The sequence below is a fragment of the Thalassophryne amazonica genome, chromosome 4, assembly GCF_902500255.1.
Source record: "Thalassophryne amazonica chromosome 4, fThaAma1.1, whole genome shotgun sequence".
Taxonomy (NCBI): domain Eukaryota; kingdom Metazoa; phylum Chordata; class Actinopteri; order Batrachoidiformes; family Batrachoididae; genus Thalassophryne; species Thalassophryne amazonica.
Window position 1 is genome coordinate 90906251 of NC_047106.1, and position 144179 is coordinate 91050429.

The 144179-nt window shown below is 42.3% G+C and overlaps 2 protein-coding genes and 1 long non-coding RNA gene across 3 annotated transcripts; 1 reads left to right on the forward strand and 2 right to left on the reverse strand.

Annotated features, from left to right (window-relative positions):
• Nucleotides 1-8400: 8400 nt before the first annotated feature.
• LOC117508964 (extracellular calcium-sensing receptor-like) lies at nt 8401-81999 on the reverse strand. The gene is given in 9 exon segments (XM_034168796.1): nt 8401-9311; nt 12854-12928; nt 33285-33411; nt 50497-50772; nt 50937-51143; nt 52843-53112; nt 66499-66611; nt 80521-80623; nt 81880-81999. Coding segments are annotated over 9 exon segments (2202 nt in total).
• A 1554-nt stretch (nt 82000-83553) lies between these two features.
• Nucleotides 83554-106337, forward strand: LOC117508486. The gene is made up of 4 exons (XR_004560105.1): nt 83554-83566; nt 87630-87634; nt 105156-105163; nt 106249-106337. It is a non-coding gene; the product is annotated as an uncharacterized LOC117508486 (long non-coding RNA).
• Nucleotides 89210-94425, reverse strand: LOC117508480 (extracellular calcium-sensing receptor-like). Its single transcript, XM_034168252.1, has 9 exons — nt 94211-94425; nt 93635-93929; nt 93386-93472; nt 92923-93192; nt 92437-92643; nt 92070-92345; nt 90420-90647; nt 90209-90332; nt 89210-90120 (listed from the first exon to the last, which is right to left on the reverse strand). Exons 1-9 carry the CDS (start codon nt 94405-94407, stop codon nt 89210-89212), a joined length of 2595 nt encoding a protein of 864 aa, XP_034024143.1. The 5' UTR covers nt 94408-94425.
• Nucleotides 106338-144179: the final 37842 nt, after the last annotated feature.

Sequence of the window (144179 nt, forward strand, 5' to 3'; positions counted from 1 at the left end):
CATGTTTATTTTAAAGCTAAGCACCGTCCCGATAGTGCGTGTGCGCTCATACTAGTGGGACAGTGCTGATGGTGGTGGTAGCATGCTCTTCTTTTCTTCTGTTTCTTTTCGCCACAGCAGAAGAGTGCAATGGTACCAAACATATGGAACCAAATTGCACTCTAAATGGAACCAAATTGCACTCTAATTGCAACAATGGGACGAATAATCTGTGTCATGTGACATACAACCCACCAATCAAATGACAAGGATCCGCTCAGAAGTTATATGGAATCTACATACACTCAACAAAAATATAAATGCAACACTTCTGGTTTTGCTCCCATTTTGTATGAGATGAACTCAAAGATCTAAAACTTTTTCCACATACACAATATCACCATTTCCCTCAAATATTGTTCACAAACCAGTCTAAATCTGTGATAGTGAGCACTTCTCCTTTGCTGAGATAATCCATCCCACCTCAAAGGTGTGCCATACCAAGATGCTGATTAGACACCATGATTAGTGCACAGGTGTGCCTTAGACTGTCCACAATAAAAGGCCACTCTGAAAGGTGCAGTTTTGTTTTATTGGGGGGGATACCAGTCAGTATCTGGTGTGACCACCATTTGCCTCATGCAGTGCAACACATCTCCTTCGCATAGAGTTGATCAGGTTGTCAATTGTGGCCTGTGGAATGTTGGTCCACTCCTCTTCAATGGCTGTGCGAAGTTGCTGGATATTGGCAGGAACTGGTACACGCTGTCGTATACGCTGGTCCAGAGCATCCCAAACATGCTCAATGGGTGACATGTCCGGTGAGTATGCCGGGCATGCAAGAACTGGGACATTTTCAGCTTCCAAGAATTGTGTACAGATCCTTGCAACATGGGGCCGTGCATTATCCTGCTGCAACATGAGGTGATGTTCTTGGATGGCACAACAATGGGCCTCAGGATCTCGTCACGGTATCTCTGTGCATTCAAAATGCCATCAATAAAATGCACCTGTGTTCTTCGTCCATAACAGATGCCTGCCCATACCATAACCCCACCGCCACCATGGGCCACTCGATCCACAACACTGACATCAGAAAACCGCTCACCCACACGACGCCACACACGCTGTCTGCCATCTGCCCTGAACAGTGTGAACCGGGGTTCATCTGTGAAGAGAACACCTCTCCAACGTGCCAAACGCCAGCAAATGTGAGCATTTGCCCACTCAAGTCGGTTACGACGACGAACTGGAGTCAGGTCGAGACCCCGATGAGGACGACGAGCATGCAGATGAACTTCCCTTAGACGGTTTCTGACAGTTTGTGCAGAAATTCTTTGGTTATGCAAACCGATTGTTTCAGCAGCTGTCCGAGTGGCTGGTCTCAGACGATCTTGGAGGTGAACATGCTGGACGTGGAGGTCCTGGGCTGGTGTGGTTACACGTGGTCTGCGGTTGTGAGGCTGGTTGGATGTATTGCAAAATTCTCTGAAACGCCTTTGGAGACGGCTTATGGTAGAGAAATGAATATTCAATACACGAGCAACAGCTCTGGTTGACATTCCTGCTGTCAGCATGCCAATTGCACACTCCCTCAAATCTTGCGACATCTGTGGCATTGTGCTGTGTGATAAAACTGCACCTTTCAGAGTGGCCTTTTATTGTGGGCAGTCTAAGGCACACCTGTGCACTAATCATGGTGTCTAATCGGCATCTTGATATGGCACACCTGTGAGGTGGGATGGATTATCTCAGCAAAGGAGAAGTGCTCACTATCACAGATTTAGACTGGTTTGTGAACGATATTTGAGGGAAATGGTGATATTGTGTATGTGGAAAAAGTTTTAGATCTTTGAGTTCATCTCATACAAAATGGGAGCAAAACCAAGTGTTGCATTTATATTTTTGTTGAGTGTATTGTCGCCGATATACATGAGAACAAAACAAAACACAGCATGAGAACAAAACAGCAGTGCTAACCACAGTGCTGTGAGGCACTGTTTCCTTGCAGCAAGAAGATCATGGGATCTAGTCCCACCTGTGACTTCTCTGTGTGGAGTTTGCATGTTCTCTCCATGTTTGCATGGGTTTCCTCCAGGTACTCTGGTTTCCTCCCACATTTAAAGACATGCAGATTATGTGAATTGGATACTTTGTAATTGTCTAGGTCTTCCATGCAAGAGATCTTGATCTCAATGGGACTAACCTGGTTATATAAAGGTTAAATTAATATTAAAAGTAGCAGAAATCACCAGCCCATCACCTGGCCTGCATGTTTTACATGTGTTCCAGCTGCAACCACAGTCGAATAGTCCAGCCCAGTGTATCTGACCTGCTGATTGGCTGATTTGTTCATGAGCAAGGGATGGAGCAGGGACAGTTGGAAAACATGCAGGGCAGGAGGTCAAGAGGAAAAGGCTCACACACTCATTTAAAACTTATGATTGTTTATTGCTCAATACATAAATGTTAAAACAATAATCATTTAAATAACATGCTGTAACAATTAAATTCACTGCTCAACATTTTCCATTTTAATATTAACAGTAATAAAAAGTAGTTTGTAACTGTAGTCACTGTTGGATTGCAGCTGTAATTGCAGTATTATACAGTAACGGTACATACAGGTGAACCCCGTGAAATTGCACATGCGTAAGTCGCATTTTGGCTTTAATCACGGTCGATTTGTGGGCCCCAAAGATTTAGACTACTGTATAAAGACTGCTGTGTGTTTTTGGTTAACCTCATTAACTCACAGTTTCAGATAACTCATGGTTTGATTTTGTGGACCCCAACTTGCGTGAGTTAACGAGATTCACCTGTAGTATTACAAACTGTATTTGTTGACTCTTCTGAGACAAAATGTGAATTGACAAGAAGAATGATAGTATGGTTTCATTAAATATGAGTGGCACTGTCTACATCAAAACTGCAGGAACATAAAGGCCATTTTAGGGGATCTGACACTTTTACTCCTCTTCACCGCAGGGACTGTCCTTGAAAAGTGACAAAAGAAACAAGAACAAAAGGGTTACTACTTTCTTGTTTGACCACAGACTTTGTTGTGGAAAGCAGGACTACAAATATCTGAAAGAACACAGGCTCATACAGAAAAAAAAAAAAACTAAATAATGGGCTACAGAATTTCATATACCAGAGAGAAACAAGTTGCAAAAATGCTGAAATACAGACACTTGAAGAGTATGAATTATATTGCATTGTTAGCAGTCTACAGGGAAACCAAATACAGAGGTAACCCCTGCTTTTGCCCACTCATGTGCTAATGTTGGTTGCCAGTGATAGCTTGCAAGCAAAGATTTATGTTTCCTTGCATATGACTTTAAAGTTTAGTTGCTAGTGATCATGGGCATTAGATGCTTGCTGTTACTATGAGCCCAGTGGGTCTTCACTGCAGTGGAGCCACAATAGGTGTCTCCACCTTTCTCTAAATATTTGTGACAATTTCAATTTCAATCAATTTATTAATTTATATAGCACCAAATCACGCCCCAAGGCGCTTCACATAATTAACAACACAAATTAATAAAATAATAAAAATTAAAAGCAAGAAAAGCACAGTTAAAAGATAAAACACAGTAGAATAAAAATAAATTACAAAGCAAACACAAACAGATTAAAAAATTAATAATAAGACAGTCTAAAAAAGTGGGTCTTCAGTCTTGATTTAAAAATCTCCACCATGTCAGACTGCCGAATAACAGCAGGAAGATCATTCCAAAGAGCCGGACCACGGTAGGAGAAAGCTCTATTCCCCACAGACTTTTTGTTCATCCTCAGAACACACAGAAGCCCTGCGCCCTGCGAACGCAAAGGCCTCGCAGGTACGTAGGGCTTAACCAAGTCCGCCAAGTAGGAAGGCGCCAGTCCATGAACAATCTTATAAACCAACACTAAAACTTTAAAATCCAATCTGACAGAAACCGGTAGCCAATGAAGGGATGCCAGAATGGGAGTAATGTGGTCAAACCTTCTACTTTGTGTCAAAATTCTGGCAGCAGCATTCTGCACCAACTGAAGTCCTCGAATGCTAGACTGCGGCAGGCCAGAGAATAAAGCATTACAACAATCCAATCTAGAAGAGACAAATGCGTGAATCAGAGTCTCAGCATCAGCCATAGACAGGATGGGGTGAATCTTTGCTATATTTCTCAGATGAAAGAAAGCAGTCCTCGTAATGACCCTAATGTGGAGGTCAAAGGACAACGTAGGATCAAAGATTACCCCAAGGTTCCTCACTTTGTCAGTATGATGTATAACACATGAACCTAGGCTAAGCGCCAGCTGATCAAATTGATGCCGATGTCTTGCTGGACCAAGAACCATCATTTCAGTCTTATCAGAGTTCAAAAGCAGAAAGTTGCTAGACATCCAACTTCTCACTGCTGCAAGACAGTCCTGTAAAGATTTTATGTGGACAGGATTTCCAGCAGCTATCAGCATATACAACTGAGTATCATCAGCATAACAATGAAAAGCAACCCCGAAATGCCGCAAAATGTTCCCAAGGGGTGCCATATACAGGGAAAAAAGCAGGGGACCCAGAACGGATCCCTGCGGAACCCCGAACTTCATGCCCTTAAACTCAGAGGTAGTGTCATTGCACAAAACACAATGGGAACGACCAGACAGATAAGACGTCAGCCACACAAGAGCAGTTCCAGTAATCCCGAAACAGTTTTCTAGCCTATCAAGTAGAATATGATGATCAACTGTGTCAAACGCAGCACTGAGATCCAACAACACCAATGCTGTAGTAGTATCCGAGTCCATTGCTCGCAGAAGATCGTTAACTACTTTAATAAGTGCTGTTTCTGTGGAGTGATGTCTTCTAAAAGCAGACTGCAGTGGCTCAAAAAGGTCATTCTCAGTAAGATAGTCCACAAGCTGCCATGAAACCACCTTTTCCAGAATTTTAGAGCAGAATGATAGATTTGATATCGGCCTATAATTTTTCAATTCACCAGGCTCAAGATTAGATTTCTTGAGTAGTGGTTTAACCACTGCAGATTTAAAACAATTTGGAACAGATCCAGAGTTTAAAGAAAGGTTAACAATTTCCAGCACAGTTGGCCCAAGAATGGGCCAAAGATCCTTAAACAATTTTGTTGGTATAGGATCAAATAAACAAGTTGTGCTTCTAGTAGACATCACGAGTTTCGTCAGCACACCTTGTGAGATACTGTTAAAGTAGTAGTGCCCAGCTCAGTATCTGAATACAATGATTGGGCCAAAGTATGCTGAGATGTGCTCAACCTAATATCTTCTATTTTCTTTTCGAAATAGTCCAGAAAGTCCTGTGCTGAAAAAGGAGAACGGCCAACAGGTGGCTGTCCATGAATAAGAAATGCCACTGTATCAAACAAGAACTTTGAGTTATGCTTATTTTTGTTGATCAATTCAGAGTAATAGGCCTGCTTCGTAGCCAATAAAGCATGCTTATAATCTAAAATAGCTTCACGCCATGCAAGGTGAAACACCTCTAGTTTGGAACTACGCCATTTCCGTTCCAACCCTCTAGCCTTCTTCCTAAGGTCACGCAAATAACTGTTGAACCAGGGTGTCTGTGCTTTGGGAAGGCGTGGCTTCAATAGAGGAGGCGCAATCTTATCAAGTGTGGTTTTTAGCACTAAATTCAGGCTATCTGCAAGACTGTGTGACATCTGGGGCATAGGTCAAGATCCTGCAGTGGAAACTGGGAAAAGTCCTTTGCTTTTCAAATAGTTTCATAATATTCAAATGCACAGGCTGCCACTGTATTGTTTGCTTCTTTGTTCCCTGTTAGACCCCTGTCACACGTAGGCCAATTGAGGCAGAATGGCATCAGAATGACACATCCGGCCACAGTGGTAGACCTCACACTACAGATATATTTCCATTCCTTCCCATGGGTGACATAAATAATAATACAATAACATGCTTTTGGAGGGCGGTATGCATTTCCAGAGGCCCGACGTTCACGCCCAGTCGCCCAAAATGACAGGTATTCGCCCGAGTTAGACGAGGGTGAATAGCTGTCATTTTGGGTGTCTGGCTGTGAACGGAGGGACGCAGAAAATGCATGCCCACGACAACAGCATGTTATTTGCATTATTGTCACTTTTTAATGAGATACACAACACGTAACGCGTACATAAAAAGTCGGCTCACTTAACTTTTGTCGTGTCAGCTGAGCTAGCTGGTGCGCGCTGCTCTCCAATTTAGCCAGTGCATCCTCATCAAGCTGGCTGCTTTAGCTGCGCTGTTCATTGTTGTACTATCCATGAGAAAATCATCCGGAATATCCATATTGGGACCAAAACACACTTCTCGGCTTTTCATCTTTTCCTCTATGGACAGTTCTTGGGATGCGTGCGCACGCTATGACGTCGTTTAGGTACAGCGGGCGGGTATAGCCAGATACCGTTAACGCAAAAATGCGATACCAGCCTAGCAACACCCCGGTAAAGTGATAATAATGTGAAATATTGTGCCTATCATATCTGTGACACCACGTGCAGGTGTGCCTGTCTCATGCACAGTAATGAGACAGTCTGGTCGATACGTTGGTTGTACTCCGATGTCCAGTACGGGCAGAGCCTGTGCGAAGGGAGGACACCGCGCTGGCTTCCACTCCAGTCCCGTGTTTGCAATCCACACATTTGGACATCCAGTTAGTTTGTGTCGTCTATCGCTTATCAAAATACACTTTGAATGCAATCATGCAGGTGTGGATGAGGTAGTCTGGATGGGATCCACCCACAGTCTACAGGCCTCTTTCCCTCCCGACTACGTCTGGATTATACCTATTTTTGCTGTGTCAGCCTGGTTCCTGTGCATTTTTAGTATGTGTGACGGGGGTCTTAGGCCGGGTTCACACGGCAGGATAATTAGGCCAATATAGGACCCGATATTCCCCTTCCGACAATCTTAAGGATGCCCCGACAATCGTGATGACGCTAAAGATAATCTTATCAGATATTCTTGCCATGTGTGGTGTGTTCAGAGCGCTCTGATCTGCTTGGAAGGGCGTCAGGAGCGCTCCGATCACAAATGGGGGATATTCAACGTGTTGGATTTTTTTTGGCCCGATATCACAGCGTGTGATGTGTCCTCCGACCACAAACAAGCACGCAGCCTGCTGAATGTGACGTGCAGCCAATCAGAAAGCGAGGTGACGAACATACGGAGCGGAAAATAAAATCAAAACAGCTGTTCTGACTTACCAGAAAGTCCGGTGGTTGCTCTGTCTCCACTCCTTTAAAGAACACCTTTTCTTTTTGTATCGTTTTTCCCTCTGTTGTAAATAGTCCACAGAGTACCTCCGTTTGTTTACTCTGAAGTCACGTTTAATCTCAAGAGATTTTGCGAGATTTCCTGTCTGAACTGTAAATGTTCGTGTGTGAAATCTGTTGGTGTGTGGTGGTGGTGTTCTTACCGTGTGGCTGCACACCACACACTGTACGACCAAACCTGTTAGATCCATGATTTCTTTATCTTCATGTGTGTGGTCTCTCAGGTTTTGGAAACCTACAGATAATTTTAAAATCCTGTCATGTGAACCAGGCTTTAGGGCCCTGTCACACCTACCAAGAATCAAGTGGATTCAGGCCAAAGGTAAAAAAAAAAAAAATCCATAATTTATGCTACATCTCAGAGGGAATATGAATTGCGGCATACAGCTGTCCGACTTCTCAGACTGCACTGTGACCTGGCCCCAATGATTCATACACACACTGTGCACATTAACCCCCAAAACGAGGTACAAATGCTGGGGGAACACATTAGGATTACCCAGACAGCTGTCAGAATGTAATGAGATATGACAAATGCACTTACATTGTCGTCCAACTGGAGGAATTATAATCCAGCATCGCTTGTGGTGTGTTCAGGCACACTCGAGACATTTGGCCAGCATCCAAAATGGCGGCTCATTTCAAACCGCCCCTTGAATACGATCAGAATGCTTCAAATGCCATTTTCATGCCGTTTGAATATTTAGATTGCAGTCAGATTGCAATCAGAGTGCACTCTGACCAGCGTTCAATATTTTTCCACCTTGACAGCACATTGACTGTTTTTCACATGTGCAATAGGAATCTGACCGATTGTTTAGACTGCTATCAGAATTCTGTGCTTCATCCACAAATGCACCTCAACACTTCGGGAATGTGGACCAATCTTTCATTTGGACAACATTTGGCCTCTAGAGTGACAGGGATATTACAAACTAGTCATCAAGATTGAAACAAAAGCAAGGGACAGATTGTGTTAGAGGAAAGAAAATGACTTACAATTTCATTTTAAAAATCCAGTACACTTTGATTGCAATGTGATAATTCTTACAATTATTTATTTATTTGTTTAATGGCATGTAGAACAAAGGAAAGTTCTTCTTCTGAAAAAAAAAAAAAATAATCTAGCTTAAGTGTCAATATCTCGGCTCATGATTGCCTTCTTTGTGTTTCTTTCAGGTCTTAAGAGGATAATGTAACATTTGGGTCCAAATAGTGCAATCAAAAGGCCAAAACAGGAGGCCAGGATGGCAAATACTTCCACTGCATCTGCATATTTACCTGGGGAGCTGATATACGTTGGGACAAATGCCACCCACACAGCACAGAATATCAGCATGCTGAAAGTGATGAGTTTAGCCTCATTAAAACTGTCCGGAAGATTTCGGGCCAGAAATGCGAGGAGGAAGCTGAGGACAGCCAGAAAGCCAATATAACCTAAAAACACTGCAAAACCAACTGTGGATCCAACAACACATTCATAAACTATTTTGTCATTGTGATATTGAGTGTTTTTCGGAGGAGCTGGAGAGGAAGAGACAAGCCAAACACTGCAGATTACTACCTGGACAGAAATCAAAGACAGAACTGTCCCTCTCTGTTGTCTGACACCAAACCATTGCAACCTGGTTCCACCTCCTGGTTTGGAGGACTTAAACACAGCCAGAACCACCATGGTTTTTACCAGGATACATGAGACACAAAGCACAAAGCTGATCCCAAATGCTGCATGCCTCAGCTGACATGTCCACAGCTGAGGCCGGCCAATAAACAGCAGCGAACACAGGAAGCACAGCTTTAGAAAAATTATGAGCAGGAAGCTCAGTTCTGAATTGTTGGCTCGTACTATGGGTGTACTGCGATAATATGTGAAGATTCCAAGAACAACAGCACAGATAAATGTCCCCAGCAATGAAGCAGCTGTCAAGCAGATTCCCAGAGGCTCCTGATAGGACAGGAACTCAATTCCTTTGGGAATGCATTTATCACGCTTGGAATTAGACCAAAAGTCCTCTGGACAACTGGTGCAATCCTTGGAATCTAACAAAAAGGGGAGAAAATACATTTTCATTACATTCAGCCACCCATATAAGAAGGATTTTATTCATATAAATTTAAGCAAAAGATTACAGTCCTTTTTTGCACATGAAAGGCATTTTTCCCTCAAGATCAGGACTGGGAGCATTGCTCTGTTCCTTTTCTGCTCTTTGTGTCTTGAAGCTTGTCCCTACTGGCTTCTCGCTGCTGACTCTATTGTCAAGTTTGGTTTGTTATCATGTTATGTGGAATAAATTCAGTTTTGTAAACTTATCTCACAAAATTTAGGCAGCACTGTGGTGTCCTGTGGCTTAGGCTTGTAAAAATTTGTGGAATTGGACACTAGTGTTGGCAGAGATTTGCACTCTATGAGTGTGGTGCTCCAGTTCCCAGCTGTTTTTGAGCATATGCTGATCAAGATCACTAACCTGAATGAATTCTGCTCAGTAGGCTGGATGAATGCATTTATCCACAAAGGGTTTTGAAATGAAATTATTCTCCTTACCTTCTCACCAGACAATGTGAATGCCCTCACCTCATTTTAAAAAAGTTAACCCTCTGGGGTCCGAGGGCATTTTTTGGACAGTTCACTCGCCTGGCATAAATATTTTATTATTGCTGTTAACAGCTCTCCCTGCATCCCACAATCAAGTTTTATGTCTCTTTTTTCAGGACAACCTGTACTTTCAGACTATATATGCTATAGTTGTGTTTTATATGTGTAATAAAGGTTTACAATCAGAAATAAGGAAGGAAAAAAGTAAAGCAGAAAATAATTTTCCACACACATTTATTCAAAACACACAGTAAACTATAATAAACAACTGTTTTGACACTTTATAAAGGTATTTTGGGCTCTTGTGTGAAAGTCTGTACAACAAAAAGGTTCAAACAATAAACACAAATGCATATTTTGGACAGTATACACAAAATGGTCTATGCATTTTGTTTGTCTTCATCTCAAAGGAATTTATGTCTGCTATTACACAAACACATCACAAACCTTTACTTCTACTGTGTTTTGGAGTGTTCTGTTCTGCTCTGAAAGCAGCTTTGACACTTTGGCTCCTTACACTCTGACGAGCGGCCCTTCCCCTCACTCCATTGATATGGTAAACAGTGCTTTACACCAGAATGAGAGAGCTTGCCACAGGCTTATTCAATAACATTCACAGGTAATGAGGAGTGGAGCATCTCTAAAAATTAACACACTCTGTGTTTGAGCATGTGAGATTGTCATCAAAAGCCCTCTGTCTGCTCCATCTGCTCACTTTCAATGATTGCTGTGCATAATGGCGCAGGGCGCATTGGAGCAACCAGCCAGATGGCTATTCAAACAGGCCAACTAGTACCTCATCACTCCTAAAAACGATCTTTGGTTTATCACGTTAGGTAAATCTGCCCTACAATTGGATTTTGGAAAACCATGTGACGGTAATCCAATTCCGATTGGACACTCACATTGTGCACGTCATCACACAGCATCTATGAGGAGTACAAAGATGGCCAATGGCTGGCTCGAAAGTCTGTGGAGTTAATTTTTCAGCAAAAAAAGTAAGTTTCTATCTCATATCATTAAAACGTTATTTATAATTTAGTAAAGCTTGGTCTCAGCAGTCGTATACGATGGTGTCAGCCCCAGAGAGTTAATATATAAATGATTTACAACCTCCTGCTGGAATGGCATGAGTGCAGGTTGCAATTAACACATTGTTCAGTTGTCCACAAGCTAATATCCAAAGTTTTTCTAAAAATATTAGTCCTATCTATGTTCCATGTTGGCAGTGTTCATCCTTGACCCAAAATACATAAGGATACCAAATGACAAATGTCAGCTCCACACAGTTTGTCTGTGATTGAAATTATACACAAACATGCACCCACACACACATAGCTTTTTGCCTTTTCAGCATTCTGCTGCAATTAGGTGGTTTTAATTTGACACACCCACAAACAGAGACATCAAGTGCAGTACATGTTTCTCTCATGGTAATGGCAACATGACACTTAACTAAACTGACAAAACCAATTGAACTACAGAAGCACAATCAATCAAGGACACTAACAACACTGTTAACCTAAATTGAACTACACTAACATTTAAAATTCCAAAAACCTAAACTCCCATGGTGCTTTGCAGCATAACATCTATTGTTCACTGGTGAGCTAATGTTGCTAATTTCTCCAAAAATTTTAGTCTTATAAACTTTCCATTTTTGCAGTGTTCATCCTTGACTCAAGATACATAAGCATGCCAAACGGCAAATGTCAGCTCTCCCCAGTTTCTCCATGATCAAAGCCATACCCTCGCACACACGCACGCACACACTCATACACGCACACAGTGGCCACTTGGGTATTATACTATAGATAACTAAGGACCATCACATTGGTATCAGAAACCAATCACAACCTTTGTAAAAGCACTCTTAAGATTGTTTACCTGGAAATCTTAATATCTGGGTATATAAACAGCTAGGTCAACATTGAAGGAATTAAAGTCTGTCATTCAAGAGATCTTTGCAGAATCACTGGTGGTGATGCTGTCCTTCTGCCACTGCAAACAATTGCTTCAATCTGGGAGAAAGGTTTCATTCCTGCATACTGTAGGAAAGGACATATTGCCCCAGTCTGAAACAGAAATTGTGATTGCATGGATTGCAACAACTATAGGGGTATTACACTGCTGTCTGTGCCGGTGAAAGTGCTTGCACAGAATATTCTTACATGTTCACTCTGGCCTCATGCTCAAGAAATCAACTTTTTGATACAATTCTAGCTTTGTGAGTAGTTATAGGACATCAGTATGAACTCTGGTTCTGTATTTTTGCAAACTATGTTGAGTCTTGGAAAGCATTCACTTCAGCTGACTGGGCTGCTCTGTGGGATATTGTGAGAATATCATGAGATCCCCAGTAAGTTCATCAACATCATAGTCAGCCAATAAATAAATACTGCGAGTGCTGTAAAAAGCAGGGGCAGATAATTTTTCCCAGTGAAGATTGGACGTCATCAGTGAAGTGTTCTTCACTGTTCAATGCTTGCATGGACTGGGTATTAGGTTGGGTTGTGGAAATCAGTGACTTTGGTACTTTTGATTGCAAGGAAAGATTTAGTGACCTTGAATTCACAGACAATGCTGTGACCGTTGCAGAATAAATGGATACCTGACTGCAGCACTTGAGAAGCTGAGAGAGGGATCAGAGCGACTGAGCTTACAATTGTCCTGGATCCAAGCTTTTAATGCCATCCTGGACACAGCAGAAATGTATCTGTATGTGGTGAAACTGCTGAACTTGTTGAGACATTCATTTATCTCTGCAGTGACATTCATGTCTCAGGGTCATCAACTTTTGAAATCAAGAGATGTCTGGGAAGAGCTTATGGAGTCATGACGTTGCTGGACAGAGGTGTTGTAGGAGAACAAATGTCCATGTCTTCAGGGTCACAGTGCTTTTTATCTTACTGTATGGTTGTGTGTCTTGGATGCAAACCATTGACAGGCATAGACATTAAGAATTTTTAACAATATTCTCCTATAGGACCAGTAGAATGAGAGACTCTCACTTCACCTATTGCTATCCTGACTTCTCCCATGTTGGTGGGTTTGACGACAGTGGCTTATAAAACATTATTCTTCTTTGTGTATGTAGTGCCTCGCCTTGATTCTCCCTAATTAAATAAATACATTAATGCTGTCTCAACAAAAACCTGAGTTTTGAACTACAGACAAAGACTGTGCTCACTCTCAGTTGAGAAATTCCTAAGTCATCTGGTGATCTTCAGATAAGCTTGGAGATTTCCCCCCATGGGCCAACACTGTGCTTCGCAGCAAAAGCAGAACTGTAACTCAAAGTTCTTCAAATGGAACCTTTGCCTTTCTCCCGGTGAATTTTCAGTCACTATGAATTACATGAAATTATAATGGCTTCACATCACAGTTTGAAATTTCCCAGGCCCGAAGAACCCACTTTTATGGCCTCATGCCAAGGCCAGACCTCTCAAGACTGCAAGACGATATCCCTTCCACGATAAGAGTGGCCATAAAACTTTGTGTCTTGATAACAGCTATTATCTTTAGGTCTAAGTGAAGAAAGACATTCTTTTAAAATAAAAGAATTGCATCAGTATGCTCTTATTCATAAATAAAAAAAAAACTTCTAATGTTGTCTGTATTGATTAATCAAGCAAATGCTTTGCATGTATTCCATTTAATTGATATGTGTTCTTTGCAGCTGATGTGTGTTTAACACTAGAAGTCCCCCAATTTGGCTGTTCTACCTATAAAACCCACAGGGCAGCCGTTCAGCTGTATGGCTTTTAGCTAACCTGCTAAATCACCTGTGAGCACTCATTTTGTTATGTAAACGAGGCGATCATTGGCGCACCACAGGAGGGGACATGCTGACAAGGGTGTGGTTGACCCATCTGATAGCCTATTGTACTGTATATGCAGTTTGCTCTCAAAGGAGAGATAATTCCTTTTGTGCTGAGGTGGTTAAATCCCTCACTGCACATAGCCTTCCACTTCAGTGCCCTCAGGAATTCTGTGGTGTACGAACCTCCTCTCCAAAGAACGAAGATGCAGAGAAGATTCAACACTCAACAGGCATTGGAAATGGTCCTGGATGGAGTAAACCCTTGTGACTAAGATGGAGAAGACATAAACCTTCAGACGGATTCAGACTCCGAGCTGTCTGAGCTGTCTTCAGGTTAGATTTCATTTCATATTATTTCCTATTTTATATTTCATTTCAGGCAGGAAGGTGGAAATGGTGGTGCACATAGCACCATGTGAATAGAGTTTTGGCCGTCTTGCATCAGACAGCCTCCATTTTGTTTCTGAGTGTGGGCCTCCACTTGTTTTGTTTGGTTCTACTTCTCCTGAGGTCCCTGCACCTTAGCACCTTAGCCAAACTATTTGAGATGTACTGGAATTATTATTATTAGATTATATGCATGCATTTGGGATATCATTTGACTTTCCCATTGCTCATAATTTGAATTTGTTCACACTGCAGATGGAGAGACTGCTCCTCAACCAGAAAAGAGAGCTAGGTTGGGGACTGGCCTGACAGAGACGGCGAAAGATGGCACAGTGTGATGAGGTGATGAGGAGAACAGGTGGGGACGGGTCTCCATTTCACTCATCCATCTGTGTACGACACAGATAGAGAGCCAACGGCTAAGGATACAAGGTCCATCTCGAGTCGCCTTCAGAGCTACTCTGGACATGCTTCATCACATTCAAGACTGGACTGTTCAACACGCACAGCAAACAGAGCATGAGGATTGGTTCATGGCCCTCCCTGAACTAATGGCATTTATTGCTATTGTCATCTTGCAGGGGCTGACCAAGGTTCCATCACTGCATGACTGCTGGTCAGCAAACCTGGGAAACCCACAGATCATTGGAACTATGTCCCGAAAACGCTTACAAGACATCATGCGTCACCTACGCTTTGATGACAGGGACACCCACAGTGAGTGAGCAAAGAATGATAAGTTTGCTGCAATTTCAGGTGTGTGGGATCGTTTGTCACCAACTGCATCACATCCTTCAACCCTGGTTGACACATCACCACTGACAAACAGCTTTTCCCGTCAAAGCCTCGCTTCTGTTTCTTTCAGTACATTGCAACAAAACCTGACAAGTTTGGGATCAAGTTTTGGGTGGCTCGTGAGTTGAAATCTAAGTACATCTGCAATGTCCTCCCATATCTTGGCAAGGACCCCAGTCGTCCCAGTGGGGAGAGACTGTCTGAGAATGTAGTTATGAGGCTGATGGAACCATTCCTGGACAAGGGCAGAAATGTTACCACAGACAATTCTTCACATCGCTGTCGCTTGCACAATGAATACTTAGCCGGAAAACCACCATCCACCATCCTCGGCACAGTCAACAAGATTCGCTGAGAAATTACACAATCAACTCGACAGAGGGACCGCAATGAATTCACCACTCAGGTGTTTTCAACCACTGGTGCCATACTGACGGTGTATGCGCCCAAACGGAAGAAGGCTGTCTACATTCTCAGCAGCATGCACAGCATAGTTCAGACTGAGAATACCACCAAAAGGAAGCCAAACACCGTCACCCTTTACAACACTACAAAGTGCGATGTGGATGTGATGGACTAGATGGGGCGGGGGTACACTGTCCGCACAGAAACACGGCACTGGCCAGTCGCCGTGTTCTATAACATGATTGATATGGCAGCACTGAATGCACATGTGTTGTATCAAGCATGCACTGGGAGGCAGGAGAGACGGGTGGACTTCCTGGTGGTGCTTGCAAGAGAGTTGGCTAACTCTCATGTGAGTGCGAAGAAGGCACAAAAGGAACAATTGCTTCGGCAACAACCTTCCACACCTAGCCCTGGGAAAAGAACCATGTGTCTGGTTAGAAATCAATGTAAGAACAATCATGCCACTGTGCAATGTGTTGACTACTACAGATACACATGTGGCAAATGCAGAAGGGAGATGCCATGGCAGTGCCGGGATTGTGAGTGATTGCTGAAATGTACTCACTCACATCACTGCCACTCTCAAACACTGTATCCTGATAATGCATAGTTTTTTATTATTTGTAAATATGTGAATTTTTTTTGTTGTTGTTCTATTTTGCACCATTTTTATCAGTAAATCTCAGCAACAAATCTCAGTGTGTCGGTGTCTTGTCTTTGGGATGAACCAGTTTCTTTGCCAGGTTTAGAAGAGTGAAGCCACCCCCTCCCCCATAAGCTTGTCCAGTGTCCAGTCCCTCCTGTGGTGCACCAGTGATCATCGCCTCATTTACATAACAAAATGAGTGCTCACAGGTGATTTAGCAGATTAGCTAAAAGCCATACAGCCGATCGGCTGCCTTGTGGGTTTTATAGGTAGAAAAGCCAAATGGCTGCTCTGTGGAACTTCCAGTGTGTGATCTTTCTGCATTATCAATATGTGATGATGAAGTATTCTGTTTAACCAAAGGATGTGTTTAAGTGATGATTAATAATGTGTATCCATTTGAGTGTCTTAGAACAATATTATACCAAAACAGTTAATGTGTTTAAATTGTTGAATCATTTGGGTCTGCCCTGTGAACACATGAAGTATTCTGTGAGATTACACGCCCTAAATGGGCAGAGTTTGGTGATGTCAGTCCCCCTTAAAGAGTTAGAACAGAGTGCTGCTCTCCTCTCTTCTGTCTCTCTTGACTTGCTCTCTTCCTTTCTAAAACACCTAATTATTTTGGGTCAACAAGGCCCCATGCTAAGCTAACCTAGCTGACGCTACCACATGGCATTCATTCTTTGTTTTATTCTTCTCTCAATTTTTGAAAATTTTAACCTGACGCTTTAAGGTGCATCAGGTCTATCGAAATTTTAAGAGAACTTCTGAGCTGAACTTTTCAAAAATAATAGCAAATTTACAGAAAAGCGACTCTCCTTTTCTGTCAGCTATTTTTTTCTATGCTCTTAAAGTTTTTACCTTTTTTCTAAATTCACAAAGACTTTTAATCCAGCTCCAACAAATTTTTAAAAGCTACCAGAAACCATTTTCAACAAATGCCTTCCACCTCTGGGGTCCACCAAGCTGACGACCTGACTGCAAGCAGCCATGCTGTAGGTAAAGCCAGCCGACACAAGCCTTTGGGATCACCCGGGGAGACCAGTGAGTTAACCAAAGACCCAAGTGAGCACGCTGCAGAACCTACATCATCGACAGACGGACGAATCATCCAAACCATCTTCTCAGTAGACCAGCTAAGTGAACCAGTTAAAGGTTCCAGAAAAAGTGTTTGTTGTCAATGGATACAAAGTGGCTTCTTTTAAAATATATTCATAGGTTTGTTTAATAATTTTCTTAAAATTAATTGGCTTTAAATTTCATCACCGTGCATCAAACCCTGGACGTTCTCTGCATCCACTGATGATGAGATGGCTCCCGAGACGACGATCTCACCCGTCTGGTCACAAGGTCGAGTCTCTGGCAAACACACACTGTAACTCCAGTCTTAAATGCCACCCATGTTCCAATCCATATAGATGCACCTCAGCTGTGAGTCCTGACGAGCCGCAGGTGATCAGGGTGAGGTCCTGATAACCTCAGCAACACAGCCACTCAGTCCCAAATGCAAGCCACCTGGAAAGGAAAAACAAAAGACAGAAACAAAAAGGCAGCCAGGCCCCCCAGCCATACACAGTACCCCACCCTCACGGGAAGCCTCCCGGCGACCACACAAACCTGGCCCAAGAGAAACACCCCCCTCCAGGGACCATGCTGGAAACCGCATCTGCATTCGTCTTCCAACAGAATGGTTGATGTCCTCTCCTCTGGCTGCATCCTTGCCTTGTTTCAGTCAGTCACTTAGCACAGGGTGTGGCCAGGAGTTCTTAAACCTGTGCGGTCAGCCTTTATCCAACCATGTGCGGTCATTAGTCATAAAACAAAAAAGACAAACACAAACAACCAAACCACCCCCCCCCTCCCCAGGGGACCTCCTATCAAACCCCGGGAAGAGGAGAAAAGAAAAACCCCAAACGCAAGCTTACACATAAAAGCGCTAAAAAACACCCCCCCCCCCCCCCAAACGACATGTAGGGACCAACACCCCCCAGAGGACTTCCCGCCAGCTCCAGCAGTAATAACCACAGCCGAGGTCCCTCTGGGATCAACGTCACCCACGGGGACTCCCAGCGCCTCCCAGAGGACCACTCCTCAACCCCAGGAGACGCCTCCCCGCACGACCAACGGACCCAGCCCCCGGCCGTCTATGCTAGATGGACCCACAGCCCTTTCCCTCCCAGAGGACACCACAGTCAAACCCTGAGGGCGGAAACTGGGGGGAAACCCCCCCCCCCAGGTGCAGAGGTTACCTGGGAAACGCCCAGCATAACACCACTACACCACTCCAGCAGACGCCGACACTACGGCTCACACGGCTGGAGCCAGAGGTGAAGAGAGGGAACAAAAAGAAAATACCCCAAACCCTCCCCTCCCCTCCCGGGTGCAGAGGGTACCTGGAAACGCCCAGCACAACGTAACTGCACCACTCCAGCAACGCCGACACTACGGCCACACGGCTGGAGTCAGAGGAGAAGAGAGGGCAATAACAAAAAACCAAACAAACAAAAAAAAGAAGAAAAAACAACAACCCAATTACCCCCCCCATGACCCCCCAGGGGACCGTCCCATCAAACCTGGAGGTGAAACTGAAAAAAAAAATAAAAAGAAAGACTAACAGACTGACATAGGTTGCTCGGGTCCTTTTTTTTTTTTTTTTGGCAGAACTGCAGGGTCACGACCCCAGACACTAAATAGTGAAAAACAAAAAAATAAAATCCCACACAAAAACCAACTCAAAAACACCCACACAAAATGAAACTAACCAAAACAAATAGTGATTTATACCGTCAAGCTCCAACAAATGGAACACACCTGTTCCAACTTAAGAGCTTGACGGTAATGTGACTCAGTCACCAAAGAGGAGCCAAAGTGCTAAAAATGAAAAAAAACCCCTTTGGTAAATGAGAAAACAAACTCATGCTGCCTTTCTGTGAGCAGCACACAACCAAAAAATGTGATTCAACTAATAACACCGGAGCTGACACAACAGACGCAGTAGCTATCAATTACCCGGGAAACGGTGGCTACGACTGTAACACAGGAAGCACCGCGACCCGTGGCCACAGAGCTCCGCCGTGCGCGTCACCATTACAGACTCACTCCTGCAGCTCCCCGTTCAACCTCTTATCCGGTCGAAGTGCGACGCGAAGCCGTCGCCAGTCACACTCCACCCACGACCCACGGATAAGGCACACACAGGAACACGGCTTGCAAGAGAGCACAAATCAGTAATTCAGTAATGGGTTCTCAAACACGCACCATCCGGGCGGAGAGCACCCGCAACTGATCCGGATAACTTCTGACGTCGCTGCCCGCCTTCCTGGTGCTGTTACCGTCTCTGCTACCGCTGGGTCCGTGATGTTTGGCCAGAGACTACTGTTATGTGGCGGACGCAGCTCGGAGAACCGACCAGCGTTTGAAGGACCCAGTATGAAATAAGCAGAGCACGGTACAAAGGCTAACTGAATTTAATACATAACAGTGATACAAAAAATAACAAAAGAAAGTGCGGTCTGGCGTGGTGCGCTCCCGCAGCGCTAACGGCTGGCTCCGGACAGAAGCTGTTCGGACCCAAGGACCCCGCCGACACCCCCAGGTGGCCGCAACAAACCGAGTCTGTGAAAGAAGGAACCATTATGTGAGTCCACACTCTACACACAGAGAGAACACTTAAAGGTGTACAAACAGCAAACACTTCCTGGCTTGATTACTAATCAGCTTCCCAACCTGCAGGCATGGAACATCCAGTTCACAAAACTCCACTGCAGTGGAAGCCGATACATGACTAACATACAGCTCAATATAAAAGGTGTGAGGGACACCACATTTACTGACTGTATAAATGTTAGTCACAAAATCTAACGTACCTCAGGAAGTGTGCTGACGAGCGTGAGACCTCACCCCCTCCTCTTTCACAGACCGTGCATCAAACCCTGGACGTTCTCTGCATCCACTGATGATGAGATGGCTCCCGAGACGACGATCTCACCCGTCTGGTCACAAGGTCGAGTCTCTGGCAAATACACACTGTATACTCCAGTCTTAAATGCCACCATGTTCCAATCCATATAGATGCACCTCAGCTGTGAGTCCTGACGAGCCGCAGGTGATCAGGGTGAGGTCCTGATAACCTCAGCACACAGCCACTCAGTCCCAAATGCAAGCCACCTGGAAGGAAAAACAAAAGACAGAAACAAAAAGGCAGCCAGGCCCCCCAGCCATACAACAACTGTCCCAGCTTTTTGAAATGTGTTGCAGGCATCCATTTCAAAATGAGCAAATATTTACACAAAAACAATAAAGTTTATCAGTTGAACATTAAATATCTTGTCTTTGTGGTGTATTCAATTTATATGGGTTAAAGGTTGAAGAGGATTTGCAAATCATTGTATTCTTTTTTATTTCCATTTCCAATCCATATTTCCAATGCAAATACATAATATAATTGCAAATATGTTAAAAATACATGGATGACACAAGAAATTGAAAACACTTATTTCCATTGTGTTCCATTTAAAAATCAAATGACAAAAAAGATGTAATAATAATAAAATAATACTAATAATAATCTATAATAAAAATAGCCAAGTGGCCTCTTTGCATGTGTCTGTGTGTGTGTGTGTGTGGGGGGGGGGGGGGGGGGGGAGAAGCTTCAATCATGGAGAAAGAGCTGGAGCTGACATTTGTCATTTGGTATGCTTATGTTCTTTGGTCAAGGATGAACACTGTGAAAATTAAAAGTTGATAGGACTAACATTTTTGAAGAAATTAGTGATATTATCTCACAAAGCTGGGGTCGCATTGCTTATTGCTCCCCAGCTCAGTCGATAAGTGTTGGAGTTCACTTCGGGTCGGGGACAGGTCTCTCACCATTGTCTCGGCCTACTGGCCGAGCAGCAGTGCAGAGTACCCGACCTTCCTGGAGTCCCTGGGAGTGGTACTAGTTAGCGCTCTGACTGGGGACTCCATTGTTCTCCTGGGGGATTTCAACGCCCACATGGGCGGCGACAATGAGACCTCGAGGGGGGTGATCGGGAAGCACGGCCTCCCCGATCTGAACCCGAGTGGTGTTCAGTTGTTGGACTTCTGTGCTAGTCACAGTTTCCATCACGAACACCATGTTCGAGCACAAGGGTGTCCATAAGTGCACGTGGCACCAGGACACCCTGAGCCAGAGGTCGATGATCGACTTTGTAGTCGTATCATCTGACCTTCGGCCACGTGTCTTGGACACTCGAGTGAAGAGAGGGGCAGAGCTGTCGACTGATCACCACCTGGTGGTGAGTTGGATCCGCTAGGAGGGTAGGAAGCCGGTAAGACCTGGCAGGCCCAAACGTATCATGAGGGTCTGATGGGAACGACTGGCGGAACCCTCTGTCAGCGAGGTCTTCAACTCCCACCTCCGGGAGAGCTTCTTCCAGATCCCGGGAAGGTTGGAGACATGGAGTCCGAGTGGACCATGTTCTCCACCTCCATTGTCGATGCGGCTGCTCGTAGCTGTGGTCGCAAGGTCTCTGGTGCCTGTCGCGGTGGCAATCCCCGAACCCAGTGGTGGACACCGGAAGTAAGGAATGCCATCAAGCTGAAGAAGGAGTCCTACTTATCTTTGTTGGTAGGTGGGACCCCAGAGGCAGCTGACAGGTACAGGCAGGCCAAGCGTGCCGCAGCCCGTGCGGTCACAGAGGCAAAACACGGGTCTGGGAGGAGTTTGGGGAGGCTATGGAGGAGGACTATCGGTCGGCCTCGAAGAGATTCTGGCAAACCGTCCGATGCCTCAGGAGGCGGGAGCAGCTCTCCACCAGCACTGTTTATGGTGCGGGTGGGGATGTGTCGGGCGGTGTAAGGAGTACTTCGAGGATCTCCTCAATCCCATCATCACGTCTTCCGAAGAGGAAGCAGAGACTGGGGACTCGGAGGCAGACTCATCCATTACCCAGGCCGAAGTCACCGAGGTGGTTAGAAAGCTCCTTGGTGGCAAGGCTCCTGGGGTGGATGACATCCGTCCTGAGTACCTTAAGTCTCTGGATGTTGTGGGGCTGTCTTGGCTGACACGCCTCTGCAACATCGCTTGGCGATCGGGGACAGTGCCTCTGGATTGGCAGACCGGGGTCGTGGTCCCTCTGTTTAAGAAGGGGGACCGGAGGGTGTGTTCCAACTATAGGGGGATCACACTCCTCAGCCTCCCCGGTAACGTCTATTCCAGAGTACTGGAGAGGAGAATTCGACCGATGGTCGAACCTCGGATTCAGGAGGAGCAGTGTGGTTTTGTCCTGGTCGCGGCACACTGGACCAGCTCTACACACTCTATTGGGTGCTCGAGGGTTCATGGAAGTTTGCCCAACCAGTCCACATGTGTTTTGTGGATCTGGAGAAGGCATTCGACCGTGTCCCTAGGGGCACCCTGTGGGGAGTGCTCCGGGGTACAGGGTCCGGGGTCCTTTGCTAAGGGCTATCCGGTCCCTGTACGACCGCAGCAGGAGCTTGGTTCGCATTGCCGGTAGTAAGTCAAACCTGTTTCCAGTGCACATTGGCCTCCAAGGCTGCCCTTTGTCACCGGTTCTGTTCATTATTTTTATGGACAGAATTTCTAGGCGCAGGGGGTCTGGTTTGGGAACCACAGAATCTCGTCTCTGCTGTTTGCGGACGATGTGATTCTGTTGGCTTCGTCAAATCAGGATCTTCAGCGTGCACTGGGGCAGTTTGCAGCCGAGTGTGAAGCGTCCAGGATGAAATCAGCACCTCCAAATCCGAGGCCATGGTTCTCGACTGGAGTAAGTCTTCATTTACTTAATAGTTTGCGTTTTGTTTTGTTCTCATATGGTAAACCTTGGTACCCTCAGACACAGTGTGCTTAGCCAGTTCACCGGGACACAGGAGGCGCATGGCCGTCTGAGTCTCCCTGAATCTGATGGTTTAGCACTTGTTGTAGTTGTAGTTGACCAGATGGGTCGCCTCAACAGCGATGCATTCGACGATGATGTTGACGAACGAGTTCATGATGCTTATGACTTTGAAGAAATGGCAGTGTTAGGATAGTATAATATACAAATAATGAATGTTTATGAGTTCAATAGTACGAATATTTATATATATATATAATATAATATATATATGGGATTTTAGCTTGGGACTCCGATGAGGGCGGTCGCATCTCCTCCACTCTCCCTTATCTCTGCTTCTGCTTTAACCTTCAAGTCCCTACTTCACCAGACTGTGAATTCCTCAAATGATATTGGATACTGGATCTATTGGACTGCTATTGGATTTACCATGGAATTGATCAGCTGGTCTCTGAACGCTATTGACACAATCTTTTCTACAAGAAGGTCAGGACCGGGGGATCCTACCTGACCAGATGGAACATATCCTGCGGGCTATGTTCTCCACTCCTGGGGGTCTTGGCGTGTTGCATGCTTGGCTCCGTTCTCTGTTGAGGATGTCGAGGATTTATTCATTTTTGGTCTTATGGTAGCAGGGCTGGTACTTTTGGCTTATGTGCTGCCCTGATCTACTGGAAAATTGGCAAGACGGCGGCATCAAGAACCACGGCCCCTCGCTTGTCCGTCATGATTAATGAGGTTGGCAAGGTAGTGCATTCTCAGACTGCGATGACTCTTGATGCAAATTGGATGACATCTTGGAACAGATGCGTGCCTTGCAGATGAAGTTGAAGGTTTCGGAGGCCGGGGAATATTCTTAATTTACAATTGGGAATATTCTTAATTCATAATTGGGATTTGGTTGTTCTAGTGAAGCTGTAAAAAGTGTTTTTCACTGCTCCAACTGCAACACGCTGGGCTTATCAAGTCTGAAGGACAAATTGCCTGACAGTTTTCCTCCAGAGGAATGTCTTCAGGCCTTGGTGAGATTATTCGGCTCCTTTCTTATCTTAATCCCAAAGACAATAAACTGACAGACTTACACATGGACAAAGACTGAAGCATGCTCCATTTTTCCCTTTACCTCCCTTCCTGCCCCCCCATCACACACCCATCCCGGCCACCGCTCACGCCACCCCTTTCCCCTCTGGGGGCTGCACGGTTTTTAGCTGCGGCAGGTCCCCATTACCCCCAAGCTAGTGGCAGCGCGACTCCAGTTGCCGCGGCCTTCACCCACTTTGCCTCAATTCGGATGACGGACTGCTTCAAGTTTAGTGCACATAAACAATATCAAATGTATATGTGTTGTCTTTAATTTTGATGTGTGCCATTATTACGGTAAACAAGTAATAATTGTGGATAATTGCTGTATCTTGTCTGAGGTAATTGGAGTGTAAACGTAGTTGCCCTTTTTTGGGATCAATAAAGTTGTCTGAAGTTCGGAGCATACCATTGAACAAGGTGAATCTGAGTTCAGTGGTATGTTCCAGCTTTCACTGAATTAAATATTCATTCTATTCTCGTTGAAAGAATGTATAAACATTCATTATTTGTTTTATATAATGTCTAAAATAGATCCTTGTCATTTAATATTTTATTAATTCATAACATTTTGGTGTTCCACTGCTGCTAAAGTCCAACACAAACTTTAAATAGGAGTCCACATTGTGACATGTAGTCTGGTGATGCTGTGCATTGACTTTGCAATTCCAAAAAAAAGTACTTGTGTAGTTCTTCAATCCAGCGAAAAATCACGTCAGCTTTTCATCCGTACAGCTCTTCATACATAAAGATGGCTTACAGTGTAGTGGATTTTGTGTGTGTGTGTGTGTGTGGTGTGTGTGTGTGGGGGGGGGGGGGGGGGGGTAGGAGAACTAGCACCATCAATTAGCTCTTTCAAATTGTTGTCCATCAGCAACACAAACGTTGCCATGTTTATTTTAAAGCTAAGCACCGTCCCGATAGTGCGTGTGCGCTCATACTAGTGGGACAGTGCTGATGGTGGTGGTAGCATGCTCTTCTTTTCTTCTGTTTCTTTTCGCCACAGCAGAAGAGTGCAATGGTACCAAACATATGGAACCAAATTGCACTCTAAATGGAACCAAATTGCACTCTAATTGCAACAATGGGACGAATAATCTGTGTCATGTGACATACAACCCACCAATCAAATGACAAGGATCCGCTCAGAAGTTATATGGAATCTACATACACTCAACAAAAATATAAATGCAACACTTCTGGTTTTGCTCCCATTTTGTATGAGATGAACTCAAAGATCTAAAACTTTTTCCACATACACAATATCACCATTTCCCTCAAATATTGTTCACAAACCAGTCTAAATCTGTGATAGTGAGCACTTCTCCTTTGCTGAGATAATCCATCCCACCTCAAAGGTGTGCCATACCAAGATGCTGATTAGACACCATGATTAGTGCACAGGTGTGCCTTAGACTGTCCACAATAAAAGGCCACTCTGAAAGGTGCAGTTTTGTTTTATTGGGGGGGATACCAGTCAGTATCTGGTGTGACCACCATTTGCCTCATGCAGTGCAACACATCTCCTTCGCATAGAGTTGATCAGGTTGTCAATTGTGGCCTGTGGAATGTTGGTCCACTCCTCTTCAATGGCTGTGCGAAGTTGCTGGATATTGGCAGGAACTGGTACACGCTGTCGTATACGCTGGTCCAGAGCATCCCAAACATGCTCAATGGGTGACATGTCCGGTGAGTATGCCGGGCATGCAAGAACTGGGACATTTTCAGCTTCCAAGAATTGTGTACAGATCCTTGCAACATGGGGCCGTGCATTATCCTGCTGCAACATGAGGTGATGTTCTTGGATGGCACAACAATGGGCCTCAGGATCTCGTCACGGTATCTCTGTGCATTCAAAATGCCATCAATAAAATGCACCTGTGTTCTTCGTCCCATAACAGATGCCTGCCCATACCATAACCCCACCGCCACCATGGGCCACTCGATCCACAACACTGACATCAGAAAACCGCTCACCCACACGACGCCACACACGCTGTCTGCCATCTGCCCTGAACAGTGTGAACCGGGGTTCATCTGTGAAGAGAACACCTCTCCAACGTGCCAAACGCCAGCAAATGTGAGCATTTGCCCACTCAAGTCGGTTACGACGACGAACTGGAGTCAGGTCGAGACCCCGATGAGGACGACGAGCATGCAGATGAACTTCCCTTAGACGGTTTCTGACAGTTTGTGCAGAAATTCTTTGGTTATGCAAACCGATTGTTTCAGCAGCTGTCCGAGTGGCTGGTCTCAGACGATCTTGGAGGTGAACATGCTGGACGTGGAGGTCCTGGGCTGGTGTGGTTACACGTGGTCTGCGGTTGTGAGGCTGGTTGGATGTATTGCAAAATTCTCTGAAACGCCTTTGGAGACGGCTTATGGTAGAGAAATGAATATTCAATACACGAGCAACAGCTCTGGTTGACATTCCTGCTGTCAGCATGCCAATTGCACACTCCCTCAAATCTTGCGACATCTGTGGCATTGTGCTGTGTGATAAAACTGCACCTTTCAGAGTGGCCTTTTATTGTGGGCAGTCTAAGGCACACCTGTGCACTAATCATGGTGTCTAATCGGCATCTTGATATGGCACACCTGTGAGGTGGGATGGATTATCTCAGCAAAGGAGAAGTGCTCACTATCACAGATTTAGACTGGTTTGTGAACGATATTTGAGGGAAATGGTGATATTGTGTATGTGGAAAAAGTTTTAGATCTTTGAGTTCATCTCATACAAAATGGGAGCAAAACCAAGTGTTGCATTTATATTTTTGTTGAGTGTATTGTCGCCGATATACATGAGAACAAAACAAAACACAGCATGAGAACAAAACAGCAGTGCTAACCACAGTGCTGTGAGGCACTGTTTCCTTGCAGCAAGAAGATCATGGGATCTAGTCCCACCTGTGACTTCTCTGTGTGGAGTTTGCATGTTCTCTCCATGTTTGCATGGGTTTCCTCCAGGTACTCTGGTTTCCTCCCACATTTAAAGACATGCAGATTATGTGAATTGGATACTTTGTAATTGTCTAGGTCTTCCATGCAAGAGATCTTGATCTCAATGGGACTAACCTGGTTATATAAAGGTTAAATTAATATTAAAAGTAGCAGAAATCACCAGCCCATCACCTGGCCTGCATGTTTTACATGTGTTCCAGCTGCAACCACAGTCGAATAGTCCAGCCCAGTGTATCTGACCTGCTGATTGGCTGATTTGTTCATGCAAGGGATGGAGCAGGGACAGTTGGAAAACATGCAGGGCAGGAGGTCAAGAGGAAAAGGCTCACACACTCATTTAAAACTTATGATTGTTTATTGCTCAATACATAAATGTTAAAACAATAATCATTTAAATAACATGCTGTAACAATTAAATTCACTGCTCAACATTTTCCATTTTAATATTAACAGTAATAAAAAGTAGTTTGTAACTGTAGTCACTGTTGGATTGCAGCTGTAATTGCAGTATTATACAGTAACGGTACATACAGGTGAACCCCGTGAAATTGCACATGCGTAAGTCGCATTTTGGCTTTAATCACGGTCGATTTGTGGGCCCCAAAGATTTAGACTACTGTATAAAGACTGCTGTGTGTTTTTGGTTAACCTCATTAACTCACAGTTTCAGATAACTCATGGTTTGATTTTGTGGACCCCAACTTGCGTGAGTTAACGAGATTCACCTGTAGTATTACAAACTGTATTTGTTGACTCTTCTGAGACAAAATGTGAATTGACAAGAAGAATGATAGTATGGTTTCATTAAATATGAGTGGCACTGTCTACATCAAAACTGCAGGAACATAAGGCCATTTTAGGGGATCTGACACTTTTACTCCTCTTCACCGCAGGGACTGTCCTTGAAAAGTGACAAAAGAACAAGAACAAAAGGGTTACTACTTTCTTGTTTGACCACAGACTTTGTTGTGGAAAGCAGGACTACAAATATCTGAAAGAACACAGGCTCATACAGAAAAAAAAAAAACTAAATAATGGGCTACAGAATTTCATATACCAGAGAGAAACAAGTTGCAAAAATGCTGAAATACAGACACTTGAAGAGTATGAATTATATTGCATTGTTAGCAGTCTACAGGGAAACCAAATACAGAGGTAACCCCTGCTTTTGCCCACTCATGTGCTAATGTTGGTTGCCAGTGATAGCTTGCAAGCAAAGATTTATGTTTCCTTGCATATGACTTTAAAGTTTAGTTGCTAGTGATCATGGGCATTAGATGCTTGCTGTTACTATGAGCCCAGTGGGTCTTCACTGCAGTGGAGCCACAATAGGTGTCTCCACCTTTCTCTAAATATTGTGACAATTTCAATTTCAATCAATTTATTAATTTATATAGCACCAAATCACGCCCCAAGGCGCTTCACATAATTAACAACACAAATTAATAAAATAATAAAAATTAAAAGCAAGAAAAGCACAGTTAAAAGATAAAACACAGTAGAATAAAATAAATTACAAAGCAAACACAAACAGATTAAAAAATTAATAATAAGACAGTCTAAAAAAGTGGGTCTTCAGTCTTGATTTAAAAATCTCCACCATGTCAGACTGCCGAATAACAGCAGGAAGATCATTCCAAAGAGCCGGACCACGGTAGGAGAAAGCTCTATTCCCCACAGACTTTTTGTTCATCCTCAGAACACACAGAAGCCCTGCGCCCTGCGAACGCAAAGGCCTCGCAGGTACGTAGGGCTTAACCAAGTCCGCCAAGTAGGAAGGCGCCAGTCCATGAACAATCTTATAAACCAACACTAAAACTTTAAAATCCAATCTGACAGAAACCGGTAGCCAATGAAGGGATGCCAGAATGGGAGTAATGTGGTCAAACCTTCTACTTTGTGTCAAAATTCTGGCAGCAGCATTCTGCAACCAACTGAAGTCCTCGAATGCTAGACTGCGGCAGGCCAGAGAATAAAGCATTACAACAATCCAATCTAGAAGAGACAAATGCGTGAATCAGAGTCTCAAAGCATCAGCCATAGACAGGATGGGGTGAATCTTTGCTATATTGTCTCAGATGAAAGAAAGCAGTCCCTCGTAATGACCCTAATGTGGAGGTCAAGGACAACGTAGGATCAAAGATTACCCCAAGGTTCCTCACTTTTGTCAGTATGATGTATACACATGAACCTAGGCTAAGCGCCAGCTGATCAAATTGATGCCGATGTCTTGCTGGACCAAGAACCATCATTCAGTCTTATCAGAGTTCAAAAGCAGAAAGTTGCTAGACATCCAACTTCTCACTGACTGCAAAGACAGTCCTGTAAAGATTTTATGTGGACAGGATTTCCAGCAGCTATCAGCATATACAACTGAGTATCATCAGCATAACAATGAAAAGCAACCCCGAAATGCCGCAAATGTTCCCAAGGGGTGCCATATACAGGGAAAAAAGCAGGGGACCCAGAACGGATCCCTGCGGAACCCGAACTTCATGCCCTTAAAACTCAGAGGTAGTGTCATTGCACAAAACACAATGGGAACGACCAGACAGATAAGACGTCAGCCACACAAGAGCAGTTCCAGTAATCCCGAAACAGTTTTCTAGCCTATCAAGTAGAATATGATGATCAACTGTGTCAAACGCAGCACTGAGATCCAACAACACCAATGCTGTAGTAGTTAATCCGAGTCCATTGCTCGCAGAAGAAATCGTTACTACTTTAATAAGTGCTGTTTCTGTGGAGTGATGTCTTCTAAAAGCAGACTGCAGGGCTCAAAAAGGTCATTCTCAGTAAGATAGTCCACAAGCTGCCATGAAACCACCTTTTCCAGAATTTTAGAGCAGAATGATAGATTTGATATCGGCCCTATAATTTTTCAATTCACCAGGCTCAAGATTAGATTTCTTGAGTAGTGGTTTAAACCACTGCCGATTTAAAACAATTTGGAACAGATCCAGAGTTTAAAGAAAGGTTAACAATTTCCAGCACAGTTGGCCCAAGAATGGGCCAAAGATCCTTAAACAATTTGTTGGTATAGGATCAAATAAACAAGTTGTGCTTCTAGTAGACATCACGAGTTTCGTCAGCACACCTTGTGAGATACTGTTAAAGTATTAGTGCCCAGCTCAGTATCTGAATACAATGATGGGGCCAAAGTATGCTGAGATGTGCTCAACCTAATATCTTCTATTTCTTTTCGAATAGTCCAGAAAGTCCTGTGCTGAAAAAGGAGAACGGCCAACAGGTGGCTGTCCATGAATAAGAAAATGCCACTGTATCAACAAGAACTTTGAGTTATGCTTATTTTGTTGATCATTCAGAGTAATAGGCCTGCTTCGTAGCCAATAAAGCATGCTTATAATCTAAAATAGCTTCACGCCATGCAAGGTGAAACACCTCTAGTTTGGAACTACGCCATTTCCGTTCCAACCCTCTAGCCTTCGTCCTAAGGTCACGCAAATAACTGTTGAACCAGGGTGTCTGTGCTTTGGGAAGGCGTGGCTTCAATAGAGGAGGCGCAATCTTATCAAGTGTGGTTTTTAGCACTAAATTCAGGCTATCTGCAAGACTGTGTGACATCTGGGGCATAGGTCAAGATCCTGCAGTGGAAACTGGGAAAAAGTCCTTGCGTTTTCCAAATAGTTTCATAAGATTCAAATGCACAGGCTGCCACTGTATTGTTTGCTTCTTTGTTCCCTGTTAGACCCCTGTCACACGTAGGCCAATTGAGGCAGAATGGCATCAGAATGACACATCCGGCCACAGTGTAGACCGCACACTACAGATATATTTCCATTCCTTCCCATGGGTGACATAAATATAATACAATAACATGCTTTTGGAGGGCGGTATGCCTTTTCCAGAGGCCCGCGTTCACGGCCCAGTCGCCCAAAATGACAGGTATTTCGCCCGAGTTAGACGAGGGTGAATAGCGTCATTTTGGGTGTCTGGCTGTGAACGGAGGGGACGCAGAAAATGCATGCCCCCACGACAACAGCATGTTATTTGCATTATTGTCACTTTTTAATGAGATACACAACACGTAACGCGTACATAAAAGTCGCTCACTTAACTTTTGTCGTGTCAGCTGAGCTAGCTGGTGCGCGCTGCTCTCCAATTTAGCCAGTGCTCCTCATCAAGCTGGCTGCTATTAGCTGCGCTGTTCATTGTTGTACTATCCATGAGAAAATCATCCGGAATATCCATATTGGGACCAAAACACACTTCTCGGCTTTTCATCTTTTCCTCTATGGACAGTTCTTGGGATGCGTGCGCACGCTATGACGTCGTTTAGGGTACAGCGGGCGGTATAGCCAGTACCGTTAACGCAAAAATGCGATACCAGCCTAGCAACACCCCGGTAAGTGATAATAATGTGAAATATTGTGCCTATCATATCTGTGACAACCACGTGCAGGTGTGCCTGTCTCATGCACAGTAATGAGACAGTCTGGTCGATACGTTGGTTGTACTCCGATGTCCAGTACGGGCAGAGCCTGTGCGAAGGGAGGACACCGCGCTGGCTTCCACTCCAGTCCCGTTTTGCAATCCACACATTTGGACATCCAGTTAGTTTGTGTCGTCTATCGCTTATCAAAATACACTTTGAATGCAATCATGCAGGTGTGGATGAGGTAGTCTGGATGGATCCACCCACAGTCTACAGGCCTCTTTCCCTCCCGACTACGTCTGGATTATACTATTTTTGCTGTGTCAGCCTGGTTCCTGTGCATTTTTAGTATGTGTGACGGGGGTCTTAGGCCGGGTTCACACGGCAGGATAATTAGGCCAATATAGGACCCGATATTCCCCTTCCGACAATCTTAAGGATGCCCCGACAATCGGTGATGACGCTAAAGATAATCTTATCAGATATTCTTGCCATGTGTGGTGTGTTCAGAGCGCTCTGATCTGCTTGGAAGGGCGTCGGAGCGCTCCGATCACAAATGGGGATATTCAACGTGTTGGATTTTTTTTGGCCCGATATCACAGAGTTGTGATGTGTCCTCCGACCACAAACCAGCACGCAGCCCTGCTGAATGTGACGTGCAGCCAATCAGCAAGCGAGGGTGACGAACATACGGAGCGGAAAATAAAATCAAAACAGCTGTTCCTGACTTACCAGAAAGTCCGGTGGTTGCTCTGTCTCCACTCCTTTAAAGAACACCTTTTCTTTTTGTATCGTTTTTCCCTCTGTTGTAATAGTCCACAGAGTACTCCGTTTGTTTACTCTGAAGTCACGTTTAATCTCAAGAGATTTTGCGAGGATTTCCTGTCTGAACTGTAAATGTTCGTGTGTGAAATCTGTTGGTGTGTGGTGGTGGTGTTCTTACCGTGTGGCTGCACACCACACACTGTACGACCAAACCTGTTAGATCCATGATTTCTTTATCTTCATGTGTGTGGTCTCTCAGGTTTTGGAAACCTACAGATAATTTAAAATCCTGTCATGTGAACCAGGCTTTAGGGCCCTGTCACACCTACCAAGAATCAAGTGGATCCAGGCCAAAGGTAAAAAAAAAAAAAATCCATAATTTATGCTACATCTCAGAGGGAATATGAATTGCGGCATACAGCTGTCCGACTTCTCAGACTGCACTGTGACCTGGCCCCAATGATTCATACACACACTGTGCACATTAACCCCCCAAAACGAGGTACAAATGCTGGGGGAACACATTAGGATTACCCAGACAGCTGTCAGAATGTAATGAGATATGACAAATGCACTTACATTGTCGTCCAACTGGAGGAATTATAATCCAGCATCGCTTGTGGTGTGTTCAGGCACACTCGAGACATTTGGCCAGCATCCAAAATGGCGGCTCAATTTCAACCGCCCTTGATATACGATCAGAATGCTTCAAATGCCATTTTCATGCCGTTTGAAATATTTAGATTGCAGTCAGATTGCAATCAGAGTGCACTATGACCAGCGTTCACTATTTTTTCCACCTTGACAGCACATTGACTGTTTTTCACATGTGCAATAGGAATCTGACCGATTGTTTTAGACTGCTATCAGGAATTCTGTGCTTCATCCACAAATGCACCTCAACACTTCGGGAATGTGGACCAATTCTTTCATTTGGACAACATTTGGCCTCTAGAGTGACAGGGATATTACAAACTAGTCATCAAGATTGAAACAAAAGCAAGGGACAGATTGTGTTAGAGGAAAGAAAATGACTTACAATTCATTTTTAAAAATCCAGTACACTTTGATTGCAATGTGATAATTCTTACAATTATTTATTTATTTGTTTAATGGCATGTAGAACAAAGGAAAGTTCTTCTTCTGAAAAAAAAAAAAATAATCTAGCTTAGTGTCAATATCTCGGCTCATGATTGCCTTCTTTGTGTTTCTTTCAGGTCTAAGAGGATAATGTAACATTGGGTCCAAATAGTGCAATCAAAAGGCCAAAACAGGAGGCCAGGATGGCAAATACTTCCACTGCATCTGCATATTTACCTGGGGAGCTGATATACGTTGGGACAAATGCCACCCACACAGCACAGAATATCAGCATGCTGAAAGTGATGAGTTTAGCCTCATTAAAACTGTCCGGAGATTTCGGGCCAGAAATGCGAGGAGGAAGCTGAGGACAGCCAGAAGCCAATATAACCTAAAAACACTGCAAAACCAACGTGGATCCAACAACACATTCATAAACTATTTTGTCATTGTGATATTGAGTGTTTTTCGGAGGAGCTGGAGAGGAAGAGACAAGCCAAACACTGCAGATTACTACCTGGACAGAAATCAAAGACAGAACTGTCCCTCTCTGTTGTCTGACACCAAACCATTGCAACCTGGTTCCACCTCCTGGTTTGGAGGACTTAAACACAGCCAGAACCACCATGGTTTTTACCAGGATACATGAGACACAAAGCACAAAGCTGATCCCAAATGCTGCATGCCTCAGCTGACATGTCCACAGCTGAGGCCGGCCAATAAACAGCAGCGAACACAGGAAGCACAGCTTTAGAAAAATTATGAGCAGGAAGCTCAGTTCTGAATTGTTGGCTCGTACTATGGGTGTACTGCGATAATATGTGAAGATTCCAAGAACAACAGCACAGATAAATGTCCCCAGCAATGAAGCAGCTGTCAAGCAGATTCCCAGAGGCTCTGATAGGACAGGAACTCAATTCCTTTGGGAATGCATTTATCACGCTTGGAATTAGACCAAAGTCCTCTGGACAACTGGTGCAATCCTTGGAATCTAACAAAAAGGGGAGAAAATACATTTTCATTACATTCAGCCACCCATATAAGAAGGATTTTATTCATATAAATTTAAGCAAAAGATTACAGTCCTTTTTGCACATGAAAGGCATTTTCCCTCAAGATCAGGACTGGGAGCATTGCTCTGTTCCTTTTCTGCTCTTGTGTCTTGAAGCTTGTCCCTACTGGCTTCTCGCTGCTGACTCTATTGTCAAGTTTGGTTTGTTATCATGTTATGTGGAATAAATTCAGTTTGTAAACTTATCTCACAAAATTTAGGCAGCACTGTGGTGTCCTGTGGCTTAGGCTTGTAAAAATTTGTGGAAATTGGACACTAGTGTTGGCAGAGATTTGCACTCTATGAGTGTGGTGCTCCAGTTCCCAGCTGTTTTTGAGCATATGCGATCAAGATCACTAACCTGAATGAATTCTGCCTCAGTAGGCTGGATGAATGCATTTATCCACAAAGGGTTTTGAAATGAAATTATTCTCCTTACCTTCTCACCAGACAATGTGAATGCCCTCACCTCATTTTAAAAAAGTTAACCCTCTGGGGTCCGAGGGCATTTTTTGGACAGTTCACTCGCCTGGCATAAATATTTTATTATTGCTGTTAACAGCTCTCCCTGCATCCCACAATCAAGTTTTATGTCTCTTTTTCAGGACAACCTGTACTTTCAGACTATATATGCTATAGTTGTGTTTTATATGTGTAATAAAGGTTTACAATCAGAAATAAGGAAGGAAAAAAGTAAAGCAGAAAATAATTTTCCACACACATTTATTCAAAACACACAGTAAACTATAATAAACAACTGTTTTGACACTTTATAAAGGTATTTTGGGCTCTTGTGTGAAAGTCTGTACAACAAAAGGTTCAAACAATAAACACAAATGCATATTTGGACAGTATACACAAATGGTCTATGCATTTTGTTGTCTTCATCTCAAAGGAATTTATGTCTGCTATTACACAACACATCACAAACCTTTACTTCTACTGTGTTTTGGAGTGTTCTGTTCTGCTCTGAAAGCAGCTTTGACACTTTGGCTCCTTACACTCTGACGAGCGGCCCTTCCCCTCACTCCATTGATATGGTAAACAGTGCTTTACACCAGAATGAGAGAGCTTGCCACAGGCTTATTCAATAACATTCACAGGTAATGAGGAGTGGAGCATCTCTAAAAATTAACACACTCTGTGTTGAGCATGTGAGATTGTCATCAAAAGCCCTCTGTCTGCTCCATCTGCTCACTTTCAATGATTGCTGTGCATAATGGCGCAGGGCGCATTGGAGCAACCAGCCAGATGGCTATTCAAACAGGCCAACTAGTACCTCATCACTCCTAAAAACGATCTTTGGTTTATCACGTTAGGTAAATCTGCCCTACAATTGGATTTTGGAAAACCATGTGACGGTAATCCAATTCCGATTGGACACTCACATTGTGCACGTCATCACACAGCATCTATGAGGAGTACAAAGATGGCCAATGGCTGGCTCGAAAGTCTGTGGAGTTAATTTTTCAGCAAAAAAAGTAAGTTCTATCTCATATCATTAAAACGTTATTTATAATTTAGTAAAGCTTGGTCTCAGCAGTCGTATACGATGGTGTCAGCCCCAGAGAGTTAATATATAAATGATTTACAACCTCCTGCTGGAATGGCATGAGTGCAGGTTGCAATTAACACATTGTTCAGTTGTCCACAAGCTAATATCCAAAGTTTTTCTAAAAATATTAGTCCTATCTATGTTCCATGTTGGCAGTGTTCATCCTTGACCCAAAATACATAAGGATACCAAATGACAAATGTCAGCTCCACACAGTTTGTCTGTGATTGAAATTATACACAAACATGCACCCACACACACATAGCTTTTTGCCTTTTCAGCATTCTGCTGCAATTAGGTGGTTTTAATTTGACACACCCACAAACAGAGACATCAAGTGCAGTACATGTTTCTCTCATGGTAATGGCAACATGACACTTAACTAAACTGACAAAACCAATTGAACTACAGAAGCACAATCAATCAAGGACACTAACAACACTGTTAACCTAAATTGAACTACACTAACATTTAAAATTCCAAAACCTAAACTCCCATGGTGCTTTGCAGCATAACATCTATTGTTCACTGGTGAGCTAATGTTGCTAATTTCTCCAAAAATTTTAGTCTTATAAACTTTCCATTTTTGCAGTGTTCATCCTTGACTCAAGATACATAAGCATGCCAAACGGCAAATGTCAGCTCTCCCCAGTTTCTCCATGATCAAAGCCATACCCTCGCACACACGCACGCACACACTCATACACGCACACAGTGGCCACTTGGGTATTATACTATAGATAACTAAGGACCATCACATTGGTATCAGAAACCAATCACAACCTTTGTAAAAGCACTCTTAAGATTGTTTACCTGGAAATCTTAATATCTGGGTATATAAACAGCTAGGTCAACATTGAAGGAATTAAAGTCTGTCATTCAAGAGATCTTTGCAGAATCACTGGTGGTGATGCTGTCCTTCTGCCACTGCAAACAATTGCTTCAATCTGGGAGAAAGGTTTCATTCCTGCATACTGTAGGAAAGGACATATTGCCCCAGTCTGAAACAGAAATTGTGATTGCATGGATTGCAACAACTATAGGGGTATTACACTGCTGTCTGTGCCGGTGAAAGTGCTTGCACAGAATATTCTTACATGTTCACTCTGGCCTCATGCTCAAGAAATCAACTTTTTGATACAATTCTAGCTTTGTGAGTAGTTATAGGACATCAGTATGAACTCTGGTTCTGTATTTTTGCAAACTATGTTGAGTCTTGGAAAGCATTCACTTCAGCTGACTGGGCTGCTCTGTGGGATATTGTGAGAATATCATGAGATCCCCAGTAAGTTCATCAACATCATAGTCAGCCAATAAATAAATACTGCGAGTGCTGTAAAAAGCAGGGGCAGATAATTTTTCCCAGTGAAGATTGGACGTCATCAGTGAAGTGTTCTTCACTGTTCAATGCTTGCATGGACTGGGTATTAGGTTGGGTTGTGGAAATCAGTGACTTTGGTACTTTTGATTGCAAGGAAAGATTTAGTGACCTTGAATTCACAGACAATGCTGTGACCGTTGCAGAATAAATGGATACCTGACTGCAGCACTTGAGAAGCTGAGAGAGGGATCAGAGCGACTGAGCTTACAATTGTCCTGGATCCAAGCTTTTAATGCCATCCTGGACACAGCAGAAATGTATCTGTATGTGGTGAAACTGCTGAACTTGTTGAGACATTCATTTATCTCTGCAGTGACATTCATGTCTCAGGGTCATCAACTTTTGAAATCAAGAGATGTCTGGGAAGAGCTTATGGAGTCATGACGTTGCTGGACAGAGGTGTTGTAGGAGAACAAATGTCCATGTCTTCAGGGTCACAGTGCTTTTTATCTTACTGTATGGTTGTGTGTCTTGGATGCAAACCATTGACAGGCATAGACATTAAGAATTTTTAACAATATTCTCCTATAGGACCAGTAGAATGAGAGACTCTCACTTCACCTATTGCTATCCTGACTTCTCCCATGTTGGTGGGTTTGACGACAGTGGCTTATAAAACATTATTCTTCTTTGTGTATGTAGTGCCTCGCCTTGATTCTCCCTAATTAAATAAATACATTAATGCTGTCTCAACAAAACCTGAGTTTTGAACTACAGACAAAGACTGTGCTCACTCTCAGTTGAGAAATTCCTAAGTCATCTGGTGATCTTCAGATAAGCTTGGAGATTTCCCCCCATGGGCCAACACTGTGCTTCGCAGCAAAAGCAGAACTGTAACTCAAAGTTCTTCAAATGGAACCTTTGCCTTTCTCCCGGTGAATTTTCAGTCACTATGAATTACATGAAATTATAATGGCTTCACATCACAGTTTGAAATTTCCCAGGCCCGAAGAACCCACTTTTATGGCCTCATGCCAAGGCCAGACCTCTCAAGACTGCAAGACGATATCCCTTCCACGATAAGAGTGGCCATAAAACTTTGTGTCTTGATAACAGCTATTATCTTTAGGTCTAAGTGAAGAAAGACATTCTTTTAAAATAAAAGAATTGCATCAGTATGCTCTTATTCATAAATAAAAAAAAAACTTCTAATGTTGTCTGTATTGATTAATCAAGCAAATGCTTTGCATGTATTCCATTTAATTGATATGTGTTCTTTGCAGCTGATGTGTGTTTAACACTAGAAGTCCCCCAATTTGGCTGTTCTACCTATAAAACCCACAGGGCAGCCGTTCAGCTGTATGGCTTTTAGCTAACCTGCTAAATCACCTGTGAGCACTCATTTTGTTATGTAACGAGGCGATCATTGGCGCACCACAGGAGGGGACATGCTGACAAGGGTGTGGTTGACCCATCTGATAGCCTATTGTACTGTATATGCAGTTTGCTCTCAAAGGAGAGATAATTCCTTTTGTGCTGAGGTGGTTAAATCCCTCACTGCACATAGCCTTCCACTTCAGTGCCCTCAGGAATTCTGTGGTGTACGAACCTCCTCTCCAAAGAACGAAGATGCAGAGAAGATTCAACACTCAACAGGCATTGGAAATGGTCCTGGATGGAGTAAACCCTTGTGACTAAGATGGAGAAGACATAAACCTTCAGACGGATTCAGACTCCGAGCTGTCTGAGCTGTCTTCAGGTTAGATTTCATTTCATATTATTTCCTATTTTATATTTCATTTCAGGCAGGAAGGTGGAAATGGTGGTGCACATAGCACCATGTGAATAGAGTTTTGGCCGTCTTGCATCAGACAGCCTCCATTTTGTTTCTGAGTGTGGGCCTCCACTTGTTTTGTTTGGTTCTACTTCTCCTGAGGTCCCTGCACCTTAGCACCTTAGCCAAACTATTTGAGATGTACTGGAATTATTATTATTAGATTATATGCATGCATTTGGGATATCATTTGACTTTCCCATTGCTCATAATTTGAATTTGTTCACACTGCAGATGGAGAGACTGCTCCTCAACCAGAAAAGAGAGCTAGGTTGGGGACTGGCCTGACAGAGACGGCGAAAGATGGCACAGTGTGATGAGGTGATGAGGAGAACAGGTGGGGACGGGTCTCCATTTCACTCATCCATCTGTGTACGACACAGATAGAGAGCCAACGGCTAAGGATACAAGGTCCATCTCGAGTCGCCTTCAGAGCTACTCTGGACATGCTTCATCACATTCAAGACTGGACTGTTCAACACGCACAGCAAACAGAGCATGAGGATTGGTTCATGGCCCTCCCTGAACTAATGGCATTTATTGCTATTGTCATCTTGCAGGGGCTGACCAAGGTTCCATCACTGCATGACTGCTGGTCAGCAAACCTGGGAAACCCACAGATCATTGGAACTATGTCCCGAAAACGCTTACAAGACATCATGCGTCACCTACGCTTTGATGACAGGGACACCCACAGTGAGTGAGCAAAGAATGATAAGTTTGCTGCAATTTCAGGTGTGTGGGGATCGTTTGTCACCAACTGCATCACATCCTTCAACCCTGGTTGACACATCACCACTGACAAACAGCTTTTCCCGTCAAAGCCTCGCTTCTGTTTCTTTCAGTACATTGCAACAAAACCTGACAAGTTTGGGATCAAGTTTTGGGTGGCTCGTGAGTTGAAATCTAAGTACATCTGCAATGTCCTCCCATATCTTGGCAAGGACCCCAGTCGTCCCAGTGGGGAGAGACTGTCTGAGAATGTAGTTATGAGGCTGATGGAACCATTCCTGGACAAGGGCAGAAATGTTACCACAGACAATTTCTTCACATCGCTGTCGCTTGCACAATGAATACTTAGCCGGAAAACCACCATCCACCATCCTCGGCACAGTCAACAAGATTCGCTGAGAAATTACACAATCAACTCGACAGAGGGACCGCAATGAATTCACCACTCAGGTGTTTTCAACCACTGGTGCCATACTGACGGTGTATGCGCCCAAACGGAAGAAGGCTGTCTACATTCTCAGCAGCATGCACAGCATAGTTCAGACTGAGAATACCACCAAAAGGAAGCCAAACACCGTCACCCTTTACAACACTACAAAGTGCGATGTGGATGTGATGGACTAGATGGGGCGGGGGTACACTGTCCGCACAGAAACACGGCACTGGCCAGTCGCCGTGTTCTATAACATGATTGATATGGCAGCACTGAATGCACATGTGTTGTATCAAGCATGCACTGGGAGGCAGGAGAGACGGGTGGACTTCCTGGTGGTGCTTGCAAGAGAGTTGGCTAACTCTCATGTGAGTGCGAAGAAGGCACAAAAGGAACAATTGCTTCGGCAACAACCTTCCACACCTAGCCCTGGGAAAAGAACCATGTGTCTGGTTAGAAATCAATGTAAGAACAATCATGCCACTGTGCAATGTGTTGACTACTACAGATACACATGTGGCAAATGCAGAAGGGAGATGCCATGGCAGTGCCGGGATTGTGAGTGATTGCTGAAATGTACTCACTCACTCACTGCCACTCTCAAACACTGTATCCTGATAATGCATAGTTTTTTATTATTTGTAAATATGTGAATTTTTTTTTGTTGTTGTTCTATTTTGCACCATTTTTATCAGTAAATCTCAGCAACAAATCTCAGTGTGTCGGTGTCTTGTCTTTGGGATGAACCAGTTTCTTTGCCAGGTTTAGAAGAGTGAAGCCACCCCCTCCCCCATAAGCTTGTCCAGTGTCCAGTCCCTCCTGTGGTGCACCAGTGATCATCGCCTCATTTACATAACAAAATGAGTGCTCACAGGTGATTTAGCAGATTAGCTAAAAGCCATACAGCCGATCGGCTGCCTTGTGGGTTTTATAGGTAGAAAAGCCAAATGGCTGCTCTGTGGAACTTCCAGTGTGTGATCTTTCTGCATTATCAATATGTTGATGATGAAGTATTCTGTTTAACCAAAGGATGTGTTTAAGTGATGATTAATAATGTGTATCCATTTGAGTGTCTTAGAACAATATTATACCAAAACAGTTAATGTGTTTAAATTGTTGAATCATTTGGGTCTGCCCTGTGAACACATGAAGTATTCTGTGAGATTACACGCCCTAAATGGGCAGAGTTTGGTGATGTCAGTCCCCCTTAAAGAGTTAGAACAGAGTGCTGCTCTCCTCTCTTCTGTCTCTCTTGACTTGCTCTCTTCCTTTCTAAAACACCTAATTATTTTGGGTCAACAAGGCCCCATGCTAAGCTAACCTAGCTGACGCTACCACATGGCATTCATTCTTTGTTTTATTCTTCTCTCAATTTTTGAAAATTTTAACCTGACGCTTTAAGGTGCATCAGGTCTATCGAAATTTTAAGAGAACTTCTGAGCTGAACTTTTCAAAATAATAGCAAATTTACAGAAAAGCGACTCTCCTTTTCTGTCAGCTATTTTTTTCTATGCTCTTAAAGTTTTTACCTTTTTCTAAATTCACAAAGACTTTTAATCCAGCTCCAACAAATTTTTAAAAGCTACCAGAAACCATTTTCAACAAATGCCTTCCACCTCTGGGGTCCACCAAGCTGACGACCTGACTGCAAGCAGCCATGCTGTAGGTAAAGCCAGCCGACACAAGCCTTTGGGATCACCCGGGGAGACCAGTGAGTTAACCAAAGACCCAAGTGAGCACGCTGCAGAACCTACATCATCGACAGACGGACGAATCATCCAAACCATCTTCTCAGTAGACCAGCTAAGTGAACCAGTTAAAGGTTCCAGAAAAAGTGTTTGTTGTCAATGGATACAAAGTGGCTTCTTTTTAAAATATATTCATAGGTTTGTTTAATAATTTTCTTAAAATTAATTGGCTTTAAATTTCATCACCGTGCATCAAACCCTGGACGTTCTCTGCATCCACTGATGATGAGATGGCTCCCGAGACGACGATCTCACCCGTCTGGTCACAAGGTCGAGTCTCTGGCAAACACACACTGTATACTCCAGTCTTAAATGCCACCATGTTCCAATCCATATAGATGCACCTCAGCTGTGAGTCCTGACGAGCCGCAGGTGATCAGGGTGAGGTCCTGATAACCTCAGCAACACAGCCACTCAGTCCCAAATGCAAGCCACCTGGAAGGAAAAACAAAAGACAGAAACAAAAAGGCAGCCAGGCCCCCCAGCCATACAACAGTACCCCACCCTCACGGGAAGCCTCCCGGCGACCACACAAACCTGGCCCAAGAGAAACACCCCCCTCCAGGGACCATGGCTGGAAACCGCATCTGCATTCGTCTTCCAACAGAATGGTTGATGTCCTCTCCTCTGGCTGCATCCTTGCCTTTGTTTCAGTCAGTCACTTAGCACAGGTGTGGCCAGGAGTTCTTAAACCTGTGCGGTCAGCCTTTATCCAACCATGTGCGGTCATTAGTCATAAAACAAAAAAGACAAACACAAACAACCAAACCACCCCCCCCTCCCCAGGGGACCGTCCTATCAAACCCCGGGAAGAGGAGAAAAGAAAAACCCCAAACTCAAGCTTACACATAAAAGCGCTAAAACACCCCCCCCCCCCCCCCCAAACGACATGTAGGGACCAACACCCCCCAGAGGACTTCCCGCCAGCTCCAGCAGTAATAACCACAGCCGAGGTCCCTCTGGGATCCAACGTCACCCACGGGGACTCCCAGCGCCTCCCAGAGGACCACTCCTCAACCCCAGGAGACGCCTCCCCTCACGACCAACGGACCCAGCCCCGGCCGTCTATGGCTAGATGGACCCACAGCCCTTTCCCTCCCAGAGGACACCACAGTCAAACCCTGAGGGCGGAAACTGGGGGGAAACCCCCCCCCCCCAGGTGCAGAGGTTACCTGGGAAACGCCCAGCATAACCACACTACACCACTCCAGCAACGCCGACACTACGGCTCACACGGCTGGAGCCAGAGGTGAAGAGAGGGAACAAAAAGAAAATACCCCAAACCCTCCCCTCCCCTCCCGGGTGCAGAGGGTACCTGGGAAACGCCCAGCACAACGTAACTGCACCACTCCAGCAACGCCGACACTACGGCTCACACGGCTGGAGTCAGAGGAGAAGAGAGGGCATAACAAAAAACAAAACAAAAAAAAAAGAAAGAAAAAACAACAACCCAAATACCCCCCCCATGACCCCCCAGGGGACCGTCCCATCAAACCCTGGGAGGTGAAACTGAAAAAAAAATAAAAAGAAAGACTAACAGACTGACATAAGGTTGCTCGGGTCCTTTTTTTTTTTTTTTTTGGCAGAACTGCAGGGTCACGACCCCAGACACTAAATAGTGAAAAACAAAAAATAAAATCCCACACAAAAACCAACTCAAAAAACACCCACACAAAATGAACTAACACAAAACAAATAAGTGATTTATACCGTCAAGCTCCAACAAATGGAACACACCTGTTCCAACTTAAGAGCTTGACGGTAATGTGACTCAGTCACCAAAAGAGGGAGCCAAAGTGCTAAAAATGAAAAAACCCCTTTGGTAACTGAGAAAACAAACTCATGCTGCCTTTCTGTGAGCAGCACACAACCAAAAATGTGATTCAACTAAATAACACCGGAGCTGACACAACAGACGCAGTAGCTATCATTACCCGGGGAAACGGGGCTACGACTGTAACACAGGAAGCACCGCGACCCGTGCCACAGAGCTCCGCCGTGCGCGTTCACCCATTACAGACTCACTCCTGCAGCTCCCGTTCAAACCTCTTATCCGGTCGAAGTGCGACGCGAAGCCGTCGCCAGTCACACTCCACCACGACCCACGGATAAGGCACACACAGGAACACGGCTGCAAGAGAGCACAAATCAGTATTCAGTAATGGGTTCTCAAACACGCACCATCCGGGCGGAGAGCACCCGCAACTGATCCGGATAACTTCTGAACGTCTGCTGCCGCCTTCCTGGTGCGTTACCGTCTCTGCTACCGCTGGGTCCGTGATGTTTGGCCAGAGACTACTGTTATGTGTCGGACGCAGCTCGGAGAACCGACCAGCGTTTGAAGGACCCAGTATGAAATAAGCAGAGCACGGTACAAAGGCTAACTGAATTTAATACATAACAGTGATACAAAAAATAACAAAAGAAAGTGCGGTCTGGCGTGGTGCGCTCCCAGCAGCGCTAACGGCTGGCTCCGGACAGAAGCTGTTCGGACCCAAGGACCCCGCCGACACCCCCCAGGTGGCCGCAACAAACCGAGTCTGTGAAAGAAGGAACCATTATGTGAGTCCACACTCTACACACAGAGAGAACACTTAAAGGTGTACAAACAGCAAACACTTCCTGGCTTGATTACTAATCAGCTTCCCAACCTGCAGGCATGGAACATCCAGTTCACAAAACTCCACTGCAGTGGAAGCCGATACATGACTAACATACAGCTCAATATAAAAAGGTGTGAGGGACACCACATTTACTGACTGTATAAATGTTAGTCACAAAATCTAACGTACCTCAGGAAGTGTGCTGACGAGCGTGAGACCTCACCCCCTCCTCTTTCACAGACCGTGCATCAAACCCTGGACGTTCTCTGCATCCACTGATGATGAGATGGCTCCCGAGACGACGATCTCACCCGTCTGGTCACAAGGTCGAGTCTCTGGCAAATACACACTGTATACTCCAGTCTTAAATGCCACCATGTTCCAATCCATATAGATGCACCTCAGCTGTGAGTCCTGACGAGCCGCAGGTGATCAGGGTGAGGTCCTGATAACCTCAGCAACACAGCCACTCAGTCCCAAATGCAAGCCACCTGGAAGGAAAAACAAAAGACAGAAACAAAAAGGCAGCCAGGCCCCCCAGCCATACAACAACTGTCCCAGCTTTTTTGAAATGTGTTGCAGGCATCCATTTCAAAATGAGCAAATATTTACACAAAAACAATAAAGTTTATCAGTTTGAACATTAAATATCTTGTCTTTGTGGTGTATTCAATTTATATGGGTTAAAGGTTGAAGAGGATTTGCAAATCATTGTATTCTTTTTTATTTCCATTTCCAATCCATATTTCCAATGCAAATACATAATATAATTGCAAATATGTTAAAAATACATGGATGACACAAGAAATTGAAAACACTTATTTCCATTGTGTTCCATTTAAAAATCAAATGACAAAAAAGATGTAATAATAATAAAATAATACTAATAATAATCTATAATAAAATAGCCAAGTGGCCTCTTTGCATGTGTCTGTGTGTGTGTGTGTGTGTGTGGGGGGGGGGGGGGGGGGGGGGGGAGAAGCTTCAATCATGGAGAAAATAGAGCTGGAGCTGACATTTGTCATTTGGTATGCTTATGTTCTTTGGTCAAGGATGAACACTGTGAAAATTAAAAGTTGATAGGACTAACATTTTTGAAGAAATTAGTGATATTATCTCACAAAAGCTGGGGTCGCATTGCTTATTGCTCCCCAGCTCAGTCGATAAGTGTTGGAGTTCACTTCGGGTCGGGGACAGGTCTCTCACCATTGTCTCGGCCTACTGGCCGAGCAGCAGTGCAGAGTACCCGACCTTCCTGGAGTCCCTGGGAGTGGTACTAGTTAGCGCTCTGACTGGGGACTCCATTGTTCTCCTGGGGGATTTCAACGCCCACATGGGCGGCGACAATGAGACCTCGAGGGGGGTGATCGGGAAGCACGGCCTCCCCGATCTGAACCCGAGTGGTGTTCAGTTGTTGGACTTCTGTGCTAGTCACAGTTTGTCCATCACGAACACCATGTTCGAGCACAAGGGTGTCCATAAGTGCACGTGGCACCAGGACACCCTGAGCCAGAGGTCGATGATCGACTTTGTAGTCGTATCATCTGACCTTCGGCCACGTGTCTTGGACACTCGAGTGAAGAGAGGGGCAGAGCTGTCGACTGATCACCACCTGGTGGTGAGTTGGATCCGCTAGGAGGGTAGGAAGCCGGTAAGACCTGGCAGGCCCAAACGTATCATGAGGGTCTGATGGGAACGACTGGCGGAACCCTCTGTCAGCGAGGTCTTCAACTCCCACCTCCGGGAGAGCTTCTTCCAGATCCCGGGGAAGGTTGGAGACATGGAGTCCGAGTGGACCATGTTCTCCACCTCCATTGTCGATGCGGCTGCTCGTAGCTGTGGTCGCAAGGTCTCTGGTGCCTGTCGCGGTGGCAATCCCCGAACCCAGTGGTGGACACCGGAAGTAAGGAATGCCATCAAGCTGAAGAAGGAGTCCTACTTATCTTTGTTGGTAGGTGGGACCCCAGAGGCAGCTGACAGGTACAGGCAGGCCAAGCGTGCCGCAGCCCGTGCGGTCACAGAGGCAAAAACACGGGTCTGGGAGGAGTTTGGGGAGGCTATGGAGGAGGACTATCGGTCGGCCTCGAAGAGATTCTGGCAAACCGTCCGATGCCTCAGGAGGCGGGAGCAGCTCTCCACCAGCACTGTTTATGGTGCGGGTGGGGATGTTGTCGGGCGGTGTAAGGAGTACTTCGAGGATCTCCTCAATCCCATCATCACGTCTTCCGAAGAGGAAGCAGAGACTGGGGACTCGGAGGCAGACTCATCCATTACCCAGGCCGAAGTCACCGAGGTGGTTAGAAAGCTCCTTGGTGGCAAGGCTCCTGGGGTGGATGACATCCGTCCTGAGTACCTTAAGTCTCTGGATGTTGTGGGGCTGTCTTGGCTGACACGCCTCTGCAACATCGCTTGGCGATCGGGGACAGTGCCTCTGGATTGGCAGACCGGGGTCGTGGTCCCTCTGTTTAAGAAGGGGGACCGGAGGGTGTGTTCCAACTATAGGGGGATCACACTCCTCAGCCTCCCCGGTAACGTCTATTCCAGAGTACTGGAGAGGAGAATTCGACCGATGGTCGAACCTCGGATTCAGGAGGAGCAGTGTGGTTTTGTCCTGGTCGCGGCACACTGGACCAGCTCTACACACTCTATTGGGTGCTCGAGGGTTCATGGAAGTTTGCCCAACCAGTCCACATGTGTTTTGTGGATCTGGAGAAGGCATTCGACCGTGTCCCTAGGGGCACCCTGTGGGGAGTGCTCCGGGAGTACAGGGTCCGGGGTCCTTTGCTAAGGGCTATCCGGTCCCTGTACGACCGCAGCAGGAGCTTGGTTCGCATTGCCGGTAGTAAGTCAAACCTGTTTCCAGTGCACATTGGCCTCCGCCAAGGCTGCCCTTTGTCACCGGTTCTGTTCATTATTTTTATGGACAGAATTTCTAGGCGCAGGGGGTCTGGTTTGGGAACCACAGAATCTCGTCTCTGCTGTTTGCGGACGATGTGATTCTGTTGGCTTCGTCAAATCAGGATCTTCAGCGTGCACTGGGGCAGTTTGCAGCCGAGTGTGAAGCGTCCAGGATGAAAATCAGCACCTCCAAATCCGAGGCCATGGTTCTCGACTGGAAAAAAGTGCTTTGCCCTCTTCATGTCGGTGGAGTGTCCTTGCCTCAAGTGGAGGAGTTTAAGTATCTCGGGGTCTTGTTCACGAGTGAGGGACGGATGGAGCGTGAGATCGATAGACGGATCGGTGCAGCATCTGCAGTGATGCGGTCGCTGTATCGGACCGTCGTGGTGAAGAGAGAGCTGAGTAGGGGGGCAAAGCTCTCGATTTGCCGATCGATCTACGTTCCGATCCTCACCTATGGTCATGAGATTTGGCTCATGACCGAAAGAACGAGATCGTGAGTACAAGCGGCCAAGATGAATTTCCTCCGCAGGGTGGCTGGGTGCTCCCTTAGAGCCGCTGCTCCTCCACGTCGAAAGGAGTCAGTTGAGGTGGCTCGGGCATCTTTTCCGGATGCCCCCTGGACACCTCGCTGGAGAGGTGTTTCAGGCACGTCCCACTGGGAGGAGGCCCCGGGGAAGACCCAGGACACGCTGGAGGGACTACATCTCTCGGCTGGCTTGGGAACGCCTTTGGGTTCCCCCAGAGGAGCTGGAGGAGGTGTGTGTGGATCGGGAGGTCTGGGCAGCTTTGCTTGAGCTGCTACCCCCGCGACCCGACTCTGGATAAAGCGGAAGAAAATGGATGGATGGATGGATGGATCTCACAAAAGTGAACAGTTGATATTGTGCTGCAATGCACCATGGGAATTCAGGGTTTTCAGGTTTTAAATGTTGTTATTGTGGTTCATGTTGTTTTTACAGTGTTGTTAGTGTTACTGATTTATTGTGTTTTTGTCGTTCAATTGGTTTAGTCAGTTTAGTTTAGTGTCATGTTGCCGTTACCAACAGTGAAAAGGATAGTAGTGCATTTGATGTCTTCCGCCACCATCTCGTTTTGTGGGTATGTAAAAATAAGTGTATACATGTGTATGTACATGCATGCATGTGTGCAATTTTAACACAGAAAAACTGCGGAGAGCTAACATTTACCGTTTGGCATGCTTATGTATTTTGGGTCAAGGATGAATGCCGCCAAAACGGAACATTGATAGGACTAATATTTTTGAAGAAACTACGGATATAATGGCCCAGTCACATGGCAACAACGATACCTGAATGAAGGGGAAAAAACACAAAGTTACAATTCATCGAGAAAAGGTTGATAAATGAGCTTTTGACTTTGTCACGTGTTATTTTATTCAGTAAGTTCAATGTAAGTACATATTATAATTGTAAATACGTTAAAAATACACAGATGACACAAGAAAGTGAAAACACTTATTTCCACTTTGTTCCATTTAAAAATGAAATGACAAAAAGAACTAATAATAATAATAATAATAATAATAATAATAATAATAGTGTGTATATAATAACAGGAACCTAAACAATTCAGCTTCAACTATTCAGACAATATCTTGTCTATATGGTGTATGGTGTCAATTGAATGTAGGTTGAAGAGGATTTACAAATCATTGTATTCTGTTTTTATTTACATTTTACACATCCCAACTTCATTGGAATTGGGGTTGTAAGACATTTTATGCCATAAAGTTCTGTATAATTGTGGTTGTGGTTGCTGTGACTGACAGCTGCTGAGTTCAGCGACTCCTCCTACTCTCGTAGACTCAGAGTCAGCTAGCAGCTGCCACTTGCTGTTGTGTTGTTGCTGTGTCTGTTTGTTTGGAGTATTTTATTACAAATACCTGGAGAAATATTGACTTATCGTGCGGTCAAACTTCTTAATGGATCATTTAAGAGGCCCCGGTTGTAACACTGACACTGAGTGATACTCTCATCTTATTTAATGTTGTGTGCTAATGGTGAAGTAAACTGTTTTGAGAACCACCACACGGTCCCCATAAATATGATTTAATAAACACCTGAACTGAGGTGAGCCTATTAGCTGGTGTTTCGGAGCGTGTTCAGACATTTTTTTTGTCACAAATGGAGCTACCCACGCTCCATCCCTCCATGCATTAATGAGTTCATCATGAATCAGTGTGCGCGGGGCTCTCAACATGGCAACGTGCAGAAAAGGAGGTCATTTAGGCTGTTCCAAGTCTCTATATCAAACTAATGGATGACCTCACGCAGGCTTTGCCCAGCATATATACAGTCTATGGTTTTTCATCATCCAACTGTGTGTCACAACTCTCTGTGGAAACAAGGAGTCAGAACTGGAGTTGTGTCAAAAAAATGTTTGTCATAGCCCAATGAAGATCTCTTCTCAATCCATTTGAGCATCTCTGACCAAATGGAGCAGTAACTCCACAAAACTGTACTTCATAATTAATTAATTAATAATGAGATGTAGTCTTGGAAAACTGTATCTCACACCCTTTCACACCCTACATCTCAAACCACAGCAGTGTTCATAGACCTCATCTGAACCTGAAAAAATGTCAACCATCACCATGTGTGTACTGTAAAATCACTTTGAAACATCACAAATATGTTTCAGTGTCAGTATAACATGCTACAAAGTGTTGAGACATTGACAGGACATCATTACTATGCATCCAAGACTTGTTTGAAAGTGGAAAAAGTATGCAAAAATCTTGGTTATATGAAGGGTGCACTGGAGTTATGCTGCTGTGACTTGATTCTGACTGAGTCTTAAGTGTGTTTTTTGGGTGGTGTCTGCTGAGCATTGTGTTGCATTTGTGACATACCATTGTCCCTGGCAAATATCTTTCTCATGTTTTACCAAGAATATCAATGATTCAACAAGTTCTGTCACAAAACCACCAAAATGAAGCAACAAATTGTCTCAGCATTACAAATATCACGACAGTGAACAAATTTTTAATATTCAAAAAAATGTCATGACCCATGCTGGGTGGTCCTGGCCAGTGATGACACATCATGTCTTACAACTGTGTGGTGTCCAAAGTCAATGACAAGTTCAATTTGTTCAAGTCTAGTTCAACACACATCACGTTATATATGCTGAAGGTGCAAACCCCTTCTGAAGCATTGTAGAACACTGATTTTTGTGTGTTGACAAACTGAATTGTTGTCAGTATCATATATAAAGAAAATAATAGAAATTAATCAAGTAAATATCACACCTGCCACAGCTCAAGGCTATTTAAACTGGCACAGCTTTTCCTGCTGAAAGGTCCTCTCCCTGGCACACACTGCAGCATGTCATCAAGGGCATATGCAGGTGCGTACACAGCCTTGTACACATTGTACTCTGACCTCAGATTTGAAACATCTAAAAATTCAATCTCCACTTTCTTTAGATCTTCCTGTCCAGTGCATAGTGCTCCGCCAGTTTCCACCCAACCTGTTGGAAGTGGGGCAAATCGACACTGAAAAGTGAATTCCCAAAATCACTTTACCTGAAATGTTTGAAAATGCAGTTAAAATAAATGCAGAAGGTGTATATTTATTCTATGCCAAACTATGAGGTTAATGTCTCTGGAATATTTGACAATTCAGTCAGAAGAAATATAGAAAAAAATAAAATATATTTTTTTGTCATGCAGTAAGGTTAATCTCTCACCAAGTTATGTCCATAGCTGTTGTTACGGTGTTGGCCAGGATGTATTTTTAACAGGAACTCTTTCAGACCTGGGATTTCTCCTCGGTGGATAGCAATACCCAGAGTTCCACCCAGATATGGCATGAGTTTGGGGGTCTGTAACACAGGAGCTGAAACCCATGATTCACTGGCCATCCACTGCAGACCTGTCACATTCTGTTTAATCACCTGCACATTGTGTTGATGAAAAATGAAAAAGGTCACACTACAGTGTCACTGACTCACTGTTGAATATGTTCTCAGATGACACAATAAGTGCTTGTTCACGACAGAATTCACAACAGCATTTCATGTTGTTACAGAAACAATATCTGCATGACATTTAAACCCCCGTCACACATAGCAAGAATGTGCAGGAACCAGCCTAACATGGCAAATATTGCCATAATCGGACGCAGTCAGGAGGAAAAGAGGCGTGGTCATCAGTGTCAGAATGCATCCAAATAGTAAGTCCCTTCGGCTGCTCCCTTGTTTGCACTCGGGGTCGCCACAACAAATCCAAGGTGGATCTGCATGTTGAATTGGCACAGGTTTTACACCGGATGCCCTTCCTGATGCAACTCCACATTACATGGAGAAATGTGGCAGGGGTGGGATTTGAACCCAGAGCCTTCTGAATTGAAACCAAGCGCATTAACCACTTGGAAACCACCTCTTGATATATATATATATATATATATATATATATATATATATACGAGGTCTGTTAGAAAAGTATCCGACCTTATTATTTTTTTCAAAAACCATATGGATTTGATTCATTTGTTTTTACGTCAGCCAAGCTTGAACCTTCGTGAGCATGCGTGAGTTTTTCCACGCCTGACGGTTGCGTCATTCGCCTGTGAGCACGCCTTGTGGGAGGAGTGGTCCAGCCCCCTCATCGGATTTTCATTGTCAGGAAATGGCAGAATGATTTGGGCTTTTTTTCCATCAGAATTTTTTCAGAAACTGTTAGAGACAGGCAGCTGGAAACCATTCGAAAAATTTAGCTGGCTTTCGGTGAAAATTTTACGGGCTTCACAGAGAATAAGGACTGTTACTACACCTTTAAGGACGCCCCACAATGGCGCACGGCGCGCCGCGCTCCGAGCCACCATCGAGAGGCAGAAAACACCACATCATTTCTAAACAGATGGCTGTGTGGAGCCGGGACCGTCGTGAGCAATTTCTCTGGTTATCACAAGAGCTGGACATCAGCCATTTTCCGGCAGATTTCACTTTTAACAAGAGATTTTGTCATGGAAAGCCGCGCGGAGGCTTTGCGCGTCAGGACCGATTCGCTGATCGAGCGAGACAAAGGAACACCTCCGTTTCGGAGTGCCAGGGGACAAGTTGGAACATGCCCAGCTCTCCACAATTTCTCTTATACTCACTGAGCTGGTAAGCATTGAAAGCCGAGATAGGCATGTCCCAAAACATATGAATCAAATCCATATGGTTTTTGAAAAAAATAATAAGGTCGGATACTTTTCTAATAAACCTCGTATATATATATATATATATATATATATATATATATATATATATATATATATATATATATATATATTTTTTTTTAACAGAGTGTTTATTATTATTATTATTTTTGTGTGTGTGTGTGTGTGTGTTTGATGTCTTTTTCGGCTGTGGCGCTGGTTTATCTGCTTGCTCCCATTAATTTGTGAGTATGTTTGTTGTGATTATCATGACAAAATGTTTTTAATTTTGGCTTGATTAGTCTTCACGTGAGGGCAATTACCAATCAATGTCAGTATTTAGACATGTGTTTTTCACCTTTTTCACCTTCAACTAAAATATCACTATTTGAGCAAATCATACTTTTTTTACTTCTGTAAAAAATACATATTTACACATTTTTAATTCAAACCTCTTCCATGTGTTGAATCATTTGTGTGCTATGTGCAAACGCAATCACCACACGAGCTGTTGATTTCTTTGTCACTTCCACAATCCTCTTAAATTCAGTTGGCTTCTTGTTTAAAGGCAAAACTTCTAAGTAAGCCAGACAACCGTCACCAGACTCAACCAAGTTGGACTGGAAAGATCGTACAGCATGGAGTCCATAGTCATCATCACTGTCCAACAGACCAACCCAGGTCCAGCAAAAGTGTGTTAAAATATTAATCATAGCATGCACCTAATTATACAGAAAATTTACAGATTAGTGTACAGACCTCAGTGTTCTTTCAATAGAAAATCTGCTGTAAAGGTGCACTGTATATATAAATACATTGGTTATAAGTACATATACCCGCATCAAGTCCTTTGTCTGGGAGCATGTGTTGGTGTCATCTACTACAGTGTGAAACCACCTTGGGTCCTTGACGGCAAACACCCAGGTAGACAACTAATCCATCCTCTTCTTCTGCATTTGGCTGCTCCCATTAGGGGTCGCCCCAGCAGAACAATTGTTTCCATCTCGCCCTGTCCTCTGTATCTTCTGTCACACCAAACACCTGCATGTCCTCCATCAGCACATCCATAAATCTCCTCTTTGGCCTCCCTCTTCTCCTCCTGCATGATGGATCCATCCTCAGCATCCTTCTCCCTATATTCACTCAGTGCTTGTTCTGCACATGTTTAAACCATCTCAATCTCTCCTCTCTGACTTTGTCTCAAAACTATCCCACTTGAGCTGTTTCTCTGATATGTACAGACAAGTAGTCAATCTACTCCTCTCAAAAGTAGCCATCTATCCTTCCCAGCCAGGTGAAGTGTGGGCATCCGCATGGCCTTCTCCAGCCACTGAGGTCCTTAACACTCAGGGGTCAAAAACACTCAGGCACCTATATGTTGAATTTTGCACCAAGATTCTTGCCATATTGCCAAAATATGGAACCTGATGCTCCCTCAGAATGCTCCCTGATGCCTCAGTTGCACTGAAGGAATTTCAGTGAAAAGTAGGATGGCAACCTTTGTGACAATCAGAAAAAAATAGTGGTTGTTTAATGATTGCAGTGAATCACATCGCTGCCAGCGACCAATTGCAAGGCACTGCAACAACCAGCTGAGTACATGTTGGTTCAGCATGCAGAACCCTCAACCTCTGCCTGACCACGTTTGACTGGAAGGTGATTGCACATTTCATCTGGTGGGAGACACCCTCTACACAAATGACAGTCCAATTAGGACTGAGTGCAGTCACTCTCAGACTGATTGGTGAAGTTTGCAAACAGTCACCATCCAATTTATAAATGCAGCTACACTGCCCACAAGTTACAAGTCAGTCAGCATATGAGCATCGTAAACCATACCATGAGCAATGCACAGATCAGCTCTCTATCATCATCCAAACACACTGCTATTCATAAATCATCCACTCACTACCCACCCAATCATCACGACAATTATTCTAAAAGTTCATGGTGGGACAATGCAGTTATCATTATCTGGGATGTGCAGAAATTTTGCTTGCACTGATCGTTTTTCATTCATTCTGACCTACTGTATTAACCCAGTGAACCTCAAATCACACAAAAAACATAAAATCCGAGTAGAAAAAAAGTTTGTTTTTTTTACTGTGAAAACCACAAACTTGCTTAACAAACCATTTTCAAATGTAAATATAAATTGTAAATTTCAAAAACATATGTACAAATGTAGCAAAACAAATCAAATCAAATACATTTTATTTATATAGCGCCAAATCACAACAAACAGTTGCCCCAAGGCGCTTTATATTGTAAGGTAAAGCCATACAATAATTACGGAAAAACCCCAACGGTCAAAACAACCCCCTGTGAGCAAGCACTTCGCAACAGTGGGAAGGAAAAACTCCCTTTTAACAGGAAGAAACCTCCAGCAGAACCAGGCTCAGGGAGGGGCAGTCTTCTGCTGGGACTGGTTGGGGCTGAGGGAGAGAACCAGGAAAAAGACATGCTGTGGAGGGGAGCAGAGATCAATCACTAATGATTAAATGCAGAGTGGTGCATACAGAGCACAAAGAGAAAGAAACACTCAGTGCATCATGGGAACCCCCCAGCAGTCTAAGTCTATAGCAGCATAACTAAGGGATGGTTCAGGTCACCTGATCCAGCCCTAACTATAAGCTTTAGCAAATAGGAAAGTTTTAAGCCTAATCTTAAAAGTAGAGAGGGTGTCTGTCTCCCTGATCCGAATTGGGAGCTGGTTCCAGAGGAGAGAAGCCTGAAAGCTGAAGGCTCTGCCTCCCATTCTACTCTTACAAACCCGAGGAACTACAAGTAAGCCTGCAGTCTGAGAGCGAAGTGCTCTATTGGGGTGATATCGTACTATGAGGTCCCTAAGATAAGATGGGACCTGATTATTCAAAACCTTATAAGTAAGAAGAAGAATTTTAAATTATATTCTAGAATTAACAGGAAGCCAATGAAGAGAGGCCAATATGGGTGAGATATGCTCTCTCCTTCTAGTCCCTGTCAGTACTCTAGCTGCAGCATTTTGAATTAACTGAAGGCTTTTCAGGGAACCTTTAGGACAACCTGATAATAATGAATTACATTAGTCCAGCCTAGAGGAAATAAATGCATGAATTAGTTTTTCAGCATCACTCTGAGACAAGACCTTTCTAATTTTAGAGATATTGCGCAAATGCAAAAAAGCAGTCCTACATATTTGTTTAATATGTGCATTGAATGACATATCCTGATCAAAAATGACTCCAAGATTTCTCACAGTATTACTAGAGGTCAGGGTAATGCCATCCAGAGTAAGGATCTGGTTAGACACCATGTTTCTAAGATTTGTGGGGACAAGTACAATAACTTCAGTTTTTTCTGAGTTTAAAAGCAGGAAATCAGAGGTCATCCATGTCTTTATGTCTGTAAGACAATCCTGCAGTTTAGCTAATTGGTGTGTGTCCTCTGGCTTCATGGATAGATAAAGCTGGGTATCATCTGCGTAACAATGAAAATTTAAGCAATGCTGTCTAATAATACTGCCTAAGGGAAGCATGTATAAAGTGAATAAAATTGGTCCTAGCACAGAACCTTGTGGAACTCCATAATTAACCTTAGTCTGTGAAGAAGATTCCGCATTTACTTGAACAAATTGTAATCTATTAGATAAATATGATTCAAACCACCACAGCGCAGTGCCTTTAATACACTTAATAATAAGTGATGGCTTTTTAAGTAATGGTTTAATTACTGCCACCTTAAAAGCCTGTGGTACATAGCCAACTAATAAAGATAGATTGATCATATTTAAGATCGAAGCATTAAATAATGGTAGGGCTTCCTTGAGCAGCCTGGTAGGAATGGGGTCTAATAGACATGTTGATGGTTTGGATGAAGTAACTAATGAAAATAACTCAGACAGAACAGTCTGAGAGAAAGAGTCTAACCAAATGCCAGCATCACTGAAAGCAGCCAAAGATAATGATACGTCTTTGGGATGGTTATGAGTAATTTGTTCTCTAATAGTTAAAATTTTATTAGCAAAAAAAGTCATGAAGTCATTACTAGTTAAAGTTAAAGGAATACTCGGCTCATTAGAGCTCTGACTCTTTGTCAGCCTGGCTACAGTGCTGAAAAGAAACCTGTGGTTGTTCTTATTTTCTTCAATTAGTGATGAGTAGTAAGATGTCCTAGCTTTACGGAGGGCTTTTTTATAGAGGAACAGACTCTTTTTCCAGGCTAAGTGAAGATCTTCTAAATTAGTGAGACACCATTTCCTCTCCAACTTACGGGTTATCTGCTTTAAGCTGCGAGTTTGTGAGTTATACCACGGAGTCAGGCACTTCTGATTTAAGGCTCTCTTTTTCAGAGGAGCTACAGCATCCAAAGTTGTCCTCAATGAGGATGTAAAACTATTGATGAGATAATCTATCTCACTCACAGAGTTTAGGTACCTACTCTGTGTTGGTATATGGCATTGGAGAACATAAAGAAGGAATCATATCCTTAAACCTAGTTACAGCGCTTTCTGAAAGACTTCTACTGTAATGAAACTTATTCCCCACTGCTGGGTAGTCCATCAGAGTAAATGTAAATGTTATTAAGAAATGATCAGACAGAAGGGAGTTTTCAGGGAATACTGTTAAGTCTTCAATTTCCATACCATAAGTCAGAACAAGATATAAGGTATGATTAAAGTGGTGGGTGGACTCATTTACATTTTGAGCAAAGCCAATCGAGTCTAACAATAGATTAAATGCAGTGTTGAGGCTGTCATTCTCAGCATCTGTGTGGATGTTAAAATCTCCCACTATAATTATCTTATCTGAGCTAAGCACTAAGTCAGACAAAAGGTCCGAAAATTCACAGAGAAACTCACAGTAATGACCAGGTGGACGATAGATAACAACAAATAAAACTGTTTTTTGGGACTTCCAATTTGGATGGACAAGACTGAGACAAGCTTTCAAATGAATTAAAGCTCTGTCTGGGTTTTTGATTAATTAATAAGCTGGAGTGGAAGATTGCTGCTAATCCTCCGCCTCGGCCCGTGCTACGAGCATTCTGGCAGTTAGTGTGACTCGGGGGTGTTGACTCATTTAAACTAACATATTCATCCTGCTGTAACCAGGTTTCTGTAAGGCAGAATAAATCAATATGTTGATCAATTATTATATAATTTACTAACAGGGACTTAGAAGAGAGAGATCTAATGTTTAATAGACCACATTTAACTGTTTTAGTCTGTGGTGCAGTTGAAGGTGCTATATTATTTTTTCTTTTTGAATTTTTATGCTTAAATAGATTTTTGCTGGTTATTGGTGGTCTGGGAGCAGGCACCGTCTCTACGGGGATGGGGTTTTGGGGGGATGGCAGGGGGAGAGAAGCTGCAGAGAGGTGTGTAAGACTACAACTCTGCTTCCTGGTCCCAACCCTGGATAGTCACGGTTTGGAGGATTTAAGAAAATTGGCCAGATTTCTAGAAATGAGAGCTGCTCCATCCAAAGTGGGATGGATGCCGTCTCTCCTAAGAAGACTAGGTTTTCCCCAGAAGCAAAACAAAACAAAACAAACAAACAAACAAACAAAAAAAACAAAGTTAAATACAACTATTTACATAAATGCAGGAATGCTTCAGGCGCAGTCAGATTTCACAATAAGATTTAGAATTTCAAAAAAATATGTCCAAATATAGTGCAGGAAATGGTAAAGCTAAACTATTTAGAAAACAAACAGATTTAAAAATAATATTTAGAATGTAAATATAAATTGTAAATTTAAAAAAAAAAAAAAACATATGTACAGAATGTAGTGCAAGACATGCTGAACTATTTGTGCCACTCAAAAAAACAATTGCTGTCCAACACAACAAAGAGGGGCACATCGCAGGCCTGACACTTCCATGATGTGTCACTCCTCTTGTTGCCCATGTGAAGGCACCGTTGGCAGCTCAATCTACCTTTTGTGGCTTTTGGTGAGGATCTGTGCCAGTCACAGTTAGCACAGGAACATGGTTCTGGCTCCTGTTCTGTGGGACACCTGTTTTGTCTGTGCTACACATTTGACACACCAGCTCCACCATAAAGTCCTTGTGCATCATGGGCTACACTTGCTTGACACTGCTGATCTCATGATGCAAGATGATGCATTTGTGGTCGCAATGTCAAGGAAGTGCAGCAACATTGTCCTGTTCCAGCATGCAGTTTTCCGATGGGTGGAGTAGTACTGGATGTGCTGGTCAGATAGGTCGACTCCACCCATGTTTTTATTATAAGCCAAAACTGGGGCAGAACAGGGAATGTCTTTCACTGTCCAGCATCCATTCTTCGCATCCTTCACCCTTCTCTGCACTGTGTCACCCAAAAACGCATGGTGGATGGTGGAGCACACAGACACCTCCTGTGTGTCCATCCACTTTACAAACACCAGAGGCCCCTCTCTCATCCATCTAATAGAACCTCTTCCAGATTTTTTTGTGAGAGCATTTGCCCTCCCTCTGGGGCATCCTCATCTGTTCTCCCTCTATGTGCCACATGCCCCAAACTTCATGTTAGCTAGGTCCATGAACAGTTTTGGACTCGTGTGAAAATTGTCCATGTAAATGTGGTATCCAGTACCAAGCAAGGATGGCTGGATCAGGTTCATGATCACATCGTATGACAGCCCATGCTCACTTGTGGTCACGTTCTTGCCAGTGTAAATGGTGAACTTGAGTGTGTAGCCATTATTTGAAACAGCCAACACAAAAAGTTTCATGTCCCATTTTGTTGGCTTGTCATTCAAATATTGAATCATTCCAGTTTTTGTCACCACCATCCTTTCACCCACTGCCAGCTCACTCCTTGGTTGATAATAAGGCTGGCAGGCACTGAGAATGTCATCATAAAGAGGCCTGACTCAAAACAGTTTGTCATAACCTGCTGTTTCCTTTTTTCTATCATTTACTACACCCTCATCTGGATCACTTAGGTGGATGTTCCAGAATATCGATCTAAATCTGTCTCTGGACACTACTTTTTTGCTGGAAAGGGCACAGACAAAATATTACTTTGTTTCCAGTAGTCCTGGAGACTTGGCAGTGACACCAACGTCATGTATATCAGAAGTCCAAAACATTTGTACAGATCATTTCAATGTCTGTCCAGTTGTATTTTTTCCCTAATGCCTTGTTTTTTTTGGCAGCAATTTTATTGGTGTTGGTGCAAATTATTCTAATTGTGACAGTTGCAAAAAACAAAAGAAAAAGGTCTTTGGAACTTTGGGTGGAAAGTGTATCAGTGTACCTAGACTATTGGTGTTCTCCGAGGCTGAAATCTGCTTACTGCTCAACCAGTGTCTGCATCCTTCTATGTGTTCCATCAGTCAGGGCTCCAGTCTCTGCTGCATGTCTGAGTGGAGATCTGGATCTGGAAATGAAAGGGCAAACTCCGACCCTCTGTTCAGATCTCAATGCGCATGTTGGTGGATCCACCTGCTTTGGTTGCTCCTCCAGAATAGAAGAGGGATCATCTCTTTCATGACCAGAATCTTCACTGTCTGTTTCAGACTCTGACAATGCGCTGCCTGTTCTGTCTTCCTCCAGTTCAAAAAATAACTGAAGCACTTGCTCCACATTCATAAAACACCTAATTTTTACAAAAAACCCAAACAACAGCAAAACACTAACCCCACATGCTTCCCACCAGTAACAAAGAGAACACACACACACACAATTAGACCCAGGTGGTGTGGGTGGGCTGTGATCAAACACACGTGGGGTTAGTGAACACACGTGGGGTTCGTGACTTCTGATTGGTAGAAAATTTCAGGAGCCAACCAGTGAGGAAGAAGAAGTCATATTTCTTCCCACCACTGTTGCTGCTGCAGTAGAGAAGGAAATGATCCTTTTGGCTGCTTGTGTGTACATTAACGCACAGCAAAAAAATGACAATAATATTCATGAAAACACATGGTGTAAAAAATACTCATAAGTCAAGTTATACTAGGCCTATTAACAAAATTTAAAAAATGCTGTAAAATTTGAAGTCTCAACATTCAACACACATTTAAAGGGAGCCTCAGAGTGCAGCAGATTGAGTGTTACAACCGCTTTATTAGGTCATGTGACTTTTACGCAAGGGCGTGACATTCAACTCCAGAGGGTTAATATAGCCTGAGGGGATTTATGTGGATCATTTTACTGAAGGTAAAAATGTGCAACAGGATGTGTGCTGTCTCCATATGGTGCATTTCAGATACCACAAAATGCTCCAGGTTTCACACACCTCCAAATATAAAGAACGACTGGTCATATCTGACCAGTCATTCTCACTGTGTTTTGTACAAATAACACTACATCTAACCTTAATGACATGACATTTGGGGTTCCACAGGGGTCCATCTTAGGCTCCCTGCTGTTCTCCCTTTATATAGCACACCTTGGGCACATGTTAATGTGTTTTGGGATTACCTTTCACTACTATGCTGATGATACTCAGTTATACATGCTGATAACTGCTGGTAACCTTATCCACATAAAATCCTTAGAAGATTGCCTTGCATCAGTGAGAAGCTGGATGTCTAGCGACTTCCTACTTTTGAACTCTGATAAGACTGAAATGATAGTTCTTGATCCAGTGAGACATCGGCATCAATTTGACCAGCTAACTCTTAGCCTAAGCTCATGTGTCATACATCACACTGACAAAGTGAGGAACCTTGGGGTAATTTTTGATCCTACATTGTCCTTTGACCTCCACATTAGAGATATTATGAGGACTGCTTTCTTCCACCTGCGAAATATAGTGAACATTCGTCCCATCCTGTCTATGGCTGATGCTGAGACCCTGATTCATGTGTTTGCCTCTTCTAGATTGGACTACTGCAATGTTCTATTTTCTGGTTTACCGCAGTCCGGCATTAGGGGTCTCCAATTGGTTCAAAATGCTGCAGCCAGACTTTTGACATGAAGCACAAAGTTTGACCACATTAAGATAAAATAAACTTTACTGATCTCACAGAGGAGAAATTCACATGCTACGTCAGCTCTTAAAAAACACACAAGATGGGTGCAAGTAGAGAAAAATGTTCATCAAACAGCATATGCAAGGATAAGCAATAATAATAATACTTGTAACAGTACAAGACATAAGAAAATGAGGCAGAGATAGAATATGTATATATATATACACACACACATACAGTAGTGTCAGAATAATAGTAGTGCTATGTGACTAAAAAGATTAATCCAGGTTTTGAGTATATTTCTTATTGTTACATGGGAAACAAGGTACCAGTAGATTCAATAGATTCTCACAAATCCAACAAGACCAAGCATTCATGATATGCACACTCTTAACCCCTTAACGCCTATTGTCGCATATATGCTACAATACTTGACTCAAATATGCAAAATACCAAATTGACCAGTATGCCTGTTGTCGCAAATTTGCAACATATCATTATTATTATTATAACATTATAACATAAATTATTACCAAAATACCAAAATTACTATTTATTTTTTGTGCAAAAGTGAAATTAAAAATCTCAACATTATTTACCATCTACTTAAAGGCAAAAACACACAAAACATTTTTATATATATATATATATATATATATATACAGCTATATAAATTCAGGCGTTAAGGGGTTAAGGCTATGAAATTGGGCTATTAGTAAAAAAAGTAGAAAAGGGGGTGTTCACAATAACAGTAGCATCTGCTGTTGATGCTACAAACTCAAAACTATTATGTTCAAACTGCTTTTTTAGCAATCCTGTGAATCACTAAACTAGTATTTAGTTGTATAACCACAGTTTGTCATGACTTCTTCACATCTGCGAGGCATTAATTTTGTTGGTTTGGAACCAAGATTTTGCTTGTTTACTAGTGTGCTTGGGGTCATTGTCTTGTTGAAACACACATTTCAAGGGCATATGTCCTCTTCAGCATAAGGCAACATGACCTCTTCAAGTATTTCGACATATCCAAACTGATCCATGATACCTGGTATGCGATATATAGGCCCAACACCATAGTAGGAGAAACATGCCCATATCATGATGCTTGCACCACCATGCTTCACTGTCTTCACTGTGAACTGTGGCTTGAATTCAGAGTTTGGGGGTCGTCTCACAAACTGTCTGCGGCCCTTGGACCCAAAAAGAACAATTTTACTCTCATCAGTCCACAAAATATTCCTCCATTTCTCTTTAGGCCAGTTGATGTGTCCTTTGGCAAATTGTAACCCCTTCTGCACATGTCTTTTATTTAACAGAGGGACTTTGCGGGGGATTCTTGCAAGTAAATTAGCTTCACACAGGCGTCTTCTAACTGTCACAGCACTTGCAGGTAACTCCAGACTGTCTTTGATCATCCTGGAGCTGATCAATGGGTGAGCCTTTGCCATTCTGGTTATTCTTCTATCCATTTTGATGGTTGTTTTCCGTTTTCTTCCATGCGTCTCTGTTTTTTTTGTCCATTTTAAAGCATTGGAGATCATTGTAGATGAACAGCCTATAATTTTTTGCACCTGCATATAAGTCTTCCCCTCTACAATCAACTTTTTAATCAAACTACGCTGTTCTTCTGAACAATGTCTTGAACGTCCCATTTTCCTCAGGCTTTCAAAGAGAAAAGCATGTTCAACAGGTGCTGGCTTCATCCTTAAATAGGGGACACCTGATTCACACCTGTTTGTTCCACAAAATTGACAAACTCACTGACTGAATGCCACACTACTATTATTGTGAACACCACCTTTTCTACTTTTTTTTTTTTACTAATAGACCAATTTCATAGCCTTAAGCATATCATGAATGCTTGGTCTTGTTGGATTTGTTAGACTCTACTGAATCTACTGGTACCTTGTTTCCCATGTAACAATAAGAAATATACTCAAAACCTGAATTAATCTTTTCAGTCACATAGCATTACTATTATTATTATTCTTAACACTACTGTACATGTTGTGAACCCAGTAACATAACAGCAAAACATGATACATGTGATATTTGCACTATAGGTAACCCCTGTGGAGTAAATATTAAAGGGGTGGCGGTGGGGTGGGCGTGGGGTGAACTTTGTAATGGGGCTCGATTATTTTCAGCATGCATTTCAAACAGTCGGGTCACCCTTAAAGCATTTGTTAAATGAATGACAGTGACTACTTTGAAGTTTTCTTCATATCTTTATAGATTGTTGGATTTGACAGATAAAATACAATTAGTAGTCATGCTCATTTCATGCAAACGTGAATACAACTCTTAACCACAGCAAAGCATGCTGAGTAAACAACAACTGAGCAAATGGACGTCTTCCTTGCAGTGTTGCAGTGCACAGCAGAAAAACAGAATGTAAATAGTAACAGTGAAATGCCATGGTGAGCTGGGTTTGCACTGGACTCACGCCCTCTTGGACAACATCAGATTCTGCGCCCTGTCAATGAGATCAAATGATCCGATCCATGTGTGATAATCCGTCATCAATTATTAAAGGAGGAACTGGAATAATCCCAAACAGCAGACTGCACGCTGTCTACAGAGACAAATAAAATCCAGTCTACAGTTGTTTAATTTTGTAGAAAAAAAGCAGATCACAGACATGACAGAAATCTAAAGTCATTTCAAATGGCAACTTTCTGGCTTTAAGAAACACTATAAGAAATCAAGAAACAAAATTGTGGCAGTCAGTAACGGTTACTTTTTTAGACGAAGCAGATGGAAAAAAATATGGAATCACTCAATTCTGAGGAAAAAATTATGGAATCATGAAAAACAAAAGAACGCTCCAACACATCACTAGTACTTTGTTGCACCACCTCTGACTTTTATAACAGCTTGCAGTCTCTGAGGCATGAACTTAATGAGTGACAAACAGTACTCGTCATCAATGTGGCTCCAACTTTCTCTGATTGCTGTTGCCAGGTCAGCTTTGCAGGTTGGAGCCTTGTCATGGACCATTTTCTTCAACTTCCACCAAAGATTTTCAATTGGATTAAGATCCGGACTATTAGCAGGCCATGACATTGACCCTGCTGAGAGCGCGGCGTGCTCCCAGCAGTTGTGGGCAGTCCTTAAAGCGGCAGTAACACCCTGTAATCTGTTTAATCCCCATAAAATTGTCCCTGAAAGCCATATAAATTTTTCGAACGGTGTCCACCTGGAGGTCTCTCACAGTTTTGGAAAAAAAATTGATGCAGCAAAGCTCCAAATCGTTCAGACATTTATTCGCAATAAAAAACAGACGAGAGGGGTGGACCACACCTCACTCAAAGCCTGCTCACAGGCGAATGACGCAACCGACAGGCATGAAAAAACTCACGCATGCGCATGAGGGTTCAAGCTTGTCTGACGCAATCACACGTGATTCAAATCCATATGGTTCTTTAAAAAAAATAATAAGGTCGGATACTTTTGTAGCAAACCTTGTAGGTGTTAATGATGGCTTTCGTTTAGCTTTTCTGTATGTAAATCCCATTTCCTTTAGGCGGTTTCTTACAGTTCGGTCACAGACGTTGACTTTCTTCCCATTCATTCCTCATTTGTTTTGTTGTGCATTTTCGATTTTTGAGACATATGGTCTACCAGTATGTTTGCCTTTAACAACCTTCCCATGTTGTTTGTATTTGGTCCAGAATTTAGACACAGCTGACTGTGAACAACCAACATCTTTTGCAACATTGCATGATGATTTACTCTCTTTTAAGAGTTTGATAATCCTCTCCTTTGTTTCAACTGACATCTCTTGTGTTGGAGCCTTGATTCATGTCAGTCCACTTGGTGCAACAGCTCTCCAAGGTGTGATCACTCCTTTTTAGATGCAGACTAACGAGCAGATCTGATTTGATGCAGGTGTTAGTTTTGGGGATGAAAATTCACAGGGTGATTCCATAATTTTTTCCTCAGAATTGAGTGATTCCATATTTTTTTCCCTCTGCTTGGTCTAAAAAAGTAACTGTTACTGACTGCCACAATTTTTTTTCTTGATTTGTTATAGTGTTTCTTAAAGCCAGAAAGTTGCCATTTGAAATGACTTTAGTTTTGTGTCATGTCTGTGATCTGCTTTTTTTCTACAAAATTAAACAACTGAATGAACATCCTCCGAGGCCGGTGAGTCCATAATTTTTGCCAGGGTTTTTATATATATATATATATATATATATATATATATATATATATATGCACACACATACCTATACACATACACATATACATATGCATATATATAAACATGATTGGGATTGAAAAAGAGATAGTTGCATCTTATTTACAATATGTGAAATGTAGTTTAGGTGTGATAAGGTGACATTAGTGCAGGGATTTGTAAATGAGTTGTTATTGCACATGATTTATTGACATATTAATATTGCACGTGATTGTGGACATCTTATTGCATCTGGTTATTTCACAGTGTTATTGTACAGTCTGACAGCAGCAGGGAGGAATGACCTGCGGTATCGTTCCTTCTTGCACTGAGGGTGCCTCAGCCTGTCACTGATCGAGCTGTTCAGCTCCACTACAGTCCGGTGCAGAGGGTGAGAGGAGTTGTCCATGATGGATTTGAACTTGGCTAACACCCTCCTCTCAGCCACCTCCTCCAGAGACTCCAGAGGACAGCCCAGGACAGAGCTGGACTTCCTGACCAGCTTATTCAGTCTCTTTCTCTCCCACTCTGTGCTGCCCGGTGCCCAACAGACAACAGCATAGAGGAGAGCAGAAGCTACAACAGAGTCATAGAAGGTCTTAAGCAGAGGCCTGCTCACTCCAAAGGATCGCAGTTTCCTCAGAAGGTGGAGGCAACTCTAGCCTTTTTTTGTACAGTGCCTCGGTGTTGTGAGTCCAGTCCAGTTTGCTGTTTTTGGTGAACACCCAGGTATTTGAAAGTGTCCACAGTCTTTATGTCCTCCCCCTGTATGTTCACCGGTGGGTGAGGTGGTGTTGGAGTTGAGACACAAGTGGTTGCGCTCACACCAGTCCACGAAGTTTGTGATGACCGACCGGTACTCAAGCGCGTTCCCCTCAGACACGCCACCCACAATGGCGGAGTCATCAGAGAACTTCTGGAGATGGCAGCTGTCCGTGTTGTAGGTGAAGTCCGAGGTGTAGAGGGTGAAGAGGAAAGGTGAGAGGACGGTGCCCTGGGGGGCCCCGGTGCTGCACCTTACCACCTCAGACTGACAGCTGCGCAGCAGCACGTACTGCGGGTGGTCAATGAGGTAGTCGATGGCGGTGTCCATCCACACCTGCGTCCTCCAGCTTCCCCCGCCGCAGCACTGGTCTGCTGGTGTTGAAAGCGCTGGAGAAATCAAAGAACATGACTCTCACAGCGCTCCCGCCGGTCTCCAGGTGGGTGAGCACTCACTGCAGTAGGTAGATGACAGCGTTATCTACCCTGATGTTGGGCCTGTAGGCGAACTGCTGTGGGTCCAGGATGTTGCTCACCATGTTGCGGAGGTGAGACAGGACGAACCGTTCCATGGTCTTCATGAGGTGGGAGGTCAGGGCAACTGGTCTGTCGTGGACTGGTTCCTTGGCATGCAGTGTTTTGGGAACCGGGACCACACAGGAGGTCTTCCACAGGGTGGGGACCACCCCCAGGCTGAGGCTCATGTTGAAGATGTGGCTGAGGACCTCACAGAGCTCATCTGCACAGGTCCTCAGCAGCCTCGGGGAGGTTCCATCAGGTCCTGCTGCTTTCCTCTGCTTCAGCCGCAGGAGCTGGCCTCTCACCTCGGTTGGAATTACAGTGAGGGGGGAGGGAGGGGGAAGCTGAGGTGTGAGCTGAGGTGGGCTGGTGCTGAATACAGTCCTTGTATAAATTGTAAATAAATTGTAAATATTTTCTGCTATGGTTTATTTTGGGTACAGAAGGAAACTCTTGGTCAACCGTATTGAATTCATGATTTTCAGATCAGAGATTGAATAAACCAAATCGGGACTAATTAATTAATTTGAGAATTGATGAATTAATGTTTAAATTATAGTGCCTATGCTATACAAAAAATTAAAAATAGATGGTGCTCCATTAATGCTTAAATAATAAGTATTAAACCCTAAATCAATTATTTTGGTGACCCGTCATTTTGGGGCCTAATCCACTCTAATTCAATTTGGGAGTTTAATTACTTATTCACTACAACTAATTGCTACATATAATTGGTCCCCATAGTGAGGCCTGAATATATGTAAAGGAAAGTGTCTCCACTCAAATCACCAATAATCACTACTTTCTACATTTATTGGTGCCCACATGTGAGGCTTTATTATTAATATCGTTACATTTTGTTGGTGCTCCATGTGAGCGTGATCAGTAAATTATTAATAAATTTATTCCAATAAATTTATAATATTCGTTACATTTTATTGGTGCCCCGTGTGGAGGCTTTATTTATTAATATTTGTTACAATAAATAAACACTTTTTTTTTCAAAACTGTATTTTAACAAATACATTAACAGCAAACAAACAAACGACAAGGCCACAATAGAAAGAGATACAAATAAAATAAAATAAATAAATTGTACAATAACAAAACTAAAGTGTTTCTTTAGCATTAATTTTCTTAAAAACATTCCTCATAGAGTGTGACAGTTTTATGACATTCGGGAGTGTCTATAGCTTAATACTGTTTTAAAAACCTTTCAGCTTCTTTTTAAGCATTTTCCTTACTCTGCCTTTCAGCTTCTAGAGGAGCTCTGCCTCCCCATACCCCCCACCTTTTAAAGCATTTTTCTTTTTTTGCTTTTCACCTGACCCCCCCCCCCCCCAAAATTACAGCCCTCTTAACTCCCTGTCACTTTAAGCATTTTTTTTTTAATGTAGATGTAAATTAATATTCAAAGTTTTCAGCTAGTTGACAGTAGGGCTGTACAATATGCCCAAATTATCATATCTCAATATTGTCGTATCATGAGTCATATCGTATATACGATATGACTATGATTTGACACAAAGTGCAACAACAGTGAAAATTAAACATTCTTAAACAAAACAGTAATAATACCACACTCATTTTGCACTCATCATATGGTTAGGATATCGTGCCCTCCAAAAGTATTGGAAAACTTGGAATTTCACACATTTTGATTTGTTTATGCCATTTTAAATACAAGAAATACAAAAAAATAAAAAAAATCTAAAGTTATCGTCCTCAAACTCAAACTGAAAGCAAGTCTCTAAAACTTGATAATACCTGTAAATAATAATCAGTTTTATTGCCAGTTTTCTTCATATAAATCAGAGGATGGAAACATGAACTTTTCCAAATCACTGAATATGTCTTTGACTTTATTTACATCAATTATGAAGAAATGCAAAAGTTGACATTTACATACAAATTGAAATACAAAAGTTGAGATTGACATGTCACAGCATGAGTGGTGACATAATTAGAAAAATTAAAAGTTACATCCATTTTCATTACACTACAGAGTCAGTCATTTCATAATTATTAGGACTTTAAAAAAATTTAAGTTTAACCTTCTTAATTAAGGGCTCAGTGTGTCTGTTATAGCTGCTACTTCAAAATGCTTTGAAAGCTTTCTTAGGCCTGGGTCCCACCTAATAATAAGACATGAATAATGAGCCATCCATGAATAATAATCCAGCTGAACTTCCAGGTCTTGTTTTTAAGAAAATCCTCCTCTACACCACTTCATCAGGAAGCTGTTTTTTTTTTTTTTTTTTTTTTTTTTTAATGAATTTATATCAAGTTGTAGAGATTTGTTTTCAGTTTGAAAGATGATAATTTTAGAAAAAAAATGTATTTGAAATAGAACAAACAAATTAAAATGTGTGAAATATCAAGTGTTCCAATACTTTTAAGGGCAATTGAGAAACACTGAGGAGCAGCATCTTACATCGCATATATATTGCAGCAGATAAGAGAATATTTAGAGTGGAATCCTGCAAATTGTGATACAAACATCACATTTTGCACAAATAATCCATAGACATGAACTCTTTTTAAAAAAAAACTGATTGGCTGGCCACTTGAATTTTCAATAGGCAGCCAGGTGGGGCCAATTGAAGAATTACACAGGGATCAAAATTAAAAGATGCTCCAATCATATAGAAAACTACAACACATTATTTGCCTGATCATAAAAATTCCAAAAAGGTCTAGTTTGGACAATATGTGACTGAATGTTATGGAGTTATGAGGTAAAAGCGGCTGTCTGTTAGCTTAAACATGTGTATATAAGACCCCCCAAACTAAAGGAGAAATGCTGCTTTTAACAACCTGGACCTCATTTCTGGCATAAAATATGGTCATTTACTCACCAGTATAAGTATAAGTTTAGTGTGATTAGAAGTCCATAGTTCAAACGACATGTTCAGCAAACATTTTTCTTCTTCTACTAAGGTGGATTAGAACTTTTTGTGGTACACAGCACAAACTACTGGACAGGATGAACCTAGCAGTCAATGTGACTCACTAATTTCAAAATGCAGCTCTTTCAGATGTAAGTAAGTAAGTAAGTAAGTAAGTAAGTAAGGTTTATTTATATAGCACCTTTCAAGATAGAAATCACAAAGTGCTTCACATAAGAACAGAGAAATTAAAAACAGCAGAAACATAAAACCATAAAAACTAGGTAAAAGCCAGCCTATACAAAAGGGTCTTTAGCTTCACTTTAAATGTTTCAACAGAGTCCACGGAGCGTAGGTACAAAGGCAATGCATTCCACATTTTAGGTGCCACCACCTCGAAAGCACAGTCTCCCCTGGTCTTCAGTCTTGTCCTAGGCACAACCAATAGGCCCAGGTCCGAAGACCTAAGAGACCTACTTGTCATATATGGATGTAATAGCTCGGTGATATAAGATGGCATTTGACCATGCAGAGCTCTAAAAGTCAGTACTAGAATTTTAAATTGGAGTCTGAAATGGATGGGGAGCCAGTGCAAGGAGGAGAGGATTGGGGTTATATGTGACCTCTTTGATGACCTCGTCAGCAGCCTCGCAGCCGCATTCTGAACCGTTTGTAAGCGGTCCAAAGAGGACTTGCTAAGGCTAAAAAATAGAGAGTTACAGTAATCCAAATGTGATGACACAAATGCATGAATGATCATCTCCATCTCCGCCCGAGACACAATGCTGCGCAGACGGGCAATATTGCGCAAATGGAAAAAACAAGACTGTGCCAGGCGGGTAACATACGCATCAAAATTGAGGGAGTGATTGAACGTAACACCCAAATTCCTCACTGCTGAGCGGACAAAAGGGGCCAGAGAACCAAGATTCCCAACCACAGTGGGAACAAACTAGTCAGGGGCACAAACAAGGACCTCAGTCTTTGCTATATTTAAGGACAAATAGTTGGCCGCCATCCAGTCACCAATAACCTCAACACAGTTCTGAAGAGCAGATACCCTAGAGACCGTTTGAGGAGTGAATGAGATGTACAGCTGGATGTCATCTGCATAACAGTGGTGGGAGACATCTTTAAAACTACTCAAGACATGACCAAGTGGGAGCAAATATAGAGCAAACAATATAGGTCCCAGAACAGAACCCTGAGGCACACCACAAGATAGCATGACAGAGGAGGACATAAATTTACCAGCAACAACAGCGAAAGTCCTGTGTGAAAGATAAGACAAAAACCAGTCCAGAGCAGACCCAGAAATGCCCAGCCAAGTCCTTAGTCTCTCAACTAAGACAGTAGTTGAGACATGTCACGGCACGTGTGGTGCCGTGACATGTCAATCATCTGTGTCCAATCAGATTTCAGGTGAGTCCAGTGAAACCCTGGCCTCCGCTCTAGCTCCACCCATGCCAGGAAGTGTTCAATATTGGACATTTCCTGTTTCACTGTGACTGAAAATTTGGCACTTCCTGTTTGAGTGTGAGCTTGCCACTGAGTTCCTGTGAGATTCCATGGGATCTCATCTGTCAGTTCAGGAAGTGTTTGACATTTGAACATTTCCTGTTTTCCTATGTATTTGAAATTTGGCACTTTCTGTTTAGGACAGCCGTTACCATGAGTGAGCTTCATGCCGCTGCACGACGCTTCGCTCATATAATCTGTCATTTCCATCATACTTCAGTATACACTAGGTGGCACTGTTACTGTTGCAAATGTCTTTTACTGTCACCTGGTGTTGTGATAGATTGAGAAATTTTATTGACAACTTCATAACATAATTAGAAAAATTAAAAGTTACATCCATTTTCATTACACTACAGAGTCAGTCATTTCATAATTATTAGGACTTTAAAAAAATTTAAGTTTAACCTTCTTAATTAAGGGCTCAGTGTGTCTGTTATAGCTGCTACTTCAAAATGCTTTGAAAGCTTTCTTAAGCCTGGGTCCCATGAATAATGAGCCACGCATGGGTGTGTCAGCGATTATTCGAAGAATGACCCACGTTCTCATCTATCACGTATCTGCTATGAAGGTGCCTCTATGTGCCTCTCTGTACCCGACATGTGCCACATAGCAGCCTCTAGTGAGCCACAACCGACCTGTCATTAGAAGCTCAAATGGCTTGCATCAGCCACACTAAGCCACGCAGCGCCCTGATAGCGCCATGATAACGCCATGTTGGTGCACGTTTAGGCACGGGTTTCGTCCAAACCTCCAGCCCTCCCACACCTGGTCTCTTTAAAGTGTGGGTTTTCAATTCACAGATTCACAGCAGCATTTAAAAATGTCACTTTTTTTTTAAAATGCAGTCCAAAAACAGACACTCCAGTACAGACCCACGGTTGTACACATTTGAGCCGCATTTGACACCTCTGCTCGTAAGCACCACGCACATGCCTCTAAGTCATCACAGTAACTCGTACACAAACTGCCCCACGCTGTTGTTGCTAAATTTTGAACTTCTTGAAATTAGCACCACACTTAGAGAGGAGCCTCGTTAACTGAAGATAATGCTTCTAAGAGCCACTCAGAGCCACTATTCTCCCACGATAGTTGAAGAAACCCTCTCGTAGCAAAGAAAACATGCTGCGTGGCTCATTATTCATCCTTCATTATTAAGCTGGACCCAGGCTTAAATTTTGAACTTCTTGAAATTAGCGCCATGCTCAGAGAGGAGCCTCATTAACTGAAGATAATGCCTCTATTTTTTCAATTTCAATTTATTTTCATTTATATAGCGCCAAATCACAACAGAGCTGCCTCAAAGCGCTTCACACAGGCAAGGTCTAACCTTACCAACCCCCAGAGCAACAGTGGCAAGGGAAACACTCCCTCTGAGGAAGAAACTTCAAGCAGACCAGACTCAAAGGGGTGACCCTCTGCTTGGGCCATGCTACAAACATAAATTACAGAACAATTCACGGACGAATATACAAGAAATGCTATTAGCGCACAGGACAGAAGGATCGCCAACACAAATACAACTCCCATCTCTGGATGGAGCTGCACCTTAAACAGAGAGAAAAATAGAATCAGGCATCAGAAAGACAAAAAAAATACTGTATAATTTGCCAGCATTAAACAACAAGAAAAACAGAGAAATACTAAGGTGATAGCCGGCCACTAGCCCTAAACTTCACTAAAAGACCCAGAATTTAGGTAAAGTTGAGGCCGCGGCCCACTCCAACTACTAATAAATGAATTAAAAGAGTAAAAAGCGTAAAACAAAACTGTACCAGTATGCTAGCCATATGAAAGGTAAAATAAGTGCGTCTTAAGTCTGGACTTGAAAGTCTCCACAGAATCTGACTGTTTTATTGACGCAGAGAGATCATTCCACAGAACAGGGGCACGATAAGAGAAAGCTCTGTGACCTGCAGACTTCTTATTCACCTTAGCGACACAAAGTAGTCCTGCACCCTGAGAACGTAAAGCCCGGGCCGGTATGTAAGGTTTAATTAGATCAGCTAGGTAGGGAGGTGCCAGTCCATGAATAATTTTATAGGTTAGTAGCAGAACCTTAAAATCTGATCTCACTGGGACAGGAAGCCAGTGAAGGGGTGCCAAAATGTGTGTAATGTGGTCGAACTTTCTGCTTTGTGTCAAAAGTCTGGCTGCAGCATTTTGAACCAATTAGAGACCCCTAATGCTAGACTGCGGTAAACAAGAAAATAGAACATTACAGTAGTCCAATCTAGAAGAGATAAATGCATGGATCAGGGTCTCAGCATCAGCCACAGACAAGATGGGACAAATCTTCTCTATATTTCGCAGGTGGAAGAAAGCAGTCCTAGTAATATTTCTAATGTGGAGGCCAAAGGACAATGAAGGATCAAAAATTACCCCAAGGTTCCTCACTTTGTCAGTGTGATGTATAACACACGAGCCGAGGCTGAGTGTTAACTGGTCAAATTGATGCCGATGTCTCACTGGACCAACAACCACCATTTCAGTCTTATCAGAGTTTAGAAGTAGGAGGTTTCTAGACATCCAACTTTTCACTGCTGCAAGGCAATTTTCTAAGGATTTTATGTGAACAAGATTACCAGCAGTTATCGGCATGTATAACTGAGTATCATCTGCATAGCAGTGAAAGGTAATCCCAAAATGCCGCAATATGTGCCCAAGGGGTGCTATATAAAGGGAGAAAGCAGGGGGCCTAAGACAGAACCCTGTGGAAGCCCAAATTTCATGTCACTAAGGTTAGAGGTAGTGTTACTATACAAAACACAGTAAGAACGACTGGTCAAGTATGACGTCAGCCATGCAAGGGCACTCCCAGTAATCCCAAAATGATTTTCCAGCCTATCAAGTAGAATATGATCCACTGTATCAAATGCAGCACTGAGATCTAAAAAGCAACAGAACCGTAGTGGTGTCCGAATCCATTGTAAGGAGAAGATCATTCACCACTTTAGTGAGAGCCGTCTCTGTGGAATGATATTTTCTAAAAGCAGACTGCAGTGGCTCAAAGAGATTATTCTCAGTAAGATAGTCTATGAGCTGCCGTGACACCACTTTTTCCAGAATTTTAGAGAAAAATTATAGATTTGATATCGGCTGATAGTTTGTCAATACACTAGGGTCAAGATTAGGTTTCTTAAGTAATGGTTTAATAACTGCAGATTTGAAACATTTAGGAACAAATCCAGAAGTTAAAGAAAGATTAATAATTTCCAGCATAGTCGGCCCAAGAGTGGGCCACAGGTCCATAAACAGTTTTGTTGGTATAGGATCAAATAAACAGGTTGTGCTTTTTGTTGACATTACGAGTTTTGTCAGCATGCCTAGTGAGATACTGTCAAATTCTGTAAATCAACAGGTGGTGCAATCATGTTGAGTATAGTTTTGAGCACTGAGTTTAAACTATCCGCAAGTCTGTCTACTGAGTGGGTATTTGTCAAATGTGAAGCTAAGACATCAGGCAGTCTAGCTTCGAGTTCAGTCTTAGCTGAGGACTTGATGCATCGCCGTAATGATATATAAGGTTGTTGTTCCACTAAACACGGCAGCGAAACTATAAACTTAATAAGTGAGTGATCAGACACCACTGATGTAAGAGGCATGATGTCAATATTTGTGACAGCAATACCAAGTGCGAGAACCAGATCCAGGGTATTTCCACTAATGTGCGTTGAATCCCGAATGCATTGCCGAAAACCTAATGCATCCACAATTTCCATAAATGATTTGCAGAGGGGATCAGAAGGCTTATTTATATGAATGTTGAAGTCACCAATCATCAGAATGTTATCTACACTAGTTGACAAGTTAGAGATGAATGCACCAAATTCATCTAAGAATTCAGAATATGGGCCAGGAGGCCAATATACAGTGAGAAAGTAATACGACTGATTTTTATTCTTCTGACCTTGGCAATGTGTAATATCCTGAGCAGAGCGGAGAATCAGATGCTCAAATGAGTGATATTTGTACCCCCCCCCCCCCCCCCCCCAGCTAATAAGCTAAACCTAGATTTATAAATAAGAGCAACACCCCCGCCTTGCTTCGCATCACGAGGGATGTGACTAAATGTATATGCTGGTGGGCAGGCCTCATTTAAGGGGAGGACAGCTGTAGGTTTAAGCCAGGTTTCACATAGCCCAATCATATCTAAGTGATGATCAATAATTAGATCATTGATCAACAATGATTTTGAGGACAGTGATCTTATGTTAATGACACCCAGTCTAAGGACCACAGTGGGGTTGACAGTTGAACTGTTTGGGTTTAGGGGTGGTTCCAGAAGAGCATATATAAGATGCCTAGAAGTAGGTTTAGGTTTAAGACATTCCATGCATGTTGTAGGTAGCAGACCTACTTTGCTATTGCTGGAACAACCACTGGGCCATCCTCAATTTCAACATCATCCAATATAGTAATGGGTATTAAGTTTGGAAAGCATATCCCTCTATGATTTTTATGGACATGACTATGGACGCAGGCCACAGTCTCAACTTGTTGAAATTCCCTCCCTGGCAAATAAACTGCACTATCACCATAGTGGATTTTCTGCACTAAATTCCCCATTAATCTAATGGATTCCACACCCACATTTGTCATAAGCCTTGCAGGGTCTCTAATCACCTGGGGCCTGTACTATGAAGTGGGGTTACTGGCTTATCAGGGTAACTTCGGGAGTAAGTTGATGACGTGTGGAGTAACTTCCCGGTTAACCCGTACTACAAAAGGTGGATAGGTTTTGATCGAGGTATGCTGCCATGGCAATTTATGCTGTGTGCCAAACCAGGTTATGTTCTCGGTTAGCTTGAGGTTTTCGCTTAACCACTCCTTTTATAAGTACCGTCCATCCACCTTCAGTCACTCCGAAGACAATGCCGGCCTACCTCGATGATCCGTTTGATATTGGGGCACAAATTGTGAGGGGCTCTCTTTGCAGGGCGAGGGTTTTTAAAGACCGCCAGAATCTGCTGACATACCCGGACGATATTCTCTATGAAAGATATAGATTCTCAGCCGAGGGAATTCGTTATCTTTGTCAGTTGATCGGGCCAGAAGTCTGTAACATCACCCATCATACACTGTAAAAAAAAGACTGTTGTTTTTACAGGAAAACAATGGCAGCTGTGGTTACCAGGGAATTCCTGTAAAAAATACAGCAGTTAAATGTACAAAAGATGGAGATGACACTTCAAAAATTAGGGAAAAACTGATATAAATAGCAAAATATACATACAGTATAGTAAGTTGAAGGTGTTTTTATTCATTATCACTGAAAAATAAAGTTAGTACAGCTTCTCAAAAGTGTGTTTATTGGGAAGCGCGCTTGCAGCACTCCTTCAGCGGTCACGTGATGCCGTGACGTCACAGAATGGAGAGTCCCGTCTTTGTCTGTTCGATCGACAACAGCAACAGATGGACCTCAGCATGGACAGTGACGAGATCAAGAACTTTTCTGACTACTCTTCAAGTGTGGATTATTTCTGACTCGGATCCTGAGATTGTTGCAGCAGTAATTAGACCCTACAGATTGGAGCCGTATCTTTCGGATGAACATTCAAACCAGGAACATTCTGGCAGCGAAAATAATGCCGATGGTGTTTATGGCGGAGCTGAAGCAGAAGCAAGAGACGTGCCAATTCCGATGGATTCTGAAAGGCTGCTGAATATGGAATGGTAAGGGAGGCTTTGATTTTTGTTGCTGCTGTTTATAACACTCTAATTACTGTATAGCATTTTTGATTTGAGCGTCTGTTTACTGCCTTTGTTATTGTTCCGGAGCCGTGATAGTGTAGCTATTACTTGCGGACCACCGTCATTACCTTCAGGTTTTTGCCGTTTTCGAGTGCCTGGCATTGCATTCATCCGTGCTTAGTTACGTTATTTTTTCACGAAAGAATAGGAAATAAACGGCGAAAGTTTAGAAAAAGATCGCCAAAAACAACAGTGAACGTGCCGGTGCTGTGTTTACGTGCCGGCGCCGTGTTTACTACCTAAGTTCCTTGACCATTTCAAGATTATTGTGGACATATTATTTGGGGTTGACATTTTATGTGTTCCTGTGAGCAGTGAGAACATGGAGACGGTAGAGGAAAGTGTCTACTGTCGGGAGCAAATGTGTGTGTGCGAGTGGAGCGAGCAGCAGCCGGACATTTCGTGCATCACACAACACTGCGGTTTTCGATCAATCTGCCTGGACATGAAAAGGCTAAAACCTTTTGCCCTTGTGTTTGTGCAATATGCTGCGACACACTGGTCAGGCATATCGACAAACAAGTCCCTGAGAGCTGTGTTTAATCAAAGTTTCTGCCGCTAAACAAAGTGTAAACAACAGCCGCCAGGCACACAAGCCGATACGGTCTACACATAGTGATGTATTTTAGGCTTGGTGCTCAGCGGGAAGCTGGTCACGGGGCGTGCACATTTTTCAGTGGCGGGACCTTCAAATGTTATATATAACGGGAGAACCGCGTACACTTTCCTAAAACGTTTAGGTTGACCGAATTATATAACCTTTGTTACATGTAATAAGACTAAGTTGTCTTTAAGTGTCATATCCACTGAGTCAGCCGTGGTTCATTCACTGTAAATCCATATACATATTATGTCTGTAATGTTATCTACTTTGCTGCTGTATGTTTTACAGGAATTCCCTGGTAACCACAGCTGCCAGCATTTTCCTGTAAAAACAAGTCAATTTTTACAGTGTAGCAATGCCCCGATGATCGAGCAGATAATGTGCCTTGTGCCTATTTTGCCAGTGGACAATTTATGTATTCCATCGGTGATGCTGAACATCTGAGCAAGAATATTGTATGTCGAATGATTCGCAAGGTGGTACTTGCTCTATCTATACTGTTGGATGCATTTGTCGTTTTCCCTGGCCATTTATCCGCAATGCAAATCAAAGAAGGGTTTTATGCAATCGCGGGTAATTACTAATATCAATATTGTCACTGTTATTGCATCTGAAATATTGACAGGATTAGGAATAGTAATCATACAGTCAAGGTAGCCTATTTAGGAAACATTAAATTAACCTAACATCTATTAGTAGGCCTATGCCCACTTCTGAATCGTGTTGCATCTGGGCGTAATTAATGAAAGAAGGTCATTTTTCTACCCACATATTAGACATTCCACAGGTTAATCATCTGTAACAGATTTGGAGAACAATTGAATTGTACTTACGCATTTACCCTATCAGCAATACGTTGCCAACAAGCCTGTCTTGCTTTATTGGCAGACGATGTGTTCGATTTCCCCCTTAACGTTAATTTAAAGTCCTCGTAGTTCCGCATAACAATCGTGTGTTCTCCTTCGGTAAAGTAAGATGACCGCGCCATCATTGAAAAATGGTGACGTGTGCTGCAACCTGCCCCTTTTATGTGAACGCGCACAAACTCCAATTAGGTTAACACAGGTTCAACAAATCAACATCTTATTCAGCGTCGTAGTACCAATTAACACCACTTGAGAAAACCAGGTTTTGTCAACCCCGGTTTAAGAGGTTGACCCTGGGTTACATCTGAGTAAGTTAACCCCGCTTCGTAGTACAGGCCCCAGCTCTGTGGCATGCTGTAGATTCCTAATGTTACCCTCCCTGTAGAGCTCTATCTATGTTCGCAGACAAGATGGCGGCGCCTTCCCCAGTAGGGTGGAGGCCATCAGGCATCAGCAAGCCACGGCGGCCCCAGAACGAAGGCCAGTTATCAATAAAGCTAAAGCCTTGCTGTCTACAAAACTGCGCCAGCCACCTATTTAACGATGTCAGCCTGCTAAACGCCTCATCAGTACCCCGGGATGGGAGGGGACCAGAGACTATTAATCGATGCTGACACATGTTTCTGGCAAGGTCACAAGTCCTCTCTATGTCCATTTTTTGTGAACTCTGAGTGCTTCATCCTAATATCATTGGTGCCAACGTGAATAACTCTTGTCATGTTCCATCGTCTGTCTTCCCTTTTGCAGTGTCAGCACCCTAAGATGAGATGCAATGTCGGGAGCTATGGCCCCAGGAATACATTTAACATCAGCCGGCATCTGTAATCTGACTTTGCGGGTGATAGAATCCCCTATCACTAAAGTCCGGTGTTTCGGCCTGGAGACAGGAGTGGAAGTCACTTGTGGGCTCAGAGAATTCACATCTGGCAAATCCAAGGGGGAGAACTGATTCACAGTTCGCACTGGCTCGTGAGATCGGGGTGCCACAACCAGGCACCAAGCCCTACGGGGCTTCCTCCGCCTAGCCACGGTCCGACAGCTGTCCTCCACAGCCGGCGTGTGTAAGCTGATGCTAATGGGCTCGCTAGCCGGCCCAACAGTAACCTCATCTGGAGTGCCCGTAACATCTAACTCCACTGCGCTAAGAAGCTGCTCTAACTTACGGACACGGCTCTCTAAGAGAGCCACCCTATCTTCCAGCATCACGCAGGATTTACGGAGGGTGTAAAGTAGAATTAGTAGTGTACTTTGTGCACTAAGAAATTCAAGAATGTAGCCAAGCAAACACAAGCTAACCAATAATGGATAAGTTAACCACTCCTAAGGCTCACACAGACGCAAATAAATGAATTAAAATTCACAGCAGTTACACTGAAAAACTAACAGAAGTATTAAACAGGTAAAAAAGCAGCAGCTATAAAATACACTAAACAGTTAATTAACTAACAGCAGTGTAAAAAAATGAAATGAAAAAATGATGACGGGGGTCCGAAATAGCTAACGCAAGATAACCGCTAGCGAAAATGCTAGCTGCTCCTGAGATTTTACACAGGAGTAAAATAATTACTTAAAATTCACAGCAGTTAAACTGAAAAACGAACACAAGTATTAAACGGGTAGAAAAGAAACAGCTATAAAAGTAACAATGGAGAGGGGAGGGGTCGACCTAGCTAGCAAAAGCTAACCGTTAGCGAATGCTAACCGCTAGCGGATGCTAACTGCTAGCGATTCACAACAGGACTGTTGTTAAATAACGTTCAGAGTAGATACAATTAATAACCAGAAGAGTGCTAAACAGAAATAAAAGAAGCGTATACAACCATGTGAAGTTCAGAGTGGCATCACAGCAACAAACAATCCATCAGAAGCCACAAAGCCTCTAAGAGCCACTCAGAGCCACAAAACTCACACGATAGTTGAAGAAACCTTCTCATAGCAAAGAAAACATGCTGCGTGGCTCATTATTCATCCTTCATTATTTGGTGGGACCCAGGCTTTAGTTGTCTCAGTATACTGCTTCACACTTACCCAGGTCAGAGACTCACAATTCACTTTCTTCACCATCCAAAGGACAGGTACTTTGTTATGCCACGTTCACACCACATGCGATGCCGCAAATTCGCTTCCCTCACCTGGCGATGGACACGCCAATATTGCCTGCTGTGTCGCTTTGCTTGGGCGGAAACGTTCACTGCGAAACTTCGCCTGCGTCATCATATAGGAGGTGCTTCCATTCTGCTCGCCATTGAGTCAACACGGCAGACCTTGATCACACGGAGTGAGTTGCTGTGCTGTATTTGTTGTGGAAAGCCGACAAACATCACCAGGGGCGCCATCCCTGGGTTCACAACACCAATGCTGTCACACTCTGTTAATGATCACCACTCGTCAAGACAGATCAACACACTCAGTTCACGACATGAGGCGAAATGATGGTGGTGCGTGACATTCGTGGAAGATTTTTTTGACAGCCAAAAAACATGCCTTACAAAAATCACGAATATCACGCACCAACACGCACTATTAAGAAACCTATTCAGATGCGTTAAGTCATGTTAAGACTGTCAGGAATGTGCCAAGAATGACGCAAATATGACATTCGTAACACGTCATGCCTATGTGTAAATGCAGCATTACAGATCTTGTGAGAGCATTTGCCCTCCTTCTGGGGCATCATCGTCTGTTCTTCCTGTATGTGCCACATGCCCCAAACTTCATGTTAGCCAGGTCCATAAACAGTTTGGGACTTGTGTAAAAATTGGTCCATGCAAATGTGGTACCCAGTACCAAGCAAGGATGGCTGGATCAGGTTCAAGACCACATCGTATGACAGCCCATGCTCACTTGTGGTCACAGTCTTGCCAGTGTAAATGGTGAACTTGAGTGTGTAGCCAAGAGGCCTGACTCTACAGTTTGTCATGGCCTGGTGTTCCCTTTTTCCTGTCATTTCTACATCGTCATCTGGATCACTAAGGTTGATGTTCCAGAATATCTATGAAAACCTGTCTATTGTCATTATTTTGGATGGAAGGGGCACACACAAAATGATTTTGCTTCCAGTAGTCCTAGAGACCTAGTAGTGACACCAATGACATATATATCAACCCCCCCCCCCCCCCCCCAAAATAAATGTATAGATCTTCCATTTTATTCCATTTATTTTATTCAATGTCTGTCCAGTTGCAGTTTTCCCCTAATACCTTGTTTTTTGGAGCATTTTTATTTGTGTTGGTGCAAATTGATCTAACTGTGTCAGTTGCAAAAACAATAGAAAAAGGTATTTTTTGCCTTTGGCTGGAAAGTGTATCAACCTGGACTCCTGGTGTTCTCCTTAGCGGGAACCTGCTTACTGCTGGAACAGTGTCGGCATCTTGCTCTGTGTTTCAGGAGTCAGCAGTCTCTGCTTCTTGTCCGAGCGGAGATCTGGATCTGGAAACTGAAGAGCGCTGTCTGCTCCTCTGAGCAGAACTCCGTGCGCACGTTGGATCTACCTGCTCTGGTATTTTGTCGAGAACAACAGAGGCATTGTTGCCAGAATCCACTTCATCATCAGAATCCTCGCTGTGTGGTTCAGATTCTGGTGATGCACTGTGCTCACTGTCTCCATCCATGCATCCATTTTCTTTCTGCTTCATCCGAGGTTGGGTCGCAGGGGCAGCAGCTCAAGCAAAGCCGCCCTGGACTCCCGATCCACGCACACCTCGCCCAGCTCCTCCGGGGGAACCCCAAGGCATTCCCAAGCCAGCTGCGAGATGTAGTCCCTCCAGCATGTCCTGGGTTTTCCCCGGGGCTTCCTCCCAATGGAACGTGCTCGGAACACCTCTCCAGCGAGGCGTCCGGGGGCATCCGACAAAGATCTGGTCCCCCTTCTTAAACAGAGGGACCACCACCCTCATCTGCCAATCCAGAGGCACTGTCGCTGACCGCCACGTGATGTTGCACAGACGTGTCAACCAAGACAGTCCCACAACATCCAGAGACTTAAAGTACTCCGGACAGATTTCATCCCACCAGGAGCCTTGCCCCCGAGGAGCTTTCTGACAACCTCGGTGACTTCGACCTGGGTAATGGATGAGTCCGCCTCTGAGTCACCCATCTCTGCTTCCTCTTCGGAAGACGTGATGATGGCATTGAGGAGATCCGCTAAGTATTCCTTCCACCGCCCCACAACATCCTCAGTCAGGGTCAACAGCTCCCCACCCGCACTGTAGACAGTGTTGGTGGGGAACTGCTTCTACCTTCGGAGGCGTCGGAAAGTTTGTCAGAATTTCTTTGAGGCCGACCGATAGTCCTCCTCCATGGCCTCCCCGAACTCCTCCCAGACCCGAGTTTTTGCCTCTGCGACCACACAGGCTGCAGCATGCTTGGCCTGCTGGTACCTGTCAGCTGCCTCCGGAGTCCCACCTGCCAACAAAGACAAGTAGGACTCCTTCTTCAGCTCCGGCATCCACCACTGGGTTTGGGGATTGCCGCCACGGCAGGCACCAGAGACCCTACGACCACAGCTACGAGTGGCTGCATCGACAATGGAGGTGGAGAATATGGTCCACTTGGACCCCATGTCTCCAACCTCCCCCGGGATCTGGGAGAAGCTCTCCTGGAGGTGGGAGTTGAAGACCTCACCAGTCGTTCCCAGCAGACCCTCACGATACGTTTGGGTCTGCCAGGTCTGACCGGCTTCCTCCACTCCCAGGGGATCCAATTCACCACCAGGTAGTGATCGGTCAACAACTCAGCCCCTCTTTTCACCCGAGTGTCACACATGGCCAAAGGACAGATGACACAACTACAGTCAGATGACACGACTACAGTCGTGGCTCAGGGTGTTCTGGTGCCACGTGCACTTATGGACACCCTTGTGCTCGAACATGGTGTTCATGATGGACAAACTGTGGCTAGCACAGAAGTCCAACAACTGAATACCACTCGGGTTCTGATCGGGGAGGCCGTACTTCCCCATCACCCCCCCTCCAGGTCTCACTGTCGCCACTCACATGGGTGTTGAAGTCCCCCAGGAGAACAATGGAGTCCCCATTCGGAGCACCATCTAGTACCCCTCCCAGAGAGTCCAAGAAAGTCAGCTACTCTGCACTGCCACTTGGCTCGTAGGCCGAGACAACAGTGAGAGACCTGTCCCTGACCCGAAGGTGTAGGGACACGACCCTCTCGTTCACCGGCGTGAACTCCAACACATGGGAACTAACCTGGGGAGTGATAAGCAATGCTACCCCAGCCCGCCGCCTCTCCCCGCAGGCAATGCCAGAAAAGTGGAGCGCCCAGCACCTGTCCAGGAGTTGGGTACCAGAGCCCGAGCTGTGCATGGAGGTGAGCCCAACTACCTCTAGTCGGTACCTCTGAACATCCCTCACAAGCTCTGGCTTCCCCCCCCCAGCGTGGTGACATTCCACATCCCGACAGCCAGAGGCTGTGAGCGTGGACCGGGCCGCCGGGACACTCGCCCTCGACCGCCACCCAGTCCTCTCTGCACCCTCATTGTCTCCCTCCATTTCAAAAAAACGTTGGCGAGCCTGCTCCACATTCTCTTGTGGGCTCAGAGAATTCACATCTGGCAAATCCAAGGGGGAGAACTGATTCACAGTTCGCACTGGCTCATGAGATCGGGGTGCCACAACCAGGCACCAAGCCCTACGGGGCTTCCTCCGCCTAGCCACAGTCCGAAAGCTGTCCTCCACAGCCGGCGTGTGTAAGCTGATGCTAATGGGCCCGCTAGCCGGCCCAACAGTAACCTCATCTGGAGTGCCCGTAACATCTAACTCCACTGCGCTAAGAAGCTGCTCTAACTTACGGACACGGCTCTCTAAGAGAGCCACCCTATCTTCCAGCATCACGCAGGATTTACGGAGGGTGTAAAGTAGAATTAGTAGTGTACTTTGTGCACTAAGAAATTCAAGAATGTAGCCAAGCAAACATGAGCTAACCAATAATGGATAAGTTAACCACTCCTAAGGCTCACACAGACGCAAATAAATGAATTAAAATTCACAGCAGTTACACTGAAAAACTAACAGAAGTATTAAACAGGTAAAAAAGCAGCAGCTATAAAATACACTAAACAGTTAATTAACTAACAGCAGTGTAAAAAAATGAAATGAAAAAATGATGACGGGGGTCCGAAATAGCTAACGCAAGGTAACCGCTAGCGAAAATGCTAGCTGCTCCTAAGATTTTACACAGGAGTAAAATAATTACTTAAAATTCACAGCAGTTAAACTGAAAAACGAACACAAGTATTAAACGGGTAGAAAAGAAACAGCTATAAAAGTAACAACGGAGAGGGGAGGGGTCGACCTAGCTAGCGAAAGCTAACCGTTAGCGAATGCTAACCGCTAGCGGATGCTAACTGCTAGCGATTCACAACAGGACTGTTGTTAAATAACGTTCAGAGTAGATACAATTAATAACCAGAAGAGTGCTAAACAGAAATAAAAGAAGCGTATACAACCATGTGAAGTTCAGACTGGCATCACAGCAACAAACAATCCATCAGAAGCCACTAAGCCTCTAAGAGCCACTCAGAGCCACAAAACTCACACGATAGTTGAAGAAACCTTCTCATAGCAAAGAAAACATGCTGCGTGGCTCATTATTCATCCTTCATTATTTGGTGGGACCCAGGCTTTAGTTGTCTCAGTATACTGCTTCACACTTACCCAGGTCAGAGACTCACAATTCACTTTCTTCAGCATCCAAAGGACAGGTACTTTGTTATGCCACGTTCACACCACATGCGATGCCACAAATTTGCTTCCCTCACCTGGCGATGGACATGCCAATATTGCCTGCTGTGTCGCTTTGCTTGGGCGGAAACGTTCACTGCGAAACTTCGCCTGCGTCATCATATAGGAGGTGCTTCCATTCTGCTCGCCACTGAGTCAACACGGCAGACCTTGATCACACGGAGCGAGTTGCTGTGCTGTATTTGTTGTGGAAAGCCGACAAACATCACCAGGGGCGCCGTCCCTGGGTTCACAACATCAATGCTGTCACACTCTGTTAATGATCACCACTCATCAAGACAGATCAACACACTCAGTTCACGACATGAGGCGAAATGATGGTGGTGCGTGACATTCGTGGAAGATTTTTTTGACAGCCAAAAAACATGCCTTACAAAGCCAGGTCCATAAACAGTTTGGGACTTGTGTAAAAATTGGTCCATGCAAATGTGGTACCCAGTACCAAGCAAGGATGGCTGGATCAGGTTCAAGACCACATCGTATGACAGCCAATGCTCACTTGTGGTCACAGTCTTGCCAGTGTAAATGGTGAACTTGAGTGTGTAGCCAAGAGGCCTGACTCTAAACAGTTTGTCATGGCCTGGTGTTCCCTTTTTCCTGTCATTTCTACATCGTCATCTGGATCACTAAGGTTGATGTTCCAGAATATCTATGAAAACCTGTCTATTGTCATTATTTTGGATGGAAGGGGCACACACAAAATGATTTTGCTTCCAGTAGTCCTAGAGACCTAGTAGTGACACCAATGACATATATATCACCCCCCCCCCCCCCCCCCCCAAAAAAATGTATAGATCTTCCATTTTATTCCATTTATTTTATTCAATGTCTGTCCAGTTGCAGTTTTCCCCTAATACCTTGTTTTTTGGAGCATTTTTATTTGTGTTGGTGCAAATTGATCTAACTGTGTCAGTTGCAAAAACAATAGAAAAAGGTCTTTTTTGCCTTTGGCTGGAAAGTGTATCAACCTGGACTCCTGGTGTTCTCCTTAGCGGGAACCTGCTTACTGCTGGAACAGTGTCGGCATCTTGCTCTGTGTTTCAGGAGTCAGCAGTCTCTGCTTCTTGTCCGAGCGGAAACTGAAGAGCGCTGTCCGCTCCTCTGAGCAGAACTCCGTGCGCACGTTGGATCTACCTGCTCTGGTATTTTGTCGAGAACAACAGAGGCATTGTTGCCAGAATCCACTTCATCATCAGAATCCTCGCTGTGTGGTTCAGATTCTGGTGATGCACTATGCTCACTGTCTCCATCCATGCATCCATTTTCTTTCCGCTTCATCCGAGGTTGGGTCGCAGGGGCAGCAGCTCAAGCAAAGCCGCCCTGGACTCCCGATCCACGCACACCTCGCCCAGCTCCTCCGGGGGAACCCCAAGGCATTCCCAAGCCAGCTGCGAGATGTAGTCCCTCCAGCATGTCCTGGGTTTTCCCCGGGGCTTCCTCCCAATGGAACGTGCTTGGAACACCTCTCCAGCGAGGCGTCCGGGGGCATCCAACAAAGATCTGGTCCCCCTTCTTAAACAGAGGGACCACCACCCTCATCTGCCAATCCAGAGGCACTGTCGCTGACCGCCACGTGATGTTGCACAGACGTGTCAACCAAGACAGTCCCACAACATCCAGAGACTTAAAGTACTCCGGACCTGGGTAATGGATGAGTCCGCCTCTGAGTCGCCCATCTCTGCTTCCTCTTCGGAAGACGTGATGATGGCATTGAGGAGATCCGCTAAGTATTCCTTCCACCGCCCCAAAACATCCTCAGTCAGGGTCAACAGCTCCCCACCCGCACTGTAGACAGTGTTGGTGGGGAACTGCTTCTACCTTCGGAGGCATCGGAAAGTTTGTCAGAATTTCTTTGAGGCCGACCGATAGTCCTCCTCCATGGCCTCCCCGAACTCCTCCCAGACCCGAGTTTTTGCCTCTGCGACCACACAGGCTGCAGCATGCTTGGCCTGCTCCACATTCATAAAACACCTCATTCTTTAAACGCACAAAACAAAACAAATAAAAACAACACTACACACTAACCACACAGTTTAAATACTCTACACGACACACTCCAAACAATGCCAAATACCACAACTCTTTCAAACTCTCTCATCAAGAGAGCACAACAGAGGATGGACTTTGTGCAGCAGCTGAGGAAGTTCAACCTGCCAAAAAACAATGATGATGAACTTCTACACTGCCATCAATGAATAGTTGAGAAGCTTGAATCTTCGACTGGACTGGGTTGCTTGACGCAAGGATGTTTCCCTTCTAATTGCAGAAGCTTCCTCAGCTAAAACTCTTGCTCTGGTAGTCTGACTTCTGTCTTGACTCTTGTAGAGAAGAAATTTCTTCTCTACTTTCTTCTTTCTTCTCTGAGAGCCTTCACAGAAACATTGCCATCATTGAGTCCATCATCTCCTCATCCATCACCGTCTGGTATACTAATGCCACTGCTAAGGACAGGAGCACACTGCAGCGGATCAACCATGCAGCAGAGGAGGTGATCGACAGGAATCAGTCATCCCTACAGGACCTGTACACCTCCAGGGCCCTGAGGCGAGCAAGGAAGATTGTGGCCAATCCCTCTCCCCCAGCATATAAACTTTTTTGTCACCCTCCCCTCTGGCAGATGGTTGAGGTCTATCACGGCTAAAAGCTCAGAACACAAGAACAGCTTATTTCCATCTGAAGCTAGACTATTAAATAATGCCAGACACCCCCATGCACTCCCCCTCCCCACTTCCACAAAGTACAGATTGGTCATCCCTGCACTGAGAGCTTGAGCCTGGTACAGAGGGGTCATCATGGGTCCGGCAGGTGTGACAGTCACCCTGATCTTTATCAATGTGTAATTCAGAAATAATTATTAAGTCCTCTGACATTCCTCTGTCTTTGTGGAGAGGTCACAGTCCATCACACATCTGTAAGGCCAGCCCAGTCTCACTTTTTTTTTTTTTTGTGCTACCATCACAGAATGAGTCAAATTTTCGTGACATTTTTTTAACTCACTATTACTAACCCTACTCCTACCCCCAACCCTAACCTTAGCCATAACCTACCCCTCCTCCTTCCCCCAACCCTAACCATAACCACCACCCCACCCCCCACTTCACTTTTAATTTTGTGCAGCCATCATGGAATGTGTGAGAATGAATTCTTGCTGGCTTGACGAAAATGAGGTGCTTTTCGTCACAATATCACAAACCAATAGATTAATGTATATTTTGTGCTCATGAATCACGACTTGCGGTGAAACCAGGTTGGTAAGGCAGAAGGGTGTGCGTGTGTGTCTATAATGTGTGTCTAGATCTGACCTCAATCATTGTTTTAGCTCTCTCTCAATAGAACCCACATACTAAAGAAAAAAAAAGTGTGTATCAGAAATTGTAAAGGACTTACACGTGGCTTTTCTACCTCTGGGACAGTTTTCTGATCGTTCACTGTATTTTCTTTGGCTTTAGAGAAAGAGTAGGCAGTGTTTCTGGCTTTGACACATTTTCCAGTCATGTTTATTTCCATTTCAGACAAAAGCATGACTCTTTTCACGAAGCAGTCTTCAGAGAAATGCATACTCCAAATATGGGTACATTTTGTAGCTGTCATCTTGATGCATTCACACACATTCATTTTGGGCCACTTGGAGAGGAATGCTGTCGTTCTGCCTGTCATCTCTCTCATCTGAGTGCTCAGCCACAACACACTTCACACACATATTTTCACACTGAACTATGCCTTATCAATATCAGAGGTGGCGTGTCTGTGCATTCAACTGGGAGTTAGTAAAGCAAACCTGGAATGATGTCACATGCGCCTCACTGCAGGTATTTACATGGGAAATTTAAAATCTTATAAAATCATCAAATTGTCAGTTTATAGAGTGTTTAGTGTATTATTTGGGATTGAGTACATGATGTACAAAGCCTTTTCAACTGCACTTTAATTGTAGTTATACATTTATCAAGTTTTTTTTTTTCAAGTTTTAAGTTTTTAGTTTTTAAGTTTTATTGTGTAGTTTCATAGAAATGAAGCTATACATGAAAAACTACAGCAGTTCTAATAAAAATGAAATGCTGCTTTAAGTCTCAATATCCCGGCTCATGATTGCCTTCTTTGTGTTTTTTTCAGGTCTTAGGAGGATAATGTAACATTTGGGTCCAAACAGTGCAACCAAAAGGCCAAAACTGGAGGCCAGGATGGCAAATACTTCCACTGCATCTGCATATTTACCAGGGGAGCTGATATAAGTGGGGACAAATGCCACCCACACAGCACAGAATATCAGCATGCTGAAAGTGATGAGTTTCGCCTCATTAAAACTGTCAGGAAGATTCCTGGCCATGAATGCGAGCAGGAAGCTGAGGACAGCCAGAAAGCCAATATACCCCAATAACACTGTAAAACCAGCTGTGGAGCCAACAACACATTCATAAACTATTTTGTCATTGTGATATTGAGTGTTTTTATGAGGAGCTGGAGAGGAAGAGACAAGCCAAACAGTGCAGATTACTGCCTGGACAGAACTCAAAGCCAGAACCGTCCTTCTCTGTTGTCTGGCACCAAACCATTTCAATTTGGCTCCACCTCCTGGTTTGGAGGACTTAAACACAAACAGAACCACCATGGTTTTTACCAGGATACATGAGACACAAAGCACAAAGCTGATCCCAAAGGCTGCATGTCTCAGCTGACATGTCCACAGCTGAGGCCGGCCAATGAACAGCAGTGAGCACAGGAAACACAACTTTAGTGAAATTATGAGCAGGAAGCTCAGTTCTGAATTGTTGGCTCGTACTATTGGTGTACTGTGATAATATGTGAAGATCCCGAGGACAACAGCACAGATAAATGTCCCCAGCAATGTGGCAGCAGTCAAGCAGATACCCAGAGGCTCATGGTAGGACAGGAACTCAGTCCCTTTAGGAACACACTGATCATGCTGGGGATTAGGCCAAAAGTCCTCTGGACAACTGGTGCAATCCATGGAGTCTAAGGAGAAAAGGTATTAGAATTTTATTTTCAAAAAGGTACAGTTTTTGTTTTTTGTTGTTGTTGGGGTTTTTTTTTTAACACCAACCGGTCTGATTGCTGAGCTTTCCATCAGAACATGGCACACAGTCAAAACAGCACAGAGGCTCACCCTTCCTTCTCGCTATGCGTGTGCCAGGTGGACAGCTTTCACCACACACTGATTTGGGTGTCTACAGAAACAGAACGCATTTTCTTTCTCAACACAATTTTCTTACTGTTTATTATCTGTTTATATATATATATAAAAGACATGCAACCTCTTTAAACTGCAAGTTCCAGTAGATTCTGTGTTCTTCAAGCATGAGCTCTTCACCTTTCCAGGCTGACTTCTGAATCACACCCACATTTTCAATCTTTATTGTTCCATCAGGGAGCCACTGCCAGTTAACAATGTCATAGATCGGTAAGGAATCACCATTCTCATCAAACTGCACCTGGTCACCAGACGATGTGGTGAAATTGACATTTTGCAAGTAATGCGCAAGCTGTACAAAATAAAATAAGGGACAGAAAAAAAAAAAAAACAACTCAGCGTTAAGACAGTCTGTCCTCTGAGATTAAATCAAGGGAGAACCTTCAGTTGTTCATTTTGAGTGAAAACCCACTTTTATGTACTGGCTTTTAACCCAGAATGAGATTCTTGATCTGTTTTGGTTGTTTTAACTGTTTTTACTTGTTTTATTTTTTTATTTTTTATTTTTTATTTGTACTTTGTGGTTTGTTGCCTTTTATGTCCCCGTGTGTACAGCACTTTGTTTCAGCTGCAGCTGTTTTTTTAAAGTGCTTTATAAATAAAGTTGATTTGATTTGATTTGATTGAGTGACAGCTGCTGAGCCCAGCGACTCTCACAGCATCTGTAGCTCAGATACCTCCTGCTGCTGCAGCTGGTAGCTGTTGTGGTGAGCTGTGTCTTTTTTTTTTTTTTTTTTTAGCATTTTATGACAAATACCTCAAGTAATATGGGTCATTGTGTGTTGAAATGTCTGAAAGCATCATCTAAGCTAAGTCATGCCTGGACTGAGTGAAATATTAATCTTATTTAATGCTGCATACTAATTGTGTTAAGCAGCTCTTAATGCCCAAACCCAAGCAAACCATCATGAGAACCACAACGCAGTCCCCAAAAGTTTGGCTTCATAAACACTTGACCCGAGGTTAGCCTGTTAGCTGGTTTGGACTCGAATATCAAGGCGTGTTAAGGGTTCTTTCATCATACACTGAACCACCTGCCCTCCAACTCTTTATTCGTTGATGGGCTCATCATGATGTAGACAGAATAAGCCCTGCCGATGCTACCAGCATGGTGACACCCAGATTTTGGCTCAATACCGGTTCTTTTGGTCTCTATTAAACAACCTATGAGTGACATCACGCAGGGTTTGTCCAGTATGTATATGGTCTGTGATTAAAACACAGTCCATTGCTGTGTCTGCTGACATTGAGACATGACATTTTATGAGTACTAGCAGTATTTTATATAAGTATTTTTGGAATGCAAACACTTAATGAGTGGTAGTCTGTAATGCATATGTAATTCCTCCCGGTTCTTTTTGTAATCTACTGCCCCTTACAAAGAACAAAATCAATGTATCCCTGTTTGAATTTATTGAAAGTCATGTTGAAAACCAGGCCTGGGTCCCCAGGAACAGAGCCCACACACGGACTCCATTTCCCAAAAAGACGTCAAACATGGCAGACACAATACCTTTGTCTGAAACTTGCGCATGCGTGATGGAAGTGAAACTTAACTTTTATGTTGAACCCTTGAATCAGTTAGAACCAGGTTCCAGACAGTTCCAAACAGATAACAAAGCAAATACTTGATAACTAACATAAAATAAGGAATTAGCACAGATATTATCTAACACATACATACTTATATAATATAATGATGTAACTATCACACCTGCCACGGCTCTAGCCTGTTTAAACTGGCACAGGTATTCCCGCCGAAAGGTCCTCTCCCTGGCACACACTGCAGCATGTCATCAAGGGCATATGCCAGTGCGTACACGGCCTTGTACACATTGTACTCTGACCTGAGATTTGAAACATCCAAAATCTCTCTTTCCACATTCTTTAGATCTTCCTGTCCAGTGCATAGTGCTCCCCCAGCTTCCAACCAACCTGCTGGAAGTGGGGCAAACCTACACTGAAATGTGAATTCCCAAAACTGCTTTACCTGAAAAGTTTAAAAACAGATGGTAGAAATACAGAAGAATTAAAAAAGTCATCTTGCAATTTAAAACTACACTGTATGTTACATGTCTCACCACATTATGCCCATAGCTGTTGTTGTGTTGTTGGCCAGGATTGATTTTGAACATAAAATCCTTTAGACCTGGAATGTATCCTTGTTGGATGGCAATACCCAGTGTTCCACCCAAGTATGCCCTGAGTTTGGGAGTCTGGAGCACTGCAGATGATGTCCACGCTTCACTCGCCATCCACAGCAGACCTGTCACATTCTGTTTTACCACCTGTACAGTGTCACAAAAGATAAATTATATGGCAGTGTAACTGTCACTCTCAAAAGATCACTCAGCTGACACAATAAGTTCATGTAATTTTCTGTTTTCCTTTTAACAATGTCAACATGACAGTTATGTCAAATCATTTTTTTCAGAGGTCCTTAATAAATCAAATGAGTTATTTATGAAAAATAAAGAATTCACAACACATACAGTGAATTTTTCACATTTTGAAGTGACTTTCACAAATTGAGTTTTTATTATTATTATTATTATTATTATTCTAACCTCTTCCATGATTTGAATAATTAGACTCTCATGTGCAAATCCAATCACCACACGAGCTGTCGATTTCTTCATTACTTCCACTATCCTCTTAAACTCAGTCGGCTTCTTGCTTAAAGGCAAAATTTCTAAGTAAGCCAGACAACCTTCACCAGACTCAACCAAGTCAGACTGGAAAGATCGGGCAGCATGGAGTCCATAGTCATCATCACTGACCAACAGGCCAACCCAGGTCCAGCCAAAGTGTTTTAAAATCTTAATCAGAGCACGCACCTAATTACACAGATAATTTATAGATTAGTGTACAGACCTTAGTGTTCTTTCAAAAGTAGATCTGCTAAGCATGCACTGTATGTGCATTTTATTTTGGATAAATATATCCATTATTTTCACAATGAGGTTTGTTTCACATCATCAGCATGCCATACGGTCTCATTTATATTTTGTCTGACAGATTGACATTTACTTGGAAAGCATCACTTGGGATAGTCCTGAAGAAGGATGGAAACTTTTTTCTGTCACTCAAGCAGGAACATGTTGAAAAGTAACTCACCTGCACAAGAAAAAGTCTATAACCTACAAAAGCTGAAAACATTCAGAAATGATTACTTATATGTCAGTGTTTAAATGTGCTTCTTCCTATATTTCCAGAAGAAAGTCAAACTGAAAGAAAATACAGCAAAATGATGATTCGATGCTGATGCACAAAACTTACCATTGGCACTCTGTACAAACCTAAGACAGATGAAATGGCAATAGAATTAGTGGAGGAAGAATCACCCACAATTCCCAACACTGGTGGGGGTCCCACACAGGTTTCATCGAATTGAAACTCTTTCTCCTGACCACTGGCTAAAGACAAGGCAGCACGGAATGCAATTCCTACACTGACACAGTGATCGTAAAAACTGTATCCTAGAGTCACATTAGGAAGCAGGTTGGAATTTTTGTTAATCTCGTCAATAGTAAAAGCCATGGTCTGAGCCTGTCTGAATCCTAGAACATTAAAACTGAGACAAAATACATCATTCATTAGTTCGCCAGTTTCCTGTGACATATGTATCTCTCATCAACAACAAAAGCAACAGAAAATTTTTTTCTGCACTATTTCAGCTTGCACACTGTGAGAATAAAAACTGTAGTGTTTATATAACACCACAGTTACACTTTCATTTTATATAAAAGGAATGTATAACTTTGTTGAATATGATTCCAGATAAAAAAAATAAGAATAATTTGTGAGCTATTAAAATATTGTTAATAGAGTAGTGCCTTGCTGTGACACACTCACCTGTAGCACTTCGGTTGTTGGGGTTCAGACTTAAATGAAAGGTCAGGAACAACTGAAAATAAATGAAATACAAATAGTCCACCCAGAATCACATCTCCAGACTTGTGCATCATATTCAGGTGGAATTGTCCCTGTAACTGACAGGAGGAAGCAGAAGGAGATCCAGCAGAGCAAAAGTTGCAAAATGTAATATACATGAATAAATGCACACTGACAGACAAAAATGCCATTGTGTCTGCACTCTTGTTTACCCCTTGTCTAAGATAAGCCACAAAATGTTCTTTCTGTGCCATGCCCTTTTATTGACTTGCATCATTGCTAAATGTTGCACGTCATACACACAGGGGCAGGGCTTTTGATTTTTTTAGTATGTAAAATGAGAGAACATCTGACCCAGGTCATGTCACAGACTGTCAGGCAGAAAAAAAATTGAGGTATTTTGAAAAAGACAAGGCATGTCGCTGTGCAACCTGAGGATAAATCCAAACCTGAAATGAATGTTTGTAGTATTTTTTGAGCAAATTTTTCTTTTTTGCATGGACAACATTGAGTAATAACTAATATTTCTATTCAAGAACTGTTGCTCCCCGAAACATGTAGCACCTAATAAAACTTTAAAGATTATTCTCAGTTGTTTGTGTTTTGTTCATAATCATACATTTTATGTCATTTTCCATCCTCAATATTACATCATATAAATAAAAGAGAAAATGTGAAGCAATTGCAAACAATTACAGGGAGGCCAAATATGGCTCACGGGGCTCAAGTTCATAACCCTGATTCTGGTGCTGCACGGCTGTTGACTTGTTTAACTCAACAACACAAAACCATCATCATGACTTTTGTCATGTTGACAGAAGTCATTATCTATCTAATAGATGTAAGATTGTAACATCTCCTGCCTTTTGTGAAACCTCTGACGAATGCCTATCTGTCAGCTGACTTCCAATTCAACAAAATAATAAAAAATAATGAGATGATTAACATCATGTGAAATCACTTCCTAAATGGACTGCAAATGGTAAATGGACTGCATTTATATAGCGCTTTTCCATCTGCATCAGATGCTCAAAGCCCTTTACAATAATGCCTCACATTCACCCCGATGTCAGGGTGCTGCCGTACAAGGCGCTCACTACACACCGGGATTAAAGACCCTGCCCAAGGGCCCTTAGTGATTTTCCAGTCAGGTGGGGATTTGAACCCAGGCTCTTCTGGTCTCAAGCCCAACACCTTAACCACTAGACCACCACCTCCCCTCCCTCACATGAGCATAAGTTCCCATCTGGTCCGGTGCTTGGAAGTAATCTATACATTTACCCCCATAAGGAGCTTGGGTATGATTAAGACTTCCATCCGACAGGTGAGGACACGGCCCAAAAATGACCTCACACAACAGCTTAGCTATCTTTCCCAGATTGATAATTGGGCCAGAAAACAAAGGCTGGTTGTTTGCATAACAGGTGAGTCAAGCTCCGGGATCAAGGAAAAGATTAGTGTGCACAGGCGTATCAAGTGACCCTTCTGTAGGCAGGAATTTTTTAAATTATATGTTTTTTGGTGCCTTGGTGGTTATATAAGAGCCTGTATGTCAGTGAACTGATTGATTAAGTACCATGGTATCGATTACTGATGCTACCACATGTGCAAACAAAAGGCTGACATTTAGGAGCCGCAGTGGTCTTATGTGTGGGTGTGCTGCAGAAACAGACAAAGAACACACATAACAATTGTTCAAATTTACCTTGTTAGTCAAAAACGTAGCATATCTGTACCACATGTTCATCTGATATGGGTTATGCGGCATATCAAACATCCACTCAAAACTTGATCGCGGCTTCACTTGCTTCTGGTTTGAATTGTCATATGGTTCATATATTTTTTCATACCACCACACAGTAAATGCCACAATTATAGCAATAATCATCACAATTATCAACAGAGTGCACACTTTGCACCTTGCTCTAGCAGCAGTGCTCTATCCTGTGTCCTGTTCTTGGCGTTTCTTTAAACACAGGTGCACGGGAATGGAACAGGATTTCCTCGTCTCCTGTTCTTCAAAGAATCAGATTTGTCTGCTTCTCTTCCTGGTCGTATCACATCTGCTTCTGTGCTCTATTTCAAGCTTGTAGTCCATCTGCTTCTTATCCCGGCTTGTGTTGATAGGATTCTCCTCAGTTTTAGCTGGTTTCTCGTCTGCTTCAGGACCCTAGATAATCTTGGCTGTCTTATCTGGTTCAACTTTATCTTTATCTTTGTTCTCTGATCACACTGTGGTCACCCTCTCTTAGTTGTTAGACGCACTTCCAGTCGTTGCTGAACCATAGGCCGTCAGCCGACACTGTTACACATCTTTTTCTTGTCCAGTTCAGTATCTTTCAGATATCTTTGTCTTTTGCAGTGGGATAGATGCACCCAAGATGACCTCTCTGCAGCACTTGGAATGGACCCTCCGACTTCAGAGATGACCAGTTCTTTCTCTTAATGGTCTTTATCAGCACCCAATCGCCAATCTGGATCGGATTCTCAGTGTCCTGCACAGAAACAGGAGAGTCTGGTATCTTGTTAGCATGTATAATACTCTTGTGGGACAACACTCGTCTCATATAATCAACTAATCCCTCATCTTCACTGTCAGGTCCCGCTATTTTCTGTAAGTCTGGTAACCTATCGGGCCTGCCATACAGAATTTCAAATGGCAGAAGTTCAGTCTCTAAGCTGGGTGTTATGTGCATATATAACTTCACCAAATCTAAACAATAAACCCAATTTTTTCCTGTTTCTTCCATGCATTTTCTGATCCTACTTTTAATTGTGCCATTTGTTCTTTCCACTCAACCTGCACTTTGAGGGTGGTAAACACAGTGTGTTTTTGCATTTATTCTCAAGTGATCTGTTAAATGCTGAATGATTTTATCTACAAAATGTGTGCCCTTATCACTGTACAATGTTTCAGGTATCCCATGTCTTGGGATTATGCCTCTACAAAGAATCTTAGCGACTGTCAGAGCATCTGCATGTTTGACGGGGAATACCTCCACCCATTTGCTACATGCATCAGTCAGTACTAAACAATCTTTTTTTTTCCCTCACATTGCTTCAGTTCAATAAAATCCATGTGAATTATTTGAAACAGGTATTGAGGTTTTGGGAATTTCCCTCGTTTTGGCCTTTCATTTCCCTGTGGGTTGTGCTTTGCACAAATTAAGCATGCTCTGCAGTCATTTTTTTGCATATGCCTGAAACCCGAACGTTAAAAAATAATTATTAACCAGTCCAACCATCCCTCCCGTTGAGACATGGCACAGCCCATGACTCAAAACAGCAGCCCACCTGAAAAGGCTGTGGGGTAGGACCAGTTTGTTTGAGGGTCAGGCATAAATGCCATCAGCATTTTGGTGGACATTGTAACGCTCCCAAAGAGCTTGTTCGAATACTGAAGCATTTTTGCAGAAAACATGAACCGTGGAAAATGCATACTGACTATCTGTGTATATAGTCACTCTTTTAACATTCATTAACCTACAGGCCTCGGTCAAGGCTATGAGTTTTGCAGCCTGCGCTGACAGGGTAGGTAAAGATAGAGCATAAAGGCTCAATAAAGCATAATAATTTTGTCAGAGGAGACTGCTGCATAGCCTGTAGCGTTGGTAACTTCAGGATGTTTCTTACAAGAACCACCAAAAAAAAGTGATTGATTGAATGATTGGTAAGCACTGATCTGTTGGATCAATTAATGCTTAAACACCAACAATAAATAGAAATAAATGAAAAATTGAACAAGGACAGAATCTGAAACACACACAATGTATAGTTCATAGGAATAAACATGGATGAAGATGGACATAAGATGTAGCAAGTTTAAATATTGAAGACTTATTAAGATTCAAAATTGAACTAAATTGGTCTGGGCCTCACCAGGGGGGCACCAAAATAATTAACAATTTTAAGATTTAATAGTTATTTGGATTAAATATGAGGAAAAAAATGTAATGAATTTGAATATTAAGATTTATTCATCTTTCATATTGAAAGGTCCTCTTTATGGAGACCAAGGTATGTTCCACGTCATTAGTAAAGCAATATTTAATTGGAATGATATTTAATTACCTCAAAGTTATCAGGGCACCACCTATGTTTTAAGCCTTAGGAATTTTACTTTAAACATTAATCAAAGAACTAAAAGTCATAACTTCTACAATAGTACTGACGAACACTGTTTCAACATGAACACAATACAACCAATTCAGGGTTATTTACATACATTTATTTACATATATACAAGAAATGAACAGGTTACTGGGATTTTGAGGATATGAACAATGATTAAATAGTTATTTTATGGCCACATTTTGTTTGTCATGAGACAGTGAAAGTTAAAGCAGTGAAAGAAGTTTAAGGAAATCAGTGAATAAATCTGATTTGAATTGAGTGATGAATTTTGGGTTGCCAATTGTTACTATTAAGAAAATTAGCATACAAATATATGAAGCCACTTTGTACCACTTAACAAAGCCCTGCTAAATCTGATGGGTCACTTAGCTGGTCCTTTGATGATGATAATGATTTTGCCATCAAAAGTTAAAAGTAATGAACAAAGATGCCCATGTGGTAGTCTTAGATATATTTCTGTGTTTAATTATTTTATTTTATTTTTTCTGTATTTGTTTTGGTATTAAAGTAGTTACTTAGGATTGTATTCTTAGTTTTCACTCTTATTCTTACTCTTACTTTCCTTTGTTCTCTGTTGGAATGTGCATGTCGAACTGGATTTAACCAGTTTTTATGATTTACGACAGAGATTTAGGTTTCATTATAAATTATACATGTCCTGTATTGGGCAGGGGGTTGGACCTCCCTCGAATGCCCACGGGGACCAATAAGGAAAGGATTTTACAAAATAAGGTCCGCCTCTGTCATGCCAATGTTGAGTTTTATAAAAAGTGTTTGTGTCCATTGTTCGGGGTTCTGAACGAGCAGATCTCGTCTGTTAGAGAAGGGCTTCACGACCCAGGCCTGATATTTTCACTGTGACTTTGAATAAATTTAAAAGTGTGGAATATGTTGAGTTTGTACTTTGTAAGGCGCAGTGTTACACAAAGAGCAGGGGGAAATGACAGTCGCTTTTAGCTAATGAGTCTGTTAGCCAGAAAGGAAAAGCAAGAACTTGCAAGAGAAAGGGTAAAAGTGAAAAAGAAAGAGAACGACAAGCGAGCAAATGGCTTTGTTCTTGGCCTTTAAAAGTGGACTTCACATCACTAAGCTCCACCCATTTGGTGTGTGATTTCACTGAGAGGGACAGGGGAAGTGGGAGGTGTTTAAAGACATTTAAAGACATTAAATTAACTACACCAAATATAATTACTTTAAGAAACCTTCTAAAACAAACAACTGATTTAAAGAAAACCATTCACTGTGACAATGTATTAATAATTCCAGAATCACATTTAACATACACCAAGTTATAAAAGAAAACATGTCAGGTTAAATTGGGAAATATACAATGTCTTTTTGCTTAATTATACACACAAGAAAAACATAACTTTTATAGGTCAATAAAATAATGTTATTTGCAACACAAAGTAGTTGTGTTTTTCCCACTGTAAAAACCTGAAGGAAAAGCTGTGGTTTTGTCAAGGTTCTGAATACACCACAAAGACAAGATATTTAATGTTCAAACTGATAAACTTTATTGTTTTGTGCAAATATTTGCTCATTTTGAAATGGATGCCTGCAACATGTTTCAAAAAAGCTGGGACAGTGGTATGCTTACCACTGTGTAAGTAAGTAAGTAAGTAATTTTATTTATATAGCACCTTTCACAGACAAGAGCCACAAGGTGCTTCACAACATAAAAGCAGAGTACACCACACAAACATCAGACAATGGCCGAGACATAAAAACATAAAACATAACATAGGATCACAGAGCAGCCTAAAAGCTAAGCAAACGCTTGAGTAAAAAAGAAAGTCTTAAGTTGGCTTTTAAAAGTATCGACAGAGTCCAGTGAGCGCAGAGAGAGCGGGAGACCATTCCAAAGCCTGGGAGCAACAGCCTGGAAGGATCGCTCTCCTCTGGTTGCAAAATGGGTGCGAGGAACCATCAACAGATTTTGGTCCACAGACCTCAAAGCCCTGGCAGGGGCATAAGGCTGGATGAGGTCACAGATATAGGGAGGCGCCTGGCCATGTAGAGCTCTAAAAGTTAAAACCAAAATTTTAAAATTGATCCTGAAGGACACTGGCAGCCAATGAAGTTCCTTTAAAATTGGGGAAATATGAGTCCTTCTGTTAGCTTGTGTCAGAATTCTTGCTGCAGAGTTCTGTACCAACTGCAGTCGACGCAACTCCTTCTTGTTTAGACATGAAAACAAACTGTTACAATAGTCTAAACGTGTTGACACAAAAGCATGAATAATAAGCTCTAAATCATTTTGAGACACCATTTTCCTGACCTTAGAGATTTTTCTTAATTGAAATAAGCAATTCCTCGTCAGCTGTCTACAATGCTGTACCAATGACATGTCTTTGTCAAAAATGACACCCAGGTTTCGAAGACATGATTTAGCAGACTGGCCCAGGTCTCCCAAGTACTGCTGAATACCTGGAATATGGGCATCAGGGGCAATGACCAATGTCTCTGTTTTGTCTGCGTTAAGCTGAAGAAAGTTATTCGTTAGCCATTGTTTAATTTCCGCCAAGCAATGGAGGAGGGAATCAAGCCTCTCAATCTCAGATGGCTTAAAGGAGCAGTAAAGCTGGATGTCATCCGCAAATAACTGGTAAGAGACATCAGTAAATCTTTGAATGATCCTTCCTAAAGGGATCAAGTACAATAAAAACAAAATGGGGCCCAATACAGAACCCTGAGGGACTCCACATAATAGGTCCGCAGACTCTGACCTTATCTGGTTAGCAAAAATGCTACAGCTGCGCCCAGACAGATATGAAAAAAACCACCGAAGAACTGACCCTGACAGTCCGACATGATCCCTCAGTCTATTCAGCAGGACCTGGTGGTCAACAGTATCAAAGGCAGAGGACAAATCCAAAAGAACCAACACGGTGGATTTCCCAGCATCAGCAGACATCATAATGTCGCTGGACACTTTCAAAAGAGCCGTTTCCGTAGAGTGTTGTCTACGAAAACCGGACTGAAACCTGTCATGAATGTTATTCTGATCCAGGAAGAGTGTCAGTTGGTCTGAAACCACCCTCTCGAGGATCTTAGACAGGAATGGGAGCTTAGAAATAGGTCTAAAACTACTTAGCTCCATTTGATTTAAACCTGTTTTTTTTCAGTAGAGACAACACTATGGCATGCTTAAAAGCACTGGGAAACACACCAGTGGACAAAGAAAGATTTACCATTCTAGTAATGCACGGACCAATTACCTCAAATACTTTAATAAAGAGCCTGTAGGGAAGGATGTCCAATGAGCAAGAGAAAGGTTTCATCTTGCTCACCAATGCCGAAATATCAGCAAGTGTCACAGCCCTAAATGAAGACCAAATGCTGGGAGCAGGCTCAATAACAATAGAAGTACCACACAGGGAGGGTGGAATTTTATCCTTAATCAACTTGATTTTGTCAGTGAAAAAACTCAAAAAAGCATTGCTGTCAGCCTCAGAAAACACAGGCGTAACTGAAGCAGCAGGACATACAAGAGAGTTGATTGTATCAATCAACACTCTGGGATTCTTCTTATTCACAGACACCAGCTGACGTATGTAGACAGAACGGGCACTCTCAGCCATTTTGTTATATGATAGAACCAGCTCCCTGAGATGAAGCCTGTGAACCTCAAGTTTAGAGGATTTCCACAGGCGTTCAGTCCTTCGACACAGTCTCTTAAGACTTAAGAGCTCTTCATTAATCCAAGGGCACTCATTTTTCTGTAAAGACACATTGTATTTGACAAGAGCCAACTGATCAAGAATAGTATCACAGTGTTGGTTAAAACATTGGATAAAATTGTCCATATCAAGAAAATCAGTGAACAAACAAGGATTAAACATAGAAAAAAATCTTTCTGCAGTTTCAGCAGTGATGATACGCCTCCGAGACTTAACTTCTAAGGGCTTCTGATCAGAGCTGGAATGCAGGTCAAACGAAACGAGACTATGGTCGCTCAAGTGGACATCTTTTATAGACATATTTAAAATGTCTAGGCCAAGTGTAAAAACTAAATCTAAAATGTGACCCTTTTGGTGAGTGGGCTCAGAAACATGTTGCACAAAATTAAAAGCTTCAGTCAACGATAAAAGCTCCATAGCAAGCAAGATAACTTGTCATCAACATGAAGGTTAAAATCTCCAAGAATTAAAACAGATTCCAACGTTATAATAGAGGATAAAAAGTCACTAAAATCCTTAAGAAAGGCAGTAGCAGGGCCTGGGGGGCGGTAAACCAACACACAGAAAAATGGGTTTGAGAAACCCACCTTGACCAACTGTGATTCAAAGGAGGGAAAATCCTGTGACTGTACCCCTTTACACACACAATTCTCTTTATAAACGATGGCAAGCCCCCCACCACGGCGACAGGGGCGGGGCTTCCCAAGGACACAGAACCCAGCAGGGCAGAGCTCATTTAATGATGAAATTCCTCTTCTCTCTGCCAAGTCTCCGAAAGGCACATTAAGTCCAACATTTCCGTTGATATAAGATCATTTAGGGAAAATGATTTATTGGCGATTGAATGCACATTCAATAAACCAAGGCGCAAGGTGGACGACGTCACGTAGGCGCTGTCTGAGGCTCGCAATGGGATAGGACGAAGACAGTGGTCACGTGGACTCCAGCTGATCCGTGCAGGCGGAGGCGTAAACACGGAAGTGCACAGTAGCGATGGAACTACGCCACCAGGATACCAGCGCTGAGAAAAGTCTAGAACACCCGTACCTAACCGAACAGGTGTCGATGCAGATGTGCCATCGCACACATCAAAGAGAGGAATGTGGTAGAGGAAGCGAGCCCGTCCTCGGCCACCGGTGCTGGCGCCCAAACGCACCGCTGCACGCCTTCTCTTCACCTGGACACCAGCCCGCGAGCCTCTTCTCCTCTTATCCAAAAAGCCTTTTTTCCTCAGTCTCCTGCGGATGTTACATCACCTTTCCTTCTAACAACACTCACTAAGCATTTGGGAACTGAGGACACTAACTGTTGAAGCTTTGTAGGTGGAATTCTTTCCCATGCTTGCTTGATGTACGACTTCAGTTGTTCAACAGTCCGGGGTCTCCATTGTTGTATTTTGTGCTTCATAATGTGCCCCACATTTTCAATGGGTGACAGGTCTGGAATGCAGGCAGGCTAGTCTACCCACACTCTTACTACGAAGCCACGCTGTTATAACACGTGCAGAATGTGGCTTGGCATTGTCTTGCTGAAATAAGCAGGGACATCCCTGAAAAAGACCTTGCTTGGATGGCAGCATGTGTTGCTCCAAAACCTGGATGTACCTTTCAGCATTGATGGTGCCATCACAGATGTGCAAAATGTCCATGCCATGGGCACTAACACACCCCCATACCATCACAGATGCTGGCTTTTGAACTTTACGCTAGTAACAATCTGGATGGTCGTTTTCCTCTTTTGTCCGGAGGACACAATGTCCACGATTTCCAAAAACAATTTGAAATGTGGACTCATCAGACCACAGCACACTTTTCCACTTTGTGTCTTTCCATTTCAAATGAGCTCGGGCCCAGAGAAGGCAGTGGCATTTCTGGATGTTGTTGATGTATGGCTTTCACTTTGCATGGTAGAGTTTTAACTTGCACTTGTAGATGTAGCGACAAACTGTGTTAACTGGCAATGGTTTTCTGAAGTGTTCCTAAGCCCACAGGGTAAGATCCTTTACACAATGGTGTCGGTTTTTAATGCAGTGCTGCCTGAGAGATCAAATGTCACAGGCATTCAATGATGGTTTTCGGTCTTGCCACTTGTGTGTAGAAAGTTCTCCAGATTCTCTGAGTCTTCTGATTATATTATGGACTGTAGATGATGATTCCCTAAACTCCTTGCAATTGAACGTTGAGAAACATTGTTCTTAAACTGTTGGGCTATTTTTTCATGCAGTTGTTCACAAAGTGGTGATCCTTAGTGGTTCAGCCAGTCTTTGCTTGTGAGTGGCTGAACCTTTTAGGATACTCTTTTTATACCCAATCATGACACTCACCTGTTTCCAATTAGGTGTTCTTTGAGCATTCATTTGAGCACACATTTTTGAAATGTGTTGCAGGCATCCATTTCAAAATGAGCAAATATTTGCACAAAAACAATAAAGTCTATCAGTTTGAACATTAAATATCTTGTCTTTGTGGTGTATTCAATTGAATATAGGTTGAAGATGATTTGCAAATCATTGTATTCAGTTTTTATTTACATTTTACACAACATCCTAACTTCATTGGAACTGGGGTTGTAATGTACTGATTTAAGCCCCACCCATTTCGGGTTAAACTACACCCAGATACAATTTAGGCCCCGCCCACTACGGGTACAGCTATGGATACAGATAATTTAGATGGTTGAACAGATACAGATACAGGTACAGATAGTGGTGTACTCACTCATCTCTATTTCTGAGTTTATGGTCGTGTTATGTTTGTGGAGATATTCTTGTTGTGTGGGCCGCTGAAGAGGAGGTACTGCTGGCCCACCACCACCAGAGGGCGCCCAGCCTGGAGTGCGGGCTCCAGGCACCAGAGGGCGCTGCCGCCTCACAGGAGCAGCCGGGGTGACAGCTGTCACTTATCACCGACGACAGCTGTCATCAATCACCAGATCTACAGAGGTATATCAGCAAGACGGCATCTCCACCTCATTGCCGAGATATCGCTCTACTAAGGAGGTAATATTCTCAGCTGACTGTGTTTGTTGACAGGAATATCTGTTACTTGTGTAAGTTGGACAGTATTCATTCTGTTCCTTTTTTCGACGAGAGGTGGAGGTGGTTTCCCACCATACGTGTTGCTGGGTGCACACGCACCCACTTCTAACTGTGTTTGCTCCTCGCCAGCAGTACCAGATCCGACACGCGGAGGCAGTGGCCACCTGGGAGTTCGGGACTTGGCGGCTCCAGTATTCCCGGGGTTCGGTGGCGGAGGAAATTGTGTGGTTCCGGTTCGACTTCAGACCGATGTCTCCTATCTTCGAGCCTGCCCACATGACATCTTGTATTTGACTTCATTCACTATTGTAATCTGTTGTTGTTGTGCATTTTCACAACAGTAAAGTGTTGTATTTGGCTTTATCCATTGTCCGTTCATTTGCGCCCCCTGTTGTGGGTCCGTGCTCCTACACTTTCCCAACAATTCTGGCTGGTCTGGAAAGCTTTTCGTATGGATGTGTGGCAATTAAAATGTTCATTAACTTACACTCCCTGGGATGGGTCCAGAGACACCTTTGAAGGAAAACTGAATTATCATTCTGCTGGAATGTTGAGCTGACGGGGAGTGTTTAGGAGACATCCCCAGTTGGAACCAGAATGGTTACAGGTCAAAAGTGTAACACCAGTCTTTTCTCAGTTTGAGATCAGCCTTTTAGGAAAGAGAAGTAATGTACTTAATTGGATTAATACTAAATGAGTGTATATTTGCTGCACATATAACACTAAAGTAAATAATAAATCATTTCTGTGCAAAAAAAAAAAAAAATCTTAAAATGCTTAAAAATGTAAATGAAATGTAGTTGATTTGGTGACTGACCCTGTCGACACAATGAGGGCTTTTCAAAGGAGTGTATCACTCTGGAGTCGACTGATGCATCTCCGCGTCAAAAGTCACATGACCTAATTAAGCAGATGTTGCTCACAATCCGCTCCACTCTGAGTCTTTGTTTCAATGCATGTTGAATGTGTGGACTTCAACCTGTATACTACTTTTTAATTTTTGTGTACAGGCCAAGTATAACTTGAATTATGATTAATAATTTAAGCTATGATTTTTCCTGGATAATATGTTCATATTTGCTGCGCAATTTACAGATACTCGCAGCAAAAAAGACTCATTTCCTCATCTGCTGCAGGAGAGACAGGTGGGAAGAAACACGACTCCCATTTTAGCATTGGTGGAAAACTCAGGAGCTAACCAATCAAAATCACCAAGGCCACATGGATTTGATGACAAACCACAGACCACACTGTACTTGTGTGTGTGTGTGTGTGTGTGTGTGTGTGTGTGTGTGTGTGTGTGTGTGTGTGTGTGTGTGTGTGTGTGTGTGTGTGTGTGTGTGTGGCTGCAAATGTCCTCTGTGATTCCAGAAGTGATTAGAGGTGTTTTCAACATCCAAATTGTGACAGAAAATGACTATTCCACTACAAAACAAATATTTTATATACAGCGTCTGGCGCACAAAGCCTTTCCTACATTTTAATGTGAATTGTTCAATATAACATTATTTATGTGACATTTTGACATACATTTTTGAAATTTACAATTGATATTTTCATTCTGTTATAAAAATGGTTTGTTAAACATTTGTGATTTCTACAGCAAAAAAAAAACAAAAAAACAAACAAAACAAAACAAACAAACAAAAAAAACAACCTTTCTTTCCGATTTGGATTTGAGGTTTTGGAGTGAATTTAGGGTCAGTGTTTTAATGCAGTGTCATAAAGAAAGAAAGAAAAAACTGTAAAGTCATACAGAAATGACTCCAGTCCCACATTACTCAAATTGGCAAGTGTGCACTGAACATTAATTTGTACCTCCGTTACTGTGCACATCCAGACTGCGCTGGGTTTTTAATGGAAATACATTGTGATCGGATGGGCCATTTTATCCGATGTGAGTGAAAATCCATTATATACAGTGTTTATTACATGGAAAACAACACAAAAAGTTTGGGACTTTTTTGTCCGGTTACTGTGAATATCTGGTTTATACGATGATGGTTTAGGTGAGTTTTACTGTACATGGGACTGAACAATAAATTTACGTTTCAAAGCTTTGAAGATGAAGTCAGCTTCCATCCCACACAGCTGACTTTATTTTCCCAAATGTTTCTCCTGTTCAGATCCGAAAGGAATCTGTACATCTTGAAGCCCTTGTGTCTATTTGTGGATCCATGTCATGTCGCCACTCTCTCAATTAACTCTAGCTAATACAATAGTTTTTGAGGTTCTAGCTAATGTTAGGCTACTTAATATGCATATTTTTTCATGTAGGTACTTTGTGTATGTTGTTATTCTTTTTCAAGCATAATTGTGTTACAGTTTTATAATCATTCCAATCAATTTGACCAAAACGGCAAGAGGTTTCCTGTTTTTTTTTTTTTGTTTTTTTTTAATGGAGACTGTTAGCTATCTGCAAAGCTGGTTATTAAACACTAGTAAAGGCAGAATAGTAAAAAAAACATGATGAATGACCACTCAAAAAATGATACAGAGTACAATGCTGCTGTCCACGACCAACAAAGCAACGCTGCCATCTGTGACACAGGTGAACTGTGGGAAACAAGATCCAACTGTTCCAATATCTCACATGCCAGTCAATGGTCCCATGCCAGTCAGTGTTCCAATGTAAGTGTCTTGGCAGTAAAATCACGTGCTAAAGCAGCATCTGCTCAAGCACAAACATCATACGTTGAACAAAATGCCAAGATGATAAAAGCCTAAGCCCACATCAAAGCTGAGGCTGCAAAAAAGAAAGCAGAGCTTAACGCCGACCTCCGTAAACATCATCGACAGAGTGCTGCTGCAGCAGCCAACACCGAAGCAGAGGTCCTGGAGGCAGCTGCTGAGAATGAAGTTGGAGATAGCTGCTTTCCAAGCAACAGCGAGGACGTTGTCAAACAAAAGCCAGTCCTACCTTTGCCAGCTAATACCCACATTGACTCTGCACCAGCCACTGCACTAATACCTCCAGCAGTCCAGCAAGTAAAGGACAGTAATGAGTTTTCGCAAAATACAGTCAAAGAACACAGCAGTTTAGTGAGATCAGTGAATATGAGTTCCAAGAGCTACCAGTGGTGCAATCACGTATAACATGACCAGATCATTTCTACTCCCAAAGCTCTTCAAAAATGGCATCTTCACATTTCCCCCACAACATTCAACCTCAGTTGCTACAGACCAAATACTTCAGCTATTCTCTAAGAGTCAGTCAGCTAAGAAGTCCGATCCCTCTGCCACTTCAGACTTAGCCAAATATTTTGTTCACAGGGAGGTGGTTAGCTCAGGGCTCCTGCCACTTGATGATAAAATACCATAATAAGACTCTGTTTATTGCCAAGAGAAGTGTTAGACCTTCTCTGCAAGTGGTTCGGCCCAAATCCTCAGAAGCAAACAATACATATAAGGACCGTACACATTTATGATGCCAAAGCTGATGTCAAATTGGTGTGTCAAAGACTCGAGGACAGTTATGGGTTCCCTGAAGCATTAGATAATGCTCTACTGAAAAAGTCAGATTTTCCCAAAATCGTAAACAGAGAAAATCACAAGCTGAGGGAGCTAGGGGATCTTCTCACAGAGCTTGATACAGCCTGGGTAGATGGGTTCTAACCTGGCCTCAGTTACTTAGATACATCCCGGGGCATCACTCCTATTGTTCAAAAACTCCCATTCCACCTCCAGGAGAAGTGGATCACTTCAACATCCTATTACAAAGAGCAGTACCATGCTTCCTACCCACCATTCCCAGTGTTCATGAAGTTTGTGTGTGACAAAGATAAAACTCTCAATGACCCAAGCAAAACTGAAATAACTGCTCCAAAAGGATCCCGTGATCTTCCTGACTAAAAGTTGACTGACCCAGATAAACAGTGCCCACTGCACAACAAACCACACTCCCTCCACAAGTGTTGTGGTTGAGAGAAAAGCAATTCTTAAAGAAAAGAACATTTATTACAAGTGTTGTTCCTCTGTCTACCACATGGCAAAAGACTGTGACACAAGTGTTAATTAAAATCAGTGTAAAAGTGACCACCACATCACGGTGCTGCACCCTGGACCAGCACCATGGAAGGCTCCAGTCTTAGCAGCCCCTAGACGAAGATGGTGGGGAGCAACCAGAAAATCCCTCCCAACCCATTGTGCCCAGATGCCCAGAAATCTGTAGAAAATATGATCCCTCAACATTTATCCTGCTGGATACAAAGAAAAAGCAGCCTTTTGTCACTGTATAGAGGTCCCCTGGCCCATTCTCTGAATTATTAGATGAATTTGGTGAGTTTATCTCTAATTTGTCAACCTGTGCAGATAACATTCTGATTGTCGGTGACTTCAACATTCATATAAATAAGCCCTCTGACCCCATCTACAAATCATTTATAGACATTATGGATATACTAGCATTCCAGCAATGACACCATTAGTGGAAATACCCTGGATTTGGTCCACGTTTCCAGTATTGCTGTCACAAATATCGACATTATGCCTCTTGCATCAGTGGTCTCTGAGCACTCACTTATTAAGTTTACAGTTTTGCTGCCATGTTTAGTGGAACAAGAACTTTATTTATCATTGGGGTGACACATCAACTCTTCAGCTGCGATTGAACTCTGAGCTAGACTGCCCGATATCTTAGCAAAATAACCATTCAGTCGACATTCTTGTAGAAAGTTTAAATTCAGCGCTCATAACTACACTCAACATAATTTAATCAATCATTAATTAATCAGTAATCATTAATCAATAATCATTAATCAGTCTCAAATCATGAATCAGTTTCAAATCTAAAAGTCGTAATTTCTACAATATGATATACCAACACTGTTTCCACTTGAACACAATAAAACCACTGCAGGGGTATTTGCATTTTTATTTACAAATATACAACAAATGAACAGGTTACTGGCATTTTGAGAATATGAAAAATGAAAGAATAGTTATATTATGGACATTTTGTTACTCATGTGACTTTGAAAGAAAGCAGCGACGTAAAGTTTAAGGAATTAAGTGAATAAATCTGACTGGAATTCAGTGATTCCTTTTGGGTCACCAATTATTATAAAGAAAATTAGTGGTGAAGACAATAACTGTGACGTGAGACACCGAGGAGACGGGGCCCAACCATACAACATACCATGACAAACAACCACACATGAACAAACAGTGACAGTCTGCTGTCTAATTAGTGAGCATCCATATCCTAATCTAGACCACCGTAGTGTTAATCCCCTTAAGAGCACCCAAAAAGCAGATTGTGGTGATGGCCACAAACACGCAACCATCCACACACAGAGACCCAGATCACAGCTAAACATCCGATCAGTACTGTGGCTGGTGTGTTGGGCCAAGACAAGAGTACAGATCCTTACCATATGACATAGACCACTCCGGCATGTCAAAAGCCATGCGGCCGGTCGCGGGCACTGACGGAAATGGGTCCAGGATGCAGGGCCCCGAGGGAACCAGGAGAAAAGGGGCAGCGGAAGGGCACAGGGGCCAGGAAAGGCAGCCCCCAGAGCCCCATATCCAAGGGAAGCACACAGGGCGCCGGCATAGGTCCACCAATAGGGGGAACCCCAGAGCCACACCACCAGGGCCACAGCCCCCGAAGGCATGAGCGAGCGGGGCAAGGACGGGGGGCAAAGGAGCCACCGCAAATCAATCCAAAGCACAAGGTATGGACCACCGAGCCATACGAGGGCGGGGCCCGGCCCCCAGACAAGAGGCAAGGCCCAACCCCGGGGCCAGGAAGAGCACAAGACCCCACGACAGCCACCCCCCCCCCAGCACTGGTTAGAACAGTCTTGCTGCTCTCTTCCCCCTCTCTCTTGCCTCTCTCTTCCGCCTCTTCCAGACCTCTTCGCCTCTTGCAACTCTCGTCCTTTCTTTGAAATGCTTAATTATCTTTGGGTCACAAGGCCCCATGCTAAGCTAACCTAGCTGAAGCTACCACGTGGCATTCATTCTTTGAGTTATTCTTGTCTCAATTTTTGAGAATTTTAACCTGATGCTTTAAGGTGCATCAAGTCTTTCGAAGTTTTAAGAGCACTTCCGAGCTGAACTCTTCAAAATAATAGCGAATTTACCGAAAAGCGACTTTTCCTTCTTTTGTAATTTTCCAATGCTATTAAAGTTTTACTTTTTTCTAAATTCACAAAGACTTTTAATCTGGCTCCAACAAATTTTTAAAAGCTACCAGAAACCATTTTCAACAAACGCCTTCCACCTCTGGGGTCCAGCAAGCTGATGACCTGATTGTAAGCAGCCATCCTGTTGGTAAAGCCAGCTGATGGAAGCCTTTGGGATCACCCGGGGAGACCAATGAGTTAACCCCTGACCCAAGTGAGCACGCTGCAGAACCTACATCAACTATGAACAGACAGATCATCCAAACCACCTTTTCAATGGATCAGCTAAGTGACCCAGTTAAAGGTTCCAGAAAAAGGGTTTGGTTGTCAATGGATACAAGGTGGCTTCTTTTTAAACATACTCATATGTTTGTGTTTTTATGTTTTATGTTTTTCTTCAGAATATTTGGCTTCCAATTTCATTACTAAATTCTGATCAGATTTATTCACTTAAAGTCTTTAAGCTTCATCTCTCTTTCTTTCACGTCTCATGAGTTAGTAGGAATTGTGTCCATAAATGAACTTATTTAATCACTGTCCACAAAAATGCCAGTAAACTGTTTATTTCTTGTATAACTGTAAATAAATTGTAAATATTTCTGCTGTGATTCATTTTGTGGTCAGAATTCAGACTTTCAGACCTGAGACTGATTACATTGAGACTGATGAATTCATTTGATACTGATAAATTAACAAATGTTTAAATTAAACCAATTTACCAATGCTTTAAATAGGTGGTTCCCCCGAGGATTAATTATCCTAATTAAATAATAATTATTAAACACTAAAAATTTTAATTATTTTGGTGACCCATTAAATTAGGCCTAGGCCAATCTAATTTAATTTGGGAGTTTAACAATACATAATTACATTTTATTTTGATGCTCCCGTGCAAGCCGATCGAGAATTGACCAATTTGTTACATCTTTATGGTCCCCCGTTGTGAGACCTGAATATTCGCTACGTTATTATGGTGCCTCTGTGTGAGGTCTAGCAAATACTTTCGCTACATCTTTATGGTGCCTCCGTGCGAGGCTTTAGCAATATTTGTTACACATGTGAACCAGGCTTAAGTGGTGTATGCCTTGGTTTGCTATTTTGTTCTGTATTTTTTGATTTGTTATTCCTTTCTCCTTGTAAATATTTTACAGTTATTGTAATGCTGCTATTATGAAGCACTTTTGTCAACTGCAGTGGTTTTTAAATGTGCTATATAAATCAACTTGAATTGAATTTCCTTGAACCAAGTTGTCTGATCAAGGTGAGAGAGTTTTAGCCTCCCTAGCAGGGAAAATTCTACAACTTGAGTCTCAAACTGAAGTTGTGAGACATCAGTGAAGAGGTCACTCATGACATTATAGAGAGACATAAGAACATTCCATAATTTACATTAGGGATGAGAAAGTAAACCACTATCTTATCTGTATCCGTGTCTGTTCAACCATCTAAATTATCTGTATCTGTATCTGTACTCATAGTGGGCAGGGCCTAAAGCAGAAGTGGGCATGATTTAACTCAAAATGGTCTGAAATTGATATGGATTGATCAGAAGTTACAATATTTATTGTCTATTGAAAACTATTTACAGAACAGTCACAAAATTGAGATTCAAATCAATGTTTTTGATCACAAAAGTAAGATAACTATTTACAGAAGTTGTTTATGAACTCAGAACATGAATATTCTTAAGTGTGTGAATGAATATTTACAGAACAGTCTCAGAATTGACATTCAATGTTTTTGATCACAATAATAAATTAACTATTTTACAGAACAAGTTGTTTTTTCATAAACTCAGAACATGAATATTCTTAGGTTTATGAATGAATAACAGAACAGCCTCAGGATTGACATTCAATGTAGTAGGAAATTATGAACTACTTGGTATGCATGAACAAGAGTTGTGATACTCAGCACAACTTTCTTTTTTTATTTTATGATGAAACTGTGATTTTTTTCAATTAATTATTCATTTTTACTAGCAAATGTTCTTGGCATTTTTTTTCCACACAAAGTTAAACAATATTGATTAAGGTGTGTGTGTGTGTCTGTGTGTGCATGTGTGTGTGACTGAGTGACTGTGTGAGAGGGAGAGAGAAAGGTTGTTCGACTGACCATTTTATTTTTATGAACTGCACTGAGAAAGTGTCAGATATTGCATGCAGCCACATTAAATAAAAAATATTAATATAGGCTAATTTGTGAGTTCAGCTCTATGTGTGTATGTGGTCTGTAAGACTGTTTATTTTTTAATGATCTATGTGAACTTGGTGATTCATGCAAACAACCAGTGATGGCAAACAGGGAAATAATATGTCAGCCTTGTTCGCTGTATTCTTCTCAAAAGCAGCGCATTCAGTAGGAGCTAAGTTTTCCAACTGACTTTATATAACCCAACCAAACGAAAAGCAAGCAAAGTGAAAAATAATAAATAAATCAATTTAAAAAACCCCGACTGGAGTGGAGGCAGTACCGATGCGACACGAGCCATTTTCAGTTCGGTCTTGTCAAATGCACCGTGTACGATACGACACACATCTGACACACTCTCATACACAGGCGTTTTGGCCTGGAGATGGGCGTGTAGGTTGCCCATAAGATGGAAGGGCTATGAAGATGCATTACCAGGGCAGAAAAAATGGTCCACAGTTGGTATAAGTCACTGTGAACTGGGCACCACAACTGGACACTAAGGTTTTTGGACATTCTTCTGCCTCACCACAGTTCAGAATCCGTCATCTTTTGCCAGCGAAGCTAACCAATGCTAATGGGCACGCAAGCTCCCCCAGCACTAAGCTCATCTGAAATGGCCATAACATCTAATGCCACAGAAATAAAATGCTGCCCTCGCTTATGGACATGTTTCTCAAGGATGTCTACCCTCTGTGCCAGCATCATGCAAAGTAATGGGGCTATTCCCAGTGGTGGGCAAAGCTAACCAAAAAGTTAGCTTCAATAACCATTAATCTGCTAACTGAAAAGTTATGTTTTATAATGCTAAACTGATAAACTGCTAAAAAAAAAAAAATTATTGGAAGTTACAGATAATGATAACCGATAACTTTTAGTATTGATTCAGATGCGGCCACATCAGATTACACTGTCAGCTTCTGATGAACCAGTTTCACTTTAACACCGCATTATCAAGTCATTCCCAGGCAGGATCACAAACACAAAAAGAATGCACGGAAAATAAATGAACAAAAAAATAAAACCCCAAATACTGTCATCATCTTTCAAAAGCAGTAAAACACAGTATTAGAAGTCACAGTTATCTAGGTATTATATACACCATAATTTACGAACTAAAAGCTGCTGCTTTTTTCACACGCTTTGAACCCTGCAGCTTAAACAACCGAAATATGTCCATTAATGCATTGATTGGCAAAGTAAAAGACACATAGTAAATATAAACTCTTACCTGTTAGTTTCAGTGTGATTCATTAAATTCTGACGAAAAATAATAATCCACATAAAGCGTCTTAATTTTCCAAAACAGTGTCTAAACGTTGAAGAAAAGTCCCTCTGTAACACAGCTGCGCCATGAGATTTCTCTCCCACCAAGTCTTGGCGATTAAATTATCCCATCAGCCACAAAGAAATAAAATAAAATAATGTTAAAGTTAGTCTGTTTTGTTTCTGTGTTGAGTGGACGGTAACACTATAACGTCCAAAGTGAACCTGGACTACACTATCCACAATACTTCCTGCGTCGACCCGCCAATCACGTCTTGCACTTAATGATGACATCATCAGCAAGGGACAACCAATCTGCCACAAACACACGACAGGGACAAAATTGTTTGATTTTAGGGTTTACAAATGTTTTTGCCTGTTAAACTTTACCAGCAAAAAAAGTTATCGGACTGAAAGTTATCAGAACTAAATTTATCAGAAGATAATTGGTCTGCTGATGGTTCTAAAAGTTATCTGAAAAGCTAATCCGCTAAGAGAAACATTAGCTTCAATAATTATTGGTTAGCGGATTAGCTGAATTGTGCCCACCACTGGCTATTCCACACAACACAGTTCCTTTCTGTTTCATCCAGAATATCAAATCAGGGCACATTTTGAAGCATCATAGTAACTTCTTGATCCATCTTTGTCAGTCTTGCATAAACTTGGAACATGTAGTAGTTTAGGCCATCATCTGCACCAAATTTGAAACTGGGGTGAAATTTTTGAACTGTTCATTTGTAACTTGTGCATAGTGACTTCCCAGATAACAAACTATCCGGGGGCCCATATGGGCACAATGTGGTTTCATCTGGGCATTGAATGCGGTCCCCATATGGGTTGCCTATATCATCTAGGCCATATGGGCATATATTGGATCCAGATTCATTTTGCACCGTACACCTCGCCTGGTGCTCGTAAAGCCCAAAATTTTCCCCATATCAACCATATGGGGCCCATGGCTGGAAGGTCTCACTCATGGAAACATGTTCATGTTTGCAAAATCATTCAAATGAATAAATAAAATGTGCTGATTTACATTTTGGCAGAGGATCAAATGATGACATTACAAAACTGATAATCAAGATGATGCATGAGGATGTCCAATCTAGATAAGTTAAAGAGAGGAGCACATATAGCTTCATAATTTATTTTAATGCGTAATAACTAAACAAAATTAGCATATTCACAAACACTATATCAACAAGGTTGACATGGTGTTCATAGTCTTAACACCTTCAGTCATGTTCATATGTCTTTAAACAGGATATCCCTATGTACTGTAAAAAATTAACTGCTGTCTCAATGAGAAAATGTGATGTAACAATTTGCATATATTTATATTTATAAGTTATTTCAACTTAACTAAGTTATTTCAACTTAACTGGAGAAGTCTTGTGGCATTAACTCCTTGTAAGCTGAAATAACTAAGTTGAAGTTGAAAACTTTTAAAAATCTATACAAATTGCAAGGAGTTAATGCCACAAGACTTTTCTATGGACACAACTCAAAATTCTCATTGAGACAACAGTTCCTTTTTTAGAGTGTAGTGACTATGACTTGAAACTTGTTTGTGCTCCATCTTTATTGTTCCATCAACAAATGCTGCTTTGGCTTCAAATGCTTACGACAGTGTCACCAATGGATTTGTTCTCTGTTCTAGACAATCTTTACCTGAAGAGTCCTGTCAGCCTGAAAACGTTTATTTAGTAATACAGACAAAACAATGAAAAGCCATGTCGACGGGGTATTTACTTGTTGCCAGGCTCAACATGCCTGCCAAATTGAGCATATTATCACTTTTGTGAGGAATAGTTCACTTTTCATCCAATGACAGATCTTTGTGGACATTTCCAGACAGAAGGAAGACAGAAAACATCAAAGTGGAAAATTTGAGTGATTTTATTTTACATTTATTGACAATGATATAGAATTTTCTTCATATAGTTCACTACTTTTGTCAGCCAAACCAAACAGCCAGAATTTTCTAAAAATAAACTTGTTTTTTTTAGATCCAAAATCTTTCTGCAGACAGTATTCTAAACAGATGTTTGACACATATTCTGAAAGCTGAGCTGTAGTAAATATTTTGATATGCAAAACACGGGCATTATGCAAAAAAAGTACCTTCATTTGGGAATGAATGAAAATATGGTAAAATTAAGATAATACCCCTGAAGCCAAGAGGGTTAATCCTCAACACCTCGGCTCATGATTGCCTTCTTTGTGTTTTTCTCAGGTCTTAGGAGGATAATGTAACATTTGGGTCCAAACAGTGTAACCAAAAGCCCAAAACCGGAAGCCAGAACATGTCCCGTGAGGCTTCATCACGGCGTTGCTTTGCGCCATGCGGCCCCACCGCAACGCGCGAAGCCTCCGCTCCTCTTTCCATGACAAAAACTCCTGTAACAGTGGAATGTGCCATTCATTTCCAAACTGGACGCTGTGTTTTATCCAGGATCTCATCTGACTAGCACAGGAATTGTGAAAAGACGTGGACATCAGCACTTTTTCGGCACATTGAGACAGACATGCGGAGGAATTCCGCGCGTCACGGTGGTGCCGCATGGCGCAAAGCAACGCCGTGATGAAGCCTCATGGGACATGTTCTGGCATGTCCAGGCACATCCACAATTTCTCGGATAATCACTCGATGGAAAAACCACGACAGCTGTCTGAACGCCATCTCAAAGCCGTCCTGTGAGACCAAAACAGAGGTGGTTTTGTCTCGCTCCAGTAGCGAATCCATCGTGACGCGCGAAGCCTCCGCTCGGCTTTCCATGACAAAATCTCTTGTTAAAAGTGAAATCTGCCGGAAAATGGTTGATGTCCAGCTCTTGTGATAACCAGAGAAATGGCACACGATGGTCACGGATCCAGACAGCCATTCGTTTAGAAATGAAATGGTCATTCAGCCTGTCGACAGCAGCTTCGGAGCACAGCGCGCCCCACAGCGCGCACAACAGTAACACTCCTTATTCTCTACCAAGCCCGTAACATTTTCACCAAAAGCCAGATAAATTTTTCTAATGGTTTCCAGCTGCCAGTCTCTAACACTTTCTGAAAAAATTCTGATGGAAAAAAAGCCCAAATCATTCCGCCATTTCCTGGCAATGAAACAACGACGAAGGGGCTGGACCACTCCTCACTCAAAGCCTGCTCACAGGTGAATGACGCAACCGACAGGCGTGGACAAACAAGCATGCGCATGAGGGGCGCATGAGGGTTCAAGCTTGTCTGACGCAATCACACGTGATTCAAATCCATATGGTTTTTGAAAAAAATAATAAGGTCGGATACTTTTCTAATAGACCTCGTATGTGAAGATCCAGAGGACAACAGCACAGATAAATGTCCCCAGCAAAGAGGCAGCTGTCAAGCAGATACCCAGAGGCTCATAATAGGACAGGAACTCAATTCCTTTAGGAACACATTGATCACGCTGGGGACTAGACCAAAAGTCCTCTGGACAACTGGTGGAGTCTGTGGCGTCTGAAGAAAAAATATATTTTAATTTTATCTCAAATAGGTGCAGTTTGTTTTATGTTTTTGAACACCAACCGGTCTCATTGCTGATCTTTCCCTCAGAACATGGCACACAGTCAAAACAGCACAGAGGCTCACCCTTCTTTCTTGCCATGTGTGTGCCATGTGGACAGCTTTCACTACACACTGAACGGGGTGGCTACAGAAACAGAAAACATTTTCTTTATCTACATTTTTTTCATAGTGCTTGCTTGCTACCTTTTCCATAATATCATGTAAATATGACATGTGACCTCTTTGAAATGCAAGTTCCACTGGATTCTGTCTTCTTGAAGTTTTAGCTCTTCATCTTTCCAGGCTGACTTATGAACCACACCCACATTTTCAACTTTTATTGTTCCATCAGGGAGCCAATGCCAGTTAACAACATCTTGGATTGGTAAGACATCACCATTCTCATCGAATTGCACCTGGTCACCAAATGATGTTGTGACATTGACATTTTGTAATTAATGCAAAAGCTGTACAAAATAAAATAAAGGATAGAAAATAACTCAGGGTTCAAACAACCAATCTTATGAGAGATTAAAACTAACATCAAACCACCCAGAAGATGACAAAGCTGTAGTTCCTTAAATGTCCACTTAATGCTGCCTCTAAAAGCGAATAGGTTTCATTTCAAATCCATGTTAAAATGTCCAACTTTCAAGCAAAAAAAAAAGAAACGTTGACAGCCTGATAGAAAAATGCTTTTGGTCTCTCAACATATTTTCCCCCTTCATGTCAACTGCATGAGCAGTTAATTATTTTCAAACTTCTTAGTTGAAGACATTTTAAACCATAAAGTTAGGCATAATTAGAGGGATGGTTTCTTTCAGTGACAGCTGCTGAGTCCAGCAACTCTCAATCTGCTCTTGTCTTGAAATGCAAGTTCCATTTACTGAGAAAATAAGTAGATCATAACTCTTAATGCCTATACCAAAGCAAACCAAAATGAAAAGCAGCACATAGTCCACAAAAATAAGATTTATTAATAATCACCAGAACTGATCAGTCTGTTCACCTTGTGGGTTTAGATGTGAACATAGGGCTGTGGTCAGACTTCTTTTGTTACACACTGAGCCACCTGTTATCCATTTGTAGGCTCATCATGACAAAAGCACTGTTGTGAAAGTGTAGGTACACGGACCCACAACAGGGGGCGCAATGAACGGACAATAGAGAAAGGTGAAATAACAAGTTTTACTGTTGTGAACAGGGCACAACCAATACAACAATTAATACTTTAGAGTTGTAAGTCGAAATCTGCTGGTGTTGTGTGGGCAGGCTCGAAGGTAGGAGACGTCCGTCCCAGTCGAACCGGAACCACCCAGATTTCCTCTGCCACCGAAAACCAGGAGTACTGGAACCGCCAAGTCCCGAATTCCCAGGTGGCCACTGCCTTCGCTCGTCGGATCCGGTACTGCTGGCGGGAAAGAGCACAAACACACAGGTATGGATGCGACAGCACCCAGTAGACGGAGAGGGGAGAAGCCGCCTCCACCTCTTGTAATAATGAAGCAGGAAGGTGAGTACTTATCCAAGCAAGGTGCTTTCTGTAATCAGCTGTCCTGAAATGGTTTAGCAAGGTTTATCAGAGTCCTCAATATATATACTAGCAAAGAAGGTTACCTTAATCTCAAGGCGATATCTCGGCACTGAGGTGGAGACGCTGTCCTGCTGATATACTCCGTCCTGAGTGCAGTCAGCTGTGTCTAGTAATGGGTGACAGCTGTCACCCTGACAGCCTTCGTCGGCGGCAGCGCCCTCTGGTGCCTGGAGCCCGCACTCCAGGCAGGGCGCCCTCTGGTGGTGGTGGGCCAGCAGTACCTCCTCTTCAGCGGCCCACACAACAAGCACTGCCAAATGGTGATGCCTAGACACGGGCTTCATACTGACTCTTCGGGCTATCTAAGGATAGCCTATGGGTGACAATACGCATGGTTTGCCCAGTATATCTACAATCTATGGTTAAAACACAGCCCATTGCTGTGTTCTGATAACATTTTAAGAATACTAGAAGTTTTATAAATTACTATATTTGGTATGTAAACACTTCATGTATAGTAGTCTGTATTACAACCCCTGGCAAAAATTATGGAATCACTGGCCTCGGAGGATGTTCATTCAGTTGTTTAATTTTGTAGAAAAAAGCAGATCACAGACATGACACAAAACTAAAGTCATTTCAAATGGCAACTTTCTGGCTTTAAGAAACACTATAAGAAATCAAGAAAAAAATTGTGGCAGTCAGTAACAGTTACTTTTTTAGACCAAGCAGAGGGAAAACATATGGACTCACTCAATTCTGAGGAATAAATTATGGAATCACCCTGTAAATTTTCATCCCCAAAACTAACACCTGCATCAAATCAGATCTGCTCGTTAGTCTGCATCTAAAAAGGAGTGATCACACCTTGGAGAGCTGTTGCACCAAGTGGACTGACATGAATCATGGATCCAACATGAGAGATGTCAATTGAAACAAAGGAGAGGATTATCAAACTCTTAAAAGAGGGTAAATCATCACGCAATGTTGCAAAAGATTTTGGTTGTTCACAGTCAGCTGTGTCTAAACTCTGGACCAAATACAAACAACATGGGAAGGTTGTTAAAGGCAAACATACTGGTCGACCAAGGAAGACATCAAAGCGTCAAGACAGAAATCTTAATATGTCTCAAAAATCGAAAATGCACAATAAAACAAATGAGAAAAGAATGGGAGGAAACTGGAGTCGTCTGTGACCGAACTGTAAGAAACCGCCTAAAGGAAATGGGATTTACATACAGAAAAGCTAAACGAAAGCCATCATTAACACCTAAACCGAAAAAAAACAAGGTTACAATGGGATAAGGAAAAGCAATCGTGGACTGTGGATGACTGGATGAAAGTCATATTCAGTGATGAATCTCGAATCTGCATTGGGCAAGGTGATGATGCTGGAACTTTTGTTTGGTGCCGTTCCAATGAGATTTATAAAGATGACTGCCTGAAGAGAACATGTAAATTTCCACAGTCATTGATGATATGGGGCTGCATGTCAGGTAAAGGCACTGGGGAGATGGCTGTCATTACATCATCAATAAATGCACAAGTTTACGTTGATAATTTGGACACTTTTCTTATCCCATCAATTGAAAGGATGTTTGGGGATGATGAAATCATTTTTCAAGATGATAATGCATCTTGGCATAGAGCAAAAACTGTGAAAACATTCCTTGCAAAAAGACACATAGGGTCAATGTCATGGCCTGGAAATAGTCCGGATCTTAATCCAATTGAAAATCTTTGGTGGAAATTGAAAAAAATGGTCCATGACAAGGCTCCAACCTGCAAAGCTGATCTGGCAACAGCAATCAGAGAAAGTTGGAGCCAGATTGATGAAGAGTACTGTTTGTCACTCATTAAGTCCATGCCTCAGAGACTGCAAGCTGTTATAAAAGCCAGAGGTGGTGCAACAAAATACTAGTGATGTGTTGGAGCGTTCTTTTATTTTTCATGATTCCATAATTTTTTCCTCAGAATTGAGTGATTCCATTTTTTTTTTCCCTCTGCTTGGTCTAAAAAAGTAACCGTTACTGACTGCCACAATTATTTTTCCTGATTTCTTATAGTGTTTCTTAAAGCCAGAAAGTTGCCATCTGTGATCTGCTTTTTTTCTACAAAATTAAATAACTGAATGAACATCCTCCGAGGCCGGTGAATCCATAATTATTGCCAGGGGTTATAATAATTATAACAACAATAATCTCTGATTATTTTCAAATAATTTGGCTATATTAATACTGTGCCATGACACACTCACCTGTAGCACTTTGGATGTTGGGATTCAGAAATAAATGAAAGGTCGGGAACAACTGAGAATAAATGGAATATAAACAATCCACCCAGAACCACATCTCCAGACTTGTGCATCATATTCAGGTGGAAAATGTCTAACTGACAGAAGGAAGCAGAAAGAGACCCAGCAGAGCAAATGTTACAAAATGTGATATACATGAATAAGTGCACACTGACGGATAAAAAGGCCATTGTGTCTGTTCTCCTGTTTACCCCTGTCTAAGACAAGCCACAAAATGTTATTTCTGTGTCATGCCCTTTTTATTGATGTGCATCATTGTTGAATCTTGCACGTCATCCACATGGACTGAAACAGAGGCAGGGCCTGAGATCCAATTAACTTCACACTGATTTTCTATTGATGTAAGTCAAGTGTAATGTGCGCAAATAAGAAAATATGTGACAAAAGGTCATGTCACAAACTCTGGTAGGAAAAAAAAAACATTTTTTTTTGAAAATGACAAGGCATGTCCCTGTGCGACCAGACGACAAACCTAAACATGACATGAGCATTTCAAGTATTTTTATCGCTCAAACATTTCTTTCTTGCATGAACAACAATGAAAAATAACTACAAGCCCAGCTAGTGAACAATTGGCTTCTTACTGTGAATTCAAGTGGCACATTTTCATTCTGAGCTGCGCAGAACACTTACAAACCACTACTTTGATGGCATCCCACCCGGAAGCGAACATATGTGAACATCAAACAAATGTTCATAGAATGTTTGTTTACTGTTCAGCAAATTTGCGAACATTTATGTAATGTTCGTGATATTTGTCTGTTTGCATGGAAGCAAACATTTGCAAACATCAATCAAACGTTCATAGAATGTACATTTACTGTTCATCAAGTTTGCGAACGTTCATGTAATGTTCGTGATGTTTGTCTAATGTTTGCACGGAAGCAAACAAACAAACATGTAAGCAAACATTTGCAAAAATCAATCAAATGTTCATAGAATATATGCATAATGTTCAGTGTGTTTGCAAACATTCACATAATGTTCGTGTTGTATGTGTAATGCTTGCCTCTATATAAAAGTGGTAAGAGCTCCTTATGGCACCCCCTATTAAAAATTTATATTTTGCATTCTACTAGCATACACACTTATTTATTATCAAATTAGAATATGTTTAAAACTTAGCTGTGTATTATGAGCAAGGATACACACTCTTTATGTCCTCTAAGAACTTTTACCTTGTAGGATAGGCTAGGTTTGGAGCATTTTTAATAGGGGTGCCATTCGGATATTCATATTCATTCATTCATCCATTCGGATATTCGTATTCATTCATTCATATTGCCATAAAAGTATATATATTTTAAAATTTTGTAAAATTCATATTATTATTACAGGAAAATAATAAATATCATTTACTGCCTACAGAAAGTTCATGTTGGACTCCATTTTAATTATGTATGCAAACATAGGTAGAATGAACATTAGGAAATAATTTAAGCACTCTGGTTACCATAGTAACCAAGAATTTGTCGATTGATGATTTTTCAGGCCTACTGAATATATAATTTCAAGATTAGTGAGATAAACCAGGTATATAGGGAGAAGGATGCTGAGGATGGAGCCACCAGGCAGGAGGAGAAGAGGGAGACCAAAGAGGAGGTTCATGGATGTGCTGAGAGAGGACATGCAGGTGGTTGGGTCTGCTGTGGCGACCCCTAACGGGAACAGCCGAAAGACAAAGAAGAAGAAGAAGCGAGATAAACCGACAGAGCTAACTCAGAAACATGTCTTGGGGCAAGTTGCATAAACATGCACTCTGTTAATTGGAATATTCATTTTTGCAAAATAATTTAAGTCACTACAGACTGTCAGCTATCAAAAATATGTTTTTTATGGAAAGAGATTGCAATGGCAGCTTATTACCCAGAAGTCCCACAGACCTGAGTTATATACATTTTCCCAAATTTTATAAAAGCATAATATCTTTAATATTTTTGTAAATAAGGAAAAATACATTAAAGGTATTAAAAATTGATTCACAAAATAATGTTTTCAACATGCATGAGCAGGAAGCATTGACATTTAAATAAAACAGCTCATAGACAAATAATATTTTTTACTGGTCACTTTACAACTTGCAATTCAAACATTATCATGTTTTCAAACATCATGAGCATGAGATGAATATAGCAGTCGCACACGTTACAGTAACATGTAGAACATCACATTTCCAGAATGAACATTTGTCTAGGGTTGAGTGTTTAGCTCAGGCCTCATTTGAGGGTGGCTTCATGTCACAGTCGAACAGCGTTTGGTGGGATTGTTTGGTGGGAATTGTTACCATAACAACATATTTCTTGCTTTCTGATTCCTTTAATTTAGGCTGCTTAATTCATGTCTGCAGTGAGACATGATATAATAATTATCCAGGGTAAAACAAGTACATTGTACACAGTAAATGGTAAATGGACTGCATTTTATATAGCGCTTTTCCATCTGTATCAGACGCTCAAAGCGCTTTACACTAATGCCTCACATTCACCCCGATGTCAGGGTGCTGCCACGCAAGGCGCTCACTACACACTGGGAGCAATAGGGGATTAAAGGCCTTGCCCAAGGGCCCTTTGTGATTTTCCAGTCAGGCGGGGATTTGAACCCATGATCTTCTGGACTCAAGCCCAACACCTTAACCACTAGACCATCACCTCCCCAATCCAGGTGTTACAATATAATTGTACACCTGGATACAATCATTTCTGTATGTAAAATGCAAGATTCTCATTCTGGTAAAAACAAACAAACAAACAAAAAAAAAAAACTACCATCCTTGGTTCTCAAGACCAGGCACCCAAGTGGCTCTACTCTACTCTTTTCTACTCTCCTATTTTACGCTTCCTTTTTTAGATATTTAGATATACCTTTGTATACTGGCATAGTTCCACCTTAGAATTGGAATATAATATATAAGATATACCTTACTGAATTTTCATGTAGATACTTAACTTCGAGTTCTGTGCTTGGTGGTTTCATTACCCCGGCAGACTGGTTTAGGTTACGTTTTGATATGACATGTTTATTCGTGCCTGGTAAGCTTCATATATGTTCCATATACTGTTTGTATATTATATACTTATTCCTAGCTATTCTTACTTTCTATTTTTCTATTTTCCCTAGCTATTAATAATTTTCTATACTTTTCTGATATTACGATAACTACGTATAATAATAGTCCTATAATATTTTTACCCTGTCCCTCATACATAAGTTACTATATATGATAGCTACTTTTAATGTGGGGCGGTCACTAGCCCTAAACACCAAGGTGATGGACTCTTACCCTAGTCCCTTAAACACGGGTTTAAATATTATGATGGCTATGTATAAGAGGGGGCGGTCACTCGCCCGGCAAACCAAGGTGATGGACTCATGCCCTAGTCCCTTAAAGAAGGGTATATCTCTTATTTGCATCCCCAAACCCTACCTTGGTAGGAAGGGATGTGACCAATGCTATACAGGACACTAGAGTTGGTAAATGTGGTAGTAGTCAATGTAAAACTTGCAAATACATAGTTGAAGGAAATAACTTCAGGAGTAACACCACAGGTAGACAATATAAGGTTAGCTCACGTGAAACAAATGACATGCAACACAAAAAATATAATTTACTTGATTAGCTGCAAAAATGTGGTATCCAATACATAGGAGAAACTAACCAAACCCTTAGGAGCAGAATGAACAACCATAGACAGAGGCTTAATAAAATGTGTCATTTATTTTGTACCAACACTTTTGCTCATATGGTCATAATGTAGATGACATAGAGGTTATGCCTATAGAGGAAGTATTTTTAGAAGAGGGTGCATGCTTTAGTTTAGCCTCTAAACCAGGGGTGGCCAAGTTTGGTCCTCAAGAGCCACATTCCTGACACTCTTAGTTGTCTCCCTGCTCCAACACACCTGAATCCAATGAAAGACTCGTTAGCAGACTTTTAATGAGCCTTCCATTGGATTCAGGTGTGTTGGAGCAGGGAGACAACTAAGAGTGTCAGGAATGTGGCTCTTGAGGACCGAACTTGGCCACCCCTGCTCTGAACGATTACAAAGGGAGGAATACTGGTACAAAGAACTAGCCACAATTTATCCGTATGGGCTTAATGACCATGTCAAAAAACTAGGTAATGTTTCTAAAAAACTTATGGAAAATATTGTCATATGGACATTTTTTTTAACAAAATCAATGTAAGTTCAAAAAACAATCAGGTAAGTGCAATAGACAACATGCAACTACAAAGATAGATTTAGAACTTAGATTAAAAGAACTAATTAACAATTACAATAGACCTGGGTTAGTACATGAGCTTATCACATTAATTTTTTCGTTTCTACAACGAAAACTTGGCATCCTAGCAGCTTTAGCTAATATTATACTTTCAGAACTAAGATTACCTATATTAACTATATTCCACTTGTCATAAAAGATTTAGCTAACTTTAGGTTAGGTTTACAAAAAATGGAAAAACTACAATAACCAAAGATGATGATAAATCTTTCTTGAAAATTCCTTTTCACAACAAAGGCATTGAAATGATCAAACTATCACAGATTCAGCAAACCAATCCAAAAAACGATACCAAATTTCATCAATTATACCCCCCCCCCCCCCCCCCCCCCCCCATTATTAGCTATTCATGTACTAAATCTATAGCTGTTAAAGTTTTTAATTTCATACAAAGCATAAAAAATTTTGGCTGTCTCTGAGGAAGATGTGACTCTCACATCGAAACGTCAGTCCCTTTGAACATTTTTTTCCTTTCAGCACCTTATTAAAGACTTTTTGCACTTATTTCTGTGCTGCACCAGTTATTTCTTCTTTTTTACAAATTGGTCCTGTCTGGTTGCACCAGATTTGTTTGTGCTGTGCAGAAGTGCGGTGAACTCTGTTTTTGCTATAAAAAATTTTGACTTTGAATTAGGTACTACAAACCTTAGCTGTGATTGCGACTCGTCTAATTTCAAATACGAGCCAACAGGACATATAATAACTGGTAATCTCAGAATAAATGAGAACAGGAACCTTAGAAAATTACTTAGCAAAGGACCATCATTTAGAGAACAAAATAATATTAACTGGGACACAAACCTCATAATAGTTAAAAAGCCATTAAGGATTACAAAAAAATGTTGGGCTAAAAAAAGAAAAAGTAGATACTAGAAGATTCAACGAATGGAAGGTCGAGTATTAGAAACAGTTCAAATTAAGATAGATAGACTTAGGAAAAATCCAAGGACAAGGTTTGCCTAGAATACTTAAATAACTTTCAAAGCAGATAAAGCCAGCAACAATATCCTAATAGTTTGCAAAAATATTACTTAGATGTAGTTTTAAAGGAACTCAACACTAGTGATGGGATTAACCCACAAACATATATGTCTTATAATAGTCACACAGAAGATATTCTTACAAAACACCAAGAATATATGACGAAATATAACAGTAAAATTACTAACAATATGAAACAATTACCATCCTTCTACTGGCTTCCCAAAATGCATAAAAATCCAATAGGTAGTAGATTTATAGCAGCCTCTAATGCATGTACTACTAAACCATTATCCCAACTACTAACCTCTAGCCTTAAATTAGTTACAAAACATTTCAAACAATACTGCAAAGGCATAGCTCGTAACACTGGAGTTAATTGCTTTTGGATTACCGATAATGCTACAGAGGTTTTAAGTAAACTAAAAAGTTAACACTAACGTAGCTACACATTTTGATAGTTTTGATTTTTCTGCCCTGTATACTAACATCCGACATGAAAAACTTATATATAGTATCAGTGAACTAGTCAGGGAAGCTTTTAGAATTATAGGTTCTAAATATATCGTTATTAGAAATGATAACACAACATATTGGTGTAACACTACATCAACACGGTATCATAATATAACTGAGGAAAATATGATTGAGCATATAGAATTCCTTGTAGACAATATCTATATAGAGGTTGGCAACGGAATTTTCAAACAAACAATAGTTATACCTATGGGAACAGACTGTGCTCCACTTTTAGCTAACCTTTTCCTTTTTTATTATGAATACAAATTTATGAAAGATAAACTTAAAAATAATAGCAAGTCATCAAAAACCTTTAACAATACTTTCCGTTACATTGATGATCTACTTACTTTAAATAACCCTAATTTTGAGAATGAAATTAAAAATATTTATCCATCAGAATTAGAACTAAAAAAAACTACAGAAAACAATAAAAAAAACTCTTATACTTAGATATAGAGTTGAGCATTATAGATAGAACAGCTGTTTTCGGCTTGATTTGATTTTAACTTTCATATTGTAAAATATCCTTGTATGACTAGTAACATACCGAGTAAATCTACATACAGCATTTACACCTCTAAGTTAGTCAGAATTGGTCGCATCTGTGATAATTACCAAAGTTTTTCCACTAGACACCATAAACTTACTAGTAGATTAGTTAAACAAGGGTTTCTGTATAACAAATTGGTTCTTCAGTTCAAAAGATTTTCTAATAGACATCAAGAAATAATATCTAAGTTTGGGGTTCCCATTAAAAACATGTAGAAGATGGAATATCTTCTACCTAGATTAGCTAACCATAACCTAACAAACAGGGTAAACCTCAGATAAAGCCTATAACATATTATATCTGAGCCTTTGTTTATACAGTTATACTGCTACAATTATAGCTTAGCCTATTAGCTACTAATGATCTAATAGGCTGCCTCACCCTCATTCACCTTATATATATATATATATATGGTAGTTTAATGTTTAACGCTTAAAGTGATTACTGGGATGATCAGCTGTAATTACATGTGTTCCCACACGAAGGCGATGCTACTGAATACTGTGTTAAAAATATAGCAGAAGAAGAAACAGCAAGATGTGTAATGCTAGCAGCTGCAGGTTTGGTGATTAAAACGCCCGCTGTTTTTCTCTTTTCTGCAAATATATGTACTTATGTCTCCATATACATCTCTACACGCTTTACTTTTTCTTGTTCCCCCTTTTTAATATTATTATATTTAAGTAAATATTGGATGAGTGTGGTACAATTAGTTATACCTAACAACTAATGTTAGCTTATCTAGCCGGCCTTAGCAACGTTCATCGTAGCTTACAAAATATTTGGCTCCTTTGTGTTTGATAACAATCTTCTCCTGTGATGTCTTATCCTTCTTATGTCTTATTACTTATTATATTATATATACCTTTTTCTTGAGCTGCTTGGGTGGGTAGGGAGAGTTCCCATGGGATAAAAAAGCTTTTTAACCTACCATCACTGGTTCTCAAGACCAGGCACCTAAGTGGCTCTACTCTACTCTTTTCTACTCTCCTATTTTACTCTTCCTTTTTAGATATTTAGATATACCTTTGTATACTGGCATAGTTCCACCTTAGAATTAAAATATAATATATAAGATATACCTTACTGAATTTTCATGCAGGTTGTGTGAATTGGAAACTTTATAATGGTCCAGGTCTCACTAATAAAAGAGGTCTCAATCGCAATGGGACTAACTTGGTTAAATAGCTAAATTTAAAATATACATAACTTTTTATGACTATGACTAAAATATATACTCTGTCTTTTATTAGGTGTTGACGCAATTGACGTTTAAGTAATGTTAGTGCACAGAAAGAGACTTTATGAAGATAAGTTTATGATCATATTTGTGGCTTATTGCTTGTTTTTTTCCCCAACAGCAACCATGCCGGGTGCAATAACAGTTGTTAAATCAGTGAATCCTCCATCCGACCAGTCGATGAGTGCGTGCCTGCAGCTGATTCACAACAGCCCGATCCATATCCAGAGGTTTGTACTATAATGGTTAAATAAGAATGTACAGTGTCTTGTGCCAGTAGATTCTAAAATTCACATACAACAAGCAAAATATTCAAACATTTCTGGCTCTATTTGGGGTATAATTTGAAAATACAGTAAAATCTGTCAGTAATGAAGTTGTATATACCAACTTTCCTTCCTTAAAGAAATTATTTACAGGCCCTGTTACTTAATAAACATGTTTATTTATAACTGATATAAAGTTTTAGAATTCTTTATATAAAAACTCAATTTCTATGACCTTGAATAATGTTTCATTTGCATAGTGTGTCTATGGTACCATACACTTGAAACAGAAGGACTTCTATGCTATACTACAGAGGTTTACCACCTGATCTGGGGTGTAAAAACTGACCTGACCCAACAAAAAATAAATTTTTGGAGATTCTTTTGGTGGGTAAATAGACCTGAGAAAGCACCAGAATGCATTTGCGATTTCACATTTTTCTGGGGCCTTGCCAAAATCTTTCAGGGTTTTTTTTTCCATGGCTCACTTTCATGCACAGATTTCTCCATGCTCATGATGAAACATCCACAGCATTGGCCTAATCATTTGTGAAGCATAGGATTTAATGTAAAGTGGGAACTTCTGTATTAAGGTTGTAGCATATGGATATATATACAGTGAGAAGTATTTGAACACCCTGCGATTTTGCAAGTTTTCCCACTTAGAAATCATGGAGGGGTTTGAATTTTTCATCTTAGGTGCATGTCCACTGTGAAAGACATAATCTAAAAAGAAAAAAAAGAAGAAAAAAAATCCAGAAATCACAATGTATGATTTTTTTTAATATATCATTTATTTGTATGTAACTGCTGCAAATAAGTATTTCAACACCTGTGAAAATCAGTGTTAATATTTGGTAAAGTAGCCTTTGTTTGTAATTAAATATAATCAAATCAATTTTATTTATATAGTGCCAAATCACAACAAACAGTTGCCCCAAGGCGCTTTATATTGCAAGGCAAAGCCATACAATAATTACGGAAAAACCCCAACGGTCAAAACGACCCCCTGTGAGCAAGCACTTGGCAACAGTGGGAAGGAAAAACTCCCTTTTAACAGGAAGAAACCTCCAGCAGAACCAAGCTCAGGGAGGGGCAGTCTGCTGCTGGGACTGGTTGGAGCTGAGGGAGAGAACCAGGAAAAAGACATGCTGTGGAGGGGAGCAGAGATCAATCACTAATGATTAAATGAAGAGTGGTGCATACAGAGCAAAAAGAGAAAGAAACACTCAGTGCATCATGGGAACCCCCCAGCAGTCTAAGTCTATAGCAGCATAACTAAGGGATGGTTCAGGGTCACCTGATCCAGCCCTAACTATAAGCTTTAGCAAAAAGGAACGTTTTAAGCCTAATCTTAAAAGTAGAGAGGGTGTCTGTCTCCCTGATCCGAATTGGGAGCTGGTTCCACAGGAGAGGAGCCTGAAAGCTGAAGGCTCTGCCTCCCATTCTACTCTTACAAACCCGAGGAACTACAAGTAAGCCTGCAGTCTGAGAGCGAAGCGCTCTATTGGGGTGATATGGTACTATGAGGTCCCTAAGATAAGATGGGACCTGATTATTCAAAACCTTATAAGTAAGAAGAATAATTTTAAATTATATTCTAGAATTAACAGGAAGCCAATGAAGAGAGGCCAATATGGGTGAGATATGCTCTCTCCTTCTAGTCCCTGTCAGTACTCTAGCTGCAGCATTTTGAATTAACTGAAGGCTTTTCAGGGAACTTTTAGGACAACCTGATAATAATGAATTACAGTAGTCCAGCCTAGAGGAAATAAATGCATGAATTAGTTTTTCAGCATCACTCTGAGACAAGACCTTTCTAATTTTAGAGATATTGCGCAAATGCAAAAAAGCAGTCCTACATATTTGTTTAATATGCGCATTGAATGACATATCCTGATCAAAAATGACTCCAAGATTTCTCACAGTATTACTAGAGATCAGGGTAATGCCATCCAGAGTAAGGATCTGGTTAGACACCATGTTTCTAAGATTTGTGGGGCCAAGTACAATAAATTCAGTTTTATCTGAGTTTAAAAGTTTATCTGAGTTTATGGTTCTGCTGGAGGTTTCTTCCTGTTAAAAGGGAGTTTTTCCTTCCCACTGTCGCCAAGTGCTTGCTCACAGGGGGTCGTTTTGACCGTTGGGGTTTTTCCGTAATTATTGTATGGCTTTGCCTTACAATATAAAGCGCCATGGGGCAACTGTTTGTTGTGATTTGGCGCTATATAAATAAAATTGATTTGATTTGATTTGATCCATGTCTTTATGTCTGTAAGACAATCCTGCAGTTTAGCTAATTGGTGTGTGTCCTCTGGCTTCATGGATAGATAAAACTGGGTATCATCTGTGTAACAATGAAAATTTAAGCAGTGCTGTCTAATAATACTGCCTAAGGGAAGCATGTATAAAGTGAATCAAATTAGTCCTAGCACAGAACCTTGTGGACCTCCATAATTAACCTTAGTCTGTGAAGAAGATTCCCCATTTACATGAACAAATTGTAATCTATTAGATAAATATGATTCAAACCACCGCAGCGCAGTGCCTTTAATACCTAAGGCATGCTCTAATCTCTGTAATAAAATTTTATGGTCAACAGTATCAAAAGCAGCACTGAGGTCTAACAGAACAAGCACAGAGATGAGTCCACTGTCTGAGGCCATAAGAAGATCATTTGTAACCTTCACTAATGCTGTTTCTGTACTATGATGAATTCTAAACCCTGACTGAAACTCTTCAAATAGACCATTCCTCTGCAGATGATCAGTTAGCTATTTTACAACTACCCTTTCAAGAATTTTTGAGAGAAAAGGAAGGCTGGAGATTGGCCTATAATTAGCTAAGATAGCTGGGTCAAGTGATGGCTTTTTAAGTAATGGTTTAATTACTGCCACTTTAAAAGCCTGTGGTACATAGCCAACTAATAAAGATAGATTGATCATATTTAAGATCGAAGCATTAATTAATGGTAGGGCTTCCTTGAGCAGCCTTTTAGGAATGGGGTCTAATAGACATGTTGATGGTTTGGAGGAAGTAACTAATGAAAATAACTCAGACAGAACAATCAGAGAGAAAGAGTCTAACCAAATACCGGCATCACTGAAAGCAGCCAAAGAGAACCATATGTCTTTGGGATGGTTATGAGTAAATTTTTCTCTAATAGTTAAAATTTTATTAGCAAAGAAAGTCATGAAGTCATTACTAGTTAAAGTTAAAGGAATACTCGGCTCAATAGAGCTCTGACTCTTTGTCAGCCTGGCTACAGTGCTGAAAAGAAACCTGGGGTTGTTCTTATTTTCTTCAATTAGTGATGAGTAGTAAGATGTCCTAGCTTTACGGAGGGCTTTTTTATAGAGCAACAGACTCTTTTTCCAGGCTAAGTGAAGATCTTCTAAATTAGTGAGACGCCATTTCCTCTCCAACTTACGGGTTATCTGCTTTAAGCTGCGAGTTTGTGAGTTATACCACAGAGTCAGGCACTTCTGATTTAAGGCTCTCTTTTTCAGAGGAGCTACAGCATCCAAAGTTGTCCTCAATGAGGATATAAAACTATTGACGAGATAATCTATCTCACTCACAGAGTTTAGGTAGCTACTCTGCCCTGTGTTGGTATATGGTATTGGAGAACATAAAGAAGGAATCATATCCTTAAACCTAGTTACAGTGCTTTCTGAAAGACTTCTACTGTAATGAAACTTATTCCCCACTGTTTGATTAATTAATAAGCTGGAGTGGAAGATTGCTGCTAATCCTCCGCCTCGGCCCATGCTACGAGCATTCTGGCAGTTAGTATGACTTGGGGGTGTTGACTCATTTAAACTAACATATTCATTCTGCTGTAACCAGGTTTCTGTAAGGCAGAATAAATCAATATGTTGATCAATTATTATATCATTTACTAACAGGGACTTAGAAGAGAGAGATCTAATGTTTTATGGACCACATTTAACTGTTTTAGTCTGTGGTGCAGTTGAAGGTGCTATATTATTTTTTCTTTTTGAATTGTTATGCTTAAATAGATTTTTGCTGGTTATTGGTGGTCTGGGAGCAGGCACCGTCTCTACGGGGATGGGGTAATGAGGGGATGGCAGGGGGAGAGAAGCTGCAGAGAGGCGTGTAAGACTACAACTCTGCTTCCTGGTCCCAACCCTGGATAGTCACGGTTTGGAGGATTTAAGAAAATTGGCCAGATTTCTAGAAATGAGAGCTGCTCCATCCAAAGTGGGATGGTTGCTGTCTCTCCTAACAAGACCAGGTTTTCCCCAGAAGCTTTGCCAATTATCTATGAAGCCCACCTCATTTTTTGGACACCACTCAGACAGCCAGCAATTCAAGGAGAACATGCGGCTAAACATGTCACTCCCGGTCCAATTGGGGAGGGGCCCAGAGAAAACTACAGAGTCCGACATTGTTTTTGCAAAGTTACACACCGATTCAATGTTAATTTTAGTGACCTCCAATTGGCGTAACCGGGTGTTATTACTGCCGACATGAATTTCAATCTTACCAAATTTACGCTTAGCCTTAGCCAGCAGTTTCAAATTTCCTTCAATGTCGCCTGCTCTGGCCCCCAGAAGACAATTGACTATGGTTGCTGGTGTCGCTAACTTCACATTTCTCAAAACAGAGTCACCAATAACCAGAGTTTCTTCCTCGGCGGGTGTGTCGCCGAGTGGGGAAAAACGGTTAGAGATGTGAACAGGTTGGTGGTGCACACAGGGCTTCTGTTTAGGACTACGCTTCCTCCTCACAGTCACCCAGTCTGCCTGCTTTCCCGGCTGCTTGGGATCTGCCGGAGGGGAACTAACGGCGGCTAAGCTACCTTGGTCCGCACCGACTACAGGGGCCTAGCTACCTGTAGGATTTTCCAAGGTGCGGAGCAGAGTCTCCAAGTCGCCCAGCCTGGCCTCCAAAGCTACGAATAAGCTACACCCATTACAAGTACCATTACTGCTAAAGGAGGCCGAGGAATAACTAAACATTTCACACCCAGAGCAGAAAAGTGCAGGAGAGACAGGAGAAGCCGCCATGCTAAACCGGCTAAGAGCTAGTAGCTGCGCTAAGCTAGCGGATTCCTAAAAACACACAAAGTGAATAATGTGTAAATAATTTAGAGGTGATTCAGCAGAGGGAGTGCTTTAGTTAAGGCACGTGAAGATTACACTGTGAAACAAATCGTTATCTAGTTAACTAGATCAATCTAACTGCGCATATTAAACAGCTAACAGATACAGCAAAACACCGCTGTGCTCCGGAACAGGAAGTGATACAATACTGCAGTGAGAGCCAACCACCAGTAGAGGTGGTTACAGAGGTCAAACGTTTCCTGTAGTTTTTCACTAGGTTTGGACACACCGCAGCAGGGATTTTGGTCCACTCCTCCTTACAGATCTCCAAATCTTTCAGGTTTGGAGTTTCAGCTCCCTCCAAAGATTTTCTATTGAGTTCAGGTCTGTAGACTGGCCTGGCCACTCCAGGACCTTGTAATGCTTCTTACGGAGCCCCCCCTTAGTTGCCCTGGCTGTGTGTTTGGGGTCATTGTCATGCTGGAAGACCCAGCCATAACCCATCTTCAATGCTCTTACTGAGGGAAGGAGGCTGTTTGCAAAAAACTTGCAATACATGACCCCATCCATCCTCCCTTCAATACGGTGCAGTTGTCCTGTCCCCTTTGCAGAAAAGGACCCCCAGAGTTTCCACCCCCATGCTTCATGGTGGGATGGTTTTCTTGGGGTTGTTCTCTTCCTCTAAACATGGTAAGTGGAGCTGATTCCAAAAAGCTCTATTCTGGTCTCATCTGACCACATGACCTTCTCCCATGCCTCTTCTGGATCATCCAGATGGTCACTGGTGAACTTCAAATGGGCCTGGACATGTGCTGGCTTGAGCAGGGGGACCTTGCTGCCCTGCATGATTTTAAACCATGACAGCATCATGTGTTACTAAAGTAATCTTTGTGACTGTGGTCCCAGCTGTCTTCAGGTCATTGACCAGGTCCTCCTGTGTAGTTCTGAGCTTTCTCAGAATCATCATTACCCCACAAAGTGAGATCTTGCATGGAATCCCAGACCGAGGGAGATTGACAGTAATCTTGTATTTCTTCCTTCTTCTTCTTTGTCTTTCGGCTGTTCCCGTTAGGGGTCGCCACAGCAGATCAATCGTTTCCATCTCACACTGTCCTCTGTATCTTCCTCTGTCACACCAACCACCTGCATGTCCTCTCTCAGCACATCCATGAACCTCCTCTTTGGCCTCCCTCTTCTCCTCCTGCCTGGTGGCTCCATCCTCAGCATCCTTCTCACTATATACCCTGGGTCCCTCCTCTGCACATGTCCAAACCATCTCAATCTCGCCTCTCTGACTTTATCTCCAAACCGTCCCACCTGAGCTGTCCCTCTGATATGTTCATTCCCAATGTTGTCCATTCTTGTCACTCCCAAAGAGAATCTCAACATCTTCACTTTCCCCTTCACTCTTGCTGATATTCTTCGGTCACAAATCACTCCTGCCACCTTTCTCCACCCACTCCACCCTGCCTGCACTCTCTTCTTCACCTCTTTACTACACTCTCCATTACTTTGAAAAGTTGACCCAAATATTTAAACTCATCTACTTTCACCACTTCTACTCCTTGTAACTGCACTATTCCACTGGGCTCCCTCCCATTCACACACATGTACTCAGTCTTGCTTCTACTGACTTTCATTCCCCTTCTCTCCAAAGCATATCTGCACTTCTCCAGACTAGACTCAACTTGCTCTCTAGTCTCACTACAGATCACAATGTCATCTGCTAACATCATAGTCCATGGGGACTCCTGTCTGATCTCATCCGTCAACCTGTCCATCACCACTGCAAACACCACTGCAACACTTCTCTTGGCACCCTATCATAAGCTTTTTCTAAGTCCACAAACACACAATGTAACTCTTTCTGTCCTTCTCTGTACTTCTCCAACAGTATTCTCAGAGCAAACATTGCATCTGTAGTGCTCTTTCTCGGCATGAAACCATATTGACTGCTCACAGATCTTCACCTGTTTTCTAAGCCTAGCTTCGACCACTCTTTCCCATAACTTCATGCTGTGGCTGATCAGCTTTATGCCTCTGTAGTTACTGCAGCTCTGCACATCACCCTTGTTCTTGAAAATAGGAACCAGCACACTTCGTCTCCACTCCTCAGGCATTCTCTCACTTTCCAAGATTTTATTAAACAATCTGGTTAGAAACTCTACTGCCATCTCTCCTAGACATTTCCTCCACTGGAATGTCATCTGGACTAACTGCCTTTCCACTCTTGATCCTCTTCATAGCAGCCCTCACTTCTTCCTTGCTAATCTCTTGTACTTCCTGATTTACTCTCACCACATCATTCAGCCTTTTCTCTCGCTCATTTTCTTTATTCATCAGCTCTTCAAAATATTTCCTCCACCTTCTCAGTACACACTCCTCACTTGTCAGCACATTAACATGTGCATCTTTTATCACCCTAACCTGCTGCACATCTTTTCCAGCTCTGTCCCTTTGTCTGGCCAATCGGTACAAGTCCTTTTCTCCTTCCTTACTATTCAACTTCTTGTACAGCTCGCAATATGCCTTTTCCATTGCTTTTGCCACTTCTCTTTTCACCTTATGCCGCATCTCCTTGTATTCCTGTCTACTTTCTTCATCTCTCCGACTATCCCAAAACTTTTTCGCCAGCCTCTTTCTCCTTATGCTTTCCCGGACCTCTTCGTTCCACCACCAAGTCTCCTTGTCTTCCTTCCACTGTCCAGATGTCATACCCAGTACTGTCCTAGCTGTCTCCCTCACCACATCTGCACTTTTCCAGTTGTCCAAAATTGCTTCCCCTCCAACCAGTACTTCTCTCACCTGCTAGCTAAATTTCACACAACAGTCTTCCTCCTTAAGCTTCCACCATCTGATCCTTTGTTGAGCTTTCACTCTCTTCTTCTTCTTTACCTCTAAAGTCATCCTACAAACAACCACCCTATGCTGTCTAGTGGCACTCTCTCCTGCCACCACCTTACAGTCTCTGATTTCTTTTAGCTTGCATCTCCTAGAAAGAATGTAGTCCACCTGTGTGCACCTTCCTCCACTCTTATATGTAACCCTGTGCTCCTCCCTTTTCTTAAAGTAGGTATTCACCACAGCTATTTCCATCCTTTTTGCAAATCAACTACCATCTGTCCTTCCCCATTCCTATCCTTGATACCATATCTACCCATTACTTCCTCATCACCTCTGTTCCCTTCACCAACATGCCCATTGAAGTCTGCTCCTATCACCACTCTTTCATGCTTGGGCACACTCTCCACCACCTCATCTAACACACTCCAGAAATCTTCTTTCTCCTTCATCTCACAACCTACCTGTGGGGCATATGCACTGATGATATTCATCATCACCTTCAATTTTCCTCCTTCAAACCTTCAACCTCCTTCAATTTCCAACTTCACACTCATCACCCTGTCAGACACTCGCTTAACCTCCAACACACTTTTAACATACTCTTCCTTTAAAATGACCCCAACACCATTTCTCTTCCTGCCCTCACCATGGTACAACAACTTGTACCCACCGCCGATGCTCCTGCTCTTACTTCCCTTCCACTTGGTCTCTTGCACACACAATATGTCTACCTTTCTCCTCTCCATCATATCAGCCAGCTCTCTCCCTTTACCAGTCATACTATCAACATTCAAAGTCCCCACTCTCATTTCCACCCTTCTAGTTTTCTTCTTCTCCCACTGTTTTTGGCAAAGTTTCTTCTTCATCGTCTTCGCCCAGCAGTAGCCCAATTTCCACCGGCACCCTGTTGGGAAACAGCACCGGTGGCGGACGTTGTTAACCCGGGCCGCGACCGATCCGGTATGGGAATTCGATTCTTCGTCTGCATAGCTGGGTTGGCTTGTTTTATGCCGGATGCCCTTCCTGATGCAACCCTCCTCATTTATCCGGGCTTGGGACCAGCACTCAGAATGTACTGGCTGCACACCCCATGTGGCTGAGTTGTATTTCTTCCACTTTCTAATAAATAATCATGACAGTTGTTGTCTTCTACCAGGCTGCTTGCCTGTTGTCCTGTAGTCCATCCCAGCCTTGTGCAGGTCTACAGTTTTGTCCCTGGTGTCCTTAGATAGCTCTGGTGTCCTTAGACAGGTCTTTGGTCTTGGCTATGGTGGACAGGTTGGAGTGTGATTGATTGAGTGTGTGAACAGGTGTCTTTTATACAGGTAACAAGTTCAAACAGGTGCAATTAATACCGGTAAAGAGTGCAGAATAAGAGGGCTTCTTAAAGAAAAATGAACAAGTCTGTGAGAGCCAGTATTCTTGCTGGTTGGTAGGGGTTCAAATATTTATTTGCAGCAGTAACAAACAAATACATTATTTTTAAAAAATCATACATTGTGATTTCTGGATTTTTTTTTTTTTTTGATTATGTCTCTCACAGTGGACATGCACCTAAGATGAAACTTTTAGACTCCTCCATGATTTTTAAATACTTATTTTCCTCACTGTACATTTTGTGTTCCAGGAGAAGTGGAATAACATCATTCGCAGTATCAAACAGCTGAATGACAAAGTTGATGCACTGCATGCTTGGACCGTCCCTGAAAGTGTTGGTTCCCAGACATACCAGGAGAGAGAACAATGTGGACGCTGCTGAGGCTTGAACCAATTGCAAGCAGTGCCTGGAAGTAATGGGCCTTTTCGTAAAGTCACTCGAAGAAGTGAGTTAATGTATTTTCTGTTTGTTAGATCCTCTTCACTTCAATAAAGTTTTGCTGTTTTATTGTTTACACAGTATATTATGAAACATGCTATATTTATGGAAATACAGTAACGAAAGGGCCTTTTACATTGCACGCTTTATACATGTCAGGCAATGCCTCGCAACACGTCATGACGTCAGTCCCGTCAATGCCTCCCTACGCCCCCGACGCGTCGCTTGCGGCAACAGGGCGGAGGTTTTCGCTCTAATTTTTTTCCAGAGAAAAGCTGAGTGATTGTCATGTTTTATGTGTGTTGATGAACCACAAAAAGCTTTAACATAGCAATTAAATTAATTTTGATGTTAAAAAATAAATTTGCTAGGATCTTTCTTCTACATAAATAAGCAGTCGTGACATGTTTCTTTATTGTAGAGATCAGTGGTTTCTGCCACTAGTCTTCCATGTTTGGACCCGATGCGTTGTTTCTATTGGACAGTGTGAAGCTATGTCACAGTTCAGAGAGGCGAAAGTTGGATTGGGTTGAACTTTGACCGTGTCAGCCTGTCGACAAGTGGCAATGCGCACGCTCCCGGCAGAAGCATCGGTTTAGCTCGGCTTTTGCCTCTAAAAAGCAGTGCGTTTCATTGAAAATAATGCTTTTTAGACCGATTTGTGATGCTTCCAAAGCATGTGGTGTGAAAAGTCCTTTACACAAATAGCAGTGGGTACATATGATTAATCATTTTTGACTGATCTGCTTTCACCAGTGTGGTATGCCTAGCTGATAACTAACTTGAGAAAATTCTGCAAGTAATATAAACAACATATTTTTTTTTGCATAAAATAAAAAGGTCGGATACTTTTCTCACAGACCTCGTATACGGCTGACGCAATCACACATGATTCAAATCCATATGGTTTTTGAAAAAAATAATAAGGTCGGATACTTTTCTAACAGACCTCGTATATACTAGCTCGGGTACCCGGTGTTCCACAGTTTTGCTCTTAAATATGATGATGTATTATTAATTGTATGTAGATGTCTAAGAGATTGTAGTTTTTGTTTCAAGCAGAGATTTATGTTTAAGTTGAAGTTATTTTTGCTCCTAAAATGTGTATTATCAGTTGTATGTAGGTCAATAGATGCAATTATTTAGGGTTCATTATTATTTCTAGAACATTTATTCTTATTTTGTCGGAACATTTTTTTTTTTTTTTTGTGTAGAGTATGTGGTATACCACGAAAGAAATCTTTTGTAAAGTCACTCGAAGAAATGAGCTAATGCATTTTCTGTTAGGTCCTCTTCACTTCAATAAAGTCTTGCTGTTTTATTGTTTACACAGTATATTATGAAACATGCTGTATTTATGGAAATACAGTAACAAAAGGGCCTTTTACATTGCACGCTTTATACATGTCAGGAAACGCATGACATGTATAACATTTGTAAATGAAGTTGAAGGTGATTTCAACACTTGTAAATGAAGTTGAAAATTCTTCATTTTATATGCTTTTTTTATTTTTGAACAAAGATGTTTATTTAATCTATGCATTCCATCATTTAATCTGTTATCAATTAAGTGATTTCAAAAGTTTCTGCATTATTGATTTTATATGGGAATTCCATAAATACATTGCAAGTCACTTGTTATATGGCTGGGGGGGCCTGGCTGCCGGTTTGTTTCTGGGGAGGAGGGGGGGGTGTTGTAGCATTTTTGTTTGTGAGCTCAAGTTTGGGTTTTTCTTTTCTCCCCTTCCCTGGGGTTTGATGGAACGGTCCTCTGGGGGGGGGGGAGGGGGAGGGGGGGTATTTTGGCATTTTTGTTTGTGAGCTCAAGTTTGGGTTGTTTTTCTTTTCTCCCCTTCCCTGGGGTTTGATGGAACGGTCCTCTGGGGGGGGGGGTGTTTTAGTATTTTTGTTTGTAGGCTTGGGTTTGGGTTGTTTTTCCTTTCTCCCCTTCCCTGGGGTTTGATGGGACGGTCCCCTGGGGAGGGGGGGGGTGTTTTGGTTGTTTGTGTTTTGTTTTATGACTAATTACACATGTTTGGATAAAGGCTGACCGCACAGGTGTAGGAACTCCTGGCCACACCTGTGCTAAGAGACTGTCAGAAACAAGGGCAAAGATGCAGCCAGTTCAACCAGTCTGTTGGAGGATGAACGCGGACACGGTTTCCAGCCATGGTCCCTGGAGGGGGGTGTTTCTCCTGGGCCAGGTGTGTGTGGTCGCCGGGAGGCTTCCCGTGAGGGTGGGGTACTGTTATATGGCTGGGGGGGGCCTGGCTGCCGGTTTGTTTCTGTCTTTTGGTTTTCCTCCCAGGTGGCGTGCGTTTGGGACTGAGTGGCTGTGTTGCTGAGGCTGTCAGGACCTCACCCTGATCACCTGCGACTCGTCAGGACTCACAGCTGAGGTGCATCTATATGGATTGGAACATGGTGGCATTTAAGACTGGAGTATACAGTGTGTATTTGCCAGAGACTCGACCTTGTGACCAGACGGGTGAGATCGTCGTCTCGGGAGCCATCTCATCAGCAGCGGATGCTGAGAACGTCCAGGTTTGATGCACAGTCTGTGAAAGAGGAGGGGGTGAGGTCTCACGCTCGTCAGCACACTTCCTGAGGTACGTTAGATTTTGTGACTAACAGTTATACAGTCAGTAAATGTGGTGTCCCTCACACCTTATTGTATTGAGCTGTTTGTTAGTCATGTATCAGCTTCCACTGCAGTGGAGTTTTGTGAACTGGATGTTCCATGCCTGCAGGTTGGGAAGCTGATCAGTAATCAAGCCAGGAAGTGTTTGCTGTTTGTACACCTTTAAGTGTTCTGTGTGTAGAGTGTGGACTCACATAATGGTTCCTTCTTTCACAGACTCGGTTGTTGCGGCCACCTGGGGGGTGTCGGCGGGGGTCCTTGGGTCCGAAACAGCTTCTGGCTCCGGACCGTTAGCGCTGCTGGGAGCGCACCACGCCAGGCCGCACCTTTTTGTTATTATATTATCACTGTTATGTATTAAATTCAGTTAGCCTTTGTACCGTGCTCTGCTTATTTCATACTGGGTCCTTCAAACGCTGGTCGGTTCTCCGAGCTGCGTCCGACACATAACATCACTATTGGAATAAAACCTATTGAATTTTAAAACATTTATAAAGTTTGTTTTACTTAATTTTTAGTTCTCAACAGGAGCAATCACAAAAATTGTAGGTAACTGAGCAAGAACATTGCACGAACATCAAATGAACAAAGAATGAGGACAGGTAATGTTCGCATTGGAAAATTCAACAAATGTTCATTTAATGTTCTACTGCAACTATTCATATGATGTTTGTGAACATTTGTGAATGTTTGCATAATGTTCGTTGAATGTTCGCATGCAAACATTACCTGTCCTCATTCTTTGTTCTTATGATGTTTGTGCAATGTTCATGCCATGTTTGCAAACGTTCTCATGCAAGTGTTCAATGAACATTCAAAGAATGTTCAGTTTTTGGGTGGGATGGATCCTTGGGTAATACAGGTGGCATTCGGTTATGTTTTGACTCTGGGTTCAAGTTTTCGTGGGATTGTCCTTTTCGAGACGTTAGGCTGGAAACCATTTCTTTCATTGAACTGGCATTTATTGTTCTTGGATGGCGCAGGTACTTACACACTCTCACATAGTGCTGTACAGCCCAACCTATGTCTGGCTCATCGCTATTCATGGCACTGGTGAATGACGTCTCAACTACAGCTTCATTCTAATGCACTTCGTGGATTCAGGAATTGTAGTTTTTGTTGACGTTCATTACTAGTTCCCGCAGAGTCTCTCTGGTAGCTGCTTAGCAGGTGTCTCTACTACTTCGCCTTTGGTTTCACCCAAAAAATTGTGTATTAAAAATGCCTTACTTCATCAACCATAAAATTACAACTACACCAGAGTTCTATGAATGGGATAGAACTAAGTGCACAACAGCATTACAGCAACAAACATCATTTGCCTCAAAAAACACTGCAACAGAAAACTGCTTGACCATTCTCCTGGGACCCTTGGCCAGGGATAGGCAGTTTGTTCCAGAAAGGGCCAAGAAGGTGCAGGCTTTCTTTGCAGCCACTGATTCCACCAGGTGATTTCACTGGTTAAGTGATTCCATTTGCTCAAAGTGATATTAATCAGTGAAATCACCTGGTGGAGTCAGTGGCTGCAAAGAAAACCTGTACCCCCTTGGCCCTTTCTAGAACAAGTTGCCCACCCCTGCCCTTGACCTTCTCTCTCATTCAGCTTTTGAGCACTTTTCTTGGTTGTTATGTTAGCTTAGCTTCAGATCCCAGATTTATGTCTCTCAATCAAGTTTAATGAACTTCACGTAGTCTCCTCACTACAGTGGCAGTCCTAGAGTGATTTACTCCCCGGGCGAAACCCCCTGCATGCCCCCCCGGCGCACACTAACATGGCCACCACCTCCGCCCCACCACCCATGAAAACACTAACTTCGTCCAGAACACCCACAATCCCACAAATTAACTCACAACAGCTATTTTCAAGAACAAATTTCCAGTTTTAATGACT

Coding starts and splice junctions, on each gene's coding strand:
- LOC117508480 (XM_034168252.1), bottom strand. CDS start 94,407: ATGTATATTACATTTTGCAACTTTTGCTCTGCTGGATCTCCTTCTGCT. Junction 90,333..90,419: donor GGAACTTGCAGTTTAAAGAG/GTTGCATGTCTT, acceptor CTGTTTCTGTAG/ACACCCAAATCAGTGTGTGG. Junction 90,121..90,208: donor AAAGCTCAGCAATCAGACCG/GTTGGTGTTAAA, acceptor TTTTCTCCTTAG/ACTCCATGGATTGCACCAGT.